This window comes from Thunnus thynnus, chromosome 5 (assembly GCF_963924715.1).
Source record: "Thunnus thynnus chromosome 5, fThuThy2.1, whole genome shotgun sequence".
In the NCBI taxonomy this organism is placed as follows: domain Eukaryota; kingdom Metazoa; phylum Chordata; class Actinopteri; order Scombriformes; family Scombridae; genus Thunnus; species Thunnus thynnus.
The window spans coordinates 15,562,127-15,703,711 of record NC_089521.1 but is presented as its reverse complement, the minus strand read 5'-3'; the positions used below and the strand labels follow the sequence as shown (position 1 = coordinate 15,703,711).

Sequence of the window (141,585 nt, the reverse complement as noted above, 5' to 3'; positions counted from 1 at the left end):
ACAGCAGTAGTAGGTATATTGTTTTCATTTCAAAAGAGGAACCTTTAAATAAACAGGTGCTCAGCGTCTTAGTTTTATATCATAGAAAAAGATCAAAGAAACAGGCAATCAATCCATCGAGAAGATGGAAATAAACAAAGAGAGAGAGATGAATGAAATCAGTCAAATGCCTAGCATACTGTAGAAATTAAGATCCCAGTGTCAGAGGGACACAGAAGAGTGTTTTACAATGGAGAGGAGACCTCCACTGACAGCGCCCTCTGGTGGCAAACTTGATGAACATACACGAGCTGTAGAGGAAGAAGGTGGTCGTCATGGCAATGCTTCTTACTCCAGGTAGATGTCCTCAGTGGGGCAGGCGTACTCCAGATGTTCCTGGTAGTACTCCTGGAAGGCTCGTCTACAGAAAAGACAGCCAGACAGAGCGTGACTAAAGATCTTCCTGCCAGCTATTAGAAAACAACTTACTATACCAAACCTTCTGGTGGTGACAGATTTTATAGTTATGCTTTGTTTCTTTAGATGTGTCTGGTTAGTGCAAACACAAAGAGTGTTAATTAATGTAATTCAAATGCATAACCACTCTTGCTGAATCAAAGGAAAGTGAGTCTTTTTCAGAAGTTTTGACTGAACAGGATGAGAAGGTGATAGATGAATTAGTTTTGCCAATCCTATTGTCTGCTGCCTGCCTTTGCTCCATCCAGACACAGTGAATTATCTGTATCTTTAATTATTCACATTCAATATGGCTGATTCAGACATGACTAAGTCTGCAATCATTATTTAACCTTACACTCACACATACATATGAAAGGTTAGTGTGCAAAATAAAACTGGATCACTGCTCACCTCTCTAGCTAGCTTGAATGTTGGAGGAGAGAGAGGCCATGGCCAATTCACATAGAAAGTGTTTTCTCACAGAACAGATACACTTCCATTTTATTTAATGTATCAATCCACACTGAATCCGAGACAGTCTCACAAACACCCCCTGTATTTTTTTATGCTCCGAGTCTATAAATTCACACAAATATCCCACTGTATATGTGTTTTTTACTTATTAACTGTATCAATGAATCAATAAAGACAAACACGGTTGATTTCTTCCTGTGGAGCTGACATGTAAACTCTTTTGGTTCAGTAAATTTCTGCTGTCAGTCAGCCTGGTGAACGCAGTTTGGCCAGCCGCTGTCCTCTCAGTCTCAGACTGCTGCCTCTGTGGACAGAGATGCTGGACGCAGGTCGAGTGAGAAGTGGGGAGGCCGCAGAGAGGTGGGGAGTGTGGATGGACTGTTGTGCTCAGATGCGACAAATTTTTTTCTGCTTGTGATAATGTGTGAGAGAACCAGAAGTGACCCTACAGCTGACGCATGGCTCTGAATTCCACCATATTTCTATTTTGGTTGTTGCCTTGGCAATGCGGAGCTTCTGGATGAGCACAAAGGGAGGGGTGTATTTATTTGGGTGTTTAGTTCAAATATCAACAATCTTTCTCCAGAATGACTGACTCTACCTTGATAGTACTTTGATAGTACTTTGAGCATATTGACATTTAGCAATTTAGAGTGGCTTAATGGCTTAACAAACTCACGCAAAAAATATATGAATATGTCATTACTCTATCTTGCTACAGACAGGTGACAAATTAAAGGAAATATCGATACAAGTCTGAATGCTTGGCCCCTACAGTGAGGGGATCCGGTGGCTCTGTTATGCTATTGGGGGCATTTTGCTGGCATGGTTTGGGTCCACTTGTCCCCTTAGAGGGAAGGGTCACTGCAAATCAATACAAAGTTGTTCTGAGTTATCACTTTATCCTATGATGAAACATTTTCTATCTTGATGACAGTGCCCCCATCCATAGGGCACGAGGGGTCACTGAATGGTTTGAAATGTTGTGAATCATATGCTATGGCCTTCACAGTCACCAGATCTCAACCCAATTGAACACCTATGGAAGACTTTGGACCGACGTGTTAGACAGCACTCTCCACCACCATCATCAAAACACCAAAGAAGAAGAATGGTGTTCATCCATAGAGTAGAGTTCAGAGACTTGCAGATGCCAAGTCTGCCAAGTCAATGCCAAGGCACATTGAAGCTGTTCTGGCAGCACGTGGTGGCCCAACACCTGAGATTTGTCACCCATCTGTATATATTTAATGTGGAGTAGTTGATATATAATGACTCACCCGACACACTCTGCTACAGGTCGCATGGACTCCTGGGATACAAACACGTGGCAAGCAAATCTGTTCAGCATCGGGTGCTTGGTAATGAAGCCAAAATAGCTGCAGAGAGAAGAAAACAATATGATGCAATCAGTCAGATATTAGATTGTACACTTGTAACAAAAGGGCAGAAGATGAGTACGTTTGCTTACCAGTTGTTCCTCGGATGGCATCCGCAGAATGAGATGTTCTTCATCTGGAAGAAGTGACTACATCTGTCAAACTAAAGATAGAGAGAGATGCATAGACAAACAAGAAGAGAGAGATTATCAATTTTATTTATACCCCAAATCACAAGTTTGTCTCAGATGGCTTTACAATCTGTACAATATATAACAACCTCTATCCTTGGACTCTAGTTGTACTGGATTCTGCATTGACTTTCCTGAAATAATTGTGTTTTATGTCAGATTTTATGGATGATTTGTTATAGTAAACTCTGTTCCTTGCTTTTTAAAATCTAACCTGCAAGCATCAGCCTGCCTGGCACAGGACTCCACTAGTCTTTTGAACTACTACTGCTCAGTGAAAGAACATATTTTATAACCTGCAACACAGAGTGGAAGTACATCTAAAAATCTAAAAATGTGCATCATGTACAAAGGAGGCACATTGAAAAAGAGGAAACCAACATACAATATAACACTCTTCTGGAGGTTTATTCAACAATATTTTAAAAAATTGAAATTAATTCTCAATAGAGCATTATTCAAATATTTTAGCATTTTAAATGGATGAGTGAGTCATAGTAATTCTTCGATCTACCTCATCAAGGGAGTCATATTCATCCTCCAGGCTCATGATCAGTTTCACTCCTTGCAAGCTAATCTCCAACTCACACAGGGAAGGAGGCCGCACATGTACCGTCCGTTTCCTCGATATTGCAATCTAACAGAGAGAAAATATTGCTGTGTCAAATCAAAATCCATTCATGCTGCATACAGTTTGTACATGCAGTATATGCTTGTGTAAGTTTTGTGGGATTGTGCATGTGTTTTGCTTTTTAACACTTTGCTTACCTTTTGCATGGCGGCGCACAAAATGCCATTGCCTTGATGGTAAGGTACCTCAACAGAACCCAAGAACTGAACGCTGAAAGTCTCAATCCATGCTGGATTTCGTTTTATTCCTAAATGGTGTAACATGGACACATGCATACAAACATGAGATTCTTCTGTGACACAAACAACTTTATAGTCTCAATCAAGACAAAAGCCAGTCAGAGTATCTTCACTCACCCAACAACTCCTTGGACTGGCCTATGACCTCATGGGCATAGAAAGCAGGGAAGATGCCTCTTTCCCCTGTTCGCATGTTATAACCTCTGTACCAGTAGTCATCCTCTTCTTCCTCCACAAATAGAGGATCATCCACGTCCAGCTCCAGCTCATCTGCATGTCTGGGAATGAACCTGCAGAGGGCAGCAGAAAGTGTAATGAAAAAAAGAAAACCATCTCTGTTGAACATTGTGTCCTTACATGGTATCCCTGCAGCTGAGCATCCTATAGGTTCATTTGATTAGGAAGCATCTGTTTGGGTTTCAGGTGACTCCCAGTGGAGATAAAAGAGAGTGGAGTGATGGAAGAGCTGACAGAGAAAGATGGTGGGCGGGTGGAGGGAGACAAAGAGTGCTAAATGTGGGGACATGATTACTGAGAGAGGACTGTGGTACTGAAAATACATAATTATACATGACAACATGTACAAGCGAAGCACATGTAGCTTGCTCTCTCTCACAGACACAGGTGGTGGATGATGTGATCATTACTGGGCACCTTGCAGCTCCCAAGCCCAGCTGTGGCTAGGACATCTGCCCTCCCCCGCTAACATCGTTAGTGATTCACTATTGCTGCATGACCCTTACAACATACTGGAATACATGAAACCTTGAAGAAATATTTTTATGTTTATCTACACAGGGACGTTTTCCCGAAGACACAAAATGGTGATCAGAAAATTTTGCAAATGATATTCACAAGTTATTCCACAATACATTTTTTACATCTACAAAAGCAATTATTGCTGTGTTTTATATTATCTTATCTTTCATTATTAATCTGATTAAGAGTTTTTTGCTGTTATTCACAAAATGACAGTGTACAATATAGTGGGTTGTCTTACCTGTATACTGCCCTGTGTGTCTGGTCCCTCTCTTCTCCGTTAATGGTACAGGAGAAAAGTCCAAAGGATTCTGTGCCTACATGGCAAACAGACGCCAGTTATACTGTCTCAGTACCTCAAAAACTACCTTTTTCAAATGAAATTGAATGCTAAATTTCCAACAGAAAAATAGCACACTGTCTGACCTTTCTCCTTTCTTTAATCTGTTATTTGTTGGGAGAACATTACCCATGTAAACTTTCTGTGAGGAAGTCTTAATGCAACCTAATTGGATTTGTCAAAAAAGAAATGGCAATAAAATCCTTTGTAATGAGCCTTTCATTATGCAAATCACCCTTCATTAGGGATATGAATCTTGAAGAGCACTGATTGATGATGGATGTACTAGGAAGCAGAGCCCTCCCATAGGTCTTGTGTGGGCTCCCTGCCAAATTTAGATCATATGTTAATGCATCATGCTGACAGTGATGAGATAAATCCTAATACAGTATAATAATTCTAAGGACCTTGAATGGATAATTTTAGCAATAATGCTTCTGGGCCACAACCTGTAGGGTATATTGTTTACATTGTCTGAAGTTAAGGGACTAGTATGACATTTTGGGAAATACTTTTGGGCCAATTCACTTTCTTGCTGAGACTTAGATGAGACGATCGATACCACTCTCATGTATAAAAGTGGTATCGATCTTCTCATCTAACTCGCTGCAATAAATTGAATACACGTATTTCCCAAAATGTCGACCTATTTCTTTGATGCCTAAAAATGACAATTGTGATTGCAAATACATATTTTGTACTTAGTTTAGTAGGGTGTGGTATCTGAATAGCCCTTGTGTTTGACTTACTGGAGGAGCGGGATGTGCTGTTGACAAACACGTTTAGGAACTTCTTGGAAAATGGGAGGTCAGCCTCAGGAGATGAGTCCTCAGAAGAACTGAGGAGTTCTGGCCTCACCTCCTCATCATCGCAACCGTAGCCCACCTGTCCTGTCCCCAAAGGCTCCTCATCACATAGCGTGGAGAGTTCACTGTCATCGCTCAGAACGGAGGTGCACCTGTGACAATAAGATTTGTCAGTTTCAAATCTCAACTTAACGCTAGGCATCCACTGGTTATGTAAGACTGCTTGATTAACTAATAGAAGACACACAATAAAGGAGGTAGTATGTACTTTAAAAGAAGAAAAGTTAAATTTCTACACTTAATTGAAACATTATTGCCACAGCATACCTTCTGAGACTGACTAGTTCCAGCGTAGTATTCTCGTCAACCACTAACGTGTACTTCATGGAGTCATAGGCCAGTCCATCATCTTCATTCGGCTGCCTCAGAGCCAGATCTTTCTCACACAGTGGGAGGTCATGGTCAGATAAGGGACGATCTTGCACACTGGAATCAATGGGTGGTGAACTGTCAAGTTCTAAGTCACTACCCCTGTAGGACTCCCTCCTCAAGCCACCCAAGAATGGATAAGAGTCTCCATCTTCCTCCTCTTCGTCATTGTCTGTGGAGTAGGTGAGGCTGAAGCAGCGGTTAGTCTGAGTGGTGGGTATATCCAATGTCAGGCTGTGTTTGACCTCGGTGATACGCTCAAGAGAGGCTGTGGAGCGGCTGGTTGGCCTGGGTTCTGTCTCTCGTCCTTCATCCTTGTCACTGACCACGCTCTCAGTAAGGCTTGGCGATTCCAGATCCTTTCTCCCCATCATTAAGTCATTGTTTGGCTCTTCATCTTCCTCATGTCTCCTGGCATTCTTGGATGGTTTATCTGTGAAGTTCTTGTCTGAGTCTTTTGTGGTATATGAGGTGTTGAAATCTGTGGTTCCCCTCCCTTTGTTTACACAGCGCTCCAAAGTCAGTGGGGTTATGGTGTCACCCGTAGGGTTGCTCATATAGAGAGAGGGACTTTTCCCTGCTTCTCCGTTTGAAGACCCTGCGCTGTTCCTCCTGTCTCCTGGCTCAATCCTTTCCTTTCTGAACCCTTCACCATCCCTCTCTTCTCCCTCTGATCCATCCATTCCCATTTTTTTCCCTTGGTCATCATCATTGAAACCATCTGCGTCTCCAATGTCTGAGGATGGCGAGATGGTATCTGACACTGACGCCTTCCTCTTGAAGCAGTCCTCAGGACAGCTGATTGGGTATGAGCCCTCTGAGATCATCCTGTTGACCAGGTTGCTAAGCAGCCAGGGTGAGTCTGAATTTTCGCTCAGATCATCTTCACTTTCTGATTCTGAGTCTCCTTCGCTGGTTCCATCATATTCATCAGCACTTGGCATTAGCCTGGGTCCCACTGGCAGGTAGAAGGAGCGTTTGAAGCTTTCTAGGCTGTGGTCTGGTTCTATCTGCAGCACCATCTGTCTGGACAGACTGTCCTCACAGCGTTGGGCTGGAGGCAGAGTCTCATCTGGGTCAGCCTGGTGCTCGCAGGACAGATCATCGTCCACATTCTGTAGCCCCATCAGAGCTTGCCCATCATCGTATGACTCAGGGGGCAAGATGGGTGAGTCAACAGGAGATGGAGTGGCAATAGTGGGTGAGGGTAGAGGGGATGGTGAGGGCAGAGGAGACCCTTCTTTGATTGGGTCAGGCTGGCCCAGGAAGAGGGACGTTTTCAGTCCCACAATGCCACTGTCCTGCTCTAACTCTGTATCTGGGTCCAGTTCCTGATCTGACGTAGGCGAGCTGGCCTCCTCAATGGAGTTGGTGAGGTGAGATGAGCGTCCACTGCTACTGTCATCACTGGTCAGGTCTAGCTCTGTCTCGGAGATAGATGAAATCATGTTGGAGACCACGGTACCTCCACAGGCAAATGCTGCCTCCAACTCCCCTTCAATGTCAGATTCAGAGCCTGGAGAGCTGAGGTCCTTGTCCTGGTCTGAAGTCATGTAACCTTGCTGATTCATATCCGCTATCCCTGGATCTGAAGAAGGAGAGGTGGAGTCGTTAGCCGCTGCCTCCATGGCAGACACTACTGGAGCATCAGAACTGTTGGACTGGTCCAGAGTATCTGAGCGGCTGGAGGACACGTAGCTGGAGAAGGAAGCGGGCTCAGAGGGTTCGATGGAGGGAAATTCCACATATGATGACTGATTCTCCTTACACACCATATCATAGGTCTCCTTGCACATGAACTCCACTTCAAAGTCCTTCTCCAGTTCCTCATCAGACAAGGGTGTGTCGGCACCATCGTTGGCTCCCATGGGTGCAGTGGATGACAAGCAGCGACTGGTTCCATCTGGGTCCAGGTCATTCTCCGGCTCCATACCTGACTCGCTGGTGATTGTGTAGGTGTCGGTGGCACGCCGGTTTGAGTGTTTGTGGTTGTGGTCGCTGTTGAGGTCATGGTCCACTTCTGTGTCCGAACACTGGGAATGCTCATCTACGGAAGGTACTCTGGTTGTCTGGATTGAAGGGTCAGCCTTTTGCTCAGTGACATCACCTGAGCATGGATGGGACTTATGTTGACCAAATGAGCCTGGGAAGATAAAAGGTGTGGAAAGACAAGAAAGTGCATAAGAAAATGAGAATACAGCATGACTCGGTGAATTATGAAGTAGATGATGCAGAGAAGGCTAAAGGAAAACAGGTCAGATAAGTTGTGGAGGCCAAAGAAACTTGGGTAATTATTTCGTAATTTAACACCAGGCTGAAAAGAAATGTTTCACTCTGGTTGAAAGTTTCAAGTCTGTTTTACTTCTGACCACAGTATTTGCCTGGGGAAGACCTGTAGTTGGTTGAAATTTTGCAAATAAAGTAAAAAGTAAATGGCATCAGTGGTGGGTGTTGTTGGGTGTGATCAGAGGTGTGCTCTATTGCACATGTAACCACACCCGACAGTGATGTCAAGGTGAACTGTCTGACGCACCCTGGAGAACACTTCTACATCACTGCAGCAGGTAAAAAGTTAAACCACAGCAAAAACAAGATTTTCAGTTGGTGTTAAGTTACTCTTAAAAGGAGGATAAAAAGAGAATAAGAATAATAAATAAAGAGAAAATCAAGTTGCAAGCTTTTTTCTTATGTTCATAATCAGTTGAAGAAAGGATGTAGTATGAACAAGTTCAGGAAAGTCTTCTTCATTAGAGACATAATAATTTGACTCCCTGAAGAATACAGTCTAAATTGGTTTATGAAAATCAATATGAAAATGTTTTCCTGAACTTTGTATCACTGAACAAGTCTAATTCAAATCACTTCACACACATTTCACATCACAACACTACAAACACAGATGTTAATGAAATGAGCTCTAATCTTGCTGGGTTGGCCTTTTTGTTACCGTATTCGGGCCTCTCCCGCCTGTTGCCCTCCATGTCGCAGAGGAGGGGCCTATGAGGGGACTGGGGATTCCCGCCCTCCCCTCCCTGTTTTGGTGGAGTACCTTTGCTCTGGGACCCTGGTGCCTGGGAAACTGGAGAGGTCGGGCACTGGCCTGTCACATGGCTACCATCCTCCAGATATGAGTGGGTTGGAGTCAGATGGCCTGGAGGTAAAGTAGATATGAATGCTAGATATTTATTTTCTACTTTGTAATGCTCACTGATTTTAAATAGTTGCAGAGCTTCATTTATAGGCAATAAAAAACCTGCCCATGTAGGTCTTAGTAATTTCATAGAACATTCACACTTGCAGTGTGTGACATATATTATATTATATTATATTATATTATATTATATTATATTATATTATATTATATTATATTATATTATATTATATTATCAATTATATTATTAATTATATTATTATTATTATTGTTATATTATAGGGGGGTATGCAATCATGACATCCCTAGCTGATTTATTGTTGTCCAGATAAATGAATTAATGTTGTAGCTCTACACTAACACAAGGATTTCTTATTTCTTAATGTTTTACCAGAAACTGTTTCAGTATAAGTTGTGTTGCGTGTGATTGACAGACAAATGAATACAAATACAAACAAACAAATGAAAACATACCCACAGTTCACACCCACTTAATGAAAGAAAACTAATCATGTTCTTACCCTGTGAGGCTGGGTTGCGTACAGTCTCCTGCCAGCTTCCTTTCTTTGGGGATAGACTGCTGTTGTTGTTCAGTGAATCCTAAAGAAAAGAGAGAGAGAAAGATATTCAACAAGCTCTCACGGGTCCATTATAAAGACTGAGCGCTGCACATTATGAGTGTTTTCAACGGGAACTTCAGGCTTACCTGTGACACAGCAGTGGTGAGGTTTAGTGTGGTGGGTCTGCTCTTTAGAGTGCCAAGAGTAGGAGAGGGAGGTGGGGAGGCAGAGGGGGATGGGGGTGCATCAGGGTCAACCTCTTCATCTTCTTCCTCTTCCTCTTCATCGTCCTCCTCATCTTCATCGTCAATCATCTCAAACTCTTGAAAGTCATCCTGGAAGGAGCAGACTGGGTGGTGCATGTCATTCTTCTCCAGAATGAGTGAGTCCTGACCCCAGAAGAGAGAGAGAGAGAGAGAGAGAGAGAGTTTGTGATGTTTTTTGTTTTCACACCCTCAGCACAATTCAGATAGCCACATTAATTAAAGCATCTTCTGTTCTGACAGCAGAGGAAAAACTATTATGTGGTGAGCCAACACAAAAGGAAAAAGCTGCTGCCATCCATCAACTGTATATTTTATGTTCCATTTAAAAGCTTTGCCAAGAACAAGCCTGTCTGAGATAAATAGAGAGAACTAGGAGAGCACAGATGGGAAGCATACAACACAATGTTCTTTGATTACACAGAGGGCATTTGTAAAACGCAGACAAACACAAGCATGCACAATCAAGGTATTGTAGTGGGCAACTCTGCAACAGAGTGCATATAAACAGTCACTGTAGATTTCGCTGATATGTTACATTCTGTAGCCTCGGGTCTTGTGTGTGCATCCGTGTCTGTCTTTGTCTAAATATGCTACTGTAAGCCTTCAGCATCAACAAAGTTACCTCCCTGTGAAAAGATAAAATGTGGAAACAATTCAGTCACCAAATACGAAACCCCTACAGAGAGTGGATCAATCTGACATCTCTCAGGTTTCAGCTCGTTTTCCAGAAAGTGGTGCACCAAATGATTTTGAGGTTTAATAGACCACACCTTCATGACTGTATGTGTATTGCTGTGTAGCCTCTCTGTTTGCTAGATACGAAGTATATTGATGGAGTGAGGTCTATAAAGTACAGAGGCTTATTGATATAGAGCTCACACTGTCCACTAAAGACAGAAGAGAATGAGATACATTTGACTGATTTAAGAGCCAGCTGTTTGCTGAAGAATGTTATAATAACTCCGATAGTCTTGAGTATCAGGGCATTTTACCTATATTTATTCCTACAGAGGCTATATGCAGATAAGTGACATCACACAAACATCATCACTGTCTGATGAGCCTGTAGTGTTGAGTGAAAAGCGTTTGTCATGTGAATATTAATAAAAGATGCTAGATCATCATATCCATGGGCAAAGGGCACTCTTCAGTCACAATGGCAAACATTTGTGGTTTATTTTTTCTCCTTCTTTCTTCTCTACTAGGGACTTGACAATGCAAACACAATGATTGATTTATCTGGTTTGCAGTTTGAACAGCGCAGCAGTTCCTCTGCCTCTCAGTGCAGTCTTTTTAATGGAGGAATCAAAGCTCACTCTCCCACCCATCCGGCCCATAAAATTCTGCTGATGCCTGGTTCATCCACTTTATACCACGGCCAACAGAAATCAACACTCATTCCATTACCTGGGGAGTACACATGAATATGCATACTTTATTTAACATATTGTTTCCTCTGCGATTTAGTTATTAAGATGTGATGAGACCTACTGTCAAGATTCACAATGCTATTTCCTTTTTCCTCACACTGACTCATTAAAATCCATCACTCAGGATATGCAAACTTTAACTCTATGACAGTGTAAAAATCCAGAGATCTATCAGCTGGATTGTGGAAATGCCAGATCTGCCTGGGAGAATAATCTGCACTGTCAGGAGACATCCTTTAGCAAGGCCACCTGACAGACAGCCATGCAGGCTTAAAGAAAAAGAGAGAACTATAAATAAGAGTTGTGTGTCGGCGAGAATCGATCCCTATGGTCTCCAGTTCCCAAGGACACCCCATCCAGCCTCATGACTGTCCCTCAGTTGTCACCCTGCAGACTTATGTAAAGCATGCTCTGCTGCGGGCAGGCAGGGGAGATGTGAATGTCTTTTTCATATTCACAAGCATCAGAGAGTAAATCAAACTGAAATCAAAATGGTATTCCCTTTATCATATACAGATACACCTGGACACATGCAGTACTCATAAACACAACCAAATAAACACCAATTGACAGTATTATTTAACAGCTCTGCTCTTTGGCAGCAGCTCAATAGTGTCTTTGGATGATCAGATAGAAAAGAAATATTACTGAACATAATACAAAAAAAGATAAAGGCAGGGCAGCTTTTTGATCTCTAATTAGCAGACCACAGGCTTGTTCACTATGGCTAATTCTATACCCACTGACTCTGCTGCTAAACATCAGAAGATGGCAGCTCTACTACAGCACTGCCCTCAGCAGTAGTGAGAGAAGAGGCCTAGGGAGGAACTGTCGGGCCATCTTGCTTTCTGATCTGACCAGCTGACAGAGTGAAGCAAAGCACTGGACAGACTAGAGTAACTGAGGACATGATCCTCAAGTGAACACTGGCTGCACAGCTGTGCGAGTGAAAAGGGCGCCAGGGACTCATAAATCTCAGATAAGTGGAGGCTAAGAATTAAGTGTTCTTTGAAGATCTAATGTACAGCGGGTCAACAGGAAGAGTCTATTGGAGGTGCCATGCATCCTTACAGAGACTAATGTACAACTGTTGATTGACCATGAATGCAGTCAGTCAGTCCTGTTAAAATATTTAGATATATATTTAGATTTACTGATTACTGTTTTTTTGCATTTAGCTCACATCCTTATCAATAAATGAAGCTATGCCTACATATCCACTATAATAAATGCATCTCTTACATTTGTTTTGTTTGCTTGTGTGTATTTGCATGGGTGCATGTATGCCCACATAAACCCCTGTACCAAATACAGCATATCATCTTGATGAGTTTTACACTGGAAAGTATGACAGATGTCGATTAACCCCCCCATTAATCAAGACCACCTAGCGAGTAATGGCCTCCATCTATCAGTGTTTCTGTAAATTTCCACATTTTAAACCCAGGTTAGCACCACAGCTGAGACACAGACACCATAGCTCTGTCACATACTGAATAATGTATGTGCTCACGGCGTTCATTGAGGGCTCGGGGGAGACAGAGAAGGATATTAGAGAGACAAGAAGTGAAGAATCAGGGGTGAGACAAGGCAGAAAGAAACGGGGTGTGTATGAGAGGGAAGGTTCAGAAGCAAAAAAGGGAGGGGCACTCTCTGTTGTAGTCTCTTTTCATGTTTATTATGTTGATATGCTGGGTTAAAAAAAAAGACAGAAAGGTCAAGAGAAAAAAAACAAAACACGGTGGAAAACACATTGTCAAGCCTAACCCCCAGTGGTATCACAGATAGCAGAAAAGGACAGCCTGAGCAAAAACTGCTGTAGCATTTCAGCATTTGGCCAGCAATTAAAATCTCCTCAGAGATGGGAAATCAGACATTGATAACAAACCCATGTGAATGATTTTTAATTGCCTGCCTTCAGCTCTGGATGACAGGATGACAGAATAAGCCATGTTAAGGCAACTTATGTGTCTATTTGTTTCGGTTTGCCTGTATGGGTGAGCTCAAAGGCTAAATACTGATCTAAAGGGTTATGAAGATTAAGACCCGAACCCCATAACCAATTGGAATTAATCAGAGCTGGGGATTCGGGTGAGAGGATCATCTCACTGTTTAGATTGGCTGTTCTTCCTAAACATCAAAGACAAGCTGCCCAATACGATCAAATCATACTGACAGAAAAACTAAAAGCCTCTCTCTTCATCAGCATGTTCCAGTGCATGAGGGTGGGACTGCTGCTGCTGATGAGCTGACAACATGTCACCAACCCTACTGATGCAGGCAAAATCAGACACCGTATGAAATAGTATGAGCATGAAATCCTCTGCCTCGCCTTTCTTTCCCTGTTATTTGAATGCACATGCACACACACACATTCAGGGGGGAACTGGGTGTGTGTCCTATCCATCCCATGTCAGCAAGATGACTTCCTCTGAGCAATGATGTAATGTAACAAGGACCGACACTGTCTCTGCCCTGTGCTTTCCTGTTTGTGAAGTGAGCAGTCAGGGCCTCTGCTGATGTGTGTCTGATGTGCGTGTGTCTGTATGTGGGAGGCAGAGGAGAGAAAGAGAGCACTGATGCATGGTTTACTACTGTATGACCTCTCATTCTCTGGAGGTCTTCTCACATGCTATGCGAAAACAGCTTTGTTACAGAGGGGCTTTGCCTAGCTATCCATAATGTGTTTCATTGGTGGATTAAAGCAGAGGAAGCAAAATATCTAGCACAGATTTATACCGAGAGCTTAACCCTCAGAAGCAACCCTCCCTGAGCTAAATCCCCCATTCCTAGTCACTTCGGCAGAAAAGACAGAGAGGGAGAGAGAAAGTAAGTGAGGGAAGGAAAGCTATAAGGGGGAGGGGGAGTGGAGAAGTGGCAGAGAACAAGAGGGGAGGGAATCTGAGCTCTGTCTCCGAGCAACACTCTGCATAGCAGGGAGGGAAGGGAAGACACATGAGAGGGAGGGAGGGAGGGAGGGAGGGAAGGAGGTTGTCTCTGCATAGCAGCAAACTGCACTGGGTCACCCACCCTCTGCTGCAGCCGTGGCTCCAAGCCACAAGCGTAAAACATTTACATCCCACAGGATGGAGAGAGAGAGCAAGAGAGAGAAAGAGATATGAAAAAAGAGAAAGAGAGAGAGAGAGAGGATATGAGATAGTAGTACTTAGAAATTAAGGTCTAAGCTTGTCGTACATGTGGGATGATACAGCTAATGACTCGATTATTTGCATATACAGAACTTCATAATACAGCTGCTTGAATAGGATGCTTAGTGGAATTTCTACATGCTGAGGAGTTTATGATATCTGCTCAGATACAAGCATGTATGATGCATTATAATGATCTGTATGATAATCACAAAGTCAAAGCCATGCATGTGTCATATTTTTTCCCCTGCATTCAGCTCACTGGTGTAATATGGCTATCTGAGGCTTATGGTCACTACTGTAATGACTGCTGGTAAGCTAGGTAACCTGTAGATAAAAATCTAGAGCTAGAACAATGATTACATAAGATAGCCGTATGCAAATAAGCATTTATCAACTGTAGAAAGCTATAAAACAAGGTCAGTCTTTGTCTCTCTTTCTTGCTTGCTTTCTTTCTGCCACCATCATACTTTGCAGTTTATTCTCACTCTAGCTTGTTTGCATTTATATGTTTTCCTTGTTGTTGCACTTGCCATGTTCCCAGCCTGCATCACCTTCAGGTTGTTATTAATCAGCTATGATAAGCAGTCATGCAGAGCAAATGCAGAAGAGCAACAACAGACGAACAAGGTGCACATCTGTAGAACTGTTATTCATACTGTACAATTAAGCAAACAAAATAGCATGCACAATTCAAATTAAAGTTTCAAAGTCATACAATGGTCTACATTTGCAAACAGTTAAAAGACTTGCACTGTTTTTCATGTACAGCTGTTCACTTTACACAGATGTGATGTGCCTTTACACATGAATTCACGCTGTAAGTTTGCATGTTTACATATTCAAGACACAAAGCACAAGAGTGTACACGAAAAGGTCAAATATCAATTAAAGAAACAACATACGAACAAAGGAGTCTCACCTTCTCATAAGGATCAGAGTCATAGTTGAGTCCAATCCCACAGTCATCTGTGATTTCAGAGAGATCTTCATCATCAAACTCCTCCAGGCTGATGTCGTGGGCTGGCCTGGAAACACATGAGAGACAGTATATTCACAGCATGTTGTAAATAAGCGCACTGATATCTGCAATATGCCTGTTTCATCAGTGAACGCTCCAGAGGGGAATTTCTCATTGATTGATGCCCACACACTGTGCACTGTTGTAGGGGAAACCTGCTCTAACTCATGGCCTGTCATGGTCTATCTGGGTCTTAGTGTCTCATATACTGGACCCAGGCAGCCGCACAAACACCCATGTCCTCTATTTTCCCTTCTCTGGTAATGATCCCACTAACCATGTGTGACACACTTAAATGGTGTTGAATAATAGCAGCAACACATAAAGCACTGACATTAGATGCCAAATTAAGTTGGCTGAATTTTTTTAGCTTACATACTGTATGTATAAGCTACTGTTGATGTTATAAACAGAGTTGGAAGTGAACCGGAATTGGAATGATCGGCCGAAGCCTCTTACACCAGAGTTTGTGAACTTCCATTTACAGCACCAGCACACTACAGCAAGGAAGTTTATATGTCTCTGTAATGAGCCGTGGCATTGCAAGTTTTCTTGATTAGGCTCTATCTCATCTTTGCCCCATTAGTTTCAGCAGGCTCTTGGTTCTACAGCAGTTGGCTTGCTATGTATCAAAGGAAATGCTGCATTGCAGCGTTCCTACTAAGAAAAGGACACTCCACTTATTACGTACGGATGCAAGCTTACATCATACAGTCATAAAGAGTCCTGTCATTTGTCCCATGGAGCAAACGAGGACATGCTGATGCATCTAAAAGTAAAACTAAGGGGGTAATGAAGAAGTCACAGTGATCAGAGTTCCTCCATGCTACTGTGTTAATGTACTACAATGTGCAACTGACAGAAAATACAAGGAGAGAAAGTCTGTTAGCATGTAGGAGATATTAAAGTGTAAAAGAGTGGTTATTGAGAAAGGATGCAAATTAAGTTATATGAAGTATATGATGTCTGTCACTGTAAACCTTTATAAACTAGTTAAAACAATTAATAGGCATGATCAAATTTTTATTTTAATTGTGTGTCCTTAAGCTCTAAAATTTATATAACAGTATGGTGTAAAAAAACAAGGACTGAAGTTTGGGACTTTATTTTATCAGAAGAAAAAAAGCTATCAAATTTAAACAATATCAGAAGTGATAAGTTAGCTAAGTGCTGAGATAAAACTGTTAGGTTAAGGTGATATTGATACTGAAGCCTAGATATAAAACATTTATTTTCCATTTACAAAAAAGTACAGTTGCACATCGACTATTAAACTTAACCTTGATGTTGATATGTATATCTAATCAGATAAAATTGTACTAAAGTTGCATCTTGAGGATTTGTTACAGCATGCAGACAGTTTTTGGGGAAAACAAAAGTGAGCTCTTACTACAAAATACTAGAAAATCTAAATTAATCATTCAAATTCATTGCTCTGTGCTCAGCATCCATTTCTTTAAAAGACAAAAAACTGTGAGTAATGCTTGGAGCAGACATGTAATGATTTTTATATGAAACAAGCAATCTTTATCACTTTAGTAGTTGTTACTGTAATTCACTTAAAATGTTAAATTGAGGTATCCATATGAATTATTCAGTGTTAACACTATATTATCGCATTGGATACACCCAACTGAATAACATCTTATATCATTTTTTACAATTAGGAGATTTTTGGCTGTGTTTGTGGAATGTTCCTATCAAAGTTGAATGTGCAACTTAAGTACATAGATTCTAAGAAAAAAACACTGAGGGTCACCCTGACTCAGCTGATATGGCTGAATTTGTGATAATAGTCTGGCTGATATGGGACTCAACAGGTGTACAGTATATAAAGTCTGTTCAGGTCTGCATTGAGTTGTACCCATTCGGTAGTGCCGTGTGTACAGGAGGAATCATGAAGTGCCTCGTTGCTGTTTTGGTCTGTGTGGTGCTCGCTGAGGGAATCAAGTAAGGAAACAAACTCTATTTTTCTCAATTCTGTATTAACAAACTTGTTTCATCTGTGAGCAACATCTGGCCTTTGACTTCAAGATCCTCTTACCGCTAAAGTGAAAATCTTTGTGTCTTTGCTGCCTTCTTTCTCAGTGTCCCTCTGACGAGGCACAAGTCTCTGCGTGAGTCCCTGAGAGAGAAAGGGATCGAGCTGCCTTACCAGGACCCCGCTATCAAGTACAGGCCCGAGTTCGCTACCGCTGCCTACATGTACATCAACAACTACGCTGATGTAAGAAATCGCTTCTATCACAAACTATACACACAACATTTTGATTAAAGCAGTAACTCACTGATAGATTTGTTTTTTCTTTTCTTTGTGCTCTCCACTTTCTTTTTCCTCTAACTGATGTGTTGCCCAGACCACCTACTATGGAGCCATCAGCATTGGAACACCCCCCCAGTCCTTCCAGGTGCTGTTTGACACTGGCTCGTCCAATCTGTGGGTGAACTCCGTCTACTGTAACACTCAGGCCTGCAGTGAGTACAAATCAACAAGCTTCCCACCACAAAATCCCTCATCTGTCACTTTCTTCAGGGCGTATTTGCACGTGAAGTACTTTCTGAAGACTTACAGCTGATATAGGCTAAGCATGCAGAGCTTCCAGTTTGCCATCTTGTTTCCAAGAGATTACATATTGTACATGTAGATTTTTAGTGTAATTACAGTCAAGCCATTAAGCATTTTCGGTCACTTGGAATTTAGCTTGTGACTTCTATAATCAAGTGAATTGTCAATATGTCAGAAGGCTCTGCATGGCATGAGGACATGTTTATGGCACTTGCTCCGGAGATAATCCTGATCTATGCCATTTACAGACACACACAAAAAGTTCAACCCCCAGCAGTCCTCCACCTTCACTGCCAAAGGTCAATCTTTCTACCTGCCCTATGGAGCTGGAAGCCTCTATGGAACCTTTGGATATGACACTTTCGCTGTGAGTCTAAACCATCGAACTAAGCAAGTACACTGGTTTGAAGTTATTGCCATTTTTTAAAATTCACTTGGAGCACACTGGACTAGAGTAATAAGTACTGAAACAGAGAACCCGTCACAAACTAGAATGTTGAGTTGGTGATGTAGAAACAGTCTCACAGTAAATACATCCCGAACAAAGGCGTAACCAGAGTGGCATCATACTGGAAAGTCTCAACACACAAACACCAGTGCAGCATTTTTTTGTTTTATGTGTATGTTAAATGTTGAATTAGTGAAAAGACAAGACAATTCTACTCATCACATAGAATTAAAAAGATCATTTGTAATGATTGCACAGTCATGACAGTGGCCATACCTGGCTGTAGCTTGAATGAGTATACAAATATATGATTTTCTTGTCACACAACATATTGCTTTGTGTTTCGGACTTTGTAGGTTTCCAACATTGTGATCCCTAACCAAGAGGTTGGTCTGAGCACAAACGAGCCTGGTCGGACCTTTGCGGTGGCCAAGTTTGATGGCATCCTTGGCCTGGCCTACCCATCTATCTCTGCTGGAGGAGAGACCCCTGTCATGGACAACATGATTACTCACAAACTGCTGGATGCCAACTTATTTGCTTTCTACCTTTCCAGGTACTATATATCTGACACCAGACCTCTAGAGGTAACACATATACAGTATACAGATACAAAACAGATAATCTAATACAGCCATCAGCTAAGTTCGGTATTGTTGTCTGGTATAGGGATGGAAGAGAGGGCAGCGTGCTGTCTTTCGGAACAGTGGATACCAGCATGTACCGGGGTGACATCTACTGGACCCCTGTCACCTCTGAGAGCTACTGGCAGATTGGCGTTGAAGGGTCTGAATCTTTCAACATTTTTATCAACATGAAGTATCAAATGACTGCCTAGATTAATGATTATTTTGTGTGGTAATGTGACTGCATGAGAAACTAACTTGGTGGTTTGGAATGTGTGGTGCACTAAAGCTTCCAGATCAATGGTCAGGAGACCGGCTGGTGCTCCCGAGGATGCCAGTCCGTTGTGGATACTGGAACCTCCATGCTGACAGCCCCAGGCCAGTTCATGTCTGGCATCATGCAAGCCATTGGAGCCCAAGAGAACGACAATGGAATGGTAAGATGCTCCCTCTCACACACAAATACACAGATGAAGCAGTCAGAAAGTAAGTCACCATTATTGTTCCTCATACTTTGTCCTCAGGTTGCACCATTTAAAAACTATTATGAGCAGTCAAGTCAAGGTCACACAACATGCCTGTACACTGAAAGTGATTAAGACTGGCGGGGTTGAAAGGAAATGATGTACAAACTGGAACAGTTTGTTTCTGGTTAAGTTTCTGTCCCTTTCACACAGTATCTCTTTGTTGCTCTTTGTCTCTAGTTCATGGTGGACTGCAACCAGGTCAACAACTTGCCAACTTTCTACTTTGTCCTCAGCGGTGTTCCCTTGCCTCTGTCTCCTTCTGCTTACATCAGTCAGGTATGCCTAACATTAGCATGATTTTCTGTGTGTCTGTACATAACATGTTTTTGTTTGTGGCTGTACATACAATGATATGCACATTCTCTATTTCCTGTCTCTACCTCCAGTATTACCAGAATGGACAAGAGTACTGCTACGTGGCAATCACCCCCACCTACCTGCCCTCTAGTGAGCCTCTGTGGATCTTTGGAGATGTGTTCCTCAGAGAGTACTACTCCGTCTACGACCGCACCAACAACCGTGTTGGCTTCGCTGCAGCTGTCTAAGCGTCATCAGTGTAACCTAACCTGACCATGAACCTGATCAGACAATGATGATTAAGTTTGTGTCCACTCAAAAACTGCTAAGAGTCTGAGGCTTTTTTACATCACAATCAATCAATTCAAACAATATGAGCTTCATTTCAGTTAACACCTTTGTCTCTGTAAATTACAACACATATTTTTGGGATAAAAGTCTTTTAAATCTTTAATTTGATATATACAGAACTTGACAGAGATACTTTAATTGGCTTTGTATATTCAAAACAGAGTAAAATTAAATATGTCCATGAAACTGTATCATTCTCAAGCAGAATAAAGTAGAAAATGCTCACTACAAGTGTTTCAATGTTTCATCCTTCTAAATGAGCCCTTGTTATCGTAACAGCACAGGTCCTGGGCTGGGGAACATCAAAGGGTTTTCCTTTTATAATTAACTTTGGGCCTGTGTGTGTGTGTGTGTGTGTGTGTGTGTGTAATAGTAACAGACCTTTTTCACAACAGACGTATTGACTTGTCATAGCAGAACAAGCACAACTGTCCAAGAACAGGTGAACCATCATGCATTGCATCATGGGATTCATCCATAATTATTGTTATTAATTGCACCTGTGCATTTACTGCTTTGACATGTCAAAATGTCTGCTGTGAAAAAGTGGCCATTTTAAATGTCATAAAATCCTGGGACATACAAAGACATACAACTCTGTTCAAACATCCAGAGAATTAAATAAGGATAAATTGTTATTTATCATATGGACAAGACTTTTTAAGACTAGTCGTGTGAAAGCAAATGTTCTAGTTTTAATTTCTATCTTTTATATGATTTTATCATTTCGATGAAGCAGTAAAATTGTATGTATTGTATATAGCGTGGTGAAACTAAGTCGCCTTATTGCATTGGTACCACTGTAATGTGACTACTGGTGCCAGACATTGTGAAACAATATATTTTATAGCTAAAAGTGACATTTTTTTCATTACAACATGAAAACAGTGTCAACCTGAGCATAGTCTGTGGGTGTAAGGGCATCAAGACCTTTCCACCTGGATTCACACACAGACTGAGGAGCTGGAGGTTTCCTATCTGTCAAAATCCTAAAATAGTCCCTTAAGCAAACCTGGAGAAAGAAGGTCACTAATGAGCTCCTCACTCACCCAAGTCTTCAGGGAAGCTACGTTGTGGGTGTGTGATACACAGTGGAAAATCACCACATCGGTGCAGCTGTATCCAAGGCAGCTGCCACCAACACACAAGTAGAAGGAAATTCCATGTTTGATTTTGGGTGAAGGGTTGGAGAGAGAGATGGAGAAACAGAAGGATACAGAAGACAGGTAGGGAATCAAAGGAACTGGAATAGAAAGTGCACTGGAGAAATAAAAATCTCTATTTGTTATATGGCACAGCGCAAACTTTCACAGTGGCGAGAAACAATAAAACGGATTTCCTGTGGAATTTTACCTGGTGCCACTCTATGTAAAATGCAGAATACACTTTTGAATCTAATTACACTAATGTCCCAGAAATAGATGTGGTAATGATTTATATACACATACAGTTGCATCTTTAAAAGGTTGGTTCACCAAAATTACTAAAAACTCTACCTGTTGTGGTATCTAGCCATGTAGATAGTTTTGATTTTATTTGCCCAGGTTTTGAGATATTAGTCTCTCTGCTGCCACTCCAATGTCATTAGTGCTCACAACACTGAAAATTTACAATTACAAAGTTCACTAGCAACCTCTCTTTTCAAACACAATGGCACTTTTACTCTGGATAATCCACAGCATAAGGAACAATAAAAAGTACAATAATTCCAATAAAAAAGTGGAGAAAAAATATATTCTCTTCCACTGTGAGGTTGAGACAGAAATCTTAGAGACACATCAAAACCTGGACAAATAAAACCAAAACAATCTGCATGGCTATATGCTGTACAAGTAAGTGAAATAAATAAAGGTTTTTGTTTTTTTTTGAGACTTTGGCCCTTTAATATTGTCTGTCATCTGCTTTTAATTTCCTTTTCCCTTATCCCCTTTCTGATCTGCTCTATTGCTCCTTTTTCTTCTGTGCTTCCAGATTCCATTTTGTTTGTCTTCTCATCTGCTTAGCGTTTGAGTTCTCCTGTAGCCCTGCAATGCATGTCATAACAGAGTGTGTCCTCATTTCCCCTAAACTGCAAAGCTTAAGTAATGTGTGTCAGTGAAAAGCTGCAAATGCAGAATAATGTCCTAAAGAAGGGCCTCTGTCCTCCTCTTGAAGGGTAAAAACACAAACTCATCTGTGTGATGCTGTAATGCTGTCTTTTTCTAAAATATTCTGTATTATTTTGATTTCAAAATCCATATGAGACTAGTGAGATGCAGCCACCACTGCAGTGTTGACATTACATGTCCATGTTCCTGCTTGGTGTTTAGACAGCATCCAAGTGAGCTTGCAGTGCCTGTCACACCATGTTGTGTATGCCGCACTGTGACGTCCCTTGCATTCAGCCCATCTGCTTGTGATCGTTCTTAATGATTAAGATTTGAAGTTGAGGCTTCAGAGCTGGAGAGAGAATCATCTTCACTCTCCATTATCATTTTGAAAAAAAAAAAGGCCTGCATCAAATCAGTCTCCATCTAATCTGAAATGTGACAGGCTGAGCAAAATGAGAATCCTGAAGAAAACAAGTCAGCATAACATTAGCATTTGCTGATGCGGGTCATGTTGCTGCAATGGCACACCCAGATTCACTGCCACTACTAAGGTGTTGCTACCATCTCTGTGTCCTCGGCTCTCGTTCCTTGTTGAGCTTTTTCTCCCTGCCCCTCTCATACTCGAAAAATCTCTGCAGCCCACATTTGTTCATTTGCACAGTTGTGATCTCTGATCCTGTCACATCCACACCAGAGATTGTCAAACCAGCACACTATCATCTATGCTTGTCTAATACTGTACATACTGGCTGCCTGTTAACACATGCAGGCACACACACTCACTATCACAGAGTGTGTTTTTTTGTCTGAAAATAGAAGCTCGAATAACTCTTTAATGATACAATAATCAATTTAGATACTGTATATGTTCCCTACCACTCAAAAATAAGAAGAAGAGATGAAAAAGATAATCTGATAATATTAAAATAGATATGAATACAAAGGGGGGTGGGGGTGCTGTCTGCTTTTATTAATCTGCCTTCTAACCATCAGTGCCTACTTTACAGTGACATCATCATCTTTAAAAGCCAAGGACATTTGATGTGGTTGCCACTGACTCATTTACAAGATCAATTTCTCAAGCTTTTTCACCCACCGTCAGTCTCCAGTAATCGACACACACTCACACGCACACACACGCACACGCACATGCATGCACACGCACACACACACAAACACTCAGGCACACGCATGTATGAGTCATGCATTTAACCCTCATCCTACCAACATATTTAACATACAAGGACTACTAACCTGGGGACCCCAAGAATAAACTACTGTCAGAAACAACCATCATAGCAAAATATTAACTTATTTCTTCTCAAAATATTGTTAGTTATGTAATTAATGTATCTGAAAAAACAGATTATTATCATTTTAGGAAAGTTAGTTAATTTGCATATTTTGTAAAACATAAACATATACTTTTCTTTATTGCAGCTTTTATCCCAAATACAATCTCTCCACAAAGCCTTCAAAATGACAGAGTGCACCCTCCCATTTGTATGTGATACTATAAATTAGGACCCCTGATAAACATGAACTCAATAAATAGTTCCATCTATTAAAACTGCATTGGGGAAATTGGGTGCGTTTGCCTGAAGTCCCCCAGAATCCTAATACATTGGTATTTTTAAAAAGCACTAATTAAAATATAAATGGAAAACAAGTCATTAGAAACAAACTGATTGACAAAGTCATGAACAATTGAAATGATAGAATAAAGCACCTGTGAGATATGACATAAACTAAACCTCTGGGGTCTGCTGGTACCACAGTCAGTAGGATTAAGGTTAAACTAATGAAGCGCTCTCTTTTTGTCTGTGTCAGATCTAAACATGAAGATCTCACCATTTTTGAACCAAAGGCGGGGATGATGCCACGGTTTGCTCAGAGCAGATGAGTTCATGTACTGTAGATTTGGCAGGATTTGGATTAATGAAGTCATCAGATGTAAAGAGAACATTAGATGGGAAGATGGGAAACATTGGCGTCATATTGATAAAAAACAAATCCCATGAGCTGTGTAAATATGACTTGTTTAATTATTTTTGAATGGAAAAACAAAGGTATATCAACAGAAAAATGGAAAGTGGTGGTTGTGCAGAGAGTGAGAGAGAGAAGAGTAGGGGTCAGAAATACAAAAACACAAAGAGAGAGCTAGGAAGACTGGAGGGGGGAAGGCAGAGCTAGAACGCTTAAGCTAAAATGAATCTGTATTGGATTTAAGCCTCTTACCCCATGGTAACCATACCCACCGCCACCCACTTTGCTCCCTCTGCCTTATCCAACTGCCTTCAAAGAGTCAGAAGGCAAAAGTGGGCCGATAAACATATGAGAATAGTGCACAGGGAGAGTGAAAGATGGGTGAAATTTAGAGGGATGCGTCCTAGAAATGTGTGGTCTAGTTTTGAAATATTGATGCAGTACTATGTAAGACAGATGGGGTTTGTTGGAATTTAACATACTTAAATCCAGAATCAAATAATCTTATAAAAGCCAAAACCTTTTAGATCCACTGTTGAATCTAGGGCTGCAACCAATGATTATTGTCATCATTGGTTAACCTGTCGATTATTTTCTCAATTAATCGTGAATCAGAAAAATGCCCATCACATTGTTCCAGAGCTCGAAATGATGTCCACACATGTATTATTTAGTTAGGCCACCAGTCAAAAACCCAAAGATACTGAATTTATCACACAAGACTATGAAAACAAGAAAATACTCACATTTGAAAAGCTGGAATCAGTTTATTTTTTTACCTTTTTTGCTTAAAAAATTGATTCAGCAAATAGTTAGTAGCCAATTTATTTTCTGTTGATTTTCTGTTGACTAATTGATTTATCATTTCTGCACATATGGAATCCATTTTGGTTTAACTTTCATCAGTGTTAAGTGGTAACAACTTAATGTTTAAGAATATAACACGAGGACTGATGTTCAAAGAACTAAAGCTCATGTTTGCCAGATAGACTGCAAATATGCTATTTAGCTTAATCATATGTGAATGTTTTGTACATTCAAAATACAAGAGACAGCAAGAGATTTTTTTCGACTCATAACAATGTTACCAACCTGGAACTGGATCCAAGATGAAACCTGCTTTCAGAACCCAACCCTCCTACATAACAGCCAAAACAATGATCTCCAACCAGACTGCATTAAGACTGCTGCTTCAGCAAAGCTACCAAAGAAAGCACAAAAAAATTCTTAAAACTGAATAAATATTCAATACATTCTATGGCCCACATTTTGATATGTCAGCATATTTGGCACACAGCAGAGATTATTTATGCTGAAAAATCATAGCATACCTGGATGGAGTTATTTCTATATAAATATTTCTGTATGTGAAGCCTTGATGGAAAAATTGAGCAAAGTCTGACCCTTTACATGTATTGATTAAGTTCATCATGTCTATATGAAATTATGTATCTTTATGATGGAAAATTATACTCATATTTTTCTTTTAGCAACAGAAATAACATCTTATATACATTAATTGATTAGTGGACTGACTAATGCATTTTATACTGTTTGTGTTTCCAGTGGAGAGAGTGCTCTCTCACTGCAGGACAAATTATAGCCTGTCATAAATTTTTGGTACTCAGGAGAGAAAAACGGGCTCTCTTACGGATTATGTTGCCCATTGGAAACAGTGTTAGGGTTATGTAAGGCAGATTACTGTACCACATCATAACACCACCAGTGGCTTCATCCATGAATCAGTCACAAAGAAAAAAAAAACAGACGCACACACATACAGTGAGAAAAACATGGATACATGGACATATTTGTAGATTTGAAAACAACTTTACGAACACGTTTTTCATCTTAACATGCTCCACACACTAATATGTCATCAATTAGATTTATTGTTTTTTTGCTCTCTGAAATTGATCATCCATAGCCTCCCCAAAATAAACTAACTGAAGACAATGGAGTTAAACTTATCAGTCCCTCCCCTTTCAATTAATAAAGTAATGCAAGCAGCTGCTGATCACATTTCTTCAATGATCTGATACACTGGCCTTATTTTTGATGGCTGAGAAGTACAGGCTTTAAGTGGATTTGGGGTTAGTGAAACAGTGTGTAAGCAGAACAAAAGGTTGCATATGATAATACATATACCAATTATTACTTGAAATAAGAATAGCATGCTCAGGCTGTTTGCCAGCGCTGTTAATTCAAAATATTGATGTAATGGTCAAAACTTGGCACTGTGCTCTGAACTGAGGTCACTGGTAGCTAGCCATACAAAAATCAGGTCTATTGATCTGATATGATCTGTCCATGAGATGAAGCTGCAGCATGTAACTAAATCCCACATAAGTGCTTGTTGTGGATATAAAATCCTCTGGAACCTGGCCTGCTAATGTGATTGCATTCAGTAGGACATGGGACATGTGGATGCACACACTGGGACAATGAAATGCTTTGGCATTATATGCACTAGTGCAGAGACCCTCCACCATGGTGTATATTTTGAGATTTCTGCTGTTCTAAGCATGATGAAACAACCTTTATTTTTTCATTACTTCTTCACTTTTTTTTCTCTCAGCAATTCTGTGTGGGTGAGTTCACATTATTGTAGTGTAAATCTGCAGTGAAATAAATTACAAATCATTACTTTAGTTATTAAGTAGCCTATTGTTATTCTGTATTTTTCTGAGTGAGATCTTCATGCAGCCATAGGAGGCATGAGATTATTGCATGTATGAGAATCACATTAAAGCAGAAATACAATGAAATCTGACATATTTGGCATATTCCTAGATATGCCTGCAGTCAAAATCAGATCTGAATATTGCAGCAGCCTTCACACAATTCCAAATCACTCAAACTTGTGGCAGTATCACACATCTTACCAAGCTTAATTCACATACATAAATCAGTTACACTATCAACACTCCATGTCTTTTAAGCTTACAACCTTGCCCTTGCCTTACTGTAGCTGTATCACTGATTACTCCCAAGTTATTGATCCCTGTAGCCAGTAGAATCCCACTCACAATTTTACTTAAGCAAGCAATAAACACAAGCAGATTCTGTCATATTATGTGTCGCAGAGGTCAGATGAGAGGCGTTTGAAAGAACATCAACATCAGTAGGACTTCCGTAAATCATTGTTCAGCAACATGCCCTTGCCTGGGCTGGACTCAACAGGGCGTGGGCCTCACACAGAGAATGCGCAAGGCGGGTGACTGTCGCGACAGCTGAAGATCAATCATTTGCCATCTCTATTACCATTTACCGTCCTTCATACTTTTCAGAGATAATTAAGCAGCTGTCCTAAGATACAGTTGCCTTCACTTAACGCATCAGCTCCAACAACAACAACATCCAGCCCTGTTCAGCTGCAGCACCAATAGGCGCGCAGGGAGGCAGTAGCAGGCCTGGCAGGTTATTCAAAATATCTATTACAACCCGTGGCTAAGTGTGTGCGTTTTACTGCAGTCATCAAAAGACTGATAGGTATGTTATATCCTGTACGTGGTGTCCTTTCCTTCTTTCATAAACCGTGCGCATCGTCCCCCATCATCCCTGCCCTGTCGCTTTGCATGTATAAGCTCTTACCTGCAACCAGGAGGAGAGAGGGAATGGAAAGTGGATAGGGAAAACATCTCAGCCCTGTCCGCCATCTTCTTCCACAAATGACTCAGAGCGACTGCAGAAAATCACGGAGGGAGCGCAGTCCATTCACAATCACAGGACAGAGGACGGGCGCAAACCGTGGACAGAGGTTTCTCTCTCTACGGCCCCACAGATGCCCCCCCTGGCCGCAAGCCTTCAATCAGACGAGCCTGCTCAGCACCATCAAATCTGCAGTCAACCATCCACACAAGCAGGGTAGGAGGGGGTGTCAGGGCAGAAATAATCTTCAGATAGCGCACAACACCGCGGAAATGAAAATAAAATCCTGTTTTCCCCCCCGATACGTCCAGGCGCAGCGTGAGCGCACAGTATATGCGACTGCAATCCCCGTTTCCCCCTCGCCAAATGTCTGCTGCTGCTGTGATGCTGCCTGTGACACACAACGCATACGGGCCAGCAGTGCGGAGACAGGCAGAGACGGAGGAGGAGGGGGTGTGGAGCAGAGACGATATAACGTCAGTGCCGTTACCGTATGAGCCGGCTGCCCTGAGTGGATGCAGGCAGAAGCAGCCTACAGGCTCGACACACAGCAAAACAGAGGCGTAGAAAAACAATTTCAACAAAGTGCTTATGTTGACATGACACGAAATTAAAATGTGCTGCCATAGCAACCGTGATCTCCAAAGTTAGGTCCGGGAATCACTCCTTGAAGGGGGATCCAGGGGTTTCCCGGAAAAGTGATTTCAATGTTACTCAAGTGCCTGAAGTATGGATCTTGTTTATTGTTTTGTGTATATGGACCCCATTATCATCCTGCTTGTGTCATTCATCTTGATTAAAAAGATAACAGACTCTAGGTTATAATAAGGCAGAGAGACTAAACAGAGCAATGTGCTGACTGCGGAGGAGCGCATTGCAACAGGAAATTAACCAAAGGGAAGTCAGGCTGCACAGAGCGCAGAGGCAGACAGAATAAAACAATACAATGAAGAAGAGTTAAAATGGGAAACTGGTGAAGTTTCAGGGAAACAAAAAACATACGAGGTTAGAAAACGAATTGGTGTTATATATAAAAAAAGACTGTTGTGTTAGTTTCACTTTGCTCCCCTATATCTCCCCACCAGGCATAACAACATCTGGCTATCCTTTTTATTTTGGCATGCAATTTACCAGCCTTTTGAACCTGACATGAATCGTCATTGCTTTAAGATGATGAAAGACTGAAGGTTACCGTTCATTCCTTTCTGTTTATCACTGGATGAGTGATTGTAAATGAACAATCGATCAATGAATCGCACCTCAGACCTCTTGGTACCATACTGCGCTGAGCAGGCGCAGTGGAGAGCTGTTCACAGCCTGTGGTGCTGAAACTGTGCACCTTGCTAAACTGTAGTGCTCCACTTGTGCCACACTGGGGCAGCCGATTCTCATTCAGAATGGGGCAGAAATCTAAGTAACATTCAACAGAGCAAGAACATTTGTGTTTCCTTATCAGCTAAATAACAGGGTCAACAAAAATATAGTTATTGAGATAACAAATAGGAATGAATTGAGGGTAAAACCCACCCAGTGCTACTTGACATAAATTTATTTTTTCTTAGACTGCATAGATGGTAAATTCATAGTATCAACTAGGAATAGACTTACAGAGTATGTATGACTCTAAGGTCTTATGGGTACTAGATGTTTCTCTTTGAGCATTTTTATTAAACATTTGGTTACTTTATTTTTATAAATTCATTTTACTTATGATGTTGAGACAATTTTGTTCCTCCAATAATCTACTATACATGCAGTGCACAGCTTAAGAGAAAAATGGGGAATGGTTGCTTTTTCTGTTGATGGTCCTATCCAGATAATGACACAAGCTTTTCAACAATTGAGCATTTATTTCCATCAAATGGAAGGATTTACAATCTTTGAACTGGGTGGTCCATATGTGACATATTTATATAATTACACAGTGGGCAATGCAAAATAAGTTACACTTAATGACTTCAGTTTTCTTATATTTATGTCTTAGATATGTCGGATTTTACTTACATTTAATGGAGTAAATGAGATGTCTTGTTTAAACTGAAGCAATAACAAGAAGCATGAGCAAGAGAATAACATACAGACAGTTATGAACCAATGAAAATGTTTATTTTGATGGTCATAGTCATGGCGAGATATTGATTTAAGCCTTCTCTTGGACCACCTTCTCTTCAATGGGGATGGGTCCCAGGGTGACATCACCTTCCCATTCGACAACTGAGAAAGAAAGACAGAAGACATGTATTACAGTATCACCACAGTGGCTGTCTTACAACACAGTCAGGCTTTCAGTAAGAAGTTGACTTGTCATTATGCTAGTGGTAACAAAACATCAACTCTGATAAAATGTTGTAATGTTGGCTGCTCACTTTTCCTCATGAAATATCAAATACTTAAAATAATTAATTTTTATACAGTATAACATACTTTCACTTTCGGACACTTGACGGATCTTCCTTCCAGGATTGGCCGGAGAGGTTGATCCAACACCAGTGACCCAGCTACCAGTTCCAGTGCCAGATGATCCACCGCCAGCGCCCCAGCTACCAGTTGAGGTACCAGATGAAATGCCAGATGATCCACCACCAGCGCCCCATTTACCAGGTGTGGCAAGGCCAGATGATTCACAGGAACCACAAGCTCCGTCAGCTCCACTGGCCTCCTTCCATCTTGGAAGAAAGAGAGATGAAAGCAGTAAATACCATATTAATCCTCCAATCACACTCTTTCATTAACACATATGCACAAATGCAGACACACCCACTAATGTAGGAACAAGCTCTGTGTTCACTATCAATGGCATAGGCGGCAGAAGTTGCTTTCAAGTGGCAGGTAATGTAGAGCTAGAGGGATAATAGAGAGTTTCCGTTACTATTAAATATAAGTGCTCCATTTGATGTATAGCAGAAAACATTAAATTAGTCTTGCAGATGCTGACCAGTCCACTCTCAGCACCCTGGAACCTGAAGGCCTCCAACTGGAACTGAAGCTTGTTCTCTGCAGTACGAGCCATGAACTTAGAGTCAGAGCCTGTGATCCTAGCATCAAGTAAACACCTGTACACAGAAAAACATACAGCACAATATTAGAGATGGCTGAAAATATTTTAGTGTATTTTGGTGGTTTTGTATCGTCCGTTCTCACTGTACAGAGTAACCTTCATTAACTCATTAAACTACCTCACCCATGGTTCTCAATGAAGGCATATCTGGGGCTGGAGTTCACGTCAGGTGCCAGGGTAGCTACACAGTTGTCCACATAAACACGGAGGGGCACGTGGAAATACTGCTTGACGGTAGCCTCAATATTAATGATGTCTCCCAGGAAATACTGGTAGCTTGGCCTCTGATATAGCCAGTCATCTGTACAGTGAAATAATAACATTTTAGCAATGTTGTCAAATATATATTTTAAACAAGTAAAAGGTAAAAATATGCAGATAAAGAGTGTTTTTTAATTTACCAGTCATGAGTGTCAGGGTGAAATATAGGAACTCCTCTGCGACCTTAACCGCAGAGAATGGGATCCAGAGGGGGTCAAGAGGTAAGCTGCTCACGTTGTGCTTCCTAAATGATCAAACATGTTTCCTTAGAATGCAGAAAATTCATGTAACCTTAAGAATAATGCACATCTACTATTAGAATAGGCATATCCGGTTTGATAATCCATCGTTACTGGATTTTCACCGGCCAAATGCTATGAATTACATATCATTTTAAGATTTGAATGCTATTTTATGTTTTATTTGTTTACCACCAACACCTCCCACTGATAGTCTACACACCTTGGGTAGTGGCATTCCACAATTACAGCAGCTTTGTTGGTCCTCACCACAGGAGCACCGCCCAAAGGTTGGGGATTATAGTTCAGAGTGAAGGTATAGATGAGGGCATCTTCTGTCAACTGGCAAATAATTAAAGAAATATTAGTACAAAAAACAACATCATACATGAACATTTTTTCCCATAGTTTTAATTAATATTCATGACTTGTTTACTGCAGTTTTCCAGTAACTGGCATTTTTCATTGTGCTTACCATCAATAAGCTGCCACAATCATGCAGTTCAGCTTCAAAAATCAATACTTGAGCAGCAGTGTCCTCTGCGGTAGCGGCACAGGCTCCTAGGGTAAGGTCGGCAGGATTGATGAACTGGCCTATTCCAAACATGTCCTTCTTGACTTCCACATGGGCAATCTTCTCCCTGCACTCGACAGCAACAGTTGCAGCAGGAACGGGATGCCTCAGCTCAAAAGGCACCTCAGGTACGGGGTCAACCTTGGGAAGTTCAGGGTACACCCAGGTGAGTGGTTTCTCAAATGACTGCTTGGACTGTTGAGGCGGGTGTTTGGATTCCTGTTTCACAGGTTCTGCTGGCTTCTGGTATCCAGACCACTGAGCATCACAGAAGCTGCCAGACAAGGCCAGCGCCACAAGGCACACAGCAGTCCACTTCATCACCATGGCTTCACAACAACAAGTGATCTGCACAGTTCACTAGGTGCTGTAAGGAAGATGAAAATGTGCACCTACTTTTATAATACAGTCAGCCCATTTACTTCCATGACATTCCCACCCCTTCTGTTGGACATTACCCATCAGACCTGATAGGCTTAAATTTCAGCCAATGAGATGATTGTAACTGTTGACCAAACAACCTACGGCCTACAGCTCTGGTGATGCATCTCATTTGGGGTTAGATTATTCATTCTTTTAATGCATAAAACATGACTGTGCCAAGAAAATACAGGTATCTTCAAAACAAAAAAAACATACATGTGCTGATACAATCAATATAAGGATAATGTACCAAATAAATAAAATATAGCATCACTGTTGTAATTTGAATAATTGTTACTACTAAATTTATAAAGATTTTCCTTCTTCAATCAAGTTATAAAAGTTAGAAATAGCTGGCAAACACATACTTAGAAAAAAGTGGTAACAAAAGGTTATGTTGACCCTGGGTTAGGCCTACCTGCCCTCAGCATGACACATCACACTATGTGTTTTGCCAAAGTACATTTTGTTAAGGGCTGAAAATCAATATGGCTGAAATCAATATGAACTGAAATTAACCATGAAATACAACAAGAATACAGACCCTTAATCCAAAGGACCTAAAGGTGTCCTAGGGGATGACAAAACAACAGAAAAAAAAATGATCATGACAGCCTCACCATAGCAGATATGACAATGTAATTTGACCTGAGTGTAGTGATGAAGGGCATTTCAGGATGCCACCAAAATCACGAGGATTCATCCTCTGGACACCCTTAATGTCCAGTGTTAGACAAAAAAACCTTTGTTAGATACAGTAATCTTGTGGTAATATAATTGCGCAACCTTTGTATAAACAACAGTATTTTATAAGATGATATACTACATCTGGTATTGCATCTTTACACTGAGGACATTTTTGATAGCACTTTGTTGGTTAAGTAACTCATAAGTAAATGAAAACCAAATTATTTCAGTGTTCTTTAATGGGTTAGTTCACCTAAAATACAGAAAATCATTTTCTCACTTCACCTCTAGTAGTGTCAAGCCATTTCAGTTTTATTTGTCCAGGATTTGAGGGTTCCTTTCCATGAGATTTCTGTCACCACCGTAATACAATTGAAGTAAATGGATTTAAGTTTGTCATGCTCTTGGCATTGAAAAAATGTATTTAAAAAAATCAACAGCAGTGTTGTTTCTCAAGAAATGATGTCCCTGTTGCTCTGGATAGTCAGCAGAACTTGATGTGAACAGTATTCATGGGAACTACTTTCCAATAAAGAAATATATAGTATATATATATATATATAGTCCCCAATGAAAACTGATATGTATCGTATTGGGGTGGAGGCATTCAACTCAGAGACAGATTTCTCAAAACTACTAGACATAAGTGAGAAAATGTTTTATTGTAATTTGGGTGAACTGACCTTTCAACTTCAAACAAGTTCAACTTTGGCAGAGAGGAATTCTTAATAGTGCCAGAGCTGGTAACTTGGCAATTGATGACACTTTTGCAGTAAATGAGACCTTCGGAATTAATGAAGCAACATTGTTGTTCCAGTAAATGACTTTAATGTAAATCAGACAGTTATGAACAGAATTCACAAGACAGTAGGCCCACTGAATGATGATGGTAACCATGGCACACATTTATTTTTAGGCCTGGTGAATTTGGGATGCAAGATTGAGGAGCACCTCCTGTATTGAACATGCTGGACGTTCAGATGCCCTGTGATTTTTTTTTTTTTTTTAAAGAAGAAAGAAAGATGTATTAGGATGGGTATAAGCACATACTTGTTGACGATGTTTGCAATGCATACAACTATGTAAAATGGGTATAAGTTATTCCTTTTTTTTTATCATGTCAAGGCTAAGAGCACCTAACTAAGCTTTAACCTCGTAGTATTGTTGTGTCGAATTGTTGCAGAAAAATGTATCAGAGCAAAAAAAACTCTCTCTTAATAAAAAGGGAGTCAGAGGTCCAAGTAGCAAAGTGTTCTTTAATGCCGGCAAAAAAGGGGAACGAGTAGCACTTTTTACAAAGTATCAAATCGCTCCAAAGGTTTTTCTCTGGGGCATTGTTTTTATGTCCTTGGGTCAGCTTAGGCCACACCTTATCATCCAGCCTCCCTAATTTTTGACCAATTATTATGTTACTTTTTTCCTCGTCACTCGTTGCTGGCAAAAACTCTTCAGACCATGTTTTGAGCTGTTTGTGGGCATATCTCGGCCCACATAATTCTTCCTGATTGTGTCCAATTTTTTATATATAAGTATTGGGAATCACTTTATACCATTATTGTCCAGTTGTCTTCTGGCCTCTTATTTTATTCTAGTTATTCTTAGTCATTTTACACCCTTATTTCTTGATCTCTTCCAGAGGGTATTTTTTCTAAAAGTTGAAGACTTTAATGCAGACCCAAGCAACATGACATGTAATACAAACACACTCAAATTTCTCCAGTGTATGATTATGATTCTTCTACTGTGCCTCTATATGTACAGTGTGATTAAATATGGTTCGTGAGATTATAACTACACCAATACAAATTGTATCCCACTAGCCCTTATTGCTTATAAACTTGTAAAATCAATCTGCATAGCTTAATATTGTCTTTAAGCACACCAATGACTTTTAATGAAACTACACCACATTTCCCCCCTTTGGGACTAAAAGTCCCATCGATAATGCTTGGTGATGATCAGGTCCCATTGCCAATCGATATTTATGTACACTGTATTTAGGTTCACAAACCATGTCATCTCTTAATAACAGGGATCCTGCAATATGGGGAATGGGTGACAAATACATCTAAGTCATAGGGGTTCAGGCACATTCATTTTGTTTCAGTATCATAAGTATTAGTAGTAGTCTTAGGTAGCAAGAAAACAAATTAAAAACAATCATTGGACAATACAGTAGTTAGCTGATTGTAGGACTAGATTTCGGTCCTTCCCATAATGAGGGTGGAGCGGGCAGCAGGTCAGTCTCCACTGAGTTGTCGTCAATTTTCGTTTAGTAGTGGAGCTGGCGCCCTTCCCCCCTTTGATGCCTTCTGATTCAGTGTATAAGTACTGCATGGGTTACGGCGGTTGTGGTTGCTGTTCCTGGCGGGTCCTGCTCCTCAAGAGCCATGGAGTTGATGGTGGCTTGTGGGGTGGTGGTGGTCTGCTCTCAGTCCAGGTGGGTCCTGTCGAAGGTGGCTCGTATGATGTGGTGGGTTGAGGTGGCCGGCCCTCGGTCCAGGTGGGTTCTGCTGATGATGGCTGGAATGTCCAGGTATACACACCGGCCCAACCTGGAGCTGCATTTCCCCCTGGTGTTGGTCCTGCTGGCATGTGTAGGCCATTCTGGTAATCTGCATTGGATTGCCCATCCATGCCGTAATAGTACAGCCACTGTTCAGCCATGTCTACCTAGGGTGGAACATCACATAATGAGGATTGACACAGACTTCTGCCAGTTATTACTCCTTTTCCTCCTCTGCTTCAGCATCCATCTCCCTGCCAAGCTGCCATAACTCAAGCATTCTTTTATACTTCTGCTCGTATCTAGTTGATAGTCGTTCTAGTCCTGCCTTACCATATCTTTGTAGGAACATGTGAGTGCTAAACAATATATCTTCTCCATAGAATATAGTAATCATGTTGACTGTATATTTAGTGGTAAGGGGAAAGTAGGGAAAATCAGGATAGTCGTAATATCTTGCTGTTGCCTGATTATATCCTGCTGTTACTAAATCATATTCATATGTTAATGAGATTTTAGCACAGTCCTCCCCTACCACCTGATGGTCTTTTTGGTACTCCAATGGGCTCCTGGTTCCATGCTATGTATATGTTATCCTCCAATTTCCATGGAGTCTGAGCCGTTCGCCTAATTCTTTTGGTTGTTCTATTTTTTTACTACCTGCTCACTAATTACAGTACCTTGTCCCGTTACCATAACTGGTGCGCATATCCCTGTCCACTTCCATTACGTTCCATTAACGTTACTTTTACATGTTGGTTGTCGTCACACAGCCAAAATATATCTGCTAGTGGTCTTGTGCCGTTGTCTAAGGATGGTAAGATGAACTGACTGTAGTACCTATTATTGTTCATAACAATCAGTGGTAGCCCTTGATCTATTATAACTTGTTCACATTGTATTGCTGCAGTGTTTGTAGTACTATATATAAAGTAAGGCATGCTGCTTGGTAGGTGTTTAACTCTCCCCTGTTCTGGCATACGCAGCCACCTATAATCTAGCCGTAGACCATCTTCTGATTCTACACTTAGCACTATTCCCAAGTCGCTAACATTATTCATCGTTGTCCCCATTTGTTTCAATGCTACCTTTTCAGTTTGTTGCTGCAGCTTACCATTGAGCGCTACCATTTTCTTTTTCATTTATTGTCCCCTTGTTATACAGAAGGGATGTTTTATCTTTTTAGTTATTTTAGTTAAGGATGGTGTCCAGGTGTTTAGTTCATTATCTACTCGTTGAGGGCATATAGATGTATTTTTTGTCCAATCCATATTTGTTATACTCTCCCAACTTGCCATTACCGTTGCACAGTAAGCAAAGCAAGTGGATTTATTTGAACATGTTTCTTCTTTTATCCCTGGAATTGGTTTTATTTCTGGCAGTCTTTTTGAGTTATAGCATGTAATACAAGCGCGTTGGCTGACCTGTCTAGCAGAATATTTTACCAATTGATAAAACAAATTGCTCTCCCATCCTAATACCTCCTCTTCATCACTTTGGTGCACTGTTTCCTGCAGGCTTCTAACTTTACGATCGTTCACATACACCCGAGTCAATTTGATCGCTTCTTCGGCATTCATTATGCGTTTGGACCTTATGTTCGTACACTGATTGTAAGAGCATTGCACCCGTATTTGTACTATCCCCTCTGCCAGGCATTGTTGGTGGACTGCATATGTGTCTATTTTTACGTCTCCAGGTCCTAATGTTAGGGTTTGATTGTACTGGGCTGATCTTATGTATGTGAGTGCAATTACCTCTTCCTTCCATATCTTTCCCTCTAATGCTGCTACTAGGCCTGTGGCTAGGGGGCGCATTCTTCCAACTGCTCTTCTTCTGACACTCTTTCTGTGCTACTATACCTAGTGAGTATTAAACCCATCCCCAAAATTACTAGTAGCAACGCTTTCCGTCTGTCACTCCCTGGACTTCTCTCATGCTTTTGTCTTCCGATTATAGTAACTCTGTGGGTTACATTCAATGGGAATGGCTCCGGCTGATACTTCCTCTCCTGATGAGACACCTGAAGTTTCCCTGACTTCTGTTGGATCCTCATGACTCTGACTGACTGGGGTTGAGCTACTACTCTGTGGCTCACCACTTGTTGACCCTCTAACTGTCTCTCCTCCCACTGCTTACTGACTCTCTACGTCTAGCAGCTAATCTTTGTGATCTTCTTTCTCCTTGAGGCCCGCACTGCTGTCTCTCCTCTTGTCGGGAGGCGTTGCCGTCCCTTTCTGGTTCCTGTCGGCTTCGTGCTCTGCAGCAATGGTTGAGATGAAATCAAAATCTCTTACCCTCTACTTTTAGTGCAGTTGGTGTGGCTAGGATCACCTTAAACCGTCCTTCTCGCCTTGGCTGATCCCACTTTCGTTTGAATACTTTTACGTAGACCCAATCACCAGGCTCGACTGTCCTCGGTTGTTCTGGGATTTCCACGTCCTTGCTCTCAGCCACAGTTTTTATCTGTTGAAACACAACCTTGTGTATTTGGGTTAGATGTTGCAGATAACATGTTAGTTCTCTTTCACATTGTTCAAGGGGTGGCCCTTCATATGGCCCCCTACGATAGGGAACCGGCATCGGTCTCCCTGTAAGCGCTTCATGCGGTGTTAGATGCGTTAGTCGGTTAGCTTGTGTTCGCATAGACATCAATGTCAATGGCAAAGCATCCACCCAGTTAACCTTGTATTGGCTATCTGCCATAATTTTCCTAAGCTTCATCTTTAAGGTACCATTTGCCCTTTCCACAGCCCCCTGAGACTGTGGATGGTACACACACCCAAACTTTTGTTTGATCCCTAACATCTTTAAGGCTATTTTGAGTGTCTCTGCTACAAATGACGGCCCGTTATCAGAACTGATAGTATCTGGCATTCCAAATCTTGGAAAAACCTCTTTGCACAAGAATTTAGCTACTGATCTACAGTCCGGACCTTTCGTCGGGATCGTTTCTATCCATCTGCTGAATCTGTCAATTACCACCAGGATGTATCTGAACCCTTTTACTCGTTCTGTCATATCTATGAAATCTAACATTAAGTGGCGAAACGGTCCTTCTGGTGGCGGGATGTGTGCTATTGGTGCTGAAAATGCTTTCCTTACATTATGCTGTGCACACACTTCACATTCATGCAATGTTCTATCCACCATAGCCGCTAAATATGGCGACCACCATACCTTCTGAAGCCTTCTCAATACCTCTCCCCTTGCACAATGGTCCCGGCCGTGAGCATCACGAATTGCGATTTGTATCAGTGATGTGGGGAGAACAAAGTGGCCTTGTGCACTGCGCCATAGCCCCTGTGAGGGACCCTCATCTGTTGTTTTAACCGCCCCCCTTTGAAGCCATGCAGAGTGTGCATATGGACCTGACTGCTGTTGTGCTGCAATAAGGGATGCTAAGTTTGTTAAGGGTTCACAATCTTCTGCCACTAGCTGTGGTCCCATACATGTGGATGTAGCTATACGTTTTGCAGCCTCGTCTGCCAAGTTGTTACCCTTGGCAATCAATGAGTTTGTTTTTTGGTGTGCTGCACATTTGATGATGGCTAGTGCCTTAGGGTGATGTATAGCTTCCAGCAGAGCTGATATAGCCTCCCCATGGGTTACTGGGGAGCCATCTGCTCTCAAAAAACCTCTTTGTTTCCAAATAACTCCATGAACATGGCATACTGCGTATGCATACTGTGAGTCTGTATAAACATTCAGCGTTTTGTCTGCAGCCAAATGACATGCTGCAGTCAAAGCCTTAATTTCTGCCAATTGTGCTGAACAAGGCTGAGGCAATTTCAATGTTTGTACTTCCGTAAAGGTATCATCGGGATGCAACTGTATTATAGCATATCCAGCGTGGTTTCCTGTAGCATCCCCGAAACAAGAACCATCTACAAAAAGTGTAAGTTCTGCAATTATAGGCTGGTTATGCAGGTCCCGACGAGGACGTAGGAACACATCTGTAGACCGGACGCAATCATGTGGTGTGCCTTCTATAGGCAGCATCATGCGTGTGGCTGGGTTAACTATAGTGCATCGTTGAACTGTGAGTTCAGGGGCTGAGAGGATTACCTCATAGCCTGTTCGTCTTGCTTGTGTTAACACAAATCTGGGGCTCGTGATCAAAGCGTGCAGCTGATGAGATGTGTACAAAATGGTTGGATGGCCCATTGTGATTGCTGATGCCTTCTGAAAGGCAAAGGCAGCTGCTGCTAGCCCCTGATAGCAGGGTGGCAGACCTGTTTCAATGTTGTCCAATTTGGTACTATAGTATGCTAGTGGTTGCTTACCTGTTGGCGTATCCTGCATTAGTACCGCACATGCATAGCCTGCTTTTTCTGCAACATATAAATGAAAAACATTAGCATAGTTAGGATTACCTAACACTGGTGCTTGTTGCAGGTCATGTTTTAAAGCCAAAAATGCGCCCTCAGCTTCAGCAGTCCATTGCAACTCAGCTGAGCCATTTGTTTGTCCTGCAGCACGGATTAGGCCACGTAGTGGGGCTGTTTTTATAGCATAATCACAGATCCATGGTCGACTAAATCCAGTCATTCCCAGGAATGACACCATGTGGCCCACTGTCTGAGGTTTTGGAGCTTTTGATACTGCCTCGATTTGTGAGGGAGCGATTGCTCGTTTATTGCCACATAACTGTCTTCCTAAATACTCTACCTGTGTTTGGCAAAACTGCAATTTGTCTTTGCTTACCTTATGTCCCCCTCTTGCTAGAGCCTGTAGAACTGAGAGTGAGTCCTGTGCACATTGCTCTTTTGTTAGACTACAAACCAGCAGATCATCTACATACTGTAGCACTGTGCTAGTGACGTTTAGATGTTGCAAATCATTGGCTAGAACTCTGTTAAAAATTGATGGGCTGTCCACGTAGCCAAGACGTGTATAAGTGTACTGCTGGTTTTTATATGTAAAGGCAAACAAGTATTGTGAGTCTAGATGCAATGGTACACTAAAGAATGCTGAACATAGATCAATGACTGTGTACCAGCAGGCATCATGAGGAATATTAGATAACAGAGTGTGTGGGTCTGGGACCACTGGCGTTTCTGCATCTACAATAGCGTTAATGGCACGCAAATCATGTACCAATCGATAATCATTTGAGTGTGGTTTCTTGATAGGAAAAATTGGTGTGTTACATGGACTTTTTGTTGGTTTTAGCACGCCTGCTGCTACCAAGCCCTTGATGGTGGGTTCTATACCTGCTATTTGATGGGGCTTTAACGGGTATTGTTTCTTATATGGCAGTATGATGCCCTGTTTTGTTTTAATTTGGACCGGCTGCGCTGACCTAACCAGCCCTACATCTGTTTTATGTTGTGACCACAGCCCCTGTAGTAATAGCTCTGTAGTAATAGCACACTGTGTTCTTCTGAGAGTGGCGCTTGAGTAGGAGATCTCTGGCTGAGCAACACTTGGATCCCAGTGCCTTCATCATACGTTCGTAGGGATATTTTCAGATATTGTCCACTGGCAGAGGACTGCACATGTTTTTTTTTTTTTGAGTTGGTTTCCATGTTGTTATTTGTAAGGCTTTCTTCACCATAGGTCCCATGTCCTTAGCCTTTTTTCCAACTGCAACCATGAGAGTGACATGTGGGGTGGAGTTGGCCACTTGGAACCAATGGCGCAATTCTGGTGGCAGGATGACTGCTACTGCAGCTCCTTGCGGTCCTACATAGAGGTCTTGACACACCATGGAGAATATTTTTCCACCCACCAGCTCTTTCCAACATTCTCTGTAATCCGTGTGTTGTTGGGTTTCATCATACAGCATAGTACAGTGCAGTGGCGGCTGTGGTTCAGATGCAGAGGGCAGCTCTCTTTGTACCCACGCTTTCCAGGTGTTCCACTGGTGTATTAGCTCTGAGTTGGGCGGCCATTGTATCCAATATACTGCAGGCTGAACATGAGTGGTTAGTTTTTCAAATTCTTTTAGCCCTTGGACTGTCATCATGCTTGAAACACTGTCTTTTAAGTCCAATTTGAGACCTGTGTGGGTGCAGGTAATAGTTGCCTTTAGCGGGCACAGGATGTCTCGTCCCAATAGGTTGATAGGGGTGTTTTCTGAATAGAGTAGGGATGCCGTTATTGATTTTCCTGATACTATCATATGCACCGGTCGTGTTAGGGGAATTATTTGGGTTGTCCCAGAGAAGCCTACAGTCTGGATGGATTGTCCTGAGAGGGGAAATGAGGAACCTTCGCTGCCTATACAGGAGTACGTAGCTCCTGTGTCCACCATAAAGGTGTATTTTCGACTCTGTATTTCAACGGCAATAGTGGGTTCTTCTTGTGGTTGTGTTGAGATGACCGGTGTCATGTGTGTCCCCTCTGGCTTCTCTAGGCGCCCCTATTGCCAATCTTTGGCTGGTCCCACCAATGGATTGGTGGGGCAGTCCCTTCGGCGGTGTCTTTTCTGGTCGCACCCCCAACACAACATTTCTTCATCTTGGTTTGAGTTGGACTGGTTTTGGGACTGTGTTTGTCTGTTCATCTGTGGATTTTGTCCTCTTCCTCTCCCAGGGCGATAGTTTCCTCCCCTTGACCTCGGCTGTCCTCTATAGGGGGGCCCTTGATTTACCTGAGGCTGGTTAACATGCACATGAATAGGTGGTAGGGAAGCAGGTGGCGTCACGGGTGTGACTTCAGGCTGTGCTTGGGGCTGTTTGGGTGTCTGGGGTGTTGCAGACTGTGGAGCTAGAGGTTGCTCCACTGCCACTACTGGAGCCTATATTTTTGTTTTTTCCTTTTTTTGTTTGGAGTGTAGATCATTCAATTGGAGCTGGGTGAGCTTACTAGCCAGGTTTTTATTTACCTCCGCTTCTTTCTGTTTTTCTTTTCTCACATTTGCCACATGATGTACAAGATGTTCAGAAAACAGAGGCCAGTCCATTTTCATCAGCCCCACTACATTATCCAAGCGCTTTTGCACTTCTTGAGGCATGGCTTTCTTTGCCATGACCTTGAACAGGCTTTCAGTTGTGCTGTTCTCGTTCCATGCTCCACCAGTTTCCTCCCTCCATTTATTTTGAAAAGACCTTAGGAATTTTGCAGGACACTCTTCATCCCTTAGTCTTTCTCCCTCCAATTTAGATGGGTCCATCTTTTCAGGGTATTGTTTCCTCAGCTGGGCCCATATTCGGCTCCGATATCCATTAAATCCTAATGGATCGTGGCTATTTCCTAGCAGCACCGCCGGCATGTGTGCTCCCTTAAAAACTTCTTCTGTAGCAGCAGTTCCTGCCATGTGCATGAGCAATGCTTTGATGTCACCCAAAGCCAAGGTGACTCCTGCTGTGCTTTCTTCTAATGCTGTGATCCACTTATTAGCTCCCTCATTCAAGTCTGGCAGTCTTCCTGCTAGACCAATCATGTCACAGAAGGACCACGGAGTATATTGAGGAATCTGGTTTCGGCCCTCGGTCACTAATGGCATCTGGCGAAGGGGTGTCTGTTGAGCGTTTGGTCCTGTAGTTTTTCCATTTCGGAGTTGCATATCTAGGGGGCTGAAAGAGGCTTCTGGCCTGGTTGTCCATTCTGCCAATTCTATTGATTCCCCTTGTAATACTCTTGAATGTCTTTGCATCTCTTCCAGTTGTTCCATCTCCTCCAGATGTTCCAACACCAGCCATCTTTTCTCCAAATTTTTTAGCATTTCTCGTTCTCTCTGCTCTTTCAGCAGACGCTCCTCTAGACGTTCTTTTGCTCTCATAAACTCCTCATGTAGTATTGCTCGGCGTCTTTTTCCCTCCACTTCATCTTCTACTGTGTGAGCTTCTCTTGGTGGTGGGAGCTGAGTCCCCTCACATCTTGGGAGGGAATGAGCACGGGGTGTCATTATATCGTCAGTTCGGTATCGTCGTTCTGTATACTGTGACCCCTTCTGGCTGCATCCCTCCTTTTTCTGGCTCTGCACAGGTAAGGTGTATCGTCTCTCTGATCCACAGGCTGTCATTTCCTTGTTGTTATATGTTGTTTTGGCTTTGTTTGGGTCTAAGTTGTCTACCTGGGAGCGTGTCTTCTGTCCATAAGCCTCACAGGCATCGAGATATGCTGTCCTGGCTTTATCTGTATCTAATTCATCCTCCAGGGAGCGTGTAGCTTGCCTGTAAGTCTCCCAGGCGTCATCGGATCGCACACTTCCTCTCTCTTCCTCACAGAGAGGAGAGGCAGCTGATACCCTTGATGACTCATTGCGTGCTGGAAGATCTTGTGTGTCCCAGTTCAATGTGAATCGTCCGGTGATTTCTCCCTCTGCTATAGCTTCTCGTCCCACCAGTGGGCACTGTTTTACTCGTACAGCCTCTTGCTGGGGGGAATATGGAGGTGGCTGGCTTGTTTCCATCGGAGCTGAGGGGGTAATTTGCTGTTCTGCCTTCTTTTTCTTGCTCTTTAAAGCGGGCATCTGTTTTATGTCCAATATATGTTGCTTAGCAGTGTCTCTAAACCATCTGAGCACTTCACGTTCTCTGGCGCGCTTTCCTTCCCTGCTATTGCTGGTGTCTTTTGCCTTGTAGTGTTTGATGTTAGCTTCTACTTCTTTACAGCAGGCCACATCGAAAGTCCCCTTCTCAGGCCACTGAAGGATGCCTGTTGTTCGCTTATGCCACGTCTCCATACAGTGTCTTATTTGTTTGACCTGGTCTGGATGCTGTCTTATTACTAACTCTACTGGGGTTAGCAGCCCTTCCTGTTTTGTTATTTTAGCTCCCATCACTCCTTGTTTAGCACTGTCTTCTTTTCTGGTGATTTCTGGCTGTCCGTCTTCCCTTGTTAGTATTAAAACTAATATTTTGCCTACTGTAGTAGCCTGTTTTAACCTTGGTGCTAACTCTGGGTTGTACTTTAAGAACTCACTCCCGTCTTCGGCTCGGGTTTTTTCGAGATACCCAAATTTACCTGTCTCCCACTCTACGTTCCTGGGAACAATCCAAATCTGCAGCCGCGGATCTACTGCCCCTCTATGTCTCCCTGCGATTGCTAAATTTTCAGGGATTCCTAAAAAAGGGCGCAAAGGAAGAATAGCTACACCTTTGGGGTATAGGCAAAGATTTTCCAATATTGCAGCTAGGGTGAATGGCACCCATAAACTGCGTATCACGTCTTCCCAAGGTACTGCTGGGAACTCTTCTTTTGTTTGATTCAAATTTATGATCTTTGTCAGTTGCCACAATTTCTGGTTAATTTCTTGTTCAGTCTGCCAGTGTTCCACGCCGTCCTCGTCAAAATATGTGTGTTCCAGCCAAAAATGTGTTTTTATGCCTTTAGTTTCCACATTTCCCTTATTCAAAAAATGACTGGGGGCCTGTATTTCATTATCACTATTACTTTCTTCTCTTTGTTGAGCCATTCACTATTTTTACACTCTATTCTATTTGTTTAATGTTATTCTTGAGTTTGTGTATGTTCATACACTTTCTCTGCACCTGTGTATGTGGGAATGTGTGTATATGTTTGACACGATCATCCACTTTCTCCTGCACTTGTGTATGTGGGAATATGTGTGTGTCTGTTTGACACAATCATCCACTTTCTCCTGCACTTGTGTATGTGGGAATATGTGTGTGTGTGCGTGAGTGTGAGTGCGTGTAGGTGTGTGTATGTGTGTGTATGTGTGTAAGCGTATGTGTGTGTGTGTATGTGTGTAAGCGTATGTGTGTGTGTGTATGTGTGTTCTGCACTCCTTATCTACACCTGCTCTGGCTTCGCGCCCAGATTTATGCACAGGCCTGCCTTGGCACAATGCCCAGGCTTACTATCTGTTGTCTTTGGGACTTCTAGCTCTTCACTTCTCCCTCCTTTTTTCCTCTCCCTTATACACTAGAAAGGGGCCTCTTTTTTTTTTTTATAATCCTTTCATACATGTATATTATATTTTTGTACACTACTTCATACTAACTTTAACAGAATTATCACCTCTTCTAGGTGATGTAAAAGATAAGCCTTTATCCTGAGGCTTAAAAATTAGCTCGTTTTACCCTTAAAACGCTAATTTCTGTTTCTCGAGATATATTCTTGTTCATCTATGCAGACCTCCCCTCTTTGGGAGCGGTATCATGAACTTTAAGATAAGCCTTTATCCTGAGGCTTAAAAATTAGCTCGTTTTACCCTTAAAACGCTAATTTCTGTTTCTCGAGATATATTTTGTTCACCCATGCAGACCCCCCACTCTTTGGGAGCGGTATCGTGAACTTTAAGATAAGCCTTTATCCTTAGGCTTAAAAATTAGCTCGTTTTACCCTTAAAACGCTAATTTATGTTTCTCGAGATATATTTTGTTCACCCATGCAGACCCCCCACTCTTTGGGAGCGGTATCGTGAACTTTAAGGTATGCCTTTATCCTGAGGCAACCTTTGACCTTTAACTCTAAGCGCTTACAAAAACTCACACTTATGTTTGTTTTGATTAGGTATGGCAGTCTAATTTAAGAAAACCTCAACCTTTGCTCTGTTGGGCTGTTTTTGGCATGGAATTTCAATCTACCAGACCCAATTAAATGGGTGTCCCAGGATGAAGACCCCATGCCGCACAACCCTACGCTCAAAAAAAAATTTTCCTTTTTTTTTTAAAATTTTTTTTTTTTTTTTTTTTTTTTTTTATTGATCACCCGTCATTTATCACCCGTCGGTGAGTCACATCGCACTCCAGTCAGCCAGATCCAATTTAATGGATGGTCCAGGATGGAAATGCGATGCAACCCCCAACTTGGCGCCTTTTCTTTTTTTTTTTTTTTTTTTTTTTTTTCACATCGGGTGTCAGGGAAATACTGCTCTGATCTTTCTAGCTATCCCTGGTTTATTGCCAACCTAATCAACCCTCCCGCAAAAACCACAGTTGCTAACATCCAAACAACTATACATACATTAAATATGATCTCATCACATTCATTCTTTTCCGCACCATGGTTTTGCTGAGGCATAGCAAACACAAACATCAAAAGACAGACAAAACACTTAACACATATTACACCAGCTACTTGGCCTCTTATAATTTGCTTAAATTTAGACAGGTTAGGTTCAGAGGAATAGATCATTTACCTGGGCGGATCACATCTCCCACACAGACACCACTATTAATTGGCAGATATAAAAAAGGCTCTGCTTACCTCAAGAATTTGGTGGCCCGTGGGTCTTTAGGGAGGTGAGAGTGCCGCCCCGGCGAAGGATCCAACTTCCTCCTGGCTGGCTCGCCATTTGTTGTGTCGAATTGTTGCAGAAAAATGTATCAGAGCAAAAAAAACTCTCTCTTAATAAAAAGGGAGTCAGAGGTCCAAGTAGCAAAGTGTTCTTTAATGCCGGCAAAAAAGGGGAACGAGTAGCACTTTTTACAAAGTATCAAATCGCTCCAAAGGTTTTTCTCTGGGGCATTGTTTTTATGTCCTTGGGTCAGCTTAGGCCACACCTTATCATCCAGCCTCCCTAATTTTTGACCAATTATTATGTTACTTTTTCCCTCGTCACTCGTTGCTGGCAAAAACTCTTCAGACCATGTTTTGAGCTGTTTGTGGGCATATCTCGGCCCACATAATTCTTCCTGATTGTGTCCAATTTTTTATATATAAGTATTGGGAATCACTTTATACCATTATTGTCCAGTTGTCTTCTGGCCTCTTATTTTATTCTAGTTATTCTTAGTCATTTTACACCCTTATTTCTTGATCTCTTCCAGAGGGTATTTTTTCTAAAAGTTGAAGACTTTAATGCAGACCCAAGCAACATGACATGTAATACAAACACACTCAAATTTCTCCAGTGTATGATTATGATTCTTCTACTGTGCCTCTATATGTACAGTGTGATTAAATATGGTTCGTGAGATTATAACTACACCAATACAAATTGTATCCCACTAGCCCTTATTGCTTATAAACTTGTAAAATCAATCTGCATAGCTTAATATTGTCTTTAAGCACACCAATGACTTTTAATGAAACTACACCACAGTATCCCACTTAAGCCAGCTGTAAACTGCTTAGCATCAAGCAGTAATGAGTAAAAGCAATTGGCACAATTTGGCCACTTGGAGACGTTTTGGAGAGTTTTGGATGGACACCAGTGACGCCACAAACTAAAAACTCCCTAGCTCCCCTAAGGCCTAGAAGTCTGGAATTTTATACAGGTGTGGTTGACAAGATGTAGAAGGTATTTGGTGATTTGAATTGTTCTGGCATAAAGCACGTCCTGGTTATTGTTACTCAAATATGACTCATTATAGATGAGGACAAAAAACACTTTTTTGAGCCATATTTGAACTGATGTAATTTTGGTTGTGTTTTAGCCACATGCTAAACAAACACATTTCCAGAAACTAGACAATGCTACTTTTCAAATGAAGCCTAATACATGCATTTTGGCTTTACAGTTCTTCTCTTATAAGCTTTTCCATATGGGTATGCCAAATGGGTGAAAATTCAAAAAAAAGGGTGGATGTTAAGAGGCTACGGGTTGCACAAGTGTAAAATGAAACTTTTCTTTTTTTTTTACCATTGTTTGCCAACTACTTTTCTAAGATGGGTTTTGTAGATGTAAGCATGCATTTTTTTCTCCCAGTTTTTTTCATGTACTTGGGTATAATCTGGCACAATTATGCTGACTCTTCTCTGTTATGTTAGCAATTACTGCCCTCTTTTAACAATGTACTACCCTGTCACTTACATGTGACTCTCAAGACTGGCAATTATTATTAATTAAATGTAGGCAGCATAGTCACCATTGGTGTCAACAATAATAATAATAATCTTACCAACAACCTCTATAATAATAATCATAATAATTACACTACTTTAACTACTACTAATGATAATATCTAAACTGATAAAAGCAATTATTTAGCATTTTTTCACAAAATTATTTAAAATAAAAACCAATCTAACTAACTTGAGAGACCTATACAATGTTTTTGATGTCAAAGTTATAAAAACATTTTTTCATTGTTCAGATGTTATTAAATTAAAATAACTTTAAAAATGTATATGTACAAATGTGATAAAAACCCTTGTTTTTGTCAGAGCTTAATTGTGTCACTGACATATATCTGATCAGTATGTCTTGTGCTGTTCTAATCTCATATTAAAGTTGTACCTGCAGAACTTAAAATGACAAATCCTGTATTTTTAGATCTCAGTAGAGACTTTTTCAAATTCAGAAATTCAAAACTCAGATAGAAGACATATCAAAACTCAAATCCAAGATATTTCCAATTTTGTTCGACATAGTCATAATTTTAATTCAATAAATTTTAATTCCTCACAATGAAAGATATTTTAATCACCTTTTTGGATATCTAAAACTAAAATATTACAACTAAAAATGCTGTTGTACATACAGTACATGATTAGTCAAAACTAAACCAGAGATATGTTGAATGTGAGTTTTTACTTTAATTTTACTTTAATTTATGTTTGAAGTATCTTAAATTTTTATTCTGACTAGTCAAAATCCAACTGAAGAAATCAAAAATGTGGATGTAATATTTCACATCTTTATTTCTACAAGGACATTAGAACAGCTGTACTCAGTCTGATCAACCTTAATCTACAAACATTAGGTTACTTTTTTGTAGTGGGAAAATATACATGTGCTCACAATATTTTAACCCTGCATTGATCTGCAAAACAAAGCTGTCATTAACCACAAACTCTCTGAGCTTTCTGTGGGCTTTTTCATGATCTTTGGATGTCTTTCCAGTATTTTCTCAATAACATATATCTCCAGATATCATTTGGTATGTGTGATGTTTTCTGTGAAGGGAGTTTTGACTAGTAAAAATGTTTCTGGAGATGTTTTGAGTTACACATTGTAATTATGACTTGTCCCAATGCATTTGTAGATATAAAAATATAAATTTGCATAGCTAATCCTCTTGTAAAATATTTCAATGTACAATGTTTCCAATATCCCCCAGATATTTATATATTTTCTGTTGATTTCTGAAAAGTAAAATCAAGATATCTCCTTTAGTTTTGCCTAGTGGTAACTCCAGTTAAAGATATGTTTAATCTCATTTTAGACAGCATGTTTAGATATCCAGAAGGGCCATTAAGATATTTTGTGAGGGATTCAAGATATCTTTCATTAAAATAATGACCAGCATTATTACAGCATTACATGTAATATGAGCATAAAATGTTCACATTAAAGTTGAGTTGAGTGAAAACTGAACTAGATATTTCATTGATTATTATTATTATGTGTCATAAATTATGAAATGAATGTCAAAATTGCTTGCAGAACCCTTGCTTACTCTAACCACTACTTATTATTTAAACTGCACACTGGAAGCTATTCTGCTTAGTCTGGATGCTTGTCAGTTGGGAATTTTATTTTTTGTGTTGCACATGGAGGATATTAGGCTTCATTATGTTCTAGATTTTTTTGCAATTGCAAAATGCACTTAAACATAAGAAGAGGTATTTTTTTTGTCAAGCCCTGCTGTGCTAGTACATTGTGACCCGCACTGTGTAGGTCATACAGACCCTGAGAAGGTTTGTGTTTTGAAATTGTTCAAACAAGCTGGTCTTTCATTAATTTGGGGTCAAAAACAATCAGTGGGCTCTTTGTAGAAAGCATGGTGTAGATACCAATCAATAAATATTTATGTGTACATAATAGTATATTTCCTATCATGTATGTTTTTAGTATCCACTAATGCAATATCTCTGTGAAATTTCTGTAACTTTGGTTCTGAGTTTACTTTTTGACATTATCTCTGATCTCTTCGGTGCTTCACCACAGACCAACCCGTACCTGGAGCATTTGATTGGCAGTTGTGAGTAGCAAATAGGATGTGAGATATCAACAAGTCAGCACAACCTTATCTTATAAAAGTCAGCATATTTGCACCATATCTTTCACAGCATCTGGTGTTCTTTACTCTGTGCTGTGAAACCATGGCAATGAAGTTGATTTGTGGTTGTCTTCTGGCACTTGCCCTGCTTGGCTGTCTGACTGATGCTCAATATTTCCAGAAGCCCCAGCAGCCCCAGAAGCCCCAGCCACCTCAGCAGCCCCAGAAGCCTCAGCCTCGGCCTCAGCCTATTCCTCTGCCGGCCCAGAAGCCCCAACAGCCTGTTCCTCAGCCGTATCCTCTGCCGGCCCAGAAGCCCCAACAGCCTGTTCCTCAGCCGTATCCTCTGCCGGCCCAGAAGCCCCAACAGCCTGTTCCTCAGCCGTATCCTCTGCCGGCCCAGAAGCCCCAACAGCCTATAGTGCCTTCAGAAACATTTCACACTTGTGAAGTAGAAGAGCATTACAAGATTCAGTGTGGCTCTCACAACATCGGTGCTTCAGAATGTGAGGCTATAAATTGCTGCTTTGATGGACGCATGTGCTACTATGGCAAATCTGGTAAGTATTTCTCTACTCCTCACAGAACTGATTGTTGCAAACTGTAAAACAATCAAGTTAAGTAAGTGGTTCATGAATATTTGACTGTATTTGACACTTACAGTGAACTTCAATGTGATTAAAGAGTAATGCATGAGCACTGGTCTTTGCTTTCAAATTTGTTATTTTCAGTGACTCTTCAGTGTACCAAGGACGCCCAGTTCATTGTGGTGGTGGCCAGAGATGCCACTCTACCTAACATTGACTTGGAGTCAGTTACTTTCCTTGGAAATGATCAAAACTGCAACCCTGTTGGCACCACTTCAGCTTTTGCCATCTACCAATTCCCTGTCACCGCCTGCGGCACTGTCATGACGGTAAGGGTTGTGACTCATAAGACTCTTTAATTAGATTTTTGTTCATTTTTGTCAGGCAGTAATAAAGATTGAAATACTGCCTACTTACTGTAGGAGGAGCCTGGTGTTGTAATCTACGAGAACAGGATGTCCTCCTTATATGAAGTTGCAATTGGACCATATGGCGCCATTACCAGGGATAGCCACTTTGAGTAAGTGTTTTCTTTAACACTGAGTGATCACTACATGTTAAGATGTAGGCTGGGATTTCATGTTTTCAGATACTGCATATGTGGCGTCAGGACAGAATAGTGACCTTGAATTCTCCACAAAGAGTTGGTTCATTGTAATATTTTTCAAACCAAACCTCACTCAAATGATTTTCTGACTGATCAACAAAAACCTTATTTTTTTCTCAGACTTCTTTGCCAGTGTAGATATACTGGCACCTCAGTTGAGGCTGTGGTCGTTGAGGTTGGCCTGGTTCCTCCACCACCCCCAGTTGCAGCTCCTGGACCCCTTCGTGTGGAGCTCAGGCTGGCCAATGGACAGTGTCATGCCAAGGGTTGTGTCGAAGGTTAGTGTGAGGAAGGTACATTATGCAGTTAGTCTCTTTCAGCAGTGACTGTGTAACCAACCAGTTTTTCTGTTTGTGCAGAGGAGGTGGCCTACAGCTCCTTTTACCTGGATTCTGATTACCCTGTCATAAAGGTGCTCAGGGATCCTGTGTACGTTGAGGTCCGAATCCTGGAGAGGACTGATCCCAACCTTGTCTTGACTCTTGGAAGATGCTGGGCAACTGCTGACCCCTACCCCCACAGTCTTCCTCAGTGGGACTTGCTGATTGATGGGTAAGAGTGAGTGCTGGTCTGACTTGAGAAATGAGCACATATGAGCCTTTTTTAAAATGCTGCACTAAACGTCTCTTCCACACTCTCTCCTCTTTTCTAGCTGCCCCTACCGAGATGATCGCTACTTGACATCCCTGGTTCCTGTGGGTGCCTCATCAGGACTCATGTACCCAACCCACCACAGGCGTTTCATTTTCAAGATGTTCACTTTTGTAGCTACTGGACCTGCCAATCCCGGCAAGGGAGGAGCTACCTATCCTGGCAAGGGAGGAGCTTCCTATCCCGGCAAGGGAGGAGCTGCAGATCCAGAGGCCATGACTCCTCTCAAGGAAAAGGTATAGGATGCAACTATCTGGAGAAAAAGCATTTTTTGGGGGGGGGACTTTGTGTTTACATTATTTTCAGTATCACCTCATCTACATATTTGCCAACAATACATTTATTTTCAACCAGATATATATCCACTGCGACGCAGCTGTGTGCCAGCCCTCTCTTGGAAATACTTGCGAACCTAGATGCTTCAGAAAGAGTAAGTAATATGGTGCTTGCAGTCTGTTTTGCATAATTTTTTACTGAGATTAGTACAGGAAATTAAATGGTTAATGTTTGACAAGTGTTATACATGAACAGCATGATTTGTGGTATGAGAATTAGAAAAGCTCCTAGCTGAACATATCTTCGCCAAGAGAGTAACTGACATCTGACATCATCTTGTGTCTCATTTAACCTCAAGTCTGACTGTAACTGACCAGTGTCTTGTATTATACACAGGGAGAGATATTGCTGCTTCTGCCAAGGGAGGCAACAGAGCCGAGACCACTCTGGTTAGCAGTCAGGAGCTTGTCATCGTTGACCCAGACACGGAAATTCAGTAACATCATCCAGACAGAACATTTTCATCATGAAATCTCTGTTCCCAAAGCATACTGAACAGTGACTGACTTTGAAATAAATCTTCAAGTGGCTGAATGTGTTATCTGGTATCATAAATTCATTATTCAGATAAATTTTTTACACTGACCTCACAGAAGCACCTGAAAATTCAATAGTAATACAACAGAAAATATGAGTGACTTAACTAATGTGTTCCACCTACAAATAAATAAATAGACCAGCATAGCTGTATAACATACACTGTATTAATCTATAACACATTTAAGCAATTTGTGATTGTTTTGAAAACCATTATATAGCTTCTGTAGGTTATATCCCAATTCTGTGTGTTTTACTTTGCATTTCTTTTACAACTTTTCAAAGTTCTTAAAGGACAATATCGGTGCTTTTGAATGTACTAGCCCATTTGCTGCCACTCAAACTATATCCTGTTGCTCGCAAACATACCAGACATAAAGCATGGGTTACTATACTACATAGTTACAGTGTGAAAATCAACATGCTTGAATTTCTTAAAAATTCATCAAAATGAACATGTTTTAAAAAGCCTGATCAGTAATGCTCTTTTTTTTTTAATTACACTTATATTCTAAAATATAAAGCAATTCAAAAGTTTAAGGCAACAATTCACTCTGATGGAAAAGAAAACTGACAAATAATAGGCAAACGGTCCCTAACATGGGGAGGTTCAACCTCTGTAAAGTCTTGAAAAAGTTCCGAGATTACCTTAAAGGACAGGTTCACAATTTTTCAAGTCTGTCTTAAAACAACAGTCAGGTTTCCATATGAATACTGAAAGAGGTTTTCCTCGCTGTAATCATTTCTCCTGTTCATACTGACCGTTAAAATATTATCTTCAAATGTGCTTTCAATGTAAATGATGGGGGCCAAAATCCACAGTGTGTCCACACAGTCATTTTGTGCAAAAATACATTTAAATGTTTATCTGAAAGTTATATGAGGCTACAGCAGTCTGAGTTAGCCATATCAAATGGATATCTGCCACATTTACAGTCTTTTTACCATAAGGCTCTTTATGTTTCCTCGCACAGTATTTCCCTGTTGAGCTGTGGTGGAAATATAGTAACAAAAAGAGGGATTTGGGCACTAAAAACATTGCAACGTTGAAAGATACTGACTTGAATTCACTAATTTGGACAGCTGACGCTTCATATTAGGTTCAGATAAACGTTTAAATAAATTTTTGCACAGAAGGAGGCTTGTGGCCCCCATCACCAACATTGTAAGTGCATTATGGAAGGATATTTTAATGGCCAGTATGAACATGAGGAAAGGTTACAGCAAGAAAAACACGTTTCAATGTTCACTTTAAAAATTGTGAACCTCTCCTTTAAACCAGCTCTGGTTGGCCAAAGAATAAAAAAAGCCCTCACAAAAAACACCACCATCTCTCAGTAGACATTCATTAACTATAATATTCACCACATCCATGGTTGAACCAAAAGATTTGATGCATTTGATTTTTTTATGAAACCACAGGTTATCACCGAATTCAAAACTGCATTTCCCAGAAACCTTCAGTGTACAGTAAACTGACGTGTAAATAAATTTACGCGTCAGTTTACTGTACACTCGGAAACAACCAATCACTGTGTCGGGTGAACACTGAGTCGAATTGTGATTGGACGGTGAAAACGCCCGTTTGGCTGAGTCCAAACAAATCACCGGTCGCTGAATGAGCGAGCAAGAGAGGAACAGGAAGTGGTGAAACAGTCATCTGCATATGATACTTTAATGGTCGGTATTATCCGCCCCCCCCCCCCTTCATGCGACTCAGACCATCCAGCTATGTTTGGCTCTTCCGGTTAAGTAGCTTTACCGGTGTGCTACCAGCGAGTCCCTCCTGCCGTCTCAGACCGACTTTTCACAGCGGTCTTCCTTTACTCTTCGCGCGGAAACTCACGATGCAGTCAGTTCGCAATGTGACCAGCAGCAGCGGCTGCAGCAGCGAGGGGGGCCGGGCAGACAAGCCAGGGCCGGAGCTTCTCAGCAACAACATTCCCACTGTCACAGTAGAAGACGCTGGTCCTCCGGTGGAGAAGAAACGGGTGGGAAGCAGCCTGGTCGTCAACGAGAGAAACTTGAGGACCCCGAGTCCCCTGTTTGGGGCTAACTGTGATGACGACTCGGAGGCAGAGTCGTTCCGGGATGGGAGAACCGAGGAGGTCGACCGGGACACCAGGGGAAGGGCGTTTGCTTGGTGTCGAGATTTTCTGTCTGGGTCGTGGAAGAACCTCCAAGAAGAGGATTTTCAAATCAGCATCGTCAGGTGAATAACGTCAGTTCCAGGTGTAGTGACAACGATGCAGTTCATTTGGCTTATGAAAACTGAAAAAAGGGCGATTCCATTTTTTTCCTATCCAGACTACATTAGATCAGTTCCAGATAAAAAAACACTATACTTAGACTCGTCAAATCTGGACTAGATTACCCAGTAAACTCCAGAGACTCATTATAACAGTTTTAGATTTGTGAAACCTTTATTCTATTTGTTAAAACTAAAATTTTTCCCTTCCAGACAACATTAGACCAGGTCCAGATCAAAAACTACTATACTTAGACTCATCAAGTCTTAATAATAATCTAGTCCAGATTTGACAGGTCTAAGTATAGTGGTTTTTGATCTGGACCTGGTCTAATGTTCACTGGATGGGAAAAAAGCAGTGAAATCACCATTTTTTCAGTTTTAATAAGAAAAAATAAAGGTTTCACAAATCTGTAAGTGGGTTCAAACAGCGTTAAGGCTTATACTAAGATGTCTCACACTTTTTCATATGTGTAAGTGGTGCAAAAACAGAGAATCAGCTGCTTAATATCATTATTTATGTTTCCTTTAACTTTTCCCTTAACCCTGAATTGAAAGCTGACTTCAGCATCGTGTTGTACTGAGGGTAAAAATGAAAGAGTGATCTTATCATAAACACAGAGGAATTTAAAGAAAGAATGTGTTACTATTATGTATCCAGGATGTTCAGTAATCAGTTTAGAATGGACATCATGCACTTGGCTCACTCATTATTTTCTCTTATTGGTGTTTTTCTGTCATATTTGTTGACCCATAGCAACCGCACAACATATACCCTCACTGAGCTCTTTATTAGAAACACCTGTGCAATCTAATGCAATCCAATACAACATCTCTGCCATAAATTCTACTTTTACAAAGCATCTGCATTTTCACCTTTTGTTGACATTGTCAGAAAGGTGATAATTCTACTTTATGTTAATTATTGAGGTTGTAGTCGGAGTGAATTACATTGAAAAGTGTTCCTAATATTTCAACATACATTAAGGGGGCAAAATATTAGGAACACTTTTAAATATAATGCCATCCAGTACACCACCACCCACCTCAACCTCAATAAAAAACAAAGTAGAATTATCACCTTTCTGACAATGACAACAAAAACTGAAAATGTATAAGCTTCGTAAAAGTAGAACTTATGGCAGAGCTGTTGTATCGCATTAGATCGCACAGGTATAAGTAGGCACTGAGTATTCTTCATGACGTTACTCTGAGAGGTCACGTTAACTTTTCTCAAATGCAGTAATACTGGTGTTTTTGTTTTTCAGTGGCGGACTGAGTAACCTGCTGTACCTGTGCAGTTTGCCTGACCATGTGCACTGCGTGGAAGAGGAACCTCGCCAGGTGCTCCTCAGGATCTACGGTGCCATCTTGCAGGTTGGTCTGTCTAGTAGGGCTCCTCAGGAATTTATTTTGGTCCATGAATGTATATTGTTGTGCTTTATGTAATGGGGAGAAAATGATTATGATACCATTATTATAGTCAATCTAGTATTGCAGTGTCATTGTTCTACCCATAAAAGCATGATAGAAATTAAAAACACCATCATACTGTGTCTGTCTGTCTCTCTGTGTATCTCTTGTATCACAGGGCGTGGACTCTCTGGTGTTGGAGAGTGTGATGTTTGCAATACTGGCAGAACGAAGTTTAGGGCCAAAACTTTATGGCATCTTTCCAGATGGACGCTTAGAACAATATCTTCCGGTATAATATACACACTCACCCCCATATAGCCTGTCACTCCTGCTTCACTTTGTTGTTATCTTTAGCCACTTTGCATTGACATGTTTTATATATGTGTATGGGAGCAAGTGACACATGTCCTTGACTTTCATTAGATACAAATAGTTATGTGTGTCACTGTCACATCATCCATTCGTGATAGCATTCAACATTTAAGGTCAAACTGTAATTTTTCATTTGCTTTCATTACAAAAAAAGTACTATAGAAATGCATTTATATTGAACAATACTTTTTTAAGTTGCCTAATAAACACCGTCAAATATATGGAGGTATTGATATCCTTTTCTAGTTACTCAACCTAGTTCTCAATGTAGAGGACGCATTTGTAGTAAGAAGTAGTAATTTCTGCGTGTCTCTATTTTCCCAGAATACCCGAATGCGCACTGATCAACTATCAGACCCATCCATCTCAGCTGAGCTTGCCACCAAGTTGGCACGTTTTCATGAAATGGTTATGCCCTTTAACAAAGAGCCTAAGTGGCTGTTTGGGACCATCGATAAGTAAGGACACCTTAATATCTCTCTTTCTCCTCTCCTAGAATTGTCAGTTTATAGTTCAATCAGTTAAATGTAATGTCTGTCTGTTGTTTTCCGTTAGATACATGGATCAAGTGATGAAGCTCAGTTTTGTTCGGGAAGCACATGTGAAGAAGTACAAAAAGCTGATGAAGTTGAACCTGCCTGCTGAGCTGGACAGTCTCCGGTGAGTTGGGCCACAGGCATCAAATAGCCAAATACTTGTATTGCAGCAATCAGAATGGCAGCATACATAAAGCCTTAAAGCTGTGGTAGGTAAGGTTAAAATGAATGGTGAAAATGGTAAAATGAAACCTCTAGCATCCCCTCTCCCCTCTCTCCAGTACTCACAAAGTCAGCAACAAATACTTGTCACTGACTGGTCACTTTGACTCTCAGACTTAGAAGACAAATAGCAGACCGATGATGCAATCATTATTGCTTAAGCCAAATGCCAACTAGATGTTGTTTCGTCAGAGACATCTCACATTACCCACTGTAATTTCCATCTAGACTTTAGGCAGAGTGACAGTTTAGCCTGTTCAATTTCTCACATTAGAGGGCCACCACCAAAAACCTCAAGAATGGCATAATCCTCATGTCAAGGAACACAGGAGGGTTGTTAAACACTTAAATAGCATAAGCCAGACCAAAAACTCTGAAAACCAATCAGGGACAGTGGTTTTCCTATTATCTAGTGAATTCATGGTCATATTTATATATTTATCCAGTTAGCAGCAGGTTAGCATAAAACTTACCTATCTTAATAATGTGATTTCTATGTCTGAATGTTAGCTCAAGGACACAGTTTGGTTTGCAACAGTAAATGCCAAACTGGTAACACAAAGTACAAATAATAAGAAAAGTACACTATGTCATCACCACCAGACAAGATAAGACGGGCAGTAAGTAAAATGGTCAAAAATATCGTCTTGTAGTAAAATAATGTAATATACATTAAAATTGAAAGATTGTGTGCTACATTAAGTATTACATTAATGTATTAATTACATTGTTACATTACTGTAGCTGGAGATTTGTTACACACAATACTTTAAACTTAGTGACAGGAGTATCTGTATGTTTGTTTCCACTCTAATGGCTGACCTTTGTCCCAGTGCCTCCACGACTTCAGTGCCGAGTCCTCTAGGTGGTCTGACCTGGGCAGCCAATAGAGGAGCAGCCCAGTGTTTATTGTCTTTGTTTATCTATGAATAAAATTGGTATCATGAAGATATGCACCAATCTCGCAATGAAGCAATCATACTGTAAGATGCATGAACATTTCCTCATTATCTGCTGTCGTCATCTGAAGTCTTCAAACCTATTTTAGTTGATAACATATCTTTGGCTTTCACGGATATACTGTTTTCTTAACTTGCTCTGGGCAGTTCAATCAATTTTTTTTCTTTCCACAACTAAAACTTCAGAATTTTAGTCACATACTCCTGAACCTCTAGAGAGGTGTCATCCTCTATTTGTCGTTTCCACTTGTACATACCCACTAAAAGGATATTGGGTTACCTGACTGGGTACATAGATACTCGGAATGGCCGAGTATGTACTCTCTGAACAGTATATCTGCTATCCAGTGTAAATAATCGCTCTAAAATATTGAGTTACATAAGCTACAGTTGCATGTCTATCTCATGTATTGCTCCATGCATGTTCCCTACCAGCAAGAGTGGAATTGGAATGAATGTTATGTAATGCAGCCTGTAGAACAGTGAGCTGTAGATAATGTTTATATCTCTTTCCCCTAGTGTAGTTTCTGTGGTTTACGGTTTTTAGGTCAGACTTTTGTACTTCATACTCAAGGCAGTGTCTTTTCTTTGGGTCAAATTTCTCATAAATGAGTAATAATAATGTGTGAGTTACACTATCTGCATTTGTAACACTGAAATACTCTTTCCCTCATCTTCCTTTTTTTTTGATCAACCTCTCCCTTCATTCGGCCCTTGTCTCTCCTCAGGAAATTGCTGATAGCGACTCCATCACCTGTGGTGTTCTGCCACAATGATGTCCAGGAAGGTAAAAACCTCTGCCGTGGTAAAAATTTATCCCTATACCCTCACACCTCTAATGTTGAACTGATTGATCCACCCTCTGGTCCCACTGTCACAGTTCCTAGAAGAGCTTTGAATTACATAACTCACAGGAAGGAAGACTAGCGTATAGTTATTAATAGGGACAGCTCATGTTCATACGCATCAACCTGTGAGTTAAAATGAGCCACTGTAGAGTATTTAAGGTGGCAGTCACAGATTTAGGTTTCTGATTGTAAGGGAGTGTATCATAGAACAGGCAACTACCTTAGCTGAACTTCACATAGCCAAAAGTATATGTACACCCAAACATTATACCCATATGTGACTGTGATGTATGTAATTACACCCATTTATCTCATTCCAAAATCTTGGGCATTATCATGCTGCTATAAGCCTCCACTCCACTCAGATTTTGGAGCCTGGTTGTAATAATTTCCTCCAATTCAGCCACAAAAGCACAAATTAATGTTGGGTCCCTGTAAATGAAAGAGTATAGTCTAGAACTGCTCTATGTGAAAAGTGCCCTGAGATAACTTCTGTTGTGATTTGGGGCTATATAAATAAAATTGACTTGACTTGACTTAACTAACGCTGTCCCATCTCATGCCAAAGGTGTTGGGTGGGGTTGGCATCAGGACTCTGTACAGGCCAATAAAATCATTCCACACTCAGCAGGGAAAACAGTTTTTGAGGAAACATGAAAGGGCTGTTGTCGAACCATGGCCACAAACTTGGAAGCATTGTATTGTCTGAAATATCACTCTATGCTGTAGCATTAAGATTTACCATAATTGGAACTGAGGGGCCAGACCCCAGAACAAAAGAACAATTGGATGAAGCCACACACTTTTGGACATTTAGTGTATTTATGAGATAAAAAATTACCAATCAGTATTTTACATTAGAGATTTGTTCTATTGTGCAGAGAAATGTGATGCCAGAAGTATAATAATTAAGAAGTCAGTATATCATGAATATCTCCCACATTCACACATGTGCACACGAACCAACTAACCAAACCACTCGTGTCTGGTGACAAGTCTGAGCAGTAGTTGTCAACATAACAGAAATAGCACTTTTGATGACAACTGCAGTGTTTGTTAAATGAGACGTGGCAGTAGCTGAAGTAATTGGAGAGCATGAATCATCAGTGTGGATAATTTTGGTTGCTCACTTTTTGTTTTGTCATTCCAGGTAACATTCTGATGCTGGAAGACAGGGACCAAACTTCAACAGACAGACTCATGCTGATAGACTTTGAGTACAGCAGTTACAACTACAGGTGAGTTGTGAACTCTTTATCATAGATTTGGTGTAAAGGGATTGGTTGTTTTTTTTTAAATCACACATCAACAGTATCTAACACCATTTGTTTAAAAATGGATTTTTGATTGTGCCTTTGAAATATTTTGTATATTTTTTAGGGGTTTTGATTTTGGGAACCATTTCTGTGAGTGGATGTATAATTACACCTATAACCAGTGGCCCTTCTACAAAGCCACACCAGAGGACTACCCCACCAGAGAGCAGCAGGTCAGTCTAAACAACTTATAGTCAAATAGAGAGAGAATGCCTTTCTTTGACTTATTATGCCTGTGCTTGCTCTTAATGAAGGTTTGTAATCTACTGAAATTAGAGTAAATTATATGCAATGGTTAAATATTCACTTATATACTTAGAACAGAATTGCCACAATACATCGTAAATGTGAAAATTACTTAATAAATGCTCACAGCATTGTTACAATTGGAAACTCCAAAAAAGTAATTTACACAAACTGTCAAAACTTAAAATTAAACATTTAACATAAACATTTAAATTTGTATGCGTAAGATTATAGAACAGGTCAAATAGTAAATTAAACACAGTATCGGTCTAGTTCAGGCTTTTGATTAAAACCCCAAAACTGCAACATTTGAATGAGAAGCATTAGATGTGTTGCACAAAGATAGTGTAGATGGGTTTTTTTCTCAAAATTTACAGTTATGCAGCAACAAGGATCTTGACTTTAAGACAGTACCAAGAATTCCCAATTTTAGTAACTCTATGCTGATTAGTTGTCAGATACATATTTGAAAAAAATACTTTTCTACTCACTCATTCCCTGTGAAAGTAAGACAGACGACAAGTGTTGTGGCCTCATAGTGCCTCCTGGTGGTACTACTTGTTAATGCAAGTCTGAGTTCAAGATCAAGCTACTGTAAGTATATCAGATACTGTAGCTCATGCAGGGAATTAAATCAACAAATCAATTTTAAATTTTTTATTTCTCATGGAAGTCTGTTTGATAGGTTGTTTAAATCTTGATCTCTTTCTGTGCACTTGTGTACTTTGATTTGAATATTGGACATTGCAGCTAAGTTGTTGCTTTTGTTTTTAGGCCTGCTGGAAATCCATTCTGGTTGATACTGGAACTCCATTGCAATGTCTCACAATATTTTGCATCATATAACATTGAGATTTATGACCAAAGATTTAATAATAAAAGCCAAATTAATTACATTGTCATAGAAACTGTTTCAGTGCAATGAGCCGAAAAGTACTTTTGAGTATTGTTTTAATTTAAAACTACTGCCATCAAAGATAGTCAAACATGAAAACAGCAAAATATTTCATGGAATGGAGCATAGCTAAAATGAATTTAGGGATTATTTTCCAATATTTATTGTTGTGGTCAGGAACATATGAAGGACAAATAAGCATGTAACAAATTGCCAACAAATGTGAAGATTTAACAGTATATACGAAAGATGTCACAGATCATTTTGCTTTATATTGCAGCTTCATTTTATCAGAAGTTATTTGGCAGAACAGAGAAAACACTCTGACATGACAGTGGACCAGACACAGATTGAAGAGGATATGATAATAGAGGCTAACAGGTAATGCATGGTGTTAAAATAACAGCATTATAATGACTATCTGTAATCACATGTTGTCGCTGAATCACCAGTACCTTTGTTTTATTTTGTCGTTACCATTTTTTTGTTTTGACTCGTAGGTACGCATTAGCATCACACTTCCTCTGGGGTTTGTGGTCCATCATTCAAGCAAAGATATCCAAGATTGAGTTTGGATACATGGTAGGAATACATTTTTCTTTTTGTTTTTTAAAGTCTGATGGAAACTGCATATTACATTTATTACAGCTCACACATTCATATTCTTCACTCTACAGTATTAATTTAATGATTATTCAGTAAACCTCGCCTCATGGTAAACCATATTGTTTTGCAGGACTACGCCCAGTGTCGGTTTGATGCCTACTTCAAGCAAAAAAAGCTCTTCTCCTAAATTCCAACTCAGTCAGAATGTACTGTACTGTCTCTTTTATCTGTCCATATCATTCTTCGAACTCACCTCATCTTTTTTTTTTTTTTTTTGGTTAAGATTCTTTTTTTTTAGTTGTATTATTGAAACTCCAGTCCTATGCAGCTCTGCCTTTGACAAGCCATGTTAAGTAAAAGGTATACATTTACATTTCAGTTGTGCACAAGCACAATCTAATCTACAAACAATCCATTTTATTAATGCACCTTTTCCCATAGTGTGAAATTTAGTTAAAGCAGGTTTAGCCCATTGAAGGATGTTGTTTTTCATTTAAGGGGCTCAGTCAATGTGATGTTTAGCTATTTCATTTTATTTTATGTCACCCATTTTTAGATGCACTTCACTTCTTTGGACCACTTTTTGACATCGGTAACATTGTTAATTCTTTAGTTGTGCGCTCTGCATGTCATAGGTCAGTAAAGATCTATGCCGGTTGCTGCAGAATTCTTGTCTTTTAATGTCAGTGTATACATCTTACTGTAATAGTCATTTGAACTAGAGTTCAGTTTGGAAGACTTTTGTATAGCTCTTCGCTTTAGTGTTTCTAGTCATTCTACCTCACTTCTCGCTTCTGATGTTCAGTCTGTAGGGTGTATAGATCGCATAAGGGCTGATTGTAGTGGTATCTTGTTGAGGGGGAGCAAACTGAATATTTTCAAGCACTTCATACCTTAACTCTGTCTCATGTGTTGCAGGCAGTTTTACTGAAGAGCATGCAAAAACACTACCCGCCAGTTATTGTTAAAGTTCAGTAAAGTTAAATTAAATGCTTACCTTAATTCAGCTAACAATAACACCAGGGCTATTCTATATAATATCACTGTACTCAATAAAATGTTTATTGAATTATTAGAACAGTTGCGAAGTGTAAGGCATTTAAAGTGTAAGGCATTTAAAGGGGAACTACAAATATGAAAAAGTTGTATAAAGCCTTTTGTGGCTTTAGAGGGGTCTGTGTGAAATCTGATAAATTACCTTTCCTGATGTCACTTGTTGAGGCTGAAGACAACTGTAAAAAAAATTGGGGATGTGGAGTTAGAGGGAAGTGAGGTCACTTCTGTAGCCCGCCCCTCATCTCTGCCGAAGGCTAGCGGCTCGAGGCTGTGTAGCTTCTACTAGCATAATGCACCCAAATATCTGAAGTGTTGGTGTTCGGTTGCATTGTGGGTACTTTAGGCATCAGGTTTTGAGAAGAAAGAAGAATGTGTGGAATAAAAAACATGATGCATCTGGTTCTGCTGCATCGATTTTGATACTACTTTAAGTCAGTAATATTGCATTTGTCACTACTTTAAGTGTCAGTTTTCAAACATACATTTCTGCTGCACATTTAACTGTCTGCCCAGCTCGTATTATCTTTGGTTATCTATGTATCATTCTATGTTGAAGTTATTGTGATGTTTTTCAGGCCTTCTGTTCTCAGTTTTTTTTTCCAAGAATCATAACTTGAAATATGTAAACATCTGACATTAATACATACTGTATTAGGTTAACTGAAATGTCCATCTGGCACATGTATGCAGCTACATCAACCTAAATTGCAAAAATCGGATCCAACAATTGAAATATGTGTTGGAATTATGTCACACAGCTGTTTTCTTTCCTTTTTAGCATCAGTTGAACGTGTGTGGTTTTGTTTTTCATTTTGTTTGTTTTAGGTTCCTTTTGTTCTTCTATTTATTTAGACTGCTGTATTTCAGTTAACGCACTGCCATTAACTAATGTCTCGTGTCCTTGTTTTACACATAGCTGCATCAGTTTACTTATGAGAAGAAACTAGAAGCTTAACTGTGCCTCATTGACAATCTGTAGATATTTTTTTAAAGCAGTATTGTTCAAGTTTAGATTCATTCTGTTAAAACGTATTGTACCATTCTCTATTTTGTGTTGGTCCTCTTTGCACTACTAAAATGTAATTTAAAGCTGACATACTACTGTAAGTAGTAAGTGCTTAGAACCTGTGTCAGTGTCCTTTTTTCAATAAGTGTCTGTGTCTAAATCTTGAGGGATATTTTAACGAAGTGACATATTTCATGACACATGAAGTTACTGTCACCTAACTGCAAAGTAACTTGAGTGCTCCATGATGACGTTTGGGGGCAGAGTGAAGAAGGCCATGTTTCATCCCAGAGGGCTGACTGTTGTCCCACCTCCATGTGCTAAGAATAGATTGGCCCAAAAGAACTACACTGCTCTGAGATAGAGGAACACTTACGAATCGACTGGATATTTTGCAGAACAAAAAGGAATTCTGATGTTGAAGATTTAGCCTTGTGGTGCTGCACTGTTTTTTTTATAACATGCTGTTTCTTTTGGCATGTGATCTTAAATCTTTCCTCTCAGCTGTTTTGCTGTTTATGCTGTCAAAATAGCACGTGACTGTGAGAGCTGAGACGGGGAAAAGGAGACGAGCCGGTAGTACAAGAACTAAACTGACTGTTCTGTCCTGTATTCCTCTATTTTTCCATTGCAGTTGCTGTTTGGAATTTTTCAGGAGGCTAGTCTTGCCTTGTATAGAGGATTTAAAGTGCCTTTCTGAACCCATAAATGGATCAGTTGTTGTGCAGAGAGCTGCATGGCATCATTAGAACTTTTTTTTTTCTTTAGAAATCTTTTAACAAATAACATCTGGCACAGGCAGTATTAAAACTAAACTTTGATCCAAACACCACTTTCTGTCAGTCAGATGAATCCCTTCAGGCAATGTTTTATGACACTCTTTGAGTGGATAAGCATATGGCTGAAATATGGTCTTATGAGGCTTTGTGAAGCTTTTCCACTAGTCAGTACTTGGATAGCATCCCCAGGTGTAACTGGTAAAGCATCGTGTCAAAAAGACTCAGAGGACTGGGAAACGAGTGAGGCACTCCGCACATATCACCTCGCAGATGGAGGTGAAACTCTGGTTACAGTCCAAACCAGCACGCATTCATTCTATGTAAGTAAAACCTCAGTTCAGGTTATTCAGAAACTACCTGGAGGCCACCGCAAACTTGGTTTAATAATTTGTCTTTAAGGTGGACCTTGGACGACTTTCAGAGTTCAGCGAGTACTTTCGAGCCTTGTCCCAGTCCAGAATGAGAGAGACCTCAGAGAGCCTCATCTACCTGGACCATGTGTCCTCCTCCATCTTCTACAATCTCCTTGAGTTTTCCTTCCATAATAAGTTTAAAGTCCCTCAGGAGGAGTTAGGCTCACACATCCAGGTATGCAGACTTCATATTTCCATGTCTGTTTATCCCTATAGCGTATTACATGCTTTAATTTACAAATGCAATGCTGTGATTCACCTCAAAACCAACAACCATGCTTTGTTTTCTCTCTTTGTGTTTCTGGAGGTCAGCAGCTACCTCCTGGCTGAGGCCTTCCTCTCAAAATGTCTGTCCGTCTTGGCAGATGAACTCAGGCCAGATAACTGTTTATCCTACCTGAGTCTGGCTCAGAAGATCTGCTGCACTGAGCTGAAGATGACAGTGTTCGCCTACCTGAGTAGAAACCTCCTGGAGCTGCCTCACGTTATCAGGTATAAACTAAATAATGGTATAATTACACAAATTGGCTTCATGTTTCAATCTCTTCACTAAAACGGATTCATGCCTCAGGTGTCTGAACGATGAAGAGAAGGAGGAACTTGTCCTCCTGAGGACACAAGGTGACCCACGTCTCTGCAGTCTTAGGAAAGAGAATCTGACAACTTGGAAGGACCCAGAAACAGAACGTGCTCGACATATCTTCATCCTGAAAGGGTCAGAGGAAAATGGATATTGGCATCCAGTCACAGAGTTTCCTTTCAGGGCTGATAAGTGGTGTTTCACTGCAGTGGTCCTGTATAATTACCTGTACATCATAGGAGGCTACAGGCAGCGTGTGAGGAGAGGGTGGGAGTTCAAAATAGCTTCCTTTAGGTATAATCCATTTACTCATACATGGGTCGCCACAGCTCCTCTGATTAAGGTAAGATGGATCAATCGGGTAAAATGAACATCATTCAACCTTGTGAATCAGGCTGATGACCTGTCTGTTTGTCTTACCCCAAATAAACATCTTCTTGCCTTGCCTTCCTCGGTCATTTATATAACACTGATGAAAACTGTCACCATCTGTTGCATCCACAGCACAGAAGGCATTTCAGTGCAGTGGCCTGTGAAGGCTGTATTTACGCTGTGGGAGGCTGGTACTTGGACTCCCTGGTGACTCCAGACTCCAGCACAGCTCTTTATACAGCTGTAGAACGTTATGATCCATGGGAGGACACATGGAGGTTTGTGTCCTCTTTGTCAGTGTGGTACAGCTGGTTTTTTGGTTTTGTTGTCTAATTGATTTTTTCATTTCAGAAACACATTCTTCCCTTATTTGTTGGTGTATTAGTCACTCAATACGATCTTTTCCTTAGGTTTGTCTCCTCACTGCCACTCACTGACTTCCAGTTCACCATGTCCCTGTCCCATGATGTGCCCCTTGCCACTAGCCTCGGGCACTGTTTCTATGTTTTGGGGAGCATCCAGAGGACTGGAGAGAAACTGCTGCTGCAGTACGACACGAGGCAAGGTAAAGCATAACAGCATAGCCCTGTTTGACAAAAGGAGATTTCCAAACATGCTCATCTGGACATATGAAAACCAGTCATCCTGTATTCTCTCTACCTTTTAGACTTGTGGTCTGAACTGCTTCCTACCCTCACCAGAGCTGATGCAGACCTCCCAACTCTTTTCTTCCTGGGTGCCACTGACAGGCTGCTTGTGTTTGGTGGGAACAACTCAGATAATGTGGTGACATCATTTTGTGTGCAGTCACAGAAATGGGGACAAGTAAGAATCTATGATAAAAACAGAGGCTGTTAATCTTAATGTAAAATCCATCACTCCTTCCTCAGATTTAGAGACATTTATATTTGTATCTGAAGTGCACTCTTCTTTCTCCAGGTGCACAGGGCTCAGAAAGTGGCATTTGCAGGACAGGGAACAATTGTAGGTGACCAGGTCCTGATGCCAAGTATAGAGCACAACACTATTGCAAGGATGGATCTCCAGACTCTTAATCTAAGAACCCTTCCTCCTCTACCCATCTCCGTCTGCTATGAGGCTATCTTTTATCTTCACTTTTGATGTTATAATTTGTGCTATGGTGTGCATGTTTTGTGAGTGATTGTTTTTGTGACCAAAAGTCAGTAGGTCAGTTGTCATCTCTTGTGCATATCTCCGTATATCTCTCTCCTTATATTCCCTCCCATGGTTACCCAGTGCTTTAGTGTCAAATTAGCACAGACTACACTAGGACTTCAATTCAAAGGACTGAGTTACCTTGTATACCTGAATATCAATTACCTAGTTATTAAAGGTTATACAGTATACTGGCTATCCTAAAGTTTAAGACCCAATCCATAACTGGAGTATAGTTTCCCCCAGAGAGTCACAGCCAGCTGCCTCAGCAATTAACTTTGTTCATGATTTGTTTGTTTACAATAAATACATTTCTCCTTCTTTTGTTATTGTCGGATCTGAAAGTTTTGATGGTATAACCTAAACTCAATGGTTTCCAAAAACATCACACCATTAGGACAACATAGGTAATATGGGGTATGCTCCTTTTTTCCTTTGTTTTCTCTCCTCTCTTGATAAACACCTTCAGGTCCCATTTTCAAACTCTCTAATCAAATCAAAGGCATGATGCTCAAATCTGCTGATAATTTTACCAACATACACAGAGTTGTCTGCAGTCATTCTTACCACATTATGATATCTTTTTTTATTATCATAGTGGAATACTGCTTGCACTATCAGTCGTTCCGTTCCACCCTAACACGAGAACTGCAGCAGATTCGGTTACATAGCAGAGACCTCCCGGCACATGAGGTTAGGCTCTGTCTATGTTTGGTGTCTTGTTACAAAAAGAAGCATGTCATGGGTGAGAGAGGGAGAGGCAGAGAAAGGGGGAGAGAGAGAGTGTGTGTGTATGTGTGTGTTGTCGGAGAAGGGGGGAAGAGGGAGGGGTGCAAAGCACAGGGGACGACAGCTCTGATCTCACTACCTGAGTAAAGCCACTTCAAGGGCACTGGAGTCACACAGAGCGCACAAGCCTGGGTACAGAGGAATTTTACTGCCTCACTGACACAAACCAAAGTCACAGCCTTTCTCTGCCTCTGGATTATACTGACTCTGGTCTGACAAAGGTAAAGTATAGACCTGCCTCTTATTTGTTATTCTTATTCATATCTGCATGTTGTGTTAGCTGCAGGTTTTTTTTTCTGGTTACTGTGTGCATTTCTTAAAACTTTATGATTTAATTACATCAGGCAACTTAGGGCGAAAATGCTAAAATATTGACATTTCAGTCTGTTGTTGTCATTGTGTTAAGCTATAAAGACCCTATTTAAAACATGATGGGGAAGTTCTATAACAAAGTGCTGAGAAATAGATTTTAGCTCTTTTAAATGTTTTCTGAAAGAGTGTAAAGTAATAATGAATGCGGACCTACTTGTCCAACATATTCTCATAGTATTTGGTAATAACAGAGGGCTTAGCACTATTTGTACTGTGTTTACATTTTCATGCCCATCTGAGGACTGCGTACATGCTCAGTCGGTACACTGCTATATCTGGCCGTTGAACTTTGTCCCACTTGGTGACTGTTCAGTCATATGACATGGAAAAAGAAATCCTAGACCTGTCACCCTGGCTATTATATGGAGTGATCTGTGAACTCCATGAACACAAATATTATTGTTTGGGCCATTGCATTTAAAAGACAATGACTGAACCCTTCACACTGTACAGTATATGTATTTTTTCATGCTGACATCTGTGTATCCCATATCACATTATGAACAAACACTACAGATGAACAGTGCAGCTCTCCTTTAAAAAATGTACCAATTATAGGTCAGATCTGTGAAAGTCTACCATGTATCTGTTAGTATTTGTGAAAATGCACATTAGATTCTTTTGGAGGTAATTCAGTAAAGAATAAAGGCCCCGAAGTCACTCATAGTGTTGGCATGATTATAGTAAATGAGTGAATGAATAACAATGAATTAAATATCGGTAACACTTTACAATGACTAACTAATATGAGTAAATGGTTGATAAAGAAGTTAATTCAGTTAATTTCAGCACTCTGATGCATTTATGAAGTGTTGCTTAAGGGATACATGTTTGAACTTTACAATAAGGATCACAAAGAGCATTCATTAATGGACAATTATGGTTAAGTAATGTACAATAATTTATATGTTAGACTGTAAGTTAAGGAGCATCTACATGAAGATAAAGGAACAAGCAAACCTATACATGAGGACCATGGAGTGTGTCCACTGATCGCAAGCTTTACCAAAAATAAGTCATAAGTCATCCTTAAATAAACATTTATTTACTTAATTGCTTAGCTGTGAACAGTGACATACATGTTAATTAACATCTTTATTAACCATTTACTCATATTATTTAGTACCTTAATTAACATGTAAACCCTTAATAAATGTCAACAAGAGGCATTTGTTAACAGTTGCTTAATGATTATTATTGTATTAATTAACTGTTAGTTAATGCTTACCACTGTATTAACTTATGTTAATCGCATCTTTATAAACTATTCAATAATGTATACATTAATACCTTTGTTAACATGAGCACCATTAGTAAATAATTACTAGACACATTAGTTAACTGTTAATTAACTGTTAGTTCATGCGTATTACTGCATTAATGCATTATGTTAATTAATGTACCGTTATTGTAAAGTGTTACTGAAATACCTAATGGTTCTAGTATGGCTCAGTGGTGAGATGAAATGACTGAAGTGTCTTCTCTATTTCTGAGCAATTTTATAATTGATAATAGAAGATGAGTGTTCTATCTTCAAACATATTGCATACAGTATGTGTATGAGATTTAAAGACACCTAGCAGCAAGCGCAAACAAAAAAGCTAGATAAAATGGCGTTAACTAAAGAGTTAAGAGTGACTAAAGAGTTACATTTGATGAACTTAAATATAGATATATTTATTATTTGCTCAAAATATAAGTTGCTGACAAACACTATTGATGCAATACTAAATTACATTCATGACTTTGCAACTTGTGCTGAAGGTAAACAGTTGTTGCCTGCCCATTGAAATTAGATTTCTATTTGTAAAGCAATTAAACTATTAACAAGATCCACAGCTTCCACTGACATTTTTTTTTAAAATTATTGTTATTACAGTCATTATTTCTACTCTGAGTTGTGATGACTCAAAAAGCTTCCCTTCACTGTCATTGGTAGTAATATTCAGAGATGGCTGAGGCGCATCAAGCGGTGGGCTTCCAGTTCACCGTGCGCCCAGATGGTGTCGACCTTAAACTGAGTCAAGAGGTCGTCAAAAACATCTACCTGTCAGGAGTGACAGCATGGAAGAAGCGAGCCATACAATTCAAGGTACAATAGCCAAGACTTCAGTTCTAGCTCTTAAGATTACAAACATGTGCTTACTAATATAGCATTTAAGATACATACAATGGTATTTATTTTCACTTTATAAACATAGATGAGGAAGGTTCATCTTGGTGTGTTGTTGCTTTTCATTTACAGAATGGTGTATTGGCTGGAGTCTACCCTGCCAGTCCGTTTAGTTGGCTGATTGTTGTGATTGCAATGATGAGTACCTTGTATATCCGCATAGACCCCTCTCTTGGAATGATTGATGTCATCAAAGAAAATCTGCCGCACAGGTTAGAAATCCACTGCAGCCAGTATCATCTTGTCGTTGATTGTTGTGGTTCAGTTTACAGATATTTTTCTGGAGCTTTAGATGAACTAGTTATTTAAGTCAGCAGTTTACTTTGAGAATGTACTAAAAAAACAAAAAGTTCCTCTGCGCATATGTTTTCTGTTTGATTTCATCTTTAACTGTATGAGTAACAGTATAACAAGGGCAGTGTTGTGCCTTTTCTGAGCAGAGACTATATGTCAGTGCAGACCCGAGCGGTGCTGAGTGCCATCCTGTTTGCAACTGGACTGTGGCTGTTCCTCATCTATCTCTTGAGATACACTCTGAAAGGTCTACTGTCCTACCATGGCTGGATTTTTGAATCCCATGGAAAAATGAGCTCATCCACCAAAGTGTGGTTGGTACGTCTGCCCTTCTGTCTTTCACTCAATCTGTCTATATCTGTAAGCCACTGAATTGCCTTTGTGTTTATCAGGTATTGTTGTATAGTATTGTATTGTTTTGTATTCTATTGTATTATTGTATTGTTTTTTATGTTCCCAGAGCCTGGTGAAGATGTTCTCTGGACGCAGGCCACTACTTTACAGCTTCCAGGCCTCCTTACCCAGACTCCCTGTTCCCAGTGTGGTTGATACAATTCAGAGGGTGTGTAATTACACAGTATTGACCCTCTATGGCCAGACGCTTAATAATACACAAGTACATGTAGCCCGATAGGTTCTTGAAATAAATACTTACTAAATTCATCATTTTAATTATATCTGTGGTTTTGATAGGGTATTATAAAAAGAAAGCACATTGCGAAATAAGTTATGAAATCTCTCACACTGTGATTGATCCTACTGAAAAAAACTCACCTTCATTGGGTTAGGCAGCAAGTCTGATAGATGGAAGTCAAGCATTGTCTAAAGGTATATGTCAGTTGCTAATTACAGTTCAATAAACTGACTGTAATCCCATAGCAAACCCATTTACATGTGATAATGTGTATTCTGATATCTAAACAAACATTTGACCATAATAACAAAATGTCTAACTTATAAAGCCATTTCTAACCAGTGATACAGTAAATGTAGCTTGCTAGACCATACACTGATTCTATTAATGTTCCAGTGCTGTGGTCCTGCTGTACTACCACCTACTGTTCAAGCTGCCTTTCTGCACCCTTTGCAAGTTAGATACAGTATGTGCCCTTTGTTTCTCACATCAAGAGTCTTTTAAAAATCTATACTATAACTTTAGCTGCAGTGTATAGATGTTTTCCAGATGTATTGTTTTTTTTTCCTTCCATACAGCATATTAATGTGTGTCTTAGCTGCTCTGTTTCTTCACACTGCTCTCTTGTCCTGACAACACACTCCATGTTTTTCCTACAGTACCTTGAGTCAGTTCGTCCTCTGCTGGACAGTGAAAAGTACAATCAAATGGAGATTTTGGCCAATGCCTTTAAAGATTCCGAGGCAGCCCAGCTCCAGAGATATTTAATCATAAAATCCTGGTGGGCAACAAATTACGTGAGTAACGTTTGAAGTAGTAATAAAATGTTGGGGCTCAAATTCAGATGAGTCATAATGTTATCCGATAAACTGCTATATTTTCTAGGTAAGTGATTGGTGGGAGGAGTACATCTACCTCAGGGGCAGGGGCCCTATCATGGTCAACAGTAACTTCTATATAATGGTAAGATAGACAGTGAATACATCAGCTTGTTCTATTGGTGCATTAGTAATGTTCTTTTTTAAATATATCAATACAGAAATGATAAAGTGAGGAGATGGAAAAGAGTACATATAAGACACATTATTAAGGAGAAGTACAAAATAACTTCACTTTTCCAAATGCCAGTAACAAAAATAATATTTGAAAGAAACAAAGAAAATGCTTTATCTTTTCTTTATGTGAAGGACCTCTTGTACATGACTCCAACACATCGACAGGCTGCACGGGCAGGAAATGTGGTCCATGCCATGCTGCAGTACAGACGCAAACTGGAGCGTGGTGAACATGCACCGGTAATACTTGCCATGATTTTAATACCACTCTTTTATTTTAACCTTTGTCACCCAATGAGGTTGTAACTTACACACTATAAAACCATCTATGCAGTATATTTCCTCTCCTTCTCGTGTTCTGCTGTCTATCCTTGCTGCTTCTTTAAATCTATTCATTTTCCTTCCCCACAGGTTTCAACTTAAATATATTTTCTTTTGTCTGAATTTTCTTTTGTTTCCTCAGCTGAGGGCTTTGGGGACTGTTCCTATGTGTTCCACTCAGATGGAGAGGATGTTTAACACCACCCGCATCCCTGGCATTGAAACAGGCAAGCAACTATTCAGCTCTGTAGTTTAGAGTTTAAAGGGTAAATCAATACTTAAATCACATATTATCATCACTAATTGAGGTGTGGCCAAAAATGCCCTGTCCAATGTGTGTCAGTGTTGATCAATCATCTTACCACTGCATTGAAGGCACTCAGGATTAAGTACAGGGGCTAAGCTTTCTGCTTTTTCCCTCTCATTCTATTCTTTCTTCACACAATCCTTTCTTTTATTTTTCTTGTTGACCCTTGTTTCCTGCAGATATTGTGCAGCACCTGACTGACCGAAAGCACCTGGTTGTGTACCATAAGGGCCGGTTCTTCCAATTGTGGTTGTACACTGGAGGACGCCACCTTTTACCCAGTGAACTTGAGACACAGTTTCAAAGGATTCTCAATGATACATCAGAGCCACAACCTGGGGAACTTAAATTAGCTGCCCTGACTGCAGGAAACAGGTATATACTGTACAAAGACACATATGCACAAGACACATTAACTTAGATATAGTCACATATACACAGAAAGGAGCAGATGATGAAATTGTCTCTTACATCCGCTTTTAGAGTTCCCTGGGCGCGGGCTCGGATTAAATATTTCAGCCAGGGAGTGAACAAAGTGTCCCTGGATGCCATTGAGTCAGCTGCCTTCTTCCTGGCGTTAGATGACGAACCACAGGGTTATGACCCTGCAAAGACCAATTCGCTTGACAGTTATGCCAAGTCCCTGCTTCATGGAAAATGTTATGACAGGTAAGCGGAGAAGTCAGCTGTTGACTGCAGTACTGGTTCAATTTTTAGTAACTTAAAAAAAACAACAACAAAAAAAACCCCACTGTTCTTTTTTTCAGGTGGTTTGACAAGTCTTTCACCCTGATCTCTTATCCAAATGGAAAAATGGGTGTAAATGTTGAACATTCTTGGGCTGATGCACCAATTGTAGGACATATGTGGGAGGTATAAAATGCGTATTGATATTGTTTGTCAAAGCAATGATTCAAAGTTTGCTGTATTTTTCAGCTATCATTTTCTGTCTGTGTAGTATGTCCTTGCAACAGACTGCTTACATCTCGGCTACACAGAGGAGGGACACTGCAAAGGAGATGTGAACAAGGGCCTGCCTTATCCCACTCGACTACAGTGGCAGATTCCAAAGGAGGTACAGTGTAGCCTAACACCATTTATTGCTATGCTCAAATCTATTTGATTTGATCTAAATCACTTAGTTAGCTGTGTTGCCATCACAAAACTTATCAAGGTATCTTTCTGTTTTCCCTTCTGTCAGTGCCAAGAAGTCATTGAGACTTCATACCTATCAGCCAAACAGATAGCTGATGATGTGGACTTCCATGGCTATGTGTTTGCTGACTTTGGAAAAGGCCTGATCAAGAAGTGCAGGACCAGCCCTGATGCCTTTATTCAGCTGGCCCTGCAGTTGGCACAGTTCAGGGTAGGATTCCAGTAATCCACTGCCTTGTCTGTGGAATCACATTACCGGCATTATTGCTCACTGTTGTCTTTTGAATATTTCATTGTGTCATATGCCGTCACTCAATGATGTTAATCCATCTGCTTCGTAGGACAAGGGAGTGTTCTGCTTGACGTATGAGTCATCAATGACTCGTATGTTCAGAGATGGTCGGACAGAGACAGTACGCTCCTGCACCTCTGAAGCTGTTGCATTTGTCAGAGCCATGGAGGATGCAGGTGCAACGGTAAGCAGAACACACAAACATATATAAACATTTTTTTTAAAAAATCAGGATGAACAACATGAAACCACAGATCTTCAGTAAACAGAGTTCTGTGTGTTTGAGCAGTTGTAGTGGTGGAATCACAGACGCATGTTCAGCGGGGCTGAGGAGAGACTTTCCTGGAGTAAATAACTCAAATTTCTTGCAGAATCATCAGACTTTGTACATATTTAATGTCAAATACTTGTGATATCAGTTTCACAAAGTCTATCAGTGACACAGTACCTGTTAAGTATAAAAAGTCATTGTCAGGGGTCACACTGTAAGAGGTCACACTGTGCTGCTCAGGACTTGGTCACCTTGACCTACAATGGACACAATTCCGTGACATGGACTCTGAACCACCTGATTTAACTGACGGGTTAACATAACACAAATAAGGTAATCTGATATGATGTTAATGTCATACCTACAGTACGTACAGGTCTGGATGCAGTTCTGTCATGAGAAAAAGAGGATGTATGTTGACTATTTGCCTTTTATTTTTGTGATCAGAAAACCCAGAGACTTGCCCTGTTTCGGAAGGCAGCAGATAAGCATCAAAACATGTACCGCTTGGCCATGACTGGTGCTGGTATCGACCGTCACCTCTTCTGTCTCTACATAGTGTCCAAATATCTTGGTGTTGACTCACCATTTCTTACACAGGTTAGAACCATGATCATCTATCATCTCTCTGTCATTTTCTGTTTTTCTGATTCATATTTTCGACCCATCACCAACTTTTTCCCTTTCTAATTGTCCCTTTTGCATAAAACATTCCTTGCCCCTAGGTGCTTTCAGAGCCGTGGAAGTTGTCCACCAGCCAGACCCCTCAGCAGCAGCTCAACTTAGTTGACATCAACAAGTTCCCTAAATATGTGGGTGCAGGTGGTGGATTTGGCCCAGTGAGTTCAATCATTTTATTTTGGAGATGTGCACAAGATGAACAGTTAGAGCATTTCACCCTGTTCTTCATGGCCCCTTTCCTTATCTGCAAGGGCTATATTCAGTGAAATAATAGCATCTCTTGTCTACCCCTAGGTGGCTGATGATGGTTATGGTGTATCTTATATTATTGTTGGGGAAAACCTCATCACATTCCACATCTCCAGCAAATTCTCCAGCCCTGACACAGTAAGAGCCTTGGATATTATAGTCACTGTATACCTTTTATGCCTTCTTTCAAAACTCAGCACTCTTTCTGCATGTCTGTCTCTCATTATCTCCTCTCTGTGTCACCTTCAGGACTCGTACCAGTTTGGTCAGCACATTCAGAAGGCCATGATTGACATCCAAGCACTTTTCAAGCCTGAAAATGATAAAAAGACAGTGGAGCACGCAAAGCATGTGCAGCTGGAAAATGGGAAAAAGCACATATAACTGTTGGATGATGATCTAATTTGACTCACATAATGTACTTGTGCTTCATGTGTAGAAGGAAAACAACATTCAACGGATGTATAGATGGTTTATTAAGTTCTTTACCAGTGACAGATGCACTTTTCCGATGGGTCATATTATAGGAGCACGTCATTCCACTCTGTCAGACACAAGGAATAGTTGTTACTCCTCTAATTTATTACTATTTATATTGTACTTTTCAGAGCTTCTTTGTTTTGGTGCAGAGGGAAAGACGTCATCTTGAATGATGGGATGTTTCGTTGTGCAATGGTTGTCTCTCCCTCAATGAAACTTTTGTCAGTATGTGAATATGAATCTTGTAAATATATCTGCCTTAAGAATTTGCTGTTTCAGAATCAAAATAACTTATTATATGGCAGTGTTTATGAATTTGCTGTTTATTCTAAGGCTTGTAAAGAAAATAAAACAGATGTACACACATTACATACAGCTCACCATCATTAGCTTTTGTGCAATTAATAAACAGTAGACATACAGATCAGTAGAAATTCGTCATTCTGGTGATGTTGCTGAAAATTGTATTAACTCTATAAATACATCAAAAACAGACAAAGAAAACCAATCTATTTTAAGAGAATTTTATTTTAAGAGGTGGTGTGGAGGTTATATCTTGTTCCTAATTTCCATATGAATATTTACATAGGCTGTTGGGATTCATCCTGGCTATTAGGACAAACAAAAAAAGATCTGGACTTTGATCAACTGGAAGCTTCATTACAGTAAGTCAGATTGCTCTCAGAACATCTTCTGGCAACACTGAGTTAGCAAAACTAAATGCACCAGATCTTCAATAAAGGCAACAGGCAACAAGCTCACTGTGCTCTAACTCACAAGAGTGCTTGTTGGCAAACAACCCAGATTGCTTTTTTTTACAGCTGCACAACTCTGATATCATATAATTCATACTCTATACATCATATTACCCTAAATATGATCATCAAACGGGAACTCAGATGGCAAAAGGTTAAGGGTATGCAGATTTCTACTTATGATTCATCTATAACTTCAGATCCATGTACAATGCAGTGGAATCTTTTGTTTATGTAAAAACAAATCAATCTGCAGTTTTATGATGCAAGTAGATAATGTCACATTTGATTTAGTTCATTCAGAAGAGTGCAGCTCTCCTGAATAGCGGGCAAGAACAAACCATCTTCTATTTGAATATTTATTAGTTTAGGTGGGGACAATACAAAAAGTCAAAGTAATAAAAAACAAACCATTCTGGTCACACTCAGTTTCTTTCAAGGCATCAGTTACAGCAATGAACTAAAACTAGGCTTAATAACTGTACAAAGTGAACAGACAAACAAAAACACCATCACACGGCCCGCTTGCTTGATGAGAGCAATTTTAAGAGCCAAAGAGGCAACAGACACCACACTTCCTAAGATTCAAAATGAATCAACAGTATCAGATTTTTGTCTTCATCTTCATCACCCTCTTACTAGAAGCGAACACATTTAACATAACAGAATACAACAGACACGAAAGGCAAAATGGATGTGAATTATGCACTGTTTCTTACCAATTTTCATCATGGGCATACTGTAGGTTGAGTCCACTGGGTGATGACATGCCGCCTGGGCCACAGTGTGGGGCTGTTTCTCATGTAGATACACGTCACCCCAGTCTTTTCTGTGTACATACTATTCTGTGTATATACTGTATTTCAACACTCTAAGATGGTTTTGTAGTTTATGTGTCTAAAATCACTCAGCAGAGCTTTTGGGTTCCGGTCTATAATGCAGGTAAAGAGGATTAAGAAGTTGCACCAGGAGTTGGGTTGACATTCTGGGTGGCAGCTTGTGGTGCCACCTCTATGATCCGTGGTTTGTCAATGATGCGAGCAGTGCGGTTTCCTTTCTCTACAATCCCTATGATCCATGCCTGGTGGCCCTCGCCATACTTCGGGGATTTGATCTCTGCACAGAAGCGGGCAGCCTGCTCCCGAGGCAGACAGATAAGCAGGCCCCCTGTAAATGAAAGGAGATTTGGTCAGGCACAATGGCCTTAAATGATTTTTTTTTAATGTGTTATGATGTTGGCGAGTGTTCAGATCTCTTACTGCTTGATCAGGACTTCAGGAATCAAGAGCAAATGTGACTGAATCATTGTAATTGTGGCCCACAGCGTATGGAACAGCCTTACAAGCATGTTGTTTCTCTAAACAGGTGCTATGTACTGTAAATTAACATAACTTAAGAGATATAATGGTCAGAGAAGTTAGATAGATGAAAAACAGAACCATGTATACACACACACCTGATGTTTCAGGGCAGGTGCCGTGCATGAGTCCAAACATATTCCCACAGGCCTTGGACACTGCAGCCATCTTGGCAAGCACTGGGAGGTTGTGGATGACAAATGACACTTCGCTTCGCTGTTGTCGTGCCAAAGTCTGAGCGTGGCCAAGGATGCCAAACCCTGTGATATCGGTGGCTGCGTGAGCGTTGAAGGTGTGCATGAGACCAGCCGCTACAAGGGAAAACAGAGACAGAGAAGGAGACTTAGGCCTGGGGTTATGCTTGAAAGGAACAAGTTTGCACTAAAGCAGCCCACTCGAAGGTTGGGTAAAAAGCCGGCCATCGTAGATAGGAGCAAGATCATCTTTAAAATATGTATACAAGCTTGAATGCAAACAAATAACCAAGAAAACATATATGGTCATTCAACTATTAATCCTCATTGATGTCTTTATAGATGACAAAAGAGAACCATCTAATGCAAGAAAAGGAAACAAAAACAATTACTGGGACCACATGTTTACCCTTTAGCTTTAACACTTGCAACCTTGAAGAAGTATTTCTATGAATCTATGTGAAAGGGTTCCAGTTTTTAACAGTTAACACAAAGTTATAGTATGCAGCTTTTTTCTAACATGGCACATTTTAACATTTTAATGTTTTCATGTTAGCCAAGGCTTTCTTTTGCATTTAGTCTCACAATGTCAGCAGAGGCTTATTAGCAACAGGGGGTGCAATAGAGTCCAGTTACAGAAGCTGTAGCAGTACTTATGTTTAACTTAAAAGTACTCAGAATGCTTGTTTAACTGGAAATAACCAAGTAAGCTTGACAATTATGAATGAACTATCAGTCAATCGGACACATTCGTAGTGCTTTTACCTGTCCTGTTGAGCCGAGCCATGTTCATCATTGCTTCATGGTAAGCAAGTTCTACATCTTCTTGGGTTACCACTAACTTGATCTTGTTCCACTTCTCAGGCTGAGAGATATAACAAAATATATAGAGGCAGTGGCATTAGTGGGTATCCTAAACAACAAGAGGTGTCCTCATTATGTATGATGTGAACATTTTTTGACAAAATGAATAAAGAGACAAACTTACAATATCTAGCCACTGATGTACTGCAACAGCCACTTGTGTCCCTAATGGCTTGGTCAACACCAACACGTCTCCTGGCACTGCATTGTCTGGCCTGAGAAATGTCACACACATCATCATGTTTTTGTTTTTTTTTGCATTACAACAAAATCATACATTTATTAAAGTGGCTGTGAACAATGTAAGTAAGGAATATGTTTCAGGAATTAATTCCTACATGATAAATTCGTTGGGCTGGCAGACTGTTGTTGCAACTCCCCCCATCACCACCCAGGGGTTGAGCACTGTCTGTCCTCCCGTTACAGATGTGCCTGCCTCTTCTGATGCATCCTTGAATCCCTGGATGATCAGTGGCATGACTTTGTCTCTCTCCTGTGAAGACCAAGGAAAATCAGAAACAGAGAGCACAACAGGATATCATTCATAACACTGTTCTTGTTTAAAGCTATAATATGTAACTATTCCACATTAAAATGTCTATAAACAACTAGACCTATGTTATATGTTTTGTGAGTTGTGTACTTACATTATCCCAAATGTTTTCAACAATTTTCAAACCCAGAGAAATCCGTAATTTTAATCAAGATAATGGTCCGTTTAATTTGGTCGCCTGTCAAAGATGAGAATCATCTTGTGCCCATGTTTCGGCATTGTGGTTGTCTACCACAATGACATCCACCAAAGAGTATACGCATACAAGATAATGCATCGGCGTTGTGGTTGTCTGCCAGAAACTGTCATTAATGGACTTTTATTCAGTGTTAAGCCACAGTTTTACGATAAACTTTTTAGACCTTGGTCATTTTTAAGTCTATCTTTTAACCGGATGAAGGATTTTAATCATCGGACGTCTGGATCTTAAGTTGTCAGAGAAACAAGCTGAGCAAACGCTGGCAGCAGCTCGATTTGCAGACCCTCTGGATGTCAGTCAGTGTCCACCGAACACGTCAGAGAAATACTGATTTTTTTTACATGAAACTGCTTTATTCAGTGTTTTTACTGGTTTTAGTCATCATGTACGTTTGTCTTGGAGAGGAGGAGACCTCTGCAGATAATTCAGCTTCTGGTAAAATCCCCCTGAATGATGAACAATGAAGTAATCCCAACTGGGAGAAGCCGGATATTTAACAATGAAGACAACAACCCCCATGATCACGTGCTACTTCAAAACGTCATCAAACTCTGTCTTTTGTTATTGTTTTGATTGAGAGACCCCTAGCAGCAGAAATTACATATTGTACGTTTAAAACTACAGAAACCTTATTGTGTGTCGTATTTTGTTTGTTACACCATTAACACAAGACCCAAAAGTAAACACATCGCCTCTTACAAATGCCTCTTACCTTCTCTGACATTTTGTTGCTGACTCCCAGGAGCATCAACATGTTGTCACACTCTGTCACTCCCATGGCATACAGGTCACTTAGAACATTGGCACAAGCAATTCTTCCCTATAAAACAGAAATGCTGAAAATTAAACAAATAATAGTTGGCATGTAACACAGGCCAACAGACCCAATGAGACAGAAAAAAACAAAGAATTATTACAGCAACATCCTTTAGTCTGTTACATGTATTAGTTATTAAAAAGGACCACACTGGGGCAAACAATAAAAAAGAGGAGATTCATACCATCATGTAGGGGTCATCCACTATAGGATAGATGTAATCTGTTGTCTGGACAAGTGAAAGGCCTCCATGTCTGAGAGGGATCACACAGGTGTCCATTCCTATGCCTTCAAAAGTAAAAGAGCTTTCTATGTGATATGTTGTTGACATTTAGGTTCCATTGGTGCATGTGTGACATGGTACTGGACACACAAAACCTTAACAAAAGAGCAGTCAGAAAGCTTCAGGTTGTACAGAGTTTAGCTGTCAGGCTTTAGTGGAGCATGAAAAGAGGGGATCACATTAACCTCGTTTCAGTGTGTCTACACAAGTGGGCTGTTCATTTCAGAACTGAGGTCAAGGTTTTACTTAATACTTTTAAAGCATTGCATTGTTTTGTATCCTGGCGTTCTTCTTGCTGCCATACATGCAAGACTCCATCATAAAATAGAGTCATCACTGTCAGGTCATTTGGGGTTTATGTATTTTTATGTATAATACAGCGTGATGTTACCACTGTGGGAGGGGGCACATGCTTTCGGAGTTTCATATGAGCAACTGTGTTGTAAACGCCAGCAAAAACTGGTTTCAACCACTGAGAATAAAATTCTGTATCATAACTAATTTCTCTCATCCTAACTGCCTTTTTTCCATTTATTATACTATGTATTATACTATACGTGTTTTTCCTGTTTTGATTACAAAAGGTACTGTTATTTGATTAAGCACTTTGCAACTTGTCATACCTGTTAATATAGTGCTATTTAAAGCTTATAATTACCTAATCGAGGCATAACTGCTCCGAGGAACTGTTCATCCTCTTGATAGTGGTTCTCCTGTAGGGTTTCTAGCAGCTTCTGTAAAACCTCTTGGGGCACCTGCGGCCGAAGACAATAGGCACCATTCAATTTTCACACATTTTTATCAGCTGTGATGCTTTATAGTTTGCATAGTTAAACAAAGACAATGATGTATCCGAGGCAAATTTTAGTAAAAAGAGCCAACCTTGCAGCCTGTGCCCTTGAGCTCAGCAAAACGTGTGAGCCTGAAGTTCTTGTCCAGCTCATAGCTCTCGGGGTTAAAGGACTCCCTCACCGACATGTCTGAAGAAACTCTGGGTCCTCACCACTAGAAGCACAACAAAGACCGTGACAGGAGGAATCATGGAAGATTAGCAACACTGTCTAAATGTAACAAGGAGGTAAAAATAAAATCTTTAAAAAAGTAAAAATAAAATCTTAAATCTTTCTCAGAGTCAAGTCAACACTTAATGATGGAGCTAATTTAATTTATATTTTCTCAATTAATCATTTCATCTATAAAATGTCAAAAAAATGGTAAAAATGCTCATGACAACTTCTAACAACCAAAAGTCAAAAACCCAAATACACTGAATTTAAGATTTAGGATTAGGTTAAGAAAATATTCACATTTGAGAAGCTGAAAGCAGACAACGTTTTGACAACAAAATATTAGGTACACCTTAATACAGTCAGAAACATGATTGGAGTTTAATTTACACCACTCTAACACTGATACTTTTTGGCATATTTATTGCATGAGATGGTAAGGTGTGGTAAGATAAAGGTGTTCCAGTAGGCTGCTATTGTATAAATTAAGCCACCAGGCCATACATATGATCATGTTTAGGCACAAGATTTCTTGAATTCTGTCAGTTTAATAAGACAAAGTGTTGATAAGGGTTGCTGTGCACACAAATGAATGATGCTTGTTACAAAAATTGCAAAGCACCATATCCAGGAGAGCGTCAACGTCTCTCTCTGACGCACAAACCCACCACTGGCAACATGAAACTTCTCAATGAGCCGGTGCGCTCTTCAGTTTTAGCGAAGTGTCAAATGTCTCGCGTGCTTTAACATCGAAATGTGACACATTTGGCCACCTGACAGAGATGCCAGTTGAGTTACTGCTTAGTTCTGACCCCATTTGTTGTTTTAACTGTAAATGTAACTGTAAGTTACTCAGGGGGGCCTCGGTTAGTTCACCGTGGGAGTGTTCAAGAGACAAACCGCTGCCAAGTTCATTCAACCCTTAGGCAATGGCTAACAATATTAACATGGACCAGGGGTTAAACTCATCTATTCAGTGTAATGTCCACTACATTATATACTACTGCCGCCTCCACTTTGAGACATATACACTGATAAACACGTTTCAGGTTTGTTGTTTGTTTTGCTGTAGATGCATTTTCGTTTCCGTGCTAGCTCTTGTTAGCCGGCTGCTGATCCATGCGTGAGGTGATGGGCATAAGCAGCCCTGTGCAACAAAGAGCCGAGTGGCCGAGTTTACGAGCTGTAACGTAAACACATTTAAAAATAAACACTGTGCACGCTGCAGCCTGAATGTAAGTTAATGCACAGTTTGTGAAACATTGCAGCAGCTCGTTGCACATGTAAGTTAAAAAGTTGCCGTAGAGCGCCGAACAAAAATGTCGGCGGCGGAAAAAATTAACCCTTTGCTGTCCCTCGCCATGCGATGTGTGCAACATCAGAGTCGATTTGAATAAAACAACGTTCAACATGCGACTTGTGCAAAGTTTGTAATGCTATGGTACATTAGACGTGTTTACAATTGACCTATATGTAATTTTAGGACCAAAGCGGAGTTATATTCTTGCAACATTTCCCCTTTAATTGCTCTGACCAGTTTATCCTTACCAGCTTCACGTTAGCGGTGGATCCCGACAGAAGAGCGCGGACGCCACCAGCATGCACTGGGCCTACAATCGGGCGTCCTCCGAGAATGCCTGAACGAAAGTGACACATATTTGGTTTCTAAAGTCGTAACTAGAGGACAGAAATCCGAATTATCACATATAACTCAATGTATTTGAATAAGGATATGTGCCCTATCGCGCTTCATCTAAATAAAATAATATATAGCTAACAATGCAAAGAGGAAACTCACGCGATGTCACAGGGTCCTCTGCCTGCACGGCGGCGGCTTTAACATCCCCTTTAACGAGCTGTGAAGTCTGGCAACAAAATCCTTACAATGGAGTGTACCTTTAATTTGCTGTTTTCCCTCCAATTGCACTTACATCAACATGACATTACCTGGATGCGAGTATAGGTACTCAGGTTTATAAACTTGCTCATACCAGTTCATCTCTTGATATAATCATGTTAATATTGTAACACATTTTTTTTATTATTAATATTTATCAGGGATGTTTCAGGAAGAAATGTAGCCATGTGTTTACTCTATTTGCCTCATATCTGCTGTTACCTTAACTGTAAAAACAACACAAAAACAAAATTGTCAAGAAAGTACATTTAATGATGTTAACAACTATATTCATTTAAGATGCACAATGAGCAGAAAGTTTTGCTTTAATTCCATCACAACATGAACAACAATAGCACTGATATGCATAGCCTAGAGAGTCTAGTCATGAAAAGAAACATTTATTGACAGAATACTGGATATTTTGATATTTTCAGCCAGATGTTATAGCGTATCAACCTATTTTTGATTAGTAAAATTTGATAGAATATATCAAATATATTTACTTTAGGATGTAATGTTAGGAAATAAGGTGGATGCCACACTGCACATTACACCCACTGAAGAGAGTCACTGGTCAATCAATTAAATGGCACAATCCACAATGTACACTTTCCCTTAAAATATAATTTGTGCAAAATATATGGATGTCATACCGTTAAAGTACAGCTATAGTCTCATTTCAGATTTGTAAACTTGCTAGGAATGACATATGAGAACTACGTGAGTTCACTTTTAAAGCTGTAGACTATAATGTAAACAGTAATTCACTTCTGAACATTAAAATGACCTGACTTTTCTTAACCACTGTAGAGTTCAGTGTCTGTTACAGTAACTCCACATCCCGGTTGCTTCCACATCAGTTCATCACAAGGTTGTTTGAAAGTGTAACATGTTTGTGAATCCTTCTTATTCATGTGGTCTTGTTTTTTTCCCTTTACATCCAAAACACAGATCAGTTAACAGCTGCAAAGGAAATATCTAAAGTGGCAAAATGCATCAAGTAAGACAAGTAAAATATTTTGGAAGGCCATGATGGCAGCCCTTGAATCAACCAGTCATGTTCACCACTGTCCCTTCCACACTTGCAGGCTTGTTATAGTTGCAGCCTGTAAGAAAAAGTAGAAGATATTATTACATTTTAAAATATCACAATCAAAAAAGCCTCTATGCAGTTGTGTGCACATATAAAGAGAACTGTTTTCAGTCGTATATGTTGTATTGTTGTATGTATTGTTGGGTATTATAGCCTTCCCTAAAGAAAATGAGACAGCAGAAAGAGAAATCCTATTGTGACAGTGAGGGGGAAATAGAGAGGTGAAAGAGGGGCGATGGTGCATGCTGTAAAGATAATTAGCTGACATTTTGGAAAGTTGCGTGAGAATGTCAAATGTCACAGCGACAGCGTGACAAGGACATATGAGCCAATGAGTGGGCCAGCAACACCAGTTTGTGTGTGTGCGTGTGTTGTGACAGTGAAGTGGAGCGAAGTAAAAGCATTGTGGGCTCAGAGGGGGGCTGATGGAAAGATGTAGAAGGATGGAGTACTGATGTGTAAGGGGAAAGGACAGAAATATAAAATAGTGTGTGTGTGTGAGTGTGAGTGTGCGTGTGTGTGTTTGTGTGCTTGTGTTAGCTGCCAGTATGTGTGAATATTTAAATGTGTGGTTCATACTTGTTGAGGGTCCATTTAAGACTTCTTCTGTCTCTGCTGCATCTGAGGAGTCAAAGGAAAAACAAGGTTTTTGGCTGGTAAATGTTGTAATTGACTTATAAATGTAAACACAATAACAATAATAGTAATTATATAGCAATAAAATTCTATAGCACCACCTTTAAAATACATATGTAGGCTATATGCATAGATGAGTATACGGTACAGTATCAATTACTTTAATAAAAGAAAGAAAAGCAGAAATAATATAGCAGCAGACTCTATAATAGTACACTACCTCTTTTCAGCCTCCTCCTGGCAAGTTTGATTTGATCTTGAAGGATCTGAACCCAGTCTCGTGGCCCAGGCAACTTCTCTATTCTGTGCTCAGTGCAGTATTTCTCTGTAAACACTGGACACAGATAACATGAATATATTCATGTTTCCTCAGGAGTCGCAGTGTCACAGCCATTAATGCTGTACCATGCCAAGAACCTGATTCAACTTTTTGTATCTTTCTCTCACCTACCTTTAATGGCACCCACAATGTTCTGGTCCAGGCCTTTGCGGTTGTCATTAAGTCCTCTCTTCCTTTTACCGTTTGGCAAAGAGTTAGCCAGAGTAGCGTCATTAAAGAAGGCACACACCTAAACACACAGCACAGTTCACCAAACTGAAAGTTTATATGTTTATATTAACATTGCTGAACCTTTAGTGAACTCAGCTTTTTATTAAGGCGAATGAGAAGATGTTTGTGTTTATAATAAAGTGTAAGTAATCAGTAATGCCACATGAATGTAAAGTTAACCACAATTAAAAGACCAATGAACTGGCTCTTTAAGATTGTAAATACGCACCAGTTTCCGGAACAGCAGGCTGCCAGAGCGTGTATAGTTGACCAGAATGGAGTCTAGCTGAGCCTTTGAGATAAATACATCATATTCCTCTGCAAGACGCACGTCAGACTGAAAGGGAATCCAATAACACGGAGTGTGATTTGTGAATATTATTAGAAAATTATAAATTACAATATAAGAAAACTAATCCCCCTTTTAGAGGGAAAACAAGAGAACACACACAAATCTTTGACAGAAGTCATTGTCAAAAATTTAGCTCTAACTCACAATGTTGTTGAAGACATAACTGTAAAATTTGGATGTTCAAACAATACTTAATTTCTCATACTTCTCATACCAAAACTATGATCTGAGTGAGAGATCCAAAGAGGTCAGAGGACACAAAGATTCTCCTTAGCAACAAAAGACACCACTTGGCAACAGCTTTTAATATATAAATAGTATAAATGGAGTCAAACATGCTAAAGAGTGATGAGGCAAGAATATATATATATATTTTTTTACATGCACGTTAAATTGGGTTAAAAGAAAAACTATCAGATACACATTGTAAAATTGAACTTGAAAGAATTGAATTGAATGAATTCATCAGTATGATTAGTGTGAATTAAAGAATAAATACTGTGTCTGCGGGGGAATTAAATGTACACTCAAATCATAGGTCAGAGCTAAAGATTAAACATTTTACACAGAAAGCACATATGGGCACATACACAAATAATACATGTACAATAACATGCAGATGACCTGTACCTCTATGTCATGTGGTTCCCTCGGTTGGTTCAAGAAAGAATTGTGTGTTTTGTTGACAGTTTCTGAATTATTCTGAGGTGGCTGCACTAAAACCTCAGAAGAGACGGGATGACTGTTGGGTATTGAAGAGTCTTGGTCCTTATCACAATCATCCCTCTTTCCAGATTCTGCAGGTGTAGCAATGAGTGGTGATGCCTCCACAGCGGAAACAGCAGATCTTCTAGCAACAGACACAGTCAGTGGTGCCACTTTATAGATTGGCCTCCTCTTGCGGGGCCTACGACGAGGAGCAGGGCCAGGACCAAGGCGAGGTTGGCATGGTGATGCGGCCTGTTCCTGCCTTTCCAAGGATGCTAGAAAAAGACAGTAACAAATTGTATTTTCACTCTCTCTCTCTCGTCCTGTCTCTCTCTCACAGTCTGTGAGTATTTGTGTTGATTTACTGACCTTTTTGAGTCTGCATCAGCCTCCTCATGGCACGCAGTTCCTGCAAAATAGCCTGCAAGGCGCCTTTGCAGTTACACATACAGCAGGGGGTTTCTGGTGCAGCAGGAGGGACTACATCTGCTGGAAAGTCAGTGGAGTGTTAGTTAGTGACTGTCCACTCAAACATGCTTACACATAAGAGTGCAATGGGCTTTCATGCCATGTCTCTTACAACAAGGTGTGTACATGTGTGCATGAGTGTTTGACTAGCACTACGTCAGCTAGTGTGCCTAATGGGAGCTTGTTTGTCTTGTACAGCTGAACTCCCAGTGTCTGCCACACACACAAATACCTCTGTATGAGGTTTGCCCTTCTGCTTGTCTGGTGCTCATCTCTATTTTAAGAAAAAACATTTAATTAGTTTTGGTACCCTACCATTAGCCTCATTCACCCTGTTCAGATCCTTGGTATTGTTGAGCATCCGCAGGGCTTTGGAGCGGGTGCTGTACTGGCCACAGCCTGGACCGTTGGGGATTGGGGTGGATATGGATGAAGGTGAAGGCCCCGGATCCCCTGTAGAGTTCCAGCTGTTGATCTGGTGGTCTTCTGAAGCAAGAGATGAAGGTACAGGCTGATGTACCCAGGTCAGATGCCTGTCCGGTGGCATCTTTGTTAAGCTGTCTTGCTCTGTTCCTGCTCGTTGATATACCCTGCTGGTCTTATCACTCAGAAGCCTCATCATTCCTGTGATTTGCCTCTTGATCTCCATTCCCTCATCCCCCAGCCAATCTACACAGAGAGAGTGTTGGTATATACTGTATAATTAGTTAGAGCCTCTCTAATATATAATAGAAGTAATCTTTAAAATGACACATACGATCAGGCACAGCAGCATCCTTAGGCTCTCCATTGGCATCTTTGCAGCTGGAATTCATCATATATGAAGAGTTAAAATCTGCAAAAAAAAACAAAAAACAAAAACAAAAAAAACCCAGCAAGGCAAATTTGCAATAAGATAGTAACAGTATTGCTATAATGAAGTCAAAATGTAATAATAAAATAACAACTGTGTGAGAAATAGTTGCAGCCTTTTTGCGTTTTAATGATGAAGCTTGTGCAGGCTGATGGGGACTGTGATGTTAACTAAAGCAGAACCCCCCCCTCCCCCTCCCATCCCATGAAGAATCCACCTGTAGGTAGTATGAAGTAGTGGAGAGGTGGCCTAGAGCTGACAGCTTCAGCAAAAAGTGAACAATTTAAGCTGCGTGTTGTATGATCACAATGCGCAACATATTTTCATATTCTGGACCATTCGCTTAATTAATTCTTAAGAATCTCCTAACTGAGCTATGTTGATCTTCAGGAATGTTTTACCACGTAAGACTTGAATCAGCAGAGTTAGCTGTGAGGTAAAGCCGATGCAAAGACTATGGGCATTGTCGTGGCCATCGCTTTTGTTTACAGGGTCGCCTGTGCTGCCACACAGCGCCAGACAAACACCCAGACACAGACGCGCGTCTTGCAAGGTCTTGCATTCATTCAGCAGCCTACCTTCATCCGTGACCAATTTAAAGCTCTGTGACTTCCTTCTCCTCTTCCTTTCCCCAAACTCCATCTTCAGGAGGTGTATAGTCTTCAGTAAGTCGGTGCAGTCGAAAATCGCTCTTCAGAAGACGAAATCAGTGACTGGATACACTCAGCGGAATCAGTGTCCGTCTGCTTTATTAATCAGTTAAATTTCTCCCCAGGCTGCGCTACAGATCCTGTCATCGGCACGATTTTCACCGTGTTAAGCTTAAATGCAGCTCATGAATCATATTGGAAGATCAATTCCCGGTCCCATTATGATGCTGGTTCTTCCCTTTCGCCATGTAAATAAATTAATGACTTTAATATTAAAAAATTCGTCACATATTCCTTTGCGCCACCTGATGGTATATTCTCATCCAAAAGGTCGACTCAGGCATTTGCCACTGTTGTGTCCAGACAATGGACTGGCATTTGTGCAAGAGCAGTTATGGGACCACTTAATCATTTGATCAGCTAGAAACGGAAAGTTTTTCTTGATTGTTAAATTATTATCTTATTTCTGTTACCAGAGCGTTTATTGTTATCAGTGAATATTTTTAGGGGGGAAAAATGTGAGCACCCCTCTGATTTTTGGGTAGAGCAGATTGAAACTCATTAGTGAGTTGGTTACTCAGATGACATGTTGGTGTTATAGACAAATTTCAGAAGACATGTCTTTGATGGCATGGCAGGGATAAGATTGAGTCTCACTTTTCTGATGCATGTAGTGTGGATATCTCACTAAAGCTGATAGTGCATCAAATGATGAATTTCCCCTCCCTACAGTCATGACCTTGCTCCAGGCAAATTGTGAATAACTGGCAGAAAATAGGCGGAATGGGACCTAGTAAGTTAGGTATGATCTTTTCCATCGTTTCCTTCATTCTCAACCCAAAACAGCCTCAAAAAGTTATAATTAGTCGTTTTCAATTTCAGTTAGAGAAGAGACTGATTCTCTCTAAGACTATATGTGAATGGTCATCCAACAAACCTAAAACCTGCTTGCAGCAGGGGCTGTGAATTGGAGGAGCTGATGTAGGGGATGTTACACAAACTGCATGACAAGTAGAATATTAGATTTCTGTTTGGAATTGAATTTATTCCATCATGTTTTAAAATATGCAGCAAAATCAAAGTCAAATCCGTTGTTGTATTTATGTATTAAATGCATTTAAGTACCTTAGTGACTCAAAGTTTTTCCCCTTTCTTAAAATGTTGTGAATGTGCTTTAACAATACTGTAAATAAATATTGACATGCCAATGAATGGGATGATCATGCCTTAGAATTTGACATACTGATTCAAAAATTTGGTTATTAAAAATGTAAAAAATTAAATAAAATAAAAAATTGTTCATATCTAAATGTCTAAAATCTGTGACAATATTTTCACTTTTTCCACAAAACATTAGTGAGGGTTTATGAATGTTCAGTTTGCTGTTAAGTAGCCTATAATTGCCAATTGTTTATTTTAATTAGAAACCTGTTCGAGAGTCCAAATAATTAAAATTAAACATGATTTTAATACAGTAACTATAAAACCATATCAAGAGAATAAAACATAAAGCAGTATTTTTTTTTACTTTGTCCAAAGAGTGTTATAGTCTTGATATCCATCTAGAAGATAAGACCTAAGTGAAACCTCATACAGAAAATAAGACCTAAGTGAACCCACATCTAGAAAATAAGACCTAAGTGAAACCTCACACAGAAAATTAGACCCAAGTGAACCCACATCTAGAGGATAAGACCTAAGTGAACCCTCATACAGAAAATAAGACCCAAGTGAACCCACATCTAGGAAATAAGACCTAAGTGAACCCACATCCAGAAAATAAGACTTAAGTGAACCCACATCTAGGAAATAAGACCTAAGCAAACCCACATCTATAAAATAAAATGAACCAAATTCACATCTTATTTTTACACTTTTATTTTGAAGTTGACACCAAAAGAAAATGAATCAATGCGGACCCTTACAGTGAAAGTCTGTGGTCGGGTATTTTAGGATAACTTCCGGTTTAGGCGTCGAGCTTCTGTTAGCGTTGTAACAACAGGTTTAGTAGTATGTTTATTTGTTGAAATAGTGTACGACCACTATTAATTTAATGGGATGGACATACTGAAAGCTGAGATCGCCAGGAAGAGGAAACTCCTCGAAGAAAAGCAGCTGGTTGACGTGAGTCTCATAAAGTTGATTGTTTTGTTTGCTAGTTAGCCCTGTCGCTAAAACGTTAGCTAACATTAGATCAACACAAGTCAACTTTGTCTTTCCACAATCATCCATGTGTATCACATGTAGCTAGGTTAGTCTGTTGATAGATATATCGATACAATATTGAAAAAGCCAACACCGTAATTTAGCATTGATTAGCGCTATCACAATGTAACCGAGGCTAATTCTGCTTTACTTAAACTGCGACTCAAGGCTTCAAACCCCCAAATGCTACTCAAAAACACCCCATTGAAGCCTCTAAATCACGCTAATTTATTCCAGTAAAACTTAAACTCCATAATTGTAAACTGTGAGATATTGCTTTGTTGAAAATAACTGGTTTCATTAATTAAAATTGCAAAATGCCTTCATGCGGTGTGTGGAAACAGTTTTGAGGTAGCATTCAAGAGATTAATATCTACAATGGCATAGTAAAGGGGAAGGAAAAAATATGATATCAGCCTCTTCAGGCTTCACCATCAGTATGAACTATTCATTGGGCTGTATGTAGAGTTTGGTAAGATGTGCAAAAAAGCCTAATTAACTTTCTGTCTGCAGGACTCCAAGAAATTTTTCAAGAGGTCTGATCTTGCACGCAAGGAACAAGAAGATTACTTCAGAAGATGTGGATATAAGGTTTTTAATCACTCTCTCTTTCTCTCTCACTCATACACACACATCTAAATACCTTTCTTTCTTCAGTTCAGGTTTATCTCATGTTTAACAGTCAGCCCTCTCCTGTATGACACTACAATACTGTCTTTAAACTTTTTTCCCAGGAAAAAGAAAAGCTCAGGCATTGCTTAGGTGTACATTAGTGTTTGTATCTGTGTTTACTGTGCTGTTTCTCCCCAACCTGCCTCTGCTGCCTGCATCTGTAGGTTCAGAGAGAGCCTCCTGAGAGCCAGGTATGGGATTGCACAGTGAAAGTAGCTGACAGGATGCATGACGAAAGGATAAAACACACTGTGTCCCAAAAGCTTCCGCTTCCTTGGCACCCCTCTTCAAAGTTCACTCACTGAGACCAGTGAACATAAAAGCAAAAATAACATGGTGGAGACATCTTTATTTCCTAGGCGCAATCAGGCAACTCAATCAATCTGAAAACATATAGTAATTTGATACAAGGCTTTTAGAAGTGGAATTTTCACCAGCTCTCCTCTGCTTACTGTGCATAATAAGTTTAGTCTATTTATGGATTTTTGTGTTGTACAAACAGTTGGTGTGAATATGGTGAACCACCTCATGTTTCCAATACTCCACCATTGTCTATATTTATGCTTTTAACAATTCATTTATATATGCTGCAACCACTATGACACATGGACTATATGCTGGACCAGAAATATCTTACAAACTCTGCAACAATCACCAGCCAAAAAGCAAGGGGACAAGGAAAGGAAGCCACAAAGCCAAACAGGGGCACAGCCTCGGTGTGGATTTCAGCATGGGATACTGAACTGAAATAGAAAATACATCTGTTATCGAGCTACGCTTTTGTTTTGCATTTAATCTGTGACAACAGCTTTATTATTTAGACCAACTCTGAGTTTTTCCTGGTGTTGTGTCACTAGTTTGCATTGCCTTGTAACAGTTGCTCAATGGAAAACAGCATTTTTGTTTTACTTTGTGCAAGGCTTAAGATGTCAGACTTACTGCTCTTTGCACACATGCAGTGCACTGTGTTTATTTGAGCAAAGGCCGTTGTTTGTTTGGAAGGCTTTTTGGCATCAGTTTCTTATAGATTGTGCTCCTTAAACCACAATCTAAGAGTGCCGAGATGCATGCGCCTACGAAAGCATGAGCTGGTAGCGTACTTTGAATTTCCTATTGCAGTACTTCATACTGTTAAAATAGTATGTTTGCCGGTGATGAGGCTTTGGTGGTGCAGCCAGCATGAAAATGAAAGTTAGGAGATTAATTGTAATACTCTATACACTTGCTTTTATTGGTAAGTTATTAGGTAACTGCAGGTACGATAGGTATGTGAATATGTGCAATCCACTTTGATATAGTGACACACATCCTGAAGTCTCATCTCAAGAAGATATTGGAGAGGAGTGCAGGATTTTGTCTTCCCCTTCTGGCAGTGAGAGTAATTACAAAAACCCTGTTGACGTGCTTACATCGCAGGCTCCGCCGTAGCCTTCTCCGTTGCTACTGTTGCCACTGTAAAATGGTGGATAAATTCATTTGAGTGTCAAACAACCCCTGCGAAATGACTCGTTTCACTACCAGAATTTGATCCATTTGGTCCGATAACCTTTGGAAAGTCTAGAAGAGCTGCACAATTAAAATTATTTTATCCCCATTCAAGTTAGCAGAGAGCAATCTGGAAGTTAGTCGGCTAGGCCGGCGGAAGTCTCTAGCGCCCATGCTCTGCCCATTGAGCATGTGCAGTATGCATTCATTCAGCCAGCGTGGGAATGTCAAACCCGACACAAGATTAAGAACTCTGGTATACTGTGAAATACAGAGAGATTTATCTGGCGGTGATAGGCTTAATCAGCATTGTGTCAACTCATTTGGCAAGGGCTTGTTTGTATCTGACTTTAATTGATATGTAAAAGTTTAGTATTGCAGATTTAACTTAAGTGTATTTCTGTTCCCTCCATGTTCTCCTGAAGATTGATAAAAAGGAGGAAGATGAGCCATCCACCTCAGCTAATCCAGTGTTAGAGCTGGAACTGACAGAAGAGAAGCTGCCAATGACACTGTCACGACAGGAGGTGAGTTAATGCAAAATATTAAGACATCCCTCTCTATTATTTTCTTTACATATAACATATTAAATGTGACTTTGTTTGTGTAGGTAATTCGGCGGCTGAGAGAACGAGGGGAACCAATCCGACTGTTCGGAGAGTCTGACTATGATGCCTTCCAGAGACTCAGAAAGATTGAGATTCTGACCCCGGAAGTAAACAAGGTAGGACTGAGGGTTTCTTGGGAGTGGGCTGAATCAAGTCCATCCTATTTAGGAATAACTCAATACCGCTCCCTCTATGTTGGAAAATATGTGTGTCATTACCATTCGCACCTTCTTGTTAACATGCACTCTATATACATGTATCTTTCTATGAGCTGTCACCTTACAGAATCATGTGCTCAATAAACCCCCGATAAGTTCTGTAAAGTAGTGAAGCTGAGTTTTATTTTCACATCACAGTTATTCACATGTTCATGAGTTGAAGAAAGGCGGAATTTCTTTTTCATGTGATTCTTTTTAATGGTGTTATTTTGCTGATATGCTGATTGATGCTGTTTTGATCTTTGCTGCTGCCTCTGTGTCTAGGGTTTGAGGAATGATCTGAAGGCAGCCATGGATAAGATCGACCAGCAGTACCTGAATGAGATTGTCGGGGGAACAGAGTCAGGAGAATTGGACACGCAGCACGACTTGAAAGTGCACGAAGAAAACACCACTATAGAAGAACTGGAGGTATATTGTAAACTGTACAGTGTCAGTGAAGAGGAATGGGCCCAGATTATTAAGAAGCTTTCTTTCAGTTTTGGGTATTTTTTTGACTATTTACTAATGTTCAACTCACTAGAATATTGTTTAAAAGTTCACATGAATCACAGCTGCACACTGATCATGAATCTTTATCAGTTATGTAAAATATCCATTTTCAGCTTTAGTAAGTTAAAGTTATGACTCAGTTTTTCTCTAATACATAATTTCTCCTTAGGCTCTTGGCAAAACCCTGGGAACAGGAGATGATCATGGAGACCAGGATGTTATTGACAAGTTTTTGAGGGTAAGGCAAGAAAACCCTGCTCTGCCTTTGATCTAGAAGGAGCTGTTGGATAACATTTTTTTACACAACTAGTGTTGCTACTATTCATGTTGTTGTCCGTCAGTTATTTTGATGTTATGATGTTTTATGTGATGCATTTATCGCAACCAGCCAGGAATAAATAATAAGTAGTTGTACTGTCTGTTACCATTGCAGCTCTTGGGAATATTTTGTTAATAACCATATTTCCTGTTTTATTTAAGTTTCTTCTTGGTGTTTGGGCCAAAGATCTGAACAGCCGAGAGGACCACGTAAAACGCAGTGTTCAGGGCAAGCTGGCCAGCGCCACCCACTCACAGACTGAGTCTTACCTCAAACCTCTCTTCAGGAAGCTCAGGAAGAAGGTAACATTTGTTGAGAAGGGCCCGAGGGATGTGATTCATGTGGTGTGCTTTTTTTTTTTTTTTTTATCTCTAATCATTTTTATTTTACCATCATGTCTTTCAGAGTTTACCAGCTGACATCAAAGAGTCAATCACAGACATCATTAAATTCATGTTGGAGAGGGAATATGTCAAGGTTTGTCAAGATCTGAAAATTGTGTTTTCGACTGTTAGTTCCTTTTTATTATTACAAATCCACAGCTACATGTTTTAACAACTTTGCACCATTTTTCCAGGCAAATGATGCATATCTGCAGATGGCCATTGGAAATGCTCCCTGGCCTATTGGTGTGACCATGGTGGGTATCCATGCCCGTACTGGGCGAGAAAAGATCTTCTCCAAACACGTGGCCCACGTTCTCAATGATGAGACACAGAGAAAATACATTCAGGTGAGACCCTGAGATTTATCGCCTACAGATTGTATATAAATTGGATCAAATACAATCCAATAGAAAATGCAAGATCATTACGCTGACAGTGTCAGCATTTATCAAGTTCATCTTTGTCGTGCCCTCTAAATGAAACACTTGTCGGATTGGACATCATGTGTGCACCTTTTACAGTTAAAAGTTTGCATGGTGTGTGGAAAAGTATAAAGAGTTATATATAACTATATATTAATGACCTTATGCTCAGTGACAAGCATATTTTTTATTGTATCTTATTTAAAGGCAAATCAGACTCTTATTAATATTTCCGTGCTTTCGGAGAAGTGTTCTATTACTAAAATAAGAAAGACGCAGAAATAGCCTTCATACATAGCGCAACTTTTGTCCCCGCTGTCTAAAAAATTGAGGCATTTAATAAATTTTGGGGGCAAAAATGGTAATTAGTGCATGAAGTTGCTGTTTTTAATGTGAAATGAGCGCAGATTAACATAAATACAGTAATCATCACCTTGTGTAACCAAAACCTCCTCAGTAAACACAGTCTCATTTGTAATAATTGTCTTCATGTTCTAACTACAATAATAAGCACATGAAAAGCAAATGAATGCATCAATTTCCTTTCATCAACTAAGGTTTTATTTAGGTTGAACCTTCAGTATAAACCACTAGATGACAGTATAACATAATGATCTTGAGATCATGACGATATTTAATTGGTTTGATCTAATTAAATTGACCAAAAGTTCTGGTTGGGGGGATAATGTCATATTCAGACCTCCTACAAGTCAAAGCCAGTCTACCGTTGTCATTGTGGGTCTGATGCGTTGTATGCCTCAGTTTTACAATATTACAGACTAGTAGCTACAAGTACTGTCAAAAGAGCCTAAACGAGTGTAATATTCCTTCTTTATTGATGCAGTTCTGGAAATGCCTTCAGCTGAAGTTTTTTTAGCATTCTTTATTTCGTATCCAAATTTATCCTTGCTGAGGTTTTGACCACAATGACATGATGAAAATAACATAATAGACTCGATTATCCAGCACTGCCTCATTGGTTAGTAAAAAATATGTTCTAGATTTGGGAATAAAAGCTCATTTCACTCGATGCACCGAGCCCATTAATGTTAGTTTCTGACCTTTTTACACAGCCTGTTCAAGGCGGGAATGCTGCGCCTTTATTCCGCCCCGCTGTTCTGTATAAAAGGTATGGACACGCAGTGGGGGGCAGAGTTGCTCCTCCAATAAGTCGGCTACGGAGGTAGTCATAGTCGGATGGACGTCTGTGTGAAGCTTCGGGATAGCTGGAATGGCTGGACAGGGAGCTGACGCTATTGTGTTACACATCATGCTGCACACACAGTGGCATTATGCCAGTTTTGTTCAGTGAAAAAAAAAAAAAGCAAAGGTGGCTTAGTGATGGATCTCCGTTACAGCTATAATGCAGTATATCTGTATAAAAAAGTGAGAATATATGAGATGAGAGTATAAAACAGCCTCTGTAAAACTGCAATGAACACCCCACCGGTCGGCAAGACCCACGTATATGTATTAAAATTAACGTTAGTTAGCCAAATTGCTAACACTGTATTGGCTAACGTGCTAGACAAAAGACACTTGCGTTAGCATTAATATTACTTATCATAAGCAAATCGATTATGTTTGCTGGCTTGGTGCCGATGAGCCGAACAGTTTTTTGACCTGTTCGCTTCCTTTGATAAAGTCGTGATTACTTTTTCGCGGTTCCAGGCTATTTTTGGGTGGGTGAGCCCTGCATGCCTTGCAGTAGAGGAGAGTCGTCTTCTTCATTTATTCGACACCAAGCCAGTCTATTTTCCATTTTTCAATAGTTGAAGCCGCAACTTCCTTTGCTGTCTTATTCGTCTTTATTTTGCTTGCTGGTGTTGGTGACGGCCTGGGACTTAGGTTGCTTTCATTGGGTGGAGCAGTTAGAGTTTTTGTAAAAAGGTAGCAGTCCATCCTGGCAGCGAACTTCACTGCAGGTGCAGCAGGAGTGCAACACCTCTGTATCGTAGTGTGAACAACAGCGCTGTTTGTGTTTGTGTGTTGAAATTGAAATTAAATGAATTGGATGAAAATAAAATGATGGCATCATGTAGAATTAGGATATTGACCTAAACTGGTAAAGATAAAATTATTTTTGTTCGAATTTTTGGGGGCAATTTCACAGCACAGTTTTTAGGGGCATTCTGAGATTTCTTGGGGCATTTTTGCCCTTACCCCCCGCTAATTTCCGACACTGGTACGGGGGTCAAAACACCTGTTTGAATTACCATTTGTCATATGTCACAAATCCACATTAAACAAATTGCTGAGATTTGCAAAGGAGGTAAGGGTTGACGTTATTGGCTGGCCATAGATGAACAGTAGTTATATGAAGGCAACAGATGATGTTATACATCAAATTGCACATCAATATACTGTATCTCAGAAATGTTAAAATTATGGCATATTTGACAGGGAAAAAAAGAAATAAGGAAATAAATCCATCAGGTGTCATCATGAAATGTTTCCATCCTTGCCAAAAACAATTTAGCAGCACTAGGTGACATGGCATGCCTGGTAATGACTACATTACTCTTCCCCTGTCTGTAAAGCACAGTCTATCTTAATTAGATGGATTATGAAATGGATTGCCATGAAATTTGGCACAGATATTCATGGTGTCAAGAGGATTTATCCGTGTGACTTTGGTGACCCCCTTTCATCAATTGCCATCAGCAGGTCATTTTTTTTCTTCTTTATTTATTTGAAAGGGACCATGTACAGTTTTAAACATAAATGTTGCCATTTGATGCACTGTACCAGAGTTAGCTTATAGCTAGTGTTCATCTGCAGTCCCTTGTCACAATTAAAACATATTACAGCACAGTACTAGTTAAAATACAAAGGATAAAGAATAATACAGAATAAACATAGTACAGTGTTAACTAGAATGACTAATGAATGCTTGTCCAATTGAATCAAGAATACTTGTGTTCATGAGAAGACCATAGAATAAAATGTAAAAATCAGTGGTTACAGAGCTGAGTAGATTTTAGTAAACTTATTCATTTGGTTTTAAAAGTACTGAATGAGCTGCAGCTCTTCATGTCGTCATGTACGGCGTTCCACCGAGTTGTGGCTTTTACAGAGAATACTGACTGCCCAAATGCAGCACAACGAAATGGTATGGTGCAATCTCGTATAGAAGATATTCTGGAAAAGAAGTCACTCTTCCTCTGAAATACCTCAACATCTGCTTGATGGATTAGCCCAAAATTATGTACAGGGATTCATTGTTCCCACATGATGAATCCTGCTGACTGTGATGATCGTTTATAGAGTTCACAGAACGAAAATGCACAGTCACTCTTCCTCTGAAATATCTCAACATCTGCTTGAAGGATTAGTCCAAAATTCTGTACGGGGATTCATTGTTCCCACATGATGAATCCTGCTGACTTTGATGATCTCTTGACCTTTCCTCTGCACCACCGTAAGGTTCACATTTATGGTTTTGAGTGAAATGTCTCAACAGCTAAAGACCCCTTTTACGGCAGACCTTTTGACTTGTCAAAGCAGGAAAGCTACAGTTGTAAATAATAACGTTAACGATGGCTCCATTCCAGTAATTGTCCCACTAAGCCATGTCAGTGAGTGAGCATGCACAAGAGCTGGAACTGGCTCACCTACGTGGAATGCAGCCATCGTCAGTGTTATTAATTCCACCTGTGCTGTTCCTGCTTTGACAAGTCCAAATGTCTGCTGTGGAAATGGTCTATTGGATGGATTGTCAGATGAACAGATGTCAGATGTACAGATATACATATTCCACTCTGGATGAATAGTAACAACTTGTGATCCCTTATCTTTTCCTCTGGCGCCGTTATCAGGCAGAATTTATGACCAAGTGCTTTCTAAACTAATGGCATTCCTTTATTAGCAAATTTTAGCTGCTGGCATGGCTGTAGACGATACATTTCATTGACAACTGTATTTTCTTTCCCCTTGTTCTTATTTTTTCTCTACAGGGACTGAAGAGGTTGATGACGATCTGCCAGAAACACTTCTCAACTGATCCATCAAAGTGTGTGGAGTACAACGCTCTTTAATTTGTAACTCCAACTTAACTTATAACAAGGCTGTCAGGTCCATTGTATCACAATCTAAAATAGGAATTTTTCATAGCAGCTCAATTATGTACTGACTTAAATGAGGTTGTGGCAGAAATTTCTCAAAATCCTGTACACTGAGGGCCCTTAAGTACATATTCATCTGGCTGGTGGTAATTGTGAGAGAAAATGCATAATTTAAACAGAATTGGGGTTAGTGAGAGAGTATATACTCTCTTGAAAGAATGATAACATCACAGATTTAGCTGGAGAGCACTCATCAGGCTCATCAGTCTGGTTTTTGGGACTACTGGGAAAAACAGGTGCACCTGTCAGACCTTTTTAATAGTCACACGTCTTTAGTCCTTCTTGAGACCATGTGTATTTATGGATGCTCTGAGGAGTCAAGGCTATTTTTGCAGGAAATACTAAAGTATCTCAACTTAACTTCCTGCTGTTGTCAAGGCTGTAAAAAGATATTCCTTTAGTATTGGCCATGTTTTAAAATTGCATACATTTTTCAAAGATTTATTTTCATGATGTTCCAAGCAAAGTGTCCCTTGAAAGATCCAATAGTGTAAGTTTTATTACACTTGAGATACAATTCTGAACCACTGCACATGCAGTTCTACATGTGGATGTTTGAGTTTTCACATTTTCAGCAGATAATGAAACCAACTGTGTCCCTGTACCATCTTACCAAGAAAATAAAGTGTTGTTTTATTATACCAGTTGTCAGGAGGTTTTGTTTTTATCTGTGTGAAAAGTTATTTTTCCCTTTTAAAATAAATTTTGTTCTGTAATTGTTGAGATTTTCTCTCTTATCTAATGCAGCTGGTCTGCTGAATGGGAGTATTCTTGGCCACCATCAGGCTAAGAATAGTTTTCTCATTGTAAAATGTGTCTGCAGGGAAACGGCTTCTAATAAAGGACTCTCCTCTGCAAATATGCACATGCTTCAGTAAAAGTTTTGATTACCCACTGAATCACCAAGAATTCATTAGGAAAATATGTGATCAACAATTGAAGAATCAGTGTGCTGTTATGTTCTCTATTGGATGGCAATCCAAAGCTACATTAAAGCAAAAACTAGAAGGGAAAAAAACTAGTCTCCTCATTGCTGATGTAAACCTTCCAGTAGTTTGCTAAGATAGTAGCATCCAACGTCACACGCTGACCTTATTACACTGAGTATCCATGGTGATTTGATCTGTTCCTTGTGGTCATAGTGTGTTCTCGGATGCCTGAACCCACGTCACCACCGTTTCAGTATGTCAGCTCTGTACACGTCATTAATTGAGACGCAGCTGGACAGATTGACAGCTGGCAGTTCAAATACTTTGAACTAGTGTTGGATGTTCCTCTGAAATTTCCAGCTTTGAGCCCTGGCTTCTATCCTACACTAAAGAAGATGTTTATTTAAAGAGTTGGAGAGCGGAAACATTTGAACCAAGTCATCATGTTCGTCTTCCCACAGAAGAATTTATCTGTCTGTCCTTGAGATAAAGTCAGCTAAATATTTTGGCTTTTGTCCAGACTGGTCTGTTGCCTCACTGAACTGGGTTGTTTGTGTTGCCAAGGCCGTGAAATGAAAGGTATTTTCTATTCAATGTAAATTAACAAGTGACTTCCTTGTGTGCTATCAGGGGGTTTGTGTAAGTTCTGTTATCTGTGCGCAACAGAAAGGGAATCATTCACTTAAATTTTGCAGCCTGGAGAAAAGAAAAGAGCTAAAAGAATCTTTTAAGTGTAATAAAGCAAAAGATTTTCTTTTAGATGATATACAATTATTCAGGTGCATCGTAGAACAATCTGGTAGAGGGACTGTGTTAACAGACTGAATGAAACCACCAGCATGTCATGGTGTTTGGTGAGATGCCATGAGAATAGTGACTTGGGCAGATGTCTCACTCTGATCGGGCCAAAACACATGCTGACACAGTGGGCAGTAAGGAGGACATGTCTGGCTCAAATTGAGGGAAATTTGCAGTAAGGGATGTTCAGAGTAAGCAAATGATGAAATAGCATCCACACTGCAGTGTTTGGGTATATAAAGTATGTTTCTTCACCATCTATTTTCAGAGTGCACTGTCTTATCAGTAGAGTTTGCAGTTATTCACAAGAGAATATGAGTTAACCACTGATGAGAATGCAACTTGGTAAATTCGCTACACTTAAAATCAAAATTGTTAAGACTACATGTTGGAACTTCTTGTACCTAACACTGATAAATTCTGCCTCAGAGTAGCTGTTGCATTTCTCTGACACGTTCTGCCCATTGTGAACATCTCTGTGCACGTGGGGTTAAACATGATGCTCTGATTCATGTTAAGTCATTGTCTCTGTTTCCTGATTGTCTTCTTCAATTCACCTCAGCTTGTCCGAGCCATTCAAAGATGTTGTAAAGACCGCGATTTAATATGTGGCTTTATCCGCTCCTCTTGGCATTGATCCTGTATTTAGATGTGCTGTCGTACCGCCTGAAAACAATGAGGGTTTGCATTCATTATGTAGGGGGCCTTACTTTTTATTTTCTTTAATGACCTCAGATCTATACACAGCACCACTTACTGGCCGTAAGATGTGGGCAAGCTGATAAAAACCTGCTCTCTGTGCTCCTTTGTTCAGGCTCGAGATTGTGTCAGAGTAGGGCGTGTGAGGGATCCACTCAATGTCATTAACACATTCAAATCCCCAGGCTTCGTGGAAGGATTATCTCCATCGCCCCTGTGTAACTGCATATATTAGCATGCCAATGTGGAAATCGAAGCAAAAGTGTTGTTTAGATGCTTAATTGTTTTCTACTGTATTATTTCATGGTACATTATGTGAAGAAATACTTGGGCTTGGTGAGATACTCTTCAGCTAATCTCATTTTAGGTAAAGTCTATCCGGAAACATAGAGAAACCTTATTTAGTCATATTTGTCTTTAACAAGCCATCATTTCAATTTTGCACTCTGCATTAAGACCATGCAAATAAGCACATTAAAGTGATCATCAGTGCACCATTGTGTAATATTTCAGCTCATCATTTTGTTTCCAGGTGACCACTCTCCTTTCGTTTCATGGGGAAATTCCTTGTCTGTGGTCACCCGCCAGCTTGCAGGTCTTCACCGTAATTAGAGCTTCATTTCTCTTTTCATCTGGACTGGCTGGACAGTGTGATCGTTGCCAGGCACCTGAGCAGAGGTTGAAACCAATTACCGTTGGAGGCATAGTATATCACACACACACTCTCTCTCTTTCTCTCTCTCTGTGTGTTTGTGTTTGTCCTTCCCTGTCTCCCGTCACATTGAATTTCTGGCAATTTAAGTGGATTTATAGATTTGTACACTTGTCTTTTCTGATGCCTAGACCAATATACCATATGAAATTCCCCGTCAGTCTCCTGTAAAAGGCTTTGGCTTATATCAAGAGTCACTTAGGTAAATTGATGTCATCACCACCTTCAAAGTGCTCATTTTATTAGCGGGGCTCAAAATAGATGTAAAGGTCAAACCATTAGTTAAAATGCAAAATTGTCTGATGAATGTGATGTATTGGGGTCATTTAAGGATTGCAGCAGAGGGGAGGAAAATGATGGGGACATATGATGAGAGAATATGGAACAAAATATTCATTAATTTAATCAGCTTCTTTATGCCAACCTGAAGAAAAAGTCTAGACAAAACACTTGTCCATCACAATGCAGAAAAAGTTGTATAAGATAAAAATGAGAAGAGCAATGGCACTGCATCATCATCTCTGTTCAATATGCCATTACAATCCTTTTGTCAGCAGCAGCAGCACATAAATACATCTTTTCATATAAATTGACCTTGTCCTCTGAGGAGCCATCACCATGGTGAAGTTTCTTCACAGCCATCTCTTCCTTTCATACAGAAAAGAGAGGAAAGGAAAGGAAAGGAAAGGAAAGGAAAGGAAAGGAAAGGAAAGGAAAGACACACAACATTACATGGAGACAGTAATTAACATGGTCCTGTAACAGATAGGCTACAGTCAATTGAAATGGAAATGCACGGCACAGAGGGCTACAGGAGAGATTAGAGAGGATGTGAAGCTTGCAACAAGCAGATGTGATTTGCAGCAGCATTCACCAGCATCCCCTCTTCTCTGGCTCCTGGAGCACAGCAGTTTAATGTCTTGTCTTACTCGTCTGCCAGCAACATTAGACTGACTCTGTTGACTCTCATCATCCAATCAGATGAGTCAGATACGTCAACTCCTGCCTATTGTTGGAAAATAGCAGTAGATGTCTGTACACTTTGTAATCAGGCTTTTGGCATTATGCTGTAGGTTTGCGAGAGAGAGAGACAGAGAGAGAAAGAGAGAGAGAGAGAGAGAGAGAGGGTGGAATCGACCTCTCTTGTTTTAGCAACAGTAAATCAATAGTTTCTTGGAGTAAAACCGGAGCACACTGTCCTGCCCCTGCAGCTTGCTGTTAAACATCTATTGGATTTTAGAAAGGGAGAATCACATCACATGCCTCCGGACACTTTTCCACTGACTCTATGAAGTCCTGTGAAGCCTTTTCAGAAATATGACAGATTTAAACATCTGCGCGTAGACTGCTGATACCTATTAAACTGCCCCCTTTGTGCTGACGCTTTCCAAACATACACCTTACTTCAGGCTAGAGGGAGGGAGGGAGGGAGAGAGCGAGAGAGAGCGAGAGAGAGAGAGAAAGAGAGAGAGAGAGACAGAGAGAGAGAGAGAGAGAGAGAGAGAGAGAGAGAGAGAGAGAGAGAGAGAGAGAGAGAGAGTCCAGCGTGCTGCAACAACTCAACTTGCAGAGCAGGGAGCGTAGAGGACTTATGTGGCAAGTCGCAGCTGGTCTGATGTGTGTATGCATGGAGGCTCCTCTCTTCCAGTGAATGCATAGACGATGAGAGTACGTTCCACTAATTGGTGAGGGAGGATACGGCTCCCGGCAAGCATCGCCTGGCACACAGTACGTTATAATTCCCGCTCGCGTTATGGACGGGTTGCAGACAGAAAACGCTGGAGTTGGTGGCATCGGGGATAACGCGGAGGAAAAGTATCGCGCTCTAGCCTACGACACTGCCCTGAGCACTTTGGTGGCAGTGGCCGTGTATGTGGTGGTGAAAGTGAGCCTGGACGGCATCAGACAGTGGCGAGCCAGGATCTCGGTGCTCATCGTGGGTTCGGGACCCGTGGGGCTGACGGCCGCGCTGGTCGCTGTCCGCTCCGGGAAGGTGCTGAAACTGACCGTGCTGGATGAGAGGTACCGGACTGCCCTGCTCTGCCGGCCCCAGCAGATCGCTTTGGATCCCCGCAGCGTGAAGTTTCTGCTGGGACTCGGGGTGGACTTTGATAACATGGAGGGCTGCTGGCACAACGAGCATTTCTTCACCAGGATAGGCGTGTTTCAGGAGTACTTGCTGAGCATCCTGGAGCAGAAAAAACAGAAGGTGGACGTCAAGGTGCAGCTCGGCACCAAGGTAAAGCCTCTTCATTGATTACAACTTTCAGTTTGCTAAACCATTATCTCGTAGTCGGTGTGTAATATAGAGGCACATCACCTTTTGACATCCTACACTCAAAATAACCCTCATGTACTATTCTAACCAGGCTATAAATCTTAAACTAAATATATCAATAATACATAGTCGTCACTGGTCTGGAAATAATGTGTGATGACTTTGTAGAGATGAGAGAGAGACTCCAAGTCTCATCTAATCTTGTAAATACTGTGCCTTTATAGTCTGTCAAAACCTGATCCTCCCTAAGTGGCAGTGGTCAAAGAAAAGAAGCTGGTGTATGTGCCTCCACTCCAGCAGGGGTCTGATAGCCAGCAGCAGTGATGGTGACAGAGATGTTCCTTTGTCCAATCAGAAGCCTCAGTCCCCCCAGGCTCTTGAGTGAACCTGAACAAGGCTGCTGTTGGATACTGTAACTCACTCCTTTCTTTACTGACATTTAAAGAGCCCTCTGATTTGTGTGTGTGTGTGTGTGTGTGTGTGTGTGTGTGTGTGTGTGTGTGTGTGTGTGTGTGTGTGTGTGTGTGAGTTCCTCTCATCATTTGCCCTTACAGCATTGCCCTGCCCTGAAGGGAATACATAGATTACAATTTTGTTGATTTATCATTCATTTTTACATTTGATTTTCTGTAGATCAATTTGTTTATTTACAACACACATATACTGTAGCTACTACTCTGCAATTCTGCTGAAGCTTCTCTTCGCACAACATTGTATAATGTCACACTGAAAGCTCATCAGTTGAAATAACCTGTTATGTAAGCTGACCTCAAACCTGAGGAGAATCCTTGCTGCAGTTTTTTTTTAGGCCAGTGGAAAGTTAAATGCACAATTATAGTTCACAAATTTGAAGCATATAAAATGGATTTCACTATGAATATCTACATGGGATTGTTGTAGATATTAAGCCAAGCCAAACACATATTGAATGAAATGCTTCTGTGTGTTTTGGCACCTGACTCCATTACTCAGCATCAAATACTGCAAAGATTTTAATCAAGATGATAAAAATAACAAATTGTATCCCTGTTATATTAAAAGGTTAAGTTTATTTTTATAGCCCTCACTGTGGGCTTTGTAACACCAGCATCGTGAGAACAATAATATGAGAACAACCCCCCCTTCCAACCCCACCCCCACCCTAACCCCATCCAGACCCCAACTTAGGACAAAGAAATAACCCACTAACACGACAACCTCTGAAGAGTTTCTCAGAGGGAAAGCATGCAGTGTGTGCGCAGAGTGGGCAAACAATGATTAAATGTTCAGTGAATATTTGTGTCATGGCTGGAAACCAGACGCAAGACTTTATCACTGCTCTATTATTGTCACTGTGGATATTGTGACGTTTTTTTTAGTGTTTTTTTTACTTTGATGGTTTTTTTCTACATCTCATCAAACAGTTATTAAAAAACATTATTTACTATCTGAAACTATCAGAGTTTTATGTGTATTTGTTGCCTCTCCTTCCTGGCACCACTCTCTTCTCCCTGCTTTCCTGTGATTCAACAACCTTTGGAAGATGGAAGACAAGGTCAAGAGGGTCATTGATCACAACAATCTTTCATTTCGTCTAGTCACTGCCAAGTTCACCCTCTCCTCTTGATTAGACGGGACATTGTGTTTCGCTGTTTTTTTTTTCTCCCCCTCCTATAGTCTATCATTGCTTCAAAGGTCTGAGAATGCAAAAGGGGTCTTTGAAAGTACCTGTTCTCTGTGGTCTAAATGGATTAAACATAGATTGCTTCGGCTCTGAGTCATTATAGCTCCTGTAAGGCCCTTTCAGCCTGTCATTCTTTCCTCAACTGTTTTGTCCTGTTCTTTCTCCTTCTCTGCACAGGCAAGTACCTGGTTTTTTACTGAGGGGCAGTGATGCATACACAGGCATGATAATAAATCTCTCAGAGAGATGTACTGTTGCCAAGACAAGCACAATCTCTGGAGCCCATTTTAATGGCTTGTATGGGTATATTACAATACAACCAACTGGTCTCTTAGATTAATAGGCAGTGTTTGAAGAAGAACTCAAATCATTTTGGTTAAATAAAATCTGTAATAATAATGTAATAATTTGATTCACAGAAATGTTTGGTGGTAGCCTAACTAGCCTACATATGTATAAAAACATAATGATACATTTTTTGGAGCTCCTTGAATGTTGTAAACTCTTCCTTTACAAAATATTTGATAACAACAGCGCAGTGAAAAGTTATTCTTCAGCACACCTCTATGAGGCTATGAACATTAGTTTTTGTTTTTCTTTTGTTGTTTTAGTTCACAGAGGAATACCTACGCCGGATCCCACACAATGACTGGCCACGTGTGATTGTGGTGGCTGATGGGTCATGTGGTGACTCCTGCTCTGTACTGGGCATCAGCTCCGACTACACTGTGGAGTCCTGCCATGCCTACGGAGCTAATGCAACCATAGAGAGATTAGACCAGAGACAGGTGTGGACACACACACATAATCTGTGTACATATGCATGTACACATACACTAATAATGTACAGTATTCACTCAGCACACACTGAGGTGATAACCAACAGGTTGTTGTTTGTGTAAAGAATGACGACAGTAGAAACAGGATATTGCAGGATATTAGAGTGTAAGGCGACTTGATTTGTCCTCATAAAGCTGATTTGAACAAACAGTTATGTGGACCGACCAATAGCAGCTGAACACGGTATCTGACTCTCACATAAACAGTTAGAATTCAGCAGACTGTTGGATCATGTAAGCATCAACACAATTCTGATTTACTCATCGAATTTGATAAGAGCAGCTGTTATTCTGATGGAGGCAGGTGATGGTGATGATAAAGCCTTCGATTCATTACACCCCCCTGGCCAGACACATAATCTGTTCCCTGCCAGGTGAATATAAATCAAGATATCAAAACATCCACTGTAATGTTTTTCACATACTGCGCCAAAGGTCACTTGTCATTATATAAGCAGATGTTTCCTTGAATGATGACTCAGTGATATTACCAAGAGGCACATTAAATTCTGAATAGATGAAAATGGAACACCTCCACATAGTAATCATTTCTAAAAATGCCCCAAATTAATTCAATGAATTATTCCTTTGACTGTCTGATTTTATACAAGCTGCACATAAAGAAATAAAGACAGTAAACAAGACAAGAAATGTGAAATATGTGCAATATGTTGCAGCACAGACAGCTAACCAGCCTTTGGGCACTTATTCAGGCAGAAGTATTGTTCAGACAGACTGACAAACAAACATCACATCCCTGCTGGTCCACTGAGGAGGAGACATTCCAAATGCAGACAGATTATATTTACAGCAGCAGTCTGCTCCTCATCCTGCAGATCACTAGACATTCATAGAGATGGAGTTGTGTTGATAAATGCCACTTATGATTATATACGGTAACAACCTGTACAATAGAGAGGATTCATTTGGATAAAAATATGAACAGGTTGACGTAAAATGCTTTCAGGCTAATGTCTGACTAATATATAAACAGAAGTAGTCTCCCTTGCTATTTTATGCCAACATAAGCATTCATACAACGTTCTCCTCAGAGTCTGTGTGGCTGCCTTTTATTGGCCCCATTTCTCCCCTGGCTGTTTCCTGCAGTGATTGAATTTACCTCCCAGGATATGTGACCTGGTCGGCCCTACTGTCCTTTCTATCCCCTCCCAGCCACTGCTCTGTTCCCTCTCTATCTGCCTTGGTGGCGGCACTAAATGCTGTTTGATCCCACTTGGCTGGTTTATGTCACTGAAAAGAAAATTGATCACTTCTGGCTTGAGGGAAAATAGGGAGTTACTGCCAAATTGAAGTACTGAATAAAAATCAAGCTTTTCTTAATCTCCACTCAAACGACAGATGCAACATAAGCAGGGATGGTGTGTAGGTAATGTTTTATGTCATTTCATCACATATATCATAGAGTGCATGTACGTTGAGAATTAGGCTTTCTAAGCAGACATATAGTTAATGTCCAGGTGATGATGTCAAATATGACACCAATCCAATTGCTGGTCCTGGCATATTTTATTACATTTGAAATGTGTCTCTCCTTTCTCTCTCCCTTACCTAACTTCTCTCTTAACTCCAGGTGCCCACTCCTGAGATCCGTGCCCACAGCCTGTACTTTGACCTGTCCGCTTACGGAGTGGAGGCCCTCCGAGAGCACCGAAACCCCACGACCAAACCCGGCTTCCACTTGAAAATCTACGGCACCTTTAGAAACCGCTACATGGCCCTCGTCTGCCCCGCCTCTGACACCAAGATGGTTCGCTTCCTCAGGCACACAGCCAACTCCTCTGTGAGGCTCTTGTCCCCTTTTGATAAAATCATTTCAGAGCTTCATTGAATGCTTGCTATTGTTGATAAGGACTCTGGGTGTGAAGAATATGCAGCTGCATTTCCATGGTAATACAACGAAAAGACAGACAATAACTGTCCACAGCACAGTGCTGCTTTGCCTCCCTACTTATTCCTCACCTTTCATTCAGCAAATGGACTTTGACTGCACTATTGTGGGAGTCCATTAGTGTCTGCATGTGGTTGCATGTGTTTGCGTGAGTGCTGTTGTGTGTAAGTGAGTGAGTGTTTTAAGTCTGTGGATGTACTTGAACATGAGTGTGTCTGAGCCAGCAAGAGCATGAGAGAAGAAATGGTGTGTGTGTGTGTGTGTGTGTGTGTGTGTGTGTGTGTGTGTGTGTGTGTGTGTGTGAGGCCATCTGTACCCTGCTGTTACACATCAGTGGATAAATGGACTCTGACTCCTGTGCTCAACAACAGGTAGTGGGTGCATTTACAACCACTGGGCAGCCGGTGTTTTGTTTAAACTCTAGGTTTTCATGTCAAGTACTGCTCTGATAATGCCTGTAGCCCACAGCATGTAGTGTAGTATACACAGGTACATAGCAAGACCATCCTTGGAGCGCTTGTTGCTATGTGGGTGGCCATTCAGATGCACCGTTACTTGGTAACAGATGACTGTGTAAGTATGGGTCGAAGAAGAGCAGAGCAGAGAGAAAGCGCGACAGAGGCAGCGAGAGCAGGAGAAAGGCTTGTCACTCAATACCTACAATTACTGTAGAATTGATGTGATGCACACAGCAATCATTGGACAAATTTTCATCTTCAGTGTTCATGTACAAGATTAAATTATGTTCTGTTAGCCCTCAGATGGTAAAAGGTGCAGTATCTTTGGTATAGATAGAGGGAAAAAATGCAACAAAACTTGTTGTTGTTTAAAGGTGTAATTTGGTCTTGAGTTACGCAATTAAAAGCAGGGTTTTAACAAGGGATGCAACTAATTATTATTTTCATTATTGATTAATCTGCTGAATATTTCTTGATTAATTGCTTAATTCTAAAGTCTGAAAAAGTGTTCAAAGTGCTTGTTTTGTAGAATTAATAGTCCAGATATTCAGTTTAATATCATGTATGACAAAGATAAGCAGAATCAAAGTAGTTGCTGGTTGATTTTCTATCCATCGACTAATCAATTAATCAACTAATAGTTTCAAGTCTGGTTTGAATCAGTTGTAAAATCCGTCATGATGCATCTTTCCCCGTCTCGCAAACAAGTCTTAACATTAACTTTAATATGTGAAGTGACCATGTTCCTTTTTTTAAGCATCCACTCTCACTCAATAAGCATCCATCCAGTGACTTGTCTCTTAAAGGATTAAAGGATTTTGCACATTTTCATCGTAATTTCTTTTTCTTTTTTTTTTTTTACATACTTATCAGTATTCTCTTTATCTCATGGGAACGCTTTACTCACCACCACCCAAAACTACTCTGCAGTCACGGTCCAAGCGGTTACAAGAAAAACTCATTTCAACCAAAAGACCACTAATAATTCTCTTTTTTAATCTTTTTTTTTTCTTTTGCACTAAAAGAACACTGAAGCCATGCATTAAAATCAGGTGTGGTGCTATGGTTTGAATTGTAAGTGCATCATCAAGATTAAGGATATAAGGTAGTCAACAGAGCCTTCATATCATGCTTGTAAATGTAATGGTGTGTGTTTCAATTGATGACAAAATAAGGTAAAAAAAAAATGGTGAAGTGGTGCTGTAATGATGCTATAAACTGTGAGAAATATCTCATAATCGTCTTTCTTCTGTTTCTCAGATCATGAAGAACATATTCCACCAGTCCTTCAATGCCTACAAGACGGACATAGAGCCTCGCCTCAACGATGTGACGCTCCACCACATGCAGTGCAGCCGTCGTCTCTTTGAGATTCAGTTGTCACACAGACGCATCAGCGCTGCCTACATAGAGGGGGACAATGTCGCCGTCACGGTGGAGGGGGAGGCGGCACGTGTGCTCAACTTTGACACGGGTACACTATGTCTATAAAACTCCAGTTAGTGAAATGCAGTGAATAGGAAGGGATATTTGCCCTAAAAACAGTACATGTGCCATCTTTTCTATCCTCAAAAGTCAAAGATCCTTATTAGCAAAACAGAAAGTCATTTTAACAAGAAAGAGAAAGATGCAAGGAGCAGATAAATTATTGTTTATGTGACTCATTACTGCACCCAATGGCCTTTCAGCCGACGCTTTTTTGTCCCCATGCTGCTCAGTGTTTATTTATATGCTGCTGTGTTCTTTTCATTTAGGCCATAACTATGACTTCAAGGCTACAGTTTAGCACTCGTCTGCAAAATCTGTGTCTGCAATGTACTGTATGTTTCTCCTCTCCTCTCCTCTCCTCTCCTCTCCTCTCCTCTCCTCTCCTCTCCTCCCCTCTCCTCTCCTCTCCTCTCCTCTCCTCTCCTCTCCTCTCCTCTCCTCATTATCCTCCAGGTTGTGGGGTGAATCTTGGAATGCGGGGTCTGGAGTCAATGGGAACGTTCATCTACCGGACAGCCACTGCTGTGGACCAGAATGATATTCTAGAGGCGCTGTCGGCTAAGATGCAGCACTCCAGGCAGGTGGCTGAGACCTTCAAGCAGACAGGCCTGGCTGAGTCGATGTATGACTGAAATAGGGCAGCAGGCTGGAGAATACATAATGCCACATAGCAGTTTTGATGGAAACGCATTATTTGTGTTTACAGTGAATGTTTACAATGAATCGTGAGTCTGATGCTTAAATGGACTACTAATGGTTACATGCTGAATAGAACTGAATGTGTGTCAACTGTGAACAGATGGGCTAATGGATATAAACATGTGACCATAAGTCATAATAACATACAATGAGTAGTTGGAGAGAGGATAACCAAGGCCACTATTAGTCCAATATTTGAAGCTTCTCTGATTTTCAGGTTATAATGTTTGTTAATATTACAAACTGTGGCAGAAGGAGATATTTCCTTTCTTATAACTGCAATGAAACAGTATACTTTGACTACTAATGCACTGCAGTTTGGATTTGTGTTTCTCCATAAAGTGCGAGAACGTAGAGGGAAGGAATCTAAGCTCTAATAAACTACGAGTAGTTGGATTAAATGAAAGCTGATTTTCCATTATCATCACTGTCTCCTTTCATTAGTGAAAGAACTGACATCTAAAATCTAGCTGATTGTGCTCTTTGGTACATCACGTCAATGGTGCTAGAGGAAAAGAGACTGTGCTGCAACATTATAGCTATGGTACAACTGGCAAATGTGTAAAACTGTCATTATGTGTTTGATTTGACAGGAGGAACACAAGTGTAGAATCAGATGAACTGAGGAGGGAGATGCTCCAAAGTGTTATTATCAAGCCTTTTGTCTTTGTGTTTGTTTGACAATGTGGTGATAATTGTGGTGATGATGATGTTCTGATGTATTTGCTAGAGTGACCTACTTTTATGTGCTGACTTTTCTGACATTTTTGGCATATTTCAAAGATGATGGGTACTGCAGCTGTATTATTACTACTTCATTTTGCTGATGTCATATTTTCCACTTTATTATTATTTTTTAATATTTTGCTCCAGGTGATCTAAAAGGACTTAACGTAAGCACCACCTCTAGAAGTATTAATTAAGATGATGGAGGGTATGTTGATAAAAAATGTCCTGCTCCTGTTAAAGTGCCAATAAAGATGGTGACACACTATCTGATCTGACAAAAAGGATATGGATATAAAATATGGTCTATCAGAGATTCAGAGATTAAATGTAATCCAATAAAGAGTATCACGATATAATATTTTATGCTACTCTGGGCTCTAAAAAAATAAAAATAAAAAGATTTGATGGAAATCGATATATTGTTCTTTAGAAACTAACTTGACAATTAAATTTCACATTTAAACCACATGCATTCATTTGTCCATTGTAAAGTAGAATACAATAATTATGGCTTCAAAACAGACTGATCTATGAGATTCTATCCTCCAGTTTCTAAATGCTAAAGTAAGAAAAGAATTGTACTATTAAACAGTTTTACAAGCTGCTGTGTGAAAACCCTGCAGACACTTAGGTATTGTCAGCACATAATGGTTGATATGAAGCTGTACTGTCCTCTAGTGGTGTAGCATGTCTGATGCATCTGCCTCACCTCACTATGTTTTTATGATGAAGTAGGACAATTCAATCAGTAATTTTGTCTCCTTAAAGCTGTAGATCCTCCAAAAACACTTCTGAGTCACTATAAATGACATGTCATCAATGAAACCGGTATGGATACATTATCTCACACAAGAACACTCTTGTATATTCTGGGCTTCATTAATAGAAGTATTGGGCATCTTTTTCATTTCTTTCTTTTTTTTTCTACCACTGCTATCCTACTCGTATTACTCCTGCTACTTCACCAGTGTGTTGCTTGATTTCAAATGCATGGAAAGCCTTAAGAGTTTCAGAAGTTGAATCTACACTCTCCTCTTCTCTCTTCTCTTCCTGTGTGGGTCTGAAGAGAAACAGTACATGTAAATGATAAATGTGTTATGAAATGATGCATGAAATGATGTCTTATCCTCCAGGAAATTATCATATGAGCACATATTTGAGAATAATTGATACTAGGCTGAAAAGTCTAAGATGCTACAATCTACTGTTAACTGGCAACATACAGTACTGTATGCACCCTTGAAACAACACAACAGTACCACAAGTTTACAATTGCTTCTCCATCAGATTGAACATAGTGACAACATTTTCATTTGATGATGTCAAACTTTATAAGGATGATTAACATAAATGCAAAGCCTGTTTTTTGAAAAAAAAAAAAAAAAAAAAAAATTTAAGATCACGGGATTCTTTTCTCAATTTGAATAAGTATTGTAATCCTTATATATTTGAAAATCTGAGTGAGACCAAGTCTGCTGGGAATGTAATCCAAATGTTTGTGATTTTATTCCACCCAGTATAAGTGAGAATGACACTCTATAATATAATACATCTCTATAATACCACAAGCAGAAAACCTTGTAGCAGTCACTTTATATTAATCATTGAAATTCAGTAATAGAAAAATGTATAAAAACAAATGTTCATATAAAGAAAAACATACAGTATATACATTTTTACCAGGTGTCATTGAATAGATGGCTGACAAATAGCACCCTGTTGCTCAATAGATAAAATCAGACACCCAAAGTTTAGCAGAGTGATGAAAAGTTCAAAAGTCTTATGTCAGCTTTTCCTGCCTCACATTGAAAACTCCATGAAACAACCGTTCATTTCAGGTTTACAGTAACTTTTAATTACAAATACATTGTACTGTGACGTGTGCAGTGGTGACCGTTTTAATGCCTCGGATATTTGTCTTTCTCTCAACATCAATACAACCTGTTTCTCATGCCAGAATTAGTTGTCTACAGTGGAAACATAAACCTTCTCAAAACAAACACAACAACATGCAAACATAAAATAGCCCTTATCTTTGATTGGTTGATTGATTTTATTTACAAACAATAAAACAAAAATCCAGGGGATAAGATATTAAAATGGAAACACTTTTACATCCAACTTGATGATGATAGATGTTAAAAGACAAAGAAACATAAAGAGGCACAAGACATTCAACATATGCAACTAAGCAATACAGTCATGAAATCCATCCAAAACACATCACCACAATGTAAGAAATGAAAAATAATAACTCCCACACCAAAATACAAGGACAGCTAAAGTAACAGTGTCATTCCAGATTTAATTATAAATCTGTGACCCTGTTCCATAAATAAATCCTAACCTGACCTCTATAATCCCCTCTCATTTTTAAAAACTGGATGTCTCGTGGAAGGCTGTCCCACAACATGGCACCAGTATAAAAAAAGAAATGTCTTGCTACATTATTAATTTGAGGCACTTGACATGAACACACACTGGCCCTGGTATTATAGTTATGCTGAGTATGGACCATTGTTATCTGAGAACACAAGTATTGAGGAGCATACTCATTGATAATATTGTACATATGATGCAGCTGCTGTTGTTCTACTCTAAGCTGTGCTGGCAGCAGTCCTACCCTTCTGAATTCATCACTGCCAACACCAGTTTGAAGGGATGCATTTAATAAATACTGAATAATATTATTAAGTATCACCTACTTTGGAGTATTAAAAAGGGGCAGCAACTGAGTGGACTGTGTGTGTGTGTGTGCGTGCTGTCTTTAGTGTATTCTTAATATTACTGTACATAATGCAGCAACATACCACACCCACACACACAGTATAAAGACGGTAATGTACTGCTGCAGTCTAGATCAAGTGTCTTGCTAAATGGTTCATTATCAAAGTGTCATCTGATGTTAGTGACTGAACAGCTAACGTCCAATTTTGTAATATAAAAATTAGCATAGACTTGAGATTTCTAAATTAAAAACTATTTTTAACAAGACATTTAGTCTCATATTCAAAAATGTATATGCAAGAAAGTATTACATCCCAATGAAATTAAATAACTTGTTTGTGATGTATATGACACCATTTTATTTGCCACAGGATTTTCTAGTAATTATTATCTTGAAACAAAGCAGAATCAGTGGATGAGTTTCAAGATTTGAAAAGACTGAATGTGAGATGAAATGCCTTTTTAGACAGATATGTTTGCCATGTGCTAAACAGTGATAAGTCTTGAGCTGTAGTCAATAGAGGTGAGAGATAGTGACCTGCTGAGATCTATTAAACTGCTCCGTGCCAACTTGTCCCACCCTCTTGCCTAACAGACAACTTAAGGCTCTCTCTCCCAAAGCCAGTTGCTCTGTCTAATTAAAAACACTCATCCGCTAGCTGTGCCCTCCAAGGTCAATAGTCTGGACCTCTGAACTGGCCCCTGCTGTAGTACAAGGCCTTTCATTAGATTAGACACAATAATGAGAAAATCTTTTATCTTTGCATATAATTAAAGCTGGGATGAAGGACAACTTAATCAATGATGTGGAATGACAAGTTCGTAAATGAATTAGACCTGCCAATGGGGGCTTTGCTGTGATCAATGACAAATGTTAAGCATGGGTTTTAGTCACAGCAACGGGCATCTATCAGTCCAAAGAGGAATATTTCATGCTGCTGGCATAGACTGAGATTTAGCCTGCATTACTAATTAACCTGGATGTGTGTGTGTGTGTGTGTGTGTGTGTGTGTGTGTGTGTGTGTGTGTGTGTGTGGCATTAAATGGTAAAAAAAAAAGATCAGTTTACAAATAAACCTTAAAATCTTGTATTGATTGATAGAAACTTGTAAAAAGTATATTTGCACATGTACCATTGATCATGATGTGCATTTTATACGTTTTTTTGGATGACTTCAATTAATCTAAAAAGCAACAAATGCACTTGAAAATGAAGTGCAGATTTCTTATTTCAATAGCACCATCCACCCATAGGAGGGCAGTGTTGTCCTTTAAAATAGCCTCTAAGCTCACTGTGAGTTTAGAAGGCTGCATAGAAAAAAGGCAAAACTGGAGACGAAACTGGTAAGACCATGTCCTGGATGGATGGAGACAGTACGGCTGCTATGTCCAGTGAAACAACCATAAAATAAAGGAATTTATATTGATAAAAGTAATATACTTCCATGTTTCAGGGTAAAATAATTTGTTCCATGTAACTATGCAAAAAAACCCAACATTATCAGTCTTCATAATATCATCGTGAAGTTAACAATTATAGTATTTGTGTGTAAAAATTCTAATTGCCATATTCAAACATTTTGACCCCTTCCCATGAAAATGGCATAAAATGTAAGTAAAAAGAAGAAAGTAGTCCTCCTGTGGCCGTATGCATTTGTGTTTGAGGAGATGGGAAAGGATGTGAGCACGAGCTCGTATTGACAAGCCTTCAGTTGCTGTCTGACATACAGACAGGAAGTCACTGTCACATGACTTGGATATCGGCACCTTGTCCGATTGCACAGAGGGCCTCTTATGTTTGCTGCCAGCACAAATACATGCCAAGTCATTCATACACACACACACACACACACACACACACAAAGAGAGAGAGAGAGTAAGAGAACAAAAGCAGACAAATGGAAATGTTAAGACTTTTTTAGGGGGGCAGTTAGTTATCGGGTGAAAATGATTCTCTTAATGTCTTATTGGTGATTCTTGAAATGTTATTTTGTTTGCATTTGTTTGCTGTACATGAAACAGATTGAGGTGAATCCTGCAGCTGGATTTCTTACCTGACTTGAGCGTCTGTCGAACAATTATCAGTTCTCCTATCTGTTCAGCTCCTATCTGTGCCATCACACTCATGCCCAATTTCCCTAAACTGTCACAGCTAATAATTGGGCCTCTCTGTCAGGAAGGAAATCAGGCCCGCTGTTCTAACTAAAACACACATCCCTCACCCCCTCCCTTCATCCTTCCTTCTCCCCCTTTTTCCCTCTCTCTCTCTTCTTTCCTTCTCCATCACCCTGCTCCCCTAATACAGTGGAAATATCAGCTCTCCAGATAGAACACAGACACTTCCTCCTCGTCGGTCCTCCTCTTCTTCCTTCCCCCGAGTTGGTGTGTGTGTATGCGTGCATGCATGTGTGTGTGTGTGTGTGTGTGTTCAGGGGGGTGTACGCTGTGTGACAGTGGTAGCCTCAGGGCCAGGTTGCTGTTGACAGGGACGAGGGTCTCTGATTTGAGGAGAGCCGTCACACCAGCGACTACAGCTGCCTCCCCGAGTGACACCTCCCTGTTAGTGGGGGAGATGTGGACACATGTGTCAGTGTGTGTGTGTGTGTTGGCAGTGTTGATGGCGGGGTTGATGGACTGACTGGCTGCCTACAGTGCTCAGGACAAACAGGGAAACTTTCCCTGATGAGCTGACAGGCCCTCATGTTGAACACCTAACTGGGCTCCTGTTGGCACTTGGACAAAGTGCAGAAGAGGTGAAGGCAAGAAAGAAGAAAATGAAAACACAACCCAAGCAGGTCAGGGAAAATAAAAAGAGGTGTAAAAGGAAACTAAACAGCATGCAGCCCTAATGTGTCACGCTTGTGTGGAGCGTGCATATATGTCTGTGTGGGTTTGCGTGTCTGTGTGTGTGTCTCCAGAGACTGGGCTGTGTAGATCACCATTCCACCTTATCTAATTTCATTAATGTGATCCCCTGTCCATCCCCTGACAGCTTAATAGCCATTATTTGTGGGTCCCTTCAAATAAATTCTCAGCAGTAAATTGCAGTCTGTGGAAATCGAGATATAAACGCCACCCTGCATTACTGTATAATATCTTTCCCTTTAATTAACTGAAAGCCATGCTGACATTTATTGGATTGCAAGTTACTTGTTAATGGCAATAAATTGCGAAACAAAAAAAAGAATCATTGCTTATTTTACATCAATAATTTGTGGACCTTTTGCTAATGATTATTCATTACTCGCCTATGGGGACTGTCGTGTTTGGTGAGCTAAAGTGAATGAAGAATGTAAAGATTTAAGTGGGCAGCATCTACTTAGTGTTATGGCTTTGGTGCTGTGCATTAAATGCCTCGCTCTGTTGCCGTCCCTTTACCCTGTCTTCTGCATCTGGCTTTTGGTGAAGAATGTGTTCTGTGAAATTTATTACATAGATTTCATTCTGTCGGACTGAACCACTTTCATGGAGAAAGTGTTATTTTCAGTGCAGCATTTGGCAAGCACAAGTATATTCTCATGTTAACCACGTGGATGGAAAAACTGAACTAAAATCAGTCAATGTACTGTCCTGTGGGCATGTTTGCTGTATTTTTGTTGAGGGTTTTTGTAATCATATTTTATGGATGGGTCACCTTTTGCCTCTCACCCAAAAAAGTAAATTGCGGGGAGGTAATTAACATTAATGGAACAATTTTTGGGGGTAAATGGGAAGAAATTGTTTGTCACTTTATATTCTGTAGAAGGAATCAGCTATTAAAGGTACAAAAAGGACAAATAAACACATGTATGTCTACTGAATGCAGACTTAAAAATGTAATCAGAAATCTATTGCTGATTTCTTTTTCTCTAAACCCTACTTTGCAAATACAAGATAAAAAATCAACAAGTGCAGGCAGTATTTGTGTTGACAGCAACAAACAGACCTTAAGGCCTCAGTACCTGCCGCCTTTAGTTTGCCACAACTTTCAATAAAAAAAAACATTCCTGTGCAGTGAAGGAACCAATTTCCCTCTGTGGTGCCACTCTGTGTGTGTGTCACTCAGTTGCAACCAGCTTGCTATTTGGAGGAACATATTCCCTGTCGTAGTGGGCACCCGTCAGAGGGGCGGGTGGCTCTCATCAGGCACTGCCACTTGCTCGGTGCTGGCATTGATCTGGCGTGGAGGGAACGGAGATCTGACAGCCCTGCCACAAAAATCAGACCCTTCAGACGCCAGGAAAAGAGACTTACTCCCCCGCCTCTCTTTGCACTCAAATGTGCGCACATGCATGCACACACAAACACGTACACAAAGTCAAAAAGAGCAGTCGGTCAGAGTGTACGCATGCAGCTAGGGCCTGTCAGTGCAGATCTAGTTGACAAGGCTCTACATGAGAATGACTGGGGAGGAAGAGGATGGCAAGTGGAGGGAGGGTAGGGGAGGTGTGCATCAGGCAGACAAAAACACAGTTTAAATGATGGGACATGAGCAGGGGAGCCAGCTCACAGTTGGCCTGATGACCCCTCCACCCGTGTATACGCTCGCTCTATAGCAACATCTCCACGTTGCCCTTGGGTGTTTGCCCGGGTTATCCTTTCTTCTGCATCATCTGTTGTCTCCTGGTTGTGGATATGACCAGAGACAGGCTCTGAGAGAGATGTCCCTCTCCACCGATATCACGCTGTGTCTCTCACACACTTGTCTCAAATGCCTCTTACTCATCCCTTCTGATGTCTCCCATCAACCTGCGAATGAGCAACTGTGACAGGGAGAGAGAGAGAGAGACAGAGGGAGACAGAAAGGGAAGAGGGGAGGGGGCGAAAGAAGGGGGCATTAGAGAGAGCTGTTTATTTTGCAAGGCTGACAGAAAAGTCTCTGAAATGCTGAGCTGGGATCACGTTGAGTAACATAGACTGACTTTTTAGGGAGAAACAACCTGCTTTGGTAAACTTGGAATGACTTTGGAATAATATGGACCCTCCTCCTCATATTGTGGAATGACAGAAGAGAAATGCACTTCAGCAGTTCATAGTTGCACTTTAGAGATCACACAATAAACCGTCTGATATGACAGGTCAATCTCCAAATTTCTGCGGTTCAAAATGTCATCTCTCTTACTCTTCCTCTCCATCTCTGTCTCACTGGATCAGTTTTCTGCAACATTGTGTTTCCTGCATGTGTGTCGGCTTGTGCAACATTGAACCAACTCTGTCAGATGGTTTTATCAAAAACTGATCATCAGGCACTTGGAAAAAATGCAGAGGACAATTTCACATGCAGTAAATAGGTGCTCTTGATGATGACGGTCATAAAACAGATTCTTAAGACACTCTTAGGCAGACCAAGGAGGAAAAGTGTATAAAATGTCTTTGTTTAGTTGTGCACAGCATTGGTTTAAAACAGAGTTGTCATCAAGGTGAAGATAAAAACAGAAACAAATGTTTGTGCTTAGTACCTGATGGAATAATGTTTATTTCTGGTGCTTTGTCTACAAGTGCAATCTGCTTTTTACAATCTTCCACCCTGACAAAGGCCTTGTGGGCGGGGGGCAAAAGTGGTCTGTGTTTTAATACATTAATATCCTGACTAAAAAAAGGCCTTTTACATACAGTAGTGTTTTTCCCAGCATTCCTGCAGAACGTGTCTTTTCACTCACTAACCAAGAGGCTTTTGGAAACTTTATGTAGTCTCTCACACGTTCCTCAAATCACAGCTGACATTAAATGTTGAACCAATAGTTGGTATTTTCATCAACATCCTCAATCAGGCAACAAATGCACTTGTAAAAAAAAAGATTCCTAATTAGATTATACAAAGTTAAAACACAGGTTATACTCTGTAAGTAATTTATCAAGAAAAGAACAGGCTTAAACAAAACTGTGATAGGTTTACACAGAATCACCAGCTTGTGGCTTTAAAACCAGCTTTCTTCACATGGATACTTTAGTTAATCCAGAGTTATCCGCACTTCCTTTACATAATATTAGCTCAACCTCCCCCAACACAAAGGGAATAAATCTTATCAGCCATCTGGACCATGCATTTACAAAATGATCAATTTCAATCAAAGGAAATTAGAGGAGAGCTTGATGTATTTGACAAATAGATCATTGGCCTGCTTTAACTCTGACCCCAATGTGACGCTTTGTCGGACTATAATCTCTTTAGAATTATTGGAGCGTTCAATTAGCCAGATTAAATGACACAGCCAAGAAACATGTTGCTAATACGGAGAAGTGAAGCTGCTCTGTCTCTGTTTTAATATCTCACTCGCACTATTCTGTTTCTTCACTTTTCCCAAAATCTTTTTGCTGAATCTCTGTCTTACTGCCCACCTCCAAACCCGTATAGTAAACTGTTTAGAGGCTTGTGTGTGTGTGTTTGGTCTGAGACGGTAGACGAGTGCTGCTGAAAAAAGAATATTACAGAAGGCAATGGAGAGCAGAACAGTAAACATGTTGTCATTGAACCACCACAGCGAGGAAGTGCTCTCTTTAATGCCACACAGGCACACAACAGACACACACAGACATGTCCACACACACTTCACTTCATACAATCTATTTTCTTTGTTCACAGTTGAAATAAAAGTTCACACCTCCTGGAGTGGTGAAGCCCTTAGTTGTAAGCCCCTTACAAGTCCTCAGTGTTGTCTGTGAGAGAGCAGTGTGCTGCAGTGGGACCTTGTCACTACCCAGTGTGTGTGTGTGTGTATGTGTGTGTGTGTGTGTCCTGCTTCAGCCTCAGCCAGCAACATCACACAGCCTGTATAAGCTTGAGTCCCAGGGGCTGTGTTACTGTTTCATTGGAGCGGCACCTCTGTGCTTCCTTCTCCACCAAATACTCTGGGCAGTATGGTCACCAGCTCATAATCAAACCTCAGGGGCCCTCTCCTTGTGTACAGACATGCACACACATGCACGCACACACACATAGACAGACATGTGACTGAATGTTTCATCTGGCGGCGCTGTTGCCAGTGTCTGACAGAGTTTAACTGGCTGCATTTGTACTATTATTTATGCATATTTACAACCTATTTGGCCCACACTCAGTTGCATTACATTACAGTGTGCTGTTTGAGCTGAAATGAGGCTGTAAACCATGTGTACTAATAAAGGGAATAGTCTGTTGTCTATGCATGCATATGTGCAACATGGCACAAATCACCCCTCATACATACATGCACATTACATGTATGGGAACTCCTTTGAACACACCAAAAGCACAAGCAAGCAGGGACAGAAAGAGGAGTTTCTATATGCACTGGGACAGATTCACAATATTTATTTACACTATTTTCTAGAGAATAGACTGTTTGATTAGACCCTAAAATCCCAATGCTCTTCTTAAATTTCCTCTTTGGTACTAAAACAAAAGAAGTAATAAAAAATGTAATCGTAATTGTTCTTTCATCTGCCTGTTTAAGTGCTTTATTGAAGCTGTATCATGCATAGGGTTAGGATCTCCAATTTTGGTGATTAAGTACAATATTTCAAACTGAGTTGCATTTTTTATGGCCCCTGCACCTACATTAAATGAATAAGTAATCTTTTTTACACAGGTTTCCATGGAATTCAGAAGCCTACTGCTATCTGAAATGTCTGAAGCCTTGGGGTCTTCATTAGACTTAAGAAAAAAAAAGTTTTGTGGGTTTCAACAATTCCTACTCACACATGTGCGCACACAAGTGTTTGCGTGATGTCCACACAAAAAGTGAAAATGTGAAAATACTGAATGAATCTGTTTTTGTTCGTAGAATACCACATGATTTTAAAGGCCAAGCTAATATTTCATTAATGAAGAGTGAAATGCTGTTGACCCTCAGCAGTGGATTAGTCACTATAGACACAAGTGCCAAGTTTTACCAGGAAATAAAGCATTTGGATTTGAAAAAGCACTGAACAGTCTGAAAAAAAATCAGCACTGAAAAAGGGAAATTATCCAAATCTCAGGATTTATTTTGAGTGATGTTGAATAAAGTGTTTTTTTTTTTTAAGAATTTACTGAATGAAAGCAATGCAGTTAATTTACATTGTTATTATTTCCATTTTCATTTTTCTTTTAAGTGTATATTATATTTTGTAAATTATTATATTCTATTACATAATTTTAATTACATAATTTCTATTACATTTATATATATATATTCCTATAGTCATTCTATTATGTTTCAGGGAGAAATCATCGGGACCACACTATACAGGTGAAAAAAAAAACAGAGGTTAACATTCAGACCCTTTGTTTATCTTAAAGTCACCCACTGGCCCTACGCAGTGGATTTCCTGCAAGATCTCCATTATTAACAACAGACTGAAACAGGTGCTAAACTTCCCGCTTCCCATTAATTATTGGTCTTTAATTTCACAGGCTTCGATGTGGCTGTTACACACTCACGCACACACACGCAGTGTTTGAGCCATAAACCCCTTTCTGCCAGCAGCTGATGCATGGCACCCTGTTGACACACACTAACAGTGATATATACCAGTGGATGAATCTCTAATTAAGCTTTGGCAGGGAGTCCACAGTTACTTAGTGCCACACTTCATTATCTGCCCATACCCCTGCTCCAGTGCTACAGGCCCATCGTTGATTTAAGGTAACGTAGAAAATCTCCACACTACATTGCATCTGTTTCCTCTCTTGCAACATTTTTCTGTCTCTGGTTTATGTAACGTTTGGCTTCAGCGAGAGTTTAAATGTGAAAAAACAATATATAATTTATTTGGCCATCTAAACTCTGTGTATGGTCTCACATGTCACCAAAAAACATGATATTCAGAAAAAGATACAGAAGAAGAAGGAAAAGAAGTTTTGAAATTGTCCTAGTAAATTTAAACAATAGTAGGAATGCTGAAATTGCAGACTGGGGCTCTAACACATGACATATTTTTGTCTTCTTGAAGGAAAAAAAACACACAGCAGCCAATTTGCAGCAACTGAAAAATCCCTTCCAATAGACAGCATTATGAAACAGGTTTTGCTCCTGGGCTCCGCATGCAATCAGTGAGTTGTGTTACGTCTGATCGCTACATGCACCATGACAGGGAGAGGTCAAGAGTCCTGACCTGTGATGATGGCTGGGGTGACAGATGTCATGTCAAGTTTGTTACGGCTTTGTTTTAATGACGGAGTGAGTCACCGCTTGTGTACACGCAGGGTCACTGTTGAACACGTACTGGATCACTGTCACGCAATTTTCATTCCTCTCTGACGCAATATACTGTAACAACTTCTGATCTGTCTGTCACTCAACATAACAATGTCCTGTTGGCCTGAGCTAATTTGCGCATGAACGGGTGAAAACACAAGCAGGGTAAAATACAAAGTGTGTAACCACTGCACATTGTGATCATTAATGGAGAGTGAAAAGTCCACTCACTTATTAGTGATCCCCTGCCATAACCCATTTTGAAAAAATAAGCGTACTCAGTGATGCAACTTCTCACTGATTGGCCATGTCAAAATTCTGCAACCTACAATATCTAACATTTCTCAGTTTCTAACACAACCTATCATCATTTAATTTCCATTATCTCCATGTCCATGCTAGCGCTCTGTATTCTCTTTCTTTTTCTCTTTTCGCTCCAGGCCCCCTTCTCTCTCAACCATGGCCTTTTTTTACATCATTGTTTGACCAGTGCAGAGACCTACATGTGTCTACAACATATAACAAACGAAACGAGGACTACAAATGAATCACAAGGGGGGTGAAATTCTTTAAGAAGTGTTAAATGCTGAGTCGTGTTAAATTACAACCAAAGAAAGAGACTCTCTAAAGAATTAGCACTTAATTAGGTCTTAATTAGCATAATTATGCATGCTAACAGTGTCTCGACAGAATAGCAGTTGTCAGGAGGGTTGAACCATCTGTAACGGCAGAGGATTAATACATCATCTTTTATATCCAACAACGCTTTACCTCTTCTATCTCAAAGTGCTTTTCATTAATCAATTTCACTTTTATTGGAGAGGAAATTTGGCATTTTTCATTATGTGCCATTATACCTCTCCCTTTGCAGCTATAACGGTTCTAATTAGGCCTCAAGTGTATCCTCAAACACAAACACTTGAACAGACACGCACAGAGACACGCTCACACACACATGCTCATTTACAGCAATTGGCAGTGTAGTGTTGTGTTGACCACACTTAACATGGGTGACATGGGCAGGGTCTGGTGCTGGTGAAGAGGGGAAGGGGTAAAGACAGAGGTAAGGGTGGGGAGAGGTGAGCGGATTGACAATGAGGAGGAGAGGAGAGACGGAGAGTGAGCAGAGGGAGGAGGGGGTTGATAATCAATGAAAAGTCTTGAACTTAGGAAACCCTTTTCATGTTTGGTAATCAGCTGAGAGTACCTGTATCACCTCCCCGAGCTAGAGAGGAGATGAGGGCAGAAAGGAGAAACAAGGAGCCTGTTGAAGGAGGACAAAAAGATGAGACTCCCTTAACTTTGTAGAAAAATCATACAAAACAAAATTTAGTGCAAGTTCATTTTCAATTATCTGACATTAGCTGCCACAAACACCTTCAGTCACAACCAAGTTTTTTTCTCTTGTGTCTGTAACTATAAACAAATTATTATATTATTATTTCTTGAAACTTGGATTATATAACAATTTCTGTGGAATAAAGAGAGGCTAGTTTGACAAAAAAATCCAACCGAAGGTCCACTTACTAGCTTTTCCCAGAGCTTTCAACCGTAGCACACAGCCTTCATTAGTGGATAGAGTTTTGCTAAATTGTCATGGAGATGGAGCTGCTGACTAGGGACGTACAGAAAGCCCAGTATTTGTATTTGTATATATATTTGTTGAGGCAGCAAAATTATTTGTATTTGTATTTGTATTCGAATAAAAGTGGAAAGAAAAAAAATCTGTTTTTGTACATTGTACCTACAAAGGAGGTCCCCACTGACTACTGAGCTAAAACTTTATTCATCGCCACATTACAGACAGCCCTCTACCTATTTAGAAAACAGAGAAAGCCAGCATGTAACATGTAGGGAGGAACTTCAAAGGCGATTCTTGCTTTGCACTTTTCATTTATTGCATATTTTCTACAAGCTAACTTTGTGGAAAGGAGAAGGCGGACAACAGGTTATGGAGAGTCCCTTGGGAGCACTTCGCATGTGTCAGAAGGTCAGCTTTATCTCTGGGGAACACCCCCAGCTCCAGGAGTGATGTCCAAATTAGGAAATGTGCATCATGTAGCAGGTGGATGTGACTCCCCTCATTGAGACCTGCTCATGGATGTGACAGCGGAGCAGAGGACAGAGACTGAGTTAGTGATGTAACTGACTTTCACACTGGTATTTGACATGCGTTTTTTTTTCTTCCAGAAAACAAATAATTTTTAAAATATTTGTATGAAACAAATATTCGTAAAAAAAAAAAAAAACACACACTATTTGTGCATTGCCGAAAAACATATTTGTTGTATTTGCTCAACTGGAAAATTATTTGAATCACTGGTATACATATGCAAAGAAATACTAAGTATGACACAAAACTATGAGAGATGACTTTATGGTAAAGATGTTCATTTGAATTACATGCTCCTTCCTTATTATACAAATTTGCTAACAAGTAATTCTTTTCTTGTTGAATTTCCTCTTCTCCCCTTTTTCCTATATTCCATTTGAGGAATCAATGTCTTGATGGATAACAAGCATGGCACATCTCACCTTCCTCTTTAGGGAAGGGTGACAGAATCACTCCCAGTGCTGCCATTTCCATCTACCGGCCCTGCAACGCACACACTGACACACGCTGAGGTGTGGTCAGGGCACATACACACCATAGCTGCAATCTATAAGAGCCCTGAGCCTTAGGCGACCTTGAGACACTCCACTCGTTCTGGCCTTGCCAATAGCATGAGTGTGTGTGTCTGTGTGCATGCAGGTATGTATGTGTGTGTACGTGTCAAGCATAAGTCTGCATAAGTTCATTTCACCCAAGCATATTGGCAGAAACTATCCTAAAATCATGGATATAAAACTCTTCTAGCTCGTGTACATGCTAATTCTCTTCATATGGTATTTAAAGTGGGAGTCGATCACTTGAACAAGGTCTCCCCCTCTCCATTTCTCCCCCATCCCATCCCCCCCACCCCCCCCCCCTTCCTCTCCCAGGCCCACAGGGACATTAGCATTATCGATGAGCTCACCCCGTCACCTCAGACACAGGCTCTTAAAAGAGAATAATTTCATGCAAATGAGATATTGATGAGCTAATGATTAATTGGCTGCCTGGCTGTGTTAATATGCAATAGCTGTCGTGTAATATGCATTTCTAATGACTCTGTCTCAGTGTGTTCAAACAAATGGGTGACTTTGATCATTGGGGTACTCAGAGGCTTTCCAGCATGTTAGCTCGGGGATAAAGCTTTGCCTGAGGGGTTTGTGCAAACTACCATGGGAATGCAACCGAAGAGAAAAGGGAACTTTCCCTTTCGGTGTTTGTATGTGTGTGTGTTTGTTTGTTCTTAAACTTAGAAATATGCAAGGAATTTCTGAGATATACAGTTTGTATATTATCAGAACAATAGTTTTGCACGACCCTTACTCATACAGATGTCTGTCAAGATGTATGAGCTATCAGAGACTTTTTAAAAGGCTTTGATCTTTGACCCTGACTGGCTGACCATAACCAAAATAGATATTCCAGCTTTGTGTTATAAACACATCCTTTGCAAAGTCTGACAACAGTTGAAGTAGAAAGTAAAAAGTAGAAATGTGTAGTAAGCATTATTATGATTGACAAATTTTTGCCCAAATTCAACACTGCAAGTGCACAAGAGTGATGAAAACCAACATAGACTGCAAAGTTAAAACTCGACTGACCAAGCACAGTAGAGGGTGCTGTCTTCTGTCCTACCAGTGACAGAATAGGGATGAAAATATATTTTTTATATAAAAGATCATATTTTGTGCTGCAAATGAGAATGGAAACAAGGATAAAGTTACTGTGATCATTTAGACAGATATAAAGTTTTGTAAAATATATCCAACATAGTAGCACAGGATGCACAGGATGTGGCAAAACCTTTTGACTCAAAACATTTATGATAAATTATATTATAGTGAACCTGGTTACCCTGCCCTAAGATTTCCCAGCATGCAACAGATTAATTAATTCAGAGTTTTATTTTACAATTTTGTCTCACTTTGTCTCATTTTCGATATCATCAATATCTTGAAAACTATTAACTTATCAGAGGATGAATAACACTGATTCTTTTGACTTAATTTAAATTGAAATGAGTCAAGGTATTTTATACATATAACAGTTCTTATATAATCTTTTTGGCTGCTAGGATGCTCAGTTTTCTGATACCAAAACTGATGAAAATTGTTTCTGACTGAAACATGCTGTGTAACACCTTTGAAGTATCATCTGTAAGCCAGTCAGTTGAATTATTTGAGCAGGAAGTAACCTTAACCCAAGTTAACTGTCAATCAATAAACATTTACCAGACACATCTCCCACTGTCTCATATAACTTCATCATTCACCATCAACTGCACACTGGAACATTTAAGGACAAAAACCCCCCCACAGTTTGATAGCTTTAAAAGCTCCCATTAAGCTAATATCTGGTGATTTTGCACCAACAACGTGATGGCTGGCATCAGGCTGGCCTGGGCCATTTCGGTCCTAATGGTCCTTTCCCCGAAATGTCCTAATAATGGCTGGTTAAATAAAATGGACACTGTGTGAGGTAGCTGCATGTCTGAGGTGTAGATTTTTAGCTTTTCCCATAGTAAGTGACATGGTTGCTGGGTAAAATAATGCCAGGTCAATTTAGGGTAACCCCTTGTGTGCGTGTGTGTGTGTGCGTGCGCATGTGTGTGCGTGTGTGTGCGTATGTGTGTGTGTGTGTGTGTGTGTGTGTGTGTGTGTGTGTGTGTGTGTTTGTGTGTTTGTGTTTGTGTGTTTGTGTGTTTGTGTGGGTGTGTAAGTGGCTGCATCGGGCTATGAGTGTGCCTAATCAGACTGACTGCAGCTGCCCCTGGGGACTTGCATGGATCTGTCCAAGTGTCATTCAGTCTGTCCATCTGTCTGTCCGTCTGTCTGTCTGTCTGAAGCAAAGGGAGAAATGGTGTGTGCGTGTATGGCACCAATAGCAACCAAATAATGCAACCAGGATTCAGGATTTGGTGTGTGGCGTGGTTGGTGTAAGACCTGAAGACAGATGGATGGAGAGACAGGACTGGACAGGCAGACCTGTGGCCAGACCTGTCAACAGAGATAGGTCTGCTGACACCTGTGAGTATCATGACTGACGTGTATGTGTGTGTGTGCGTGTGCATGCACATGTACACACCTGCAGAAATAGCAGTTGATGGCTGCCACTCAGATGACTAATGTGCCATCAGTTGAGTGACAGGGGAATGTGCTGTTGCCCTGACCTGCTCATTTAATCACCAAGTGTCCAATGAGGCTTCCCACATTGTTAGCTGTAAACATCTCAGGTTTTCCACTCAGCGAGGGTCATCTGTGTGTGTGTGTGTGTGTGTGTGTGTGTGTGTGTGTGTGTATAACTGCTCAAGTAAACGGCTCTGAGTTGAGGTTACCATTGTGTTCAAACTTGCTGCTGGTGTGTGGCAAATGTGCAGTACAAGTACAATGCCCATTTTTTGAGGGGGCATCGTTTCACACAACCCCATGGCAGTGACATCCAATTTAACTTCTGGTTAATATTTACAAGGATAAACTGATCAGATTAGTATAGATCAGCAAAGGGGATACTCAGAAAATGTGTATACAAGATAAAACATCAAATATGGTCTTGATAGTGGAGATAAAAGCCCCAAAGTTCCTGTATTAAATGCCTGTAGGAACCAGATGTTAGGGTTTAATATGATTGTTCTGATAACACTACCCCTTCCAGAGTAAAAAGTTATAATTAATGGAATCTAATTTTGTTTTAAATTCATGGCTTTTTGTCTTTTACATTTTTCTCCCTTGATATGTTTTTGATTTAAATGGTGATAAAGATGTTGAGTTACATTCACATCAGTTATGTTTTTCGCTTCCTAAAATATCTAAAGAAATCAGAGGAACAGCATTTTATTTTAAGGTTCTATCTGACAGAATCCTCATGATACATTTCAGCATTTAGTTTACTGAAGAATACTATCTGCACTTATATGTGTTTACTATCATTAAATCTTCTCTGTTTTATTCTTTCATCTTTATTGTAGGAACCCTGGAAAACAAAATGATACATCTGAATGGTTTTATCTTGTGATAACTTATTTAATCAGAAGGGAACATGCATTTTCAGTGGACTTTCATCAGATAAATAAAGGATAACAAATAGATAAACACAAATTGTTGTAAACCTCTAATCCAGCTGTAATTCTGCAAGTGTCAGTGTCTGTATACAGTATATACAGTCAATGCTCTGCCTTCCAGCCAGACTATCTTCCAGCCTGCCACTGTGGGTGGACACGGGGAGAGCTATATGTCATCAGCATTGAAAGAATGGAGCAGTGTTGGACAGATAAGAGCAACAATGAGTTTCCCAGCTGTGATAAATCCTCCGGTCAGACAGCGCTCCTATTTCCCCTCTTTCATATATGGGCCGTTTTATTGAATTTAGCCACTGATAAATAAATGGACTGCCACAGACCCGTTTAAGCCTGCCCTGAGGAGGATACTTGGCAGGAGTTTACACAGTTGGCCTTCTCTCTTGCTCTTTCTCTCTCGTGATAGTGATTTTGTTAGATATCGGAGAGAGACATAGGGATATTGAGAAATATGGAGAAAGGCAGACAGACAGAGAAGTGCAGATAAAATCCTAGATGAATGTGAAAACAATCTCAGAAAGCATTACATCTTCGCAGGAGAGGTAAACCCTACACATATGGATATATGGACCAGACAGTTTTCAAAGCGTTACAAGTAAGCAAGTACGGAAAGTGGACTGATGGATGGAAATCTGAACCAGGACTAAAACAAAATTCCAGGAGGGCCTGGCCCAGGTCTGAACTGGAGGGGGATGGGGGGCTACATCTGACTGTTTCTATAACTTGGAATTCAACCATCATTAATTTTATCATTTGCACATGTGCTTTTCCAATTGTGACACATCAAAAATGGCCTATTCAGTCAGTACTAGTGCAGTTAGTCATTTTAGGTCTCGTCAAATGTCAAAGTGGCATAAAAAGAAAACTTCTGAAAACAGATAGGGCACACAAATTACCCAGTGGTACTCCTCCAAACAGCCTTCTTCTCACAGTATGCACACATAAGTTTTTTTAGCTCAGGGTGTGTACAGGAGGAGACTGGAGGGTCAGCGGTGACATCACACATATGTGGAGTCCGACACACCTGGGAGATGTCAGGTGAGCAACAGTGGAAATGTTGAGTTGTAGAAGAATATCTTCATGTCAAACTTGAAACACACACAGTGCTGCAGTGTTGCAAGCTTTTAACCCCCTAGTGAATCTCTGTCTATGTTGGTCATTAGATTTCATTTCCCCTGGGGAACAATAAAGTTAATATAAAGTTAAAGTTGAAGTAAATGACCTTTACCCTGGTGCCACATTTACATACACCTGTTGCTGGTTGGCTGAGCTGAAACAACAGCCAACCTGCCCACTTAAAATCTGCTAAGTTGTAATAAACTGGATGGACGTCTTGGGCTTTGTTTGTTAAAAAAATATTTTAAAAATTCTAAAACAATTTATAAGTCTATAATCTTTTCTATGGAATAACCAAAACAAATTGCATTTATTTACAATTTTGCATTTATGTAAGGCATGCCTTGAAAGTAATGTGATTTATTAGTCTTTGGAGCCGTTTCCAAACAAACTAAAGTGCCCATACTCTTCATGGCAAAGGAACTACGACGCCATAGTGCAGCTCATTCATGTGTTTTTAATAGTTTTTGGACAACAACGGAGGTCTAAAGGAATAAGATATATCAGGCTTTGGATACACACACAATACTAATAAGTAGATCATATCATTGTTGGTTTGGCTTTGCATATTGTTGACAATAAGAAAAATATAGAAAATCACCAGCCATATTCTTTAAGTCACTTAATTAGTTGATTCACAGTCGAAAGTCCATGTTCTGGTCAGGTCTAATCAAGGTAAAGATCCATTAGGTTAGTATGCAAATGTATGTATGTGAGGGTCATTGATTGGGGTGAGCGGGCTGTTTTTAAGGCCTCGTGATGGTGATGAGCAGGGAAGGGTTGGCGTGACCTGTCTGGGTCTAACTCAATACAGTGTCACATTACAGCACAGCTCAATCACTTACCATCCTGCGTGGAACAGGTAATAATGTCACTTCCTGTTGGACCAGAGAGCATCACAAGATGAATGTGACCTCTACAAACCTATAGAGCGATGGTGATGTTACAGCCCTGCCTGGATCCTACATGTGGTCTAAATGCTTTCCCTAACAGAGGCACTTAAAGGATCTGAGGAACTTAAACTTTCAGGCACCTGATGTTCTGTACAGACTTTGTTGGATCTGAGACCAGAATTCATTATTCTGAATCTGTACCAGGAGGCAATTTGGAACACAATATCAGCAGCAGGGAGCAGAGCGCAGAAGTACTGTTCCTTCCCAAAAGCTTGACATAAATCAGAAAATAGTGAGACTATGTTCCATTTTGTGTATTGTGCGGGGCACAGTAGAAGCAGCGGATTGTCATTGCAGCAGCTTTCATAGTGACAGGTGTTTTTTGTGAGTATGAGATGAAGGTGCTGTTAAGAAGTTCAGAAAGAAACAAAGAGTCACCAAATGATACTAGTTTGATTTCTAGATTACAATTTTAGATGGAAATATGTTTATATTTTACTGTACCTGTGAATGTAAATTGAAGTGCTTAAACAAACAATTTATTAATTGATCTGTTGATAAATTTAGTCAACAATAATTTTGATAGTCTATCAAAGGAGAACTATTTTTCACATAAGACAACACATTTTTAACAGAAAGCCTGCATTAGATAACTGGTTGCATTGAGTTAAAAAAAAATGCATGCATTTACCAGGCAGGGAGCATCTAACAAAAATATGCATTATTATTTGCATTATGGGAAATGTAGGATCCAGCATTTTTGTAACCTAACCTTAACTAAAATTGAAACTCAGGATATCAGTTTTGACCACTCATTCTTTAATCTGTCTTGACAGTCCCCCAAAATTCACAGAAGTGCATTATTTCAATCATTCAAGTTATTTTTTATATAATTGTAAATTATATATCTTGGGTAGATTTTGGGCTTTTGATCAGACAAAACAAGCAGGGGAAGTCATTTCGACATTTTATAGACCAAGAAATAAATACATTAACTGAAAAATAATCAATAGATAAACTGATGAATGAAAATAATCATATACTTAATTGTGGAAGAACATGCACCATGCTGGGCTTTTACGTTTGCAGGACTATAGTTGGGTTAAATCTACATGAAATCTCCAGGATGGAGTGCATGCAAAGAGTGAAAAATGTCAAACCTGTCATTCACATTGATATATTTACAGCACATACAGACTCTACTCATACTCTCATTTCATCTTACCTAATACTGTTAGCAAGACAAATAACCAACATCCCAAATCTGGGACAGTAACCAGGAGTTACTGATGAGGTAAAAACTCTCTGAGGACAGGAAACCTTATAGGAGCCATACATACAGTATGTAAACTGCGTCAGAATCCATTGTGGGTGAGGGATCTGTGTGTATGTGCATGTGTGCGTGTGTGAAGTTATACCATCTGCAGTAACGGGACCTGACAGCTCCCACACCCCTCAGTGCAGTGTGTGTCTATGGGCTCATTCAGAGTGACAGTGTAGATTAGGGGTGTAATCCTCGCAGAGCTACAGGAGATCTATCAGTACCCTGGGCTCCAGACACACACACACACACACACACACACACACACACACACACACACACACACACACACACACACACACACACAAGCACTCATCGCACTGGAAATTAATTGAAATGTTAATGGAGGCAAAGACTCCGTTCTTAATTGCTTGGTGCTGGATTAAGACAAGATCATTTATGAAGAGAAATTAAATCAGGATCCAGGGCGATCTTGGTTGTAAAAAGGTTCCAGGCGCGTGCAGGAAGGTCATAAATGAGCGCTGATTATCACAGCGAACAAACTACGACTGACACCCTGCGTTTGTTAGCAGGTCATGTTAGCAAACTGAATTGGGTAATTAGTTAACAATATGTACTCAAAGAAAGTTCACTGTATTTGTCTTTTTTTCCCCAAAATGAAATATCTGAGGTGGCAGAAAAATAAAAGCAGTGTTTTGAGTTTTCCCCGGATGTGTCGAGGAAAAACACTTAGAGGGAGGCTTTGATCTTAGTTTTAATTAGCTCCTATTCCCCTCTAGTATTCCTCTTTTCTGTATTTGCAAGAAAGCGTATGAACAATGCTCACAACGAAGCCTCTTCTGCCGATATCAGCATTTTACTTAACTTTCCCTCTTAACTTGTTTTTTTTCCCTCCTTACTTCTCAAAGTGCAGCCTCTCTCCCTCAAAATGTCACCGACGTAGGAACAGTGAAGAGGAGCTCTTAAAAGAGTCTGTGGTTCTCTCCTCAATGTCCATCTCATCTCACGCATGTCTGTCTTTAAGATGTATCCAACATACCAAGCACATGATAAATTCATCATGTGGATGTTTTTTGAATCAATATTAATTTCAGGCCTTTCATGATGGCAAATCAATAGCAGCAACACTAAGAGGCTCCTTTGCATGTTGAGCACCTTGTCTCTGCCAGTGAATGGAGATGTGATGAGAGGTAAGAGAGCATCCATGGTGGTGCCAGCAGGGAGGCCCAAACTCACTCATTATCTCCCCTCAATTAGACCCTCTCGCTTCACCACCCTGGGCCTCCAGAAAGCATGTGCGTGCGTGTGTGTGAGTGTGTGTGTATGTGTGTGTGTGTTTCTATGCGCCTTCACCCTGCTGAGTTCATCATACAGGCAACTGAGAAGTGTTTCCACTGAAAATCTCCCTCACTGATCACTAAGACATAATTGGACAGGCCATCTCTTTCTCTTATTCCGTGTGTGTGTGTGTGTGTGTGTGTGTGTTCACTGAAGAGTGATACGCAGCTCTTTAAATGGTCTGTGGGACAAATAAAGGACGGAATTGAGGTTACGTGGAGCAGCGTTGCAACCGACAAACGTAGAAAAGTTTAGACCAGTTGGATTTAAAGTTAAGTTTGGGTTTATTACAACTTGGGGCAGTTCAGGCCTCCATTTCTATTTGTAACAATAACATTGTAATGACCAAATTAAATGTTGGAATCTGGGAACTGTCGAAGCTAAAAAGCAAATCCAAATCCATAGATGGCAAATCCCAACATTATTACCAACACTGCCTTTTGTGAAAATCCGTCACAGTTTACAAAACAACAACTGGCTATGCTCACTTCCAGTTTTACCTCCAAATACAGTGGTTGAGATAATCTGGCTAAACTGTTTTTAAAGCTTGTTTACAACCTGTGCCATCATCTGACAGCTTTTGTTTTTGCACTGTCTGACTTCATTGAAGCAATGTCGCTGCATTTCCAGATCTCAGAAGTTACTCTGGTGAATACAATGTTATTATAACTGATAGAAACTGTGACTAAAACTAAGGAAATGTGACCAAAATAGTAATAAACCAGAATTAACCTTTAACCCTGAGGTATTCTGACTTAATGTGAGCATTACCAGTCCTTTAAAAGAATGTAACTGATTATACAGTTTGTTGAATTCAGACTGCTGTGCTGAAAGACATTGTGGGTCACATTCTCTACCTGTGCAGACTGCATGTGTGATTTGGGGTTGTAATGTATCCCAGCAGCTCAGAGCTTCAATCGTTGGGCTGAGAGAGTGTGTGTGTGTGTGTGTGTGTGTGTGTGTGCGTGTGTGTGTGTGTGTGTGTCACAGCAGAGGGACTCCAATCCAACATTCATGAGGCCTGTGTGTCTGTGTCTATGTCTCTGGTCTCTCTCTCGTAGTCCTGAAGCACAGGTTATAATACAGGAGGAGTTACACATATGGCTGTTAGTTCTCTTGACTGCACATTACCACACATGCATTATAACACTCATGTAACCAAACACAAACATCAAAGAAATGCTAAGCACAGTGAGCAAGTTTCAAATGAACCATGAAACTTTCGTCTCTCGGTCTGTGTGTGTGTGTGTGTTTGTACAGAGAGAGAAATAGATGGGCGGAGGTCAATTTGTGGTACGGATAGTTTCACAGTTTTACAAAAAGCAGTAAGAGAGCATCATTAGATGGACAGATGGAGAGAGAGCGATGGTAACGAATAAAAAGTAAGAAGTAGCAGCGTATGTGATGAGCAAAGTGAGGAAGAGCTGCAGAAGTTTTGTCTCTCCGTCAGTAGCCCAGTTTCTGGTCCCTTGGTGTGCCTTCCTACCCCCCAGAGGGCCTGTTGTTTAGGGTTGCAGAGCCACCTAGGCCTTGATGAATTTCTCCCCGTCAACAAATTAAGAGTTGCTATTGTTGCTGTGACAACAAGGCATCCCGGTCGCCATGGGGAGCACCACGGAGACCAGTGACAGAACTCCAGAATTCTCCTAATCATCCCCAGCTGTCAGGAAGCACCTGGCCTGACACCTCTGCTTAAAACCTGTCTCCCAGGCATAAGATAATTACAAGTGCCAGCAGAGAAAGAGAGAGAGAAGGCAGGGAGAAGGAGAGCTAGTGAGAGAGGAGAGAAAGAGAGTATTCTTCCTTATAAGTGGCTGTGTGAGGAAACGGAGTGCAGGAGCTTTTTTAGACAAGTTGCCATTGAAGTAGAGGAAGTGTTCAAAGCGCAGAAGTAGAGTTGAGTGTGGGGAGGTGTCTGGGGTGTCTCCCCTCTTCCCTATAGAGAAGGCCTTGGGAGGGGGTCCCTAGATAGCGCTGTGGGGGACAGGTGAGGGACGGAGCTGTCACTGGGCCCACATGCACACACATTCAGAAGATTGTTTGACTGGTCCAGCACAAATGCTCCATGGATTGCACCACATTTTGGGGTTGTGGAGTATCTTTTTTTTTTTTTTTCATTATTATTTTAGAAAAGTTACACTAAAGTTATAGTAGCTCTGGGCTGCCATATGTATAGTTGCAGGGGTAAATAGAATAATGGCTTGGAGAAAGTGTGTACGGAGCTTACAAAACAAAAAAACCTCACTGCTGACATGCCAAACTGGTTCTCTGTTTCTGACAAAGAGAAAAACACACAGGGCTCATGTCTCACCAGCCCTCTCTATAACCAGCCTGATTGCTAAGTGAGAAAATACTTGCCAAATCAAGTGTACTGAGTCGCTGAGGAAGAGCAACACACACATTCGCACAAGTACACACACTCACACAGAGACATGCACGCTTACGTTTCATTACAACCTCTCATTTCTCTAGCAGCGGGGCCTTCCTTCAGAATAACACTCCTGTCATCCCAGCCACAGGGGGCTAAATTATTCAAATACTCTAATTCTTCCCTTCTTTCCTCCCACCCGCCCTCTCTCTCTTTCCAGCACTCTGCCACTCATAATTTGTCTTTTCATTGTTGCCAATTTAGAGGCAATCCCTCCCATTAATGATGCCAACTGTTCTAAATGGTGTCGGAGCTGAGTGAGCGGAGGAGGAGGAGGAGGAGGAAGGGGGGGGAGATGTCAGGGAGAGCGAAGCAGTGCACGTGCGGCAAAGACAATGCTCTGGATTTTACAAGCTGCTGTGCAGATATAAATGGATGATATACTGACTTTCACCCATCTCTCTCTGCTGCCCTCCCACATGCTCCGATTGTTAAACAGGCTTTGTTTTATTAACTGTTTAAATGTACATATGTGGCTTTATTTGCCTGTCACTAGTAAGCATATTTTGGGAGATTATGAAATATATCTACATCTGTTTCCTATGCAGGGTCTACTCGGATGCATAAAACTCGGATATATTTTCACTACGAATCAATTAGATCATATACTTTTACGGCCGTGCCTTTGTATTGGCAAGTGGCAAGCTATCTAAAAACCACTTTCTTTTGGTATTGACTGAATGAAAAGTACAATACATCAGCGAGGACAGTGATGATACAGCAAAATGGCACTTAGAATATTTTTATTGTCCTTTTATGTGTTCTTGTAAGAGCACAGAAAAATACGGGAAATCACATTTGAATCATGAATATTTGAAGTTAAGAAATTATTTATTTATGTGCATCAGTTGGTGTTATGAACAGGAGAAACAATGTCAATATTTCATTTCTGAGAAATTATGTGAAGACACAGACTCTGACTTGCACTGAAGCTGAATCTGCATGTTTATAATCTGGATATTTCTCTTAAACTGGTGAAAAAACAGCATTTTTTATGATTTGGATGCTGTCATCTTTGCAACGGAGAAGCTGGTGCCTGCAAATGAAACAAGAAACACAGGACTGAATTGAAATACTTGCAGGTAATTAACAAGATATAATTTTGTGTCTCTTTTAAGCAGGTGTGATGCAACTAATAAATACTGGACCCTCTGACCTTGTCTAAATAAATCAAAATTACAGTAAATAAGTAAGTTGTTGGCTGAAGGATGATGGATCAATGTAGGAACCTAATTAATTTTTTTTTAGACATACCTCTCTTCAAAATTAATCAGTGAAATATTTTCTCATTTCTCATTTCTCATGACATTCTTTATTACAAACACCACATACTAATTTTCAGGTTGTTTCATCCATTTATCAGCAGCAATGTTCACATTCACTATTTTCATCTCCAACTTTTTCACTGAAACTTAATAGAAGCATTTACATCTTAGCACAGTTAATTATTTTTAGACCTTATCAGAAGTGATCACAATCACAGGTAAATGAGGAGTGAAGATGTAGACAGAAGCAGACTCATGGGGAAGGAGAAAGAGAGAGAGCAAAATAAATTTTGATTGGGAAGAGAGAGAAGGGCGAGAGACAGAGAGAGAGTGAGTGAGAGAGGCTTGGTTAAGCTGTGTGATGGAGCTGCGCTGCTATCTTAAATGAGGAATCCCATATGAAGGTCTGGATTAACCAAATTTAATCCCTCATCAAACAGACAATAACAGTGCAGCCTAATCCCCCCAATTCTCAGATTAGCAGCGCTCCTGCTCTCGTCTTGGCAGCGCAGTAGGGGCCGGTGCCGGCCCGTTGAGCTCTCCTCCACAATGACCTTTGGATGAGAACGGGCTTACAAGCCGCGAGCCTGAGCTTCATCACAGCAGCTGCTAGTCAACAAAGTTTCACCGGATGAACAGTTATATGGAGAGATTCACACGACATGGGAT

The 141,585-nt window shown here is 40.3% G+C and overlaps 11 protein-coding genes and 1 long non-coding RNA gene across 16 annotated transcripts in view; 7 read left to right on the top strand and 5 right to left on the bottom strand.

Annotated features, from left to right (window-relative positions):
- The window catches only part of mapk8ip2 (mitogen-activated protein kinase 8 interacting protein 2), a 30,570-nt gene extending 2,175 nt beyond the window's left edge, over positions 1–28,395 (bottom strand). Inside the window, exons 1-14 of one of the 3 annotated variants that reach the window (XM_067589517.1) lie at positions 27,749–28,395; positions 15,165–15,270; positions 9,544–9,786; positions 9,359–9,437; positions 8,634–8,837; positions 5,585–7,829; positions 5,201–5,409; positions 4,353–4,428; positions 3,470–3,642; positions 3,251–3,360; positions 2,997–3,119; positions 2,384–2,454; positions 2,193–2,291; positions 1–400 (exon numbers count right to left, since the gene is read on the bottom strand). The exon at positions 1–400 is cut by the window's left edge and continues 2,175 nt beyond it. In XM_067589517.1, coding sequence (XP_067445618.1) covers positions 328–400; positions 2,193–2,291; positions 2,384–2,454; positions 2,997–3,119; positions 3,251–3,360; positions 3,470–3,642; positions 4,353–4,428; positions 5,201–5,409; positions 5,585–7,829; positions 8,634–8,837; positions 9,359–9,437; positions 9,544–9,786; positions 15,165–15,270; positions 27,749–27,813 — 3,876 coding nt within the window. In that variant the 5' untranslated portion in view covers positions 27,814–28,395 and the 3' untranslated portion in view covers positions 1–327. The remainder of the gene's footprint in view (positions 401–2,192; positions 2,292–2,383; positions 2,455–2,996; positions 3,120–3,250; positions 3,361–3,469; positions 3,643–4,352; positions 4,429–5,200; positions 5,410–5,584; positions 7,830–8,633; positions 8,838–9,358; positions 9,438–9,543; positions 9,787–15,164; positions 15,271–27,748) is intronic. The other 2 variants (XM_067589518.1, XM_067589520.1) reach the window with 2 other exon arrangements.
- Positions 17,139–20,294, top strand: LOC137183822 (gastricsin-like). Its single transcript, XM_067591111.1, has 9 exons — positions 17,139–17,213; positions 17,352–17,490; positions 17,621–17,738; positions 18,078–18,196; positions 18,634–18,833; positions 18,947–19,063; positions 19,193–19,340; positions 19,608–19,706; positions 19,817–20,294. Exons 1-9 carry the CDS (start codon positions 17,161–17,163, stop codon positions 19,973–19,975), a joined length of 1,152 nt encoding a protein of 383 aa, XP_067447212.1. The 5' UTR covers positions 17,139–17,160; the 3' UTR covers positions 19,976–20,294.
- A 1,340-nt stretch (positions 28,396–29,735) lies between the features above and the next one.
- On the bottom strand, positions 29,736–32,662 carry LOC137183821 (zona pellucida sperm-binding protein 3-like). The gene is made up of 8 exons (XM_067591109.1): positions 31,839–32,662; positions 31,587–31,705; positions 31,265–31,368; positions 30,987–31,164; positions 30,741–30,858; positions 30,563–30,645; positions 30,230–30,471; positions 29,736–30,019 (listed from the first exon to the last, which is right to left on the bottom strand). Exons 1-8 carry the CDS (start codon positions 32,262–32,264, stop codon positions 29,946–29,948), a joined length of 1,344 nt encoding a protein of 447 aa, XP_067447210.1. The 5' UTR covers positions 32,265–32,662; the 3' UTR covers positions 29,736–29,945.
- A 1,621-nt stretch (positions 32,663–34,283) lies between these two features.
- On the bottom strand, positions 34,284–40,429 carry LOC137182921 (uncharacterized). Its single transcript, XR_010928390.1, has 2 exons — positions 37,851–40,429; positions 34,284–35,720 (listed from the first exon to the last, which is right to left on the bottom strand). It is a non-coding gene; the product is annotated as an uncharacterized lncRNA (long non-coding RNA).
- A 10,031-nt stretch (positions 40,430–50,460) lies between these two features.
- On the top strand, positions 50,461–53,058 carry LOC137183820 (zona pellucida sperm-binding protein 4-like). The gene is made up of 8 exons (XM_067591108.1): positions 50,461–50,917; positions 51,089–51,273; positions 51,367–51,464; positions 51,672–51,829; positions 51,911–52,103; positions 52,204–52,438; positions 52,557–52,632; positions 52,875–53,058. Exons 1-8 carry the CDS (start codon positions 50,461–50,463, stop codon positions 52,976–52,978), a joined length of 1,506 nt encoding a protein of 501 aa, XP_067447209.1. The 3' UTR covers positions 52,979–53,058.
- A 1,630-nt stretch (positions 53,059–54,688) lies between these two features.
- Positions 54,689–64,919, top strand: chkb (choline kinase beta). Its single transcript, XM_067589514.1, has 11 exons — positions 54,689–55,287; positions 56,592–56,700; positions 56,915–57,028; positions 57,436–57,569; positions 57,667–57,771; positions 59,557–59,615; positions 60,827–60,914; positions 61,057–61,165; positions 62,414–62,514; positions 62,634–62,715; positions 62,870–64,919. The coding sequence occupies exons 1-11, from the start codon at positions 54,785–54,787 to the stop codon at positions 62,924–62,926; spliced, it is 1,461 nt and encodes a 486-aa protein (XP_067445615.1). The 5' UTR covers positions 54,689–54,784; the 3' UTR covers positions 62,927–64,919.
- A 227-nt stretch (positions 64,920–65,146) lies between these two features.
- LOC137182916 (kelch-like protein 42) lies at positions 65,147–68,445 on the top strand. The gene is made up of 8 exons (XM_067589513.1): positions 65,147–65,900; positions 65,980–66,168; positions 66,301–66,485; positions 66,565–66,916; positions 67,078–67,223; positions 67,356–67,510; positions 67,613–67,770; positions 67,885–68,445. Exons 1-8 carry the CDS (start codon positions 65,649–65,651, stop codon positions 68,065–68,067), a joined length of 1,620 nt encoding a protein of 539 aa, XP_067445614.1. The 5' UTR covers positions 65,147–65,648; the 3' UTR covers positions 68,068–68,445.
- Positions 68,446–68,964: 519 nt separating this feature from the next.
- cpt1b (carnitine palmitoyltransferase 1B (muscle)) lies at positions 68,965–77,563 on the top strand. Of its 2 annotated transcripts, XM_067589511.1 has the most exons (19): positions 68,965–69,131; positions 71,222–71,374; positions 71,528–71,667; positions 71,896–72,067; positions 72,210–72,311; positions 73,043–73,180; positions 73,269–73,346; positions 73,571–73,678; positions 73,902–73,986; positions 74,246–74,441; positions 74,550–74,735; positions 74,834–74,939; positions 75,025–75,141; positions 75,268–75,432; positions 75,563–75,697; positions 76,232–76,384; positions 76,510–76,623; positions 76,760–76,852; positions 76,964–77,563. In XM_067589511.1, exons 2-19 carry the CDS (start codon positions 71,234–71,236, stop codon positions 77,096–77,098), a joined length of 2,364 nt encoding a protein of 787 aa, XP_067445612.1. In that variant the 5' UTR covers positions 68,965–69,131; positions 71,222–71,233; the 3' UTR covers positions 77,099–77,563. The 2 variants fall into 2 exon arrangements, with proteins under 2 accessions (XP_067445612.1, XP_067445613.1); XM_067589512.1 differs by lacking the exons at positions 68,965–69,131; positions 71,222–71,374 and having other exon boundaries at positions 71,530–71,667; positions 71,915–72,067.
- Positions 77,564–78,294: 731 nt separating this feature from the next.
- Positions 78,295–85,043, bottom strand: sephs1 (selenophosphate synthetase 1). Its single transcript, XM_067589516.1, has 11 exons — positions 85,023–85,043; positions 84,773–84,861; positions 83,100–83,222; positions 82,876–82,972; positions 82,119–82,222; positions 81,830–81,937; positions 80,704–80,858; positions 80,490–80,580; positions 80,267–80,366; positions 79,406–79,618; positions 78,295–79,116 (listed from the first exon to the last, which is right to left on the bottom strand). The coding sequence occupies exons 3-11, from the start codon at positions 83,193–83,195 to the stop codon at positions 78,902–78,904; spliced, it is 1,179 nt and encodes a 392-aa protein (XP_067445617.1). The 5' UTR covers positions 83,196–83,222; positions 84,773–84,861; positions 85,023–85,043; the 3' UTR covers positions 78,295–78,901.
- Positions 85,044–85,390: 347 nt separating this feature from the next.
- Positions 85,391–90,513, bottom strand: bend7 (BEN domain containing 7). Its single transcript, XM_067589515.1, has 10 exons — positions 90,363–90,513; positions 89,689–89,766; positions 89,247–89,600; positions 88,833–88,952; positions 88,386–88,738; positions 87,633–87,740; positions 87,305–87,422; positions 87,074–87,187; positions 86,797–86,838; positions 85,391–86,230 (listed from the first exon to the last, which is right to left on the bottom strand). Exons 1-10 carry the CDS (start codon positions 90,424–90,426, stop codon positions 86,172–86,174), a joined length of 1,410 nt encoding a protein of 469 aa, XP_067445616.1. The 5' UTR covers positions 90,427–90,513; the 3' UTR covers positions 85,391–86,171.
- A 1,861-nt stretch (positions 90,514–92,374) lies between these two features.
- On the top strand, positions 92,375–102,006 carry prpf18 (PRP18 pre-mRNA processing factor 18 homolog (yeast)). 2 transcript variants are annotated; one of them, XM_067589509.1, is made up of 11 exons: positions 92,375–92,558; positions 93,153–93,230; positions 93,476–93,502; positions 95,222–95,323; positions 95,407–95,520; positions 95,887–96,033; positions 96,284–96,352; positions 96,595–96,735; positions 96,839–96,910; positions 97,011–97,166; positions 101,198–102,006. In XM_067589509.1, the coding sequence occupies exons 1-11, from the start codon at positions 92,493–92,495 to the stop codon at positions 101,276–101,278; spliced, it is 1,053 nt and encodes a 350-aa protein (XP_067445610.1). In that variant the 5' UTR covers positions 92,375–92,492; the 3' UTR covers positions 101,279–102,006. The 2 variants fall into 2 exon arrangements, with proteins under 2 accessions (XP_067445610.1, XP_067445611.1); XM_067589510.1 differs by lacking the exon at positions 93,476–93,502.
- A 3,944-nt stretch (positions 102,007–105,950) lies between these two features.
- si:dkey-234i14.6 (uncharacterized) lies at positions 105,951–117,261 on the top strand. Its single transcript, XM_067589507.1, has 5 exons — positions 105,951–106,742; positions 109,056–109,232; positions 110,875–111,084; positions 112,911–113,124; positions 113,592–117,261. Exons 1-5 carry the CDS (start codon positions 106,257–106,259, stop codon positions 113,768–113,770), a joined length of 1,266 nt encoding a protein of 421 aa, XP_067445608.1. The 5' UTR covers positions 105,951–106,256; the 3' UTR covers positions 113,771–117,261.
- Positions 117,262–141,585: the final 24,324 nt, after the last annotated feature.

Coding starts and splice junctions, on each gene's coding strand:
- bend7 (XM_067589515.1), bottom strand. CDS start 90,426: ATGGAGTTTGGGGAAAGGAAGAGGAGAAGGAAGTCACAGAGCTTTAAA. Junction 86,839..87,073: donor CAGGAGGAGGCTGAAAAGAG/GTAGTGTACTAT, acceptor TTGACTCCTCAG/ATGCAGCAGAGACAGAAGAA. Junction 86,231..86,796: donor CTTAAATGGACCCTCAACAA/GTATGAACCACA, acceptor TTTTTCTTACAG/GCTGCAACTATAACAAGCCT.
- LOC137182916 (XM_067589513.1), top strand. CDS start 65,649: ATGAATCCCTTCAGGCAATGTTTTATGACACTCTTTGAGTGGATAAGC. Junction 66,486..66,564: donor GAGCTGCCTCACGTTATCAG/GTATAAACTAAA, acceptor TTCATGCCTCAG/GTGTCTGAACGATGAAGAGA. Junction 67,224..67,355: donor CCATGGGAGGACACATGGAG/GTTTGTGTCCTC, acceptor TCTTTTCCTTAG/GTTTGTCTCCTCACTGCCAC.
- LOC137183822 (XM_067591111.1), top strand. CDS start 17,161: ATGAAGTGCCTCGTTGCTGTTTTGGTCTGTGTGGTGCTCGCTGAGGGA. Junction 17,214..17,351: donor GTGCTCGCTGAGGGAATCAA/GTAAGGAAACAA, acceptor CTTCTTTCTCAG/TGTCCCTCTGACGAGGCACA. Junction 19,341..19,607: donor AAGAGAACGACAATGGAATG/GTAAGATGCTCC, acceptor CTTTGTCTCTAG/TTCATGGTGGACTGCAACCA.
- chkb (XM_067589514.1), top strand. CDS start 54,785: ATGCGACTCAGACCATCCAGCTATGTTTGGCTCTTCCGGTTAAGTAGC. Junction 57,029..57,435: donor GCTTAGAACAATATCTTCCG/GTATAATATACA, acceptor CTATTTTCCCAG/AATACCCGAATGCGCACTGA. Junction 57,772..59,556: donor GCTGAGCTGGACAGTCTCCG/GTGAGTTGGGCC, acceptor GTCTCTCCTCAG/GAAATTGCTGATAGCGACTC.
- sephs1 (XM_067589516.1), bottom strand. CDS start 83,195: ATGTCGGTGAGGGAGTCCTTTAACCCCGAGAGCTATGAGCTGGACAAG. Junction 80,581..80,703: donor CAGCCCAACGAATTTATCAT/GTAGGAATTAAT, acceptor GACATTTCTCAG/GCCAGACAATGCAGTGCCAG. Junction 79,619..80,266: donor GGCTCGGCTCAACAGGACAG/GTAAAAGCACTA, acceptor TTTCCCTTGTAG/CGGCTGGTCTCATGCACACC.
- LOC137183820 (XM_067591108.1), top strand. CDS start 50,461: ATGGCAATGAAGTTGATTTGTGGTTGTCTTCTGGCACTTGCCCTGCTT. Junction 50,918..51,088: donor GTGCTACTATGGCAAATCTG/GTAAGTATTTCT, acceptor TGTTATTTTCAG/TGACTCTTCAGTGTACCAAG. Junction 51,465..51,671: donor ACCAGGGATAGCCACTTTGA/GTAAGTGTTTTC, acceptor TTTTTTTCTCAG/ACTTCTTTGCCAGTGTAGAT.
- cpt1b (XM_067589511.1), top strand. CDS start 71,234: ATGGCTGAGGCGCATCAAGCGGTGGGCTTCCAGTTCACCGTGCGCCCA. Junction 71,375..71,527: donor AGCGAGCCATACAATTCAAG/GTACAATAGCCA, acceptor TTTCATTTACAG/AATGGTGTATTGGCTGGAGT. Junction 73,181..73,268: donor CCTGGTGGGCAACAAATTAC/GTGAGTAACGTT, acceptor TATATTTTCTAG/GTAAGTGATTGGTGGGAGGA.
- si:dkey-234i14.6 (XM_067589507.1), top strand. CDS start 106,257: ATGGACGGGTTGCAGACAGAAAACGCTGGAGTTGGTGGCATCGGGGAT. Junction 111,085..112,910: donor GGCACACAGCCAACTCCTCT/GTGAGGCTCTTG, acceptor TCTGTTTCTCAG/ATCATGAAGAACATATTCCA. Junction 113,125..113,591: donor TGTGCTCAACTTTGACACGG/GTACACTATGTC, acceptor ATTATCCTCCAG/GTTGTGGGGTGAATCTTGGA.
- LOC137183821 (XM_067591109.1), bottom strand. CDS start 32,264: ATGGTGATGAAGTGGACTGCTGTGTGCCTTGTGGCGCTGGCCTTGTCT. Junction 30,646..30,740: donor AGGGTGCTGAGAGTGGACTG/GTCAGCATCTGC, acceptor TTATCCCTCTAG/CTCTACATTACCTGCCACTT. Junction 30,472..30,562: donor GCTTGTTCCTACATTAGTGG/GTGTGTCTGCAT, acceptor CTTTCTTCCAAG/ATGGAAGGAGGCCAGTGGAG.
- prpf18 (XM_067589509.1), top strand. CDS start 92,493: ATGGACATACTGAAAGCTGAGATCGCCAGGAAGAGGAAACTCCTCGAA. Junction 92,559..93,152: donor AAGAAAAGCAGCTGGTTGAC/GTGAGTCTCATA, acceptor TTCTGTCTGCAG/GACTCCAAGAAATTTTTCAA. Junction 97,167..101,197: donor CACAGAGAAAATACATTCAG/GTGAGACCCTGA, acceptor TTTTCTCTACAG/GGACTGAAGAGGTTGATGAC.